At 40.2% G+C, this 144,179-nt stretch overlaps 2 protein-coding genes across 2 annotated transcripts; one reads left to right on the forward strand and one right to left on the reverse strand.

Annotated features, from left to right (window-relative positions):
- Positions 1-15,232: 15,232 nt before the first annotated feature.
- On the reverse strand, positions 15,233-19,702 carry zdhhc22 (zDHHC palmitoyltransferase 22; the record flags this gene model as incomplete). The annotated part of the gene is made up of 2 exons (XM_079833933.1): positions 15,233-15,519; positions 19,147-19,702. 2 exons carry the CDS (start codon positions 19,700-19,702, stop codon positions 15,233-15,235), a joined length of 843 nt encoding a protein of 280 aa, XP_079690059.1.
- Positions 19,703-21,165: 1,463 nt separating this feature from the next.
- Positions 21,166-116,563, forward strand: tmem63c (transmembrane protein 63C; the record flags this gene model as incomplete). The annotated part of the gene is made up of 23 exons (XM_079832642.1): positions 21,166-21,224; positions 60,260-60,540; positions 63,012-63,091; positions 67,903-67,990; positions 70,123-70,160; positions 77,353-77,495; positions 80,496-80,547; positions 80,652-80,760; positions 82,982-83,055; positions 83,206-83,286; positions 83,892-84,012; positions 84,211-84,344; positions 88,867-88,989; positions 91,324-91,477; positions 91,622-91,728; positions 95,970-96,056; positions 97,208-97,273; positions 97,360-97,522; positions 110,020-110,125; positions 110,821-110,988; positions 112,461-112,576; positions 116,047-116,121; positions 116,339-116,563. The coding sequence occupies exons 2-23, from the start codon at positions 60,307-60,309 to the stop codon at positions 116,561-116,563; spliced, it is 2,544 nt and encodes an 847-aa protein (XP_079688768.1). The 5' UTR covers positions 21,166-21,224; positions 60,260-60,306.
- Between the last annotated feature and the right edge of the window lie 27,616 nt (positions 116,564-144,179).

Genomic DNA, 144,179 nt, shown 5'->3' on the forward strand with positions numbered 1-144,179 from the left:
CAGCTGCTTGGGCAAGAGACAGGTTGAAAATGTCTGTAAAAACCTCAGCGAGCTGCTCCGCACATGCCCTGAGAACACGACCAGGGATGTTGTCTGGTCCAGCAGCCTTGTGCGCGCTGATCCGGCTCAGTGACTTGCAGACATCTGTGGAGGAGAGTGTGATTGGTGGGTCAGCTGAGGGTTTGAGCTTGGTGGCAGTTTCTCTGTTGTCTCTTTCAAAGCGAGCATAAAAGTGATTTAGCTCGTTCAGGAAGTTGACATCAGTGGCTGCGGGGGTGGAGTGGGGGGGTTTGTAGTCACTGATGGCCTGGATGCCCTGCCACATGCGTCGAGGGTCAGAGTTGGAAAAGTGACCCTCTATCTTTAGCTTGTAGCAGTGCTTGGCCTTTTTGATGCCCCTCTTCAGGTTAGCTCTGGATGCGCTGTAGGCTTGTGCATCTCCTGATCTGAAGGCAGTATTGCGTGACTTCAATATGGCTGCCGTCGCATCATCCAGGTGGATGCTGCACATTGGTGGTGGTTGAGTAGATTTACCCCTTGTATATGTAAAGCACTTTGAGTATCCAGAAAAAGCGCTATATAAATGTAACAAATTATTATTAAATGAACTCCTGATGAACACATGTATTTGTATCTGTCTTTGGAAGGTTTTTGTCTTTCAAACACATTCAAATGTACAAATTCATGTCATTTCGTATTTACATGCAATGCAGGGATTCCAAAACTTTTTTTTGTCAGCTGAACCTCTTTGACCTAAAGCAGACCTGAATTTTAATTTAATAAATTAGGATTCAAATCAATGCGATAAACGAGTCAGGTCAAAAATAATCTAAAAGTAGCATTATATTACCTTAATTGTGTGATGTGATTACGTTACTAACTAACATTTTTGTTGTGTAATTCGGAATCAGTAACCAACTACAATTTGTAATTAATCAACTTGTGAGCCAAAACATTATGACCACCTGCCTAATATGCTGTTGGTTCTCTGCATGCTGCCAAAACAGCACCGACCCACCCAGGCACAGACTCTATAAGACCCCTGAAGATGTCCTGTAGAGGTTAGAAGCAGATCTTGAACAGATCTTAAAGGGTAAATTCACCCAAAAATGAAAATGCTGTCATTAATTACTTACCCTCATGTTGTTCGACACCTGTAAGACCTTTGTTCATCTTCGGAACACAAATGACGATATATTAGTTGAAATCCAATGGCTCAGAAAGGCCTCCATTGGCACAATGTACTTTACACTCTCAAGACCCATAAAAGGTACCCATAACGCTTCGAAGCTTCATAATGCTGTGTTTTGAAATCGGTCATAAGTTTAAGTTTAAGTTTATTATTTATTTGACAGGGACCATGTGCAAGTACATTAATCTTACAAAAGAAAAGATGCTTTACACCAGATTTAGCCACAGCTAATTTCCATCCGCAGTCCCTGGGCAGATAAAACAATAAAATATATACATCTAAACATCAATAACTCACTATCTATTTACAACCTCATTTACATTTACACTTCAGCCTAAGCTAACCCTGTACATACTGTTTACAATCAACCTTTTAAAATTGCTATAGTCAATTATTACTAAACATTAACATAATCAGTGCTGACATAGTTGGTTTTCTAATAATACCTTTTTAACATTTTGAGAGAAGTCCCTCAGGTGAGAGGTTAATTTTAGACTATCTGGAAGCTTGTTCCATTCTTTAACAGCTTTGAATGAGAAGGCTGTCTGTGCAAAGGCAGAGCATCTTTTTATCACTATATAAGTTGTTATTTAGGGTTTTTTTGTGCACAAAAACTATTCTTGTTGCTTTATAAAGTTATTGTAGAACCACTGTAGTGAGATGGACTTTGTAACGATGTCTTTAGTACCTTTTATGGGTCTTGAGAGTGTAAAGTGCCATTGTGCCAATGGAGGACTTTCTGAGCCATCGGATTTCAACTAAAATATCTTCATTTGTGTTCCGAAGATGAACGAAGGTCTTACGGGTGTCGAACGACATGAGGGTAAGTAATTAATGACAGAATTTTCATTTTTGGGTGAACTAACCCTTTAAAGGATTAGTTCACTTCAAAATGAAAATTTCCTTATATTTTACTCACCCCCATCTCATCCATGATGTTCATGTCTTTCTCTCTTCAGTCGAAAACGTTTTTTGAGGAAAACATTCCAGGATTTTTCTTCACATAATGGTTTTTAATTGCAACCTTCAACTGGTTGAAGGTCCAAATCAATGCAGTTTCAAAGGGCTTCGAAGGGCTTCAGAGGCTCTTTGCGATCCCAGACGAGGAATAGGGTCTTATCTAGCGAAACCATCGGCCATTTTCAACAACAAAAAAAATTAATATGCTTTATAACCTAAATTGCTCACCTTGCGCTGCTCTGCGACCTGCTAGTGATGGTGTAATCACGTCAAAAACGCCACACTAGACGTAGGAAGAAGTACCGCCCCAATCGAACGTGCGAGGACTAATACAAACTCTCTTTACCAAAAAACACTACATTTGCAACTTCAAAATCGTCTGACTTTGTACTTTTACCTTTTTTTTGCTGAAGGCCGTTAGTATTAGTCTTCGCATGTGCACTTTGTAAACACGGGGGTGATACTTCTGCCTACGTCTAGCGTGACCTTTCCGACGTGATTACACCATCACTGGCACGTCACAGAGCAGCGCAAGATGAGCATTTTAAGATAAAAAGTATATACATTTTTTATGAAAATGACCGATGGTTTCGTTAGATAAGACCCTATTCCTCGTCTGGGATCGCTCAGTGCCTCTGAAGCCCTTCGAAGCGCTTTGAAACTGCATTGATTTGATTTTTCAACATTTTGGTTGCAATTGAAAACCATTATGTGAAGAAAAATCCTGGAATGTTTTCCTCAAACTTAATTTCTTTTCGACTGAAGACAGAAAGACATGAACATCTTGGATGAGATGGGGGTGAGTAAAATATCAGGAAATTTTCATTTTGAAGTGAACTAATCCTTTAAACTCTTCATTATGTTCCTGAACAACATTTGTCATGAAGGTGTGCACCAGGGCTGCAACAATATTTAGGTAGGTGGCACCGTGGCAAGTGCAAATTTACGTCCACATGAATGGCTGGATCCAAGGTTTCCAAGCAGAACATTGCCGGGAACAACACACTGCCTCCGCCGGCTTGGATCCTGATGCCATCACTTCCCCAGGTAAACTGTGCACACATATACGGCTGTCCATGTGATGTAAAAGAAAACAGGCAACCCTTTTCTACTGCTCAAAAGGTTCAGTTCCGACGCTCCTGTGTCCATTATAGGCACTTTCGACAGGAGTCATTATGGGCACTCTGAATGATCCGCGGCTACGCTGCCCCATATGCAGCAGACAGAGTGTGATGCACTGTGTGTTGTGACACATTCCTCCTATAGCCATCCTTAAAAGTTTGTGTGACTTGTACCACAGTAGACCTTTTTTTGGCTCTGACCAGACGGGATAGCCTTCGCCTCCGTCGTGCATCCATGAGCCTTGGGCACCCCAACATCCTTTCTCCAGTTTGTCCCTCCTCGGACGACTGTTGGTAAATTCTCACCACTCCTGATCAGGAGCAAACCACAAGCCTTGCCATTTTAGAGATATTCTGATCCAGTCGCCTTGCCATAACAATTTGGCCCTTGTCAAAGTAGCTCAGATCTTTATTCCTGCACATTTCTCCTGCATCCAACACGTTGATTCTGAGAACTGTTTGCTTACCATCTAATCTAAACAGCCCATAATATGTCACCTTGTTAGATGATCAACAATATTCGCTTCACCTGGGAAATAGAAATATTAATGAGCCAAAACATTATGATGGCCCTGTACACTTTATCAATCACATAAAACATATGTAGTTTGTGTTTTGGTTGAAGTCACATTTATTTTAAGGTATTTGGTGGTAACCTAATTGGTTACAAATAAATAAATCACAGAAAATGTATGTTCATTTCCATATTTTCCATGCATCAAATACAGATATATTAATTCACAACAGTATCATTTTTAAGTAGGTGGTACAAAAATGAATATATATGAAAATATAATCTTAGCTGTGATGGAAAACAACCTGTTTCTGAACACCTAGACAACTAATCGAGTCTAGATAGACGTGAAGAGTTAAGGTGTTTTGATAAGATATGTTTCTTAATTCAACTAGCCAAAGGATGTTGAGGACCATGTTTCAAAACATCAAACAGGGTTGAGTGAAGCAATCGCAAGCGTGCACTTATAATAATTGAAACACTGACATGAAACTTAATAGTGGATTGCTGTTTTATAAGAGGGTTTCAGTTACAGACAGTGTGACCCTCCATTATTACTAATTACTTTGACCGTGTTGTATATTGGAACACAGCTAAAAATACACTATACAAAATATACAAATATTGCTTGCTGTAAATCACCACAAAGTTTTCTCGGTAATCTGTTGTCTAGGGGAAATCTTAGCTTTTAAGTCTATTTTGCAAGTCACTGAGAAGTACAGCCAAACTAATTTCCCTATTTAAAAACAAAATAGCCATACAAGGTATCAAAATAATAAAAAGAAAGAATGACAGACCATTTATGTCAAAGTAGGGGTGGGCGATACAACCAAAATCGTATTATTATTTTAGCTTTGTTATCAAAAATTAGAACAAAGACTAAAATAATAGGACAAATTCAATATAAGATACAAATAAATAAAAAGTGCATAAATAGTTTCAGATACAGTAGGAGCATTTACTGTAACAGTAGCATTCAAAAAATAAAACACTACATAGACTTTGCTGTATGAGTTCTTAAAGCTACTGAAGTTTTTCAGTCAAGAGGAGCGAGTGATTCTCTTTGTATATTGGTTTATGATTAAGTCAAGTCAAGTCACCTTCATTTATATAGCGCTGTTTTACAATATAGATTGTTTCAAAGCAGCTTTATAGTGAAACAAGTTATTGTCCATTTAAAATAAGGTTTTGATTGATCAATTTCCGTTGTAAATAGTCATTAGTTATTTACTTTGGGGCCACTTACACAACACCATTTTCAACCAAAATAAAAAACTCTCAATGCGTTCCAGCTGCTCATCCACAGAGCAACAGCACCTGGCAGCTAGAGAAAGCAAGCCCCCAAAAGGAGGTTTTGAAATAGTTTTGAAACGATACTGTGGCAGGGGAGGAGTGGTTTAGTGAGGTCTGTGACAGGAGAGAGAGTTGGGAGACAAGCGCAGCATAAGTGCAAATGACGAACACCTGTGTCTTGTTTCAGTAATGGGCATGGAGAGACCGTATAAAGCTACCTGGAAGACGAGAAGCGGCAGAGAGAGACTGACTAGAGACTTGTGGATCTATGAGAGACTGAGAAAGCTCTGGGGAGCATCTGAACGTACTACAGAGAAAGACTGAGTTATTGTGAGTGCCAGTGGCGCAGTTTATTGTTGTTGGATCTATTGAAAAGAAAAGAAAGTTTACCACGAGTCTCCGTCAAGCTGACCCTATCTTCTTCCTCCCTTCACTATTTTGAACCTTGCTACAGTGGTGCCGAAACCCGGGAAGGAAGAAGCAGCCGCAGCCATGCAATCTCTGCCGTCATCAACGCTGTTTGCGACCATCATCTCATCCCTCGTTCCGGATCTGGATGGACCGCGAGGTTCGGGCTGAGGCGCCAGCAGCCCCTCCCACTCCCTCCCACCTGCCCTTGAACAAAATGGGGCCGCAGGATGACCCGGAGGTCTTCCTGGACCTGTTCGAGAAGACGGCCGAAGCAGGTGGGTGGGCACGGGAGCAATGGCCGATAAAACAGATTCCCCTGCTGTCGGGGGAGGCACAAGTCACGGCCCAACAACTGCCTGTCCAGAACCTCCTGGTGTTTGATGAACTAAAGAGGGCCATTTTACAGCGGGTCGGCCGAAGCCCAGAGCAACATCGCCAGCGATTTCGTTTGCTGGAGCTGGGCGAAAGTGGCCGACCCTTCGTGTTGGCCCAACAGCTCCGGGACTAAGTGGCCGACCCTTCGTGTTGGCCCAACAGCTCCGGGACTCCTGCCGCAAATGGCTACTGGATGAGGGGACGCGACGTCGAGAAAATCATCAATCTGGTGACGCTGGAGCAGTTCATCATTCGTCTGCCCAGGAAAACAGCTGAGTGGGTCCAGTGCCACTGTCTGACGTCACTAGACTGGCGGAGGACCAAATGGTGGCGTGCCCAGGGGTCAGCGGAGCATTACCATCTGTCTCTCTCTCCTCTCCTTCTTCTTCCCCTGTACACTCTTTCCCTAGACCTGTCCCCCATCCTCCAGGCCCTCCGAGGATTCCACCTCGAGGGAAGGGTGGATCCAGCCTGGATTTTGCCGGTGGCTCGCAAGCTCCGCCCAGGGGGGCGGGTAGGTGTGGGCCGGCCTGTTGGCATTGCGGGGCCTTTCATTGACAGATGTCCAATGATGGAGGTGGGAATAATGATCTGGGTCCCGGATGTCCTGCAGGCTGCCCCCGGTCAGGCTGGCTGGTACCAAATACCTGTGAGTATTAAGGGGGGTACCTATCCGGCTTTGGTGGATTCAGGATGTAACCAAACCTCGATCCACCAAAGCCTGATTCAGCCCGAGGCATTGGATACAAGCCGCATGGTTCAGGTACGATGTGTGCATGGGGGGCATGGTGAAATATCCTCTAGTGTCTGCTGTGATCCAATTCAGGGGACAAAAAAATAATGTAGAGGTGGCAGTTAACCCGCACCACCAACATCCGCTGATTCTGGGAACCAATTGGCCTGCTTTTAGTGAATTATTGGGGTATTTATGTGCTGATGTCTCTTGTGGCCAGAAAAAGCAGGAGAAGGGGGCAGCTGTGCAGGTGGGAGAGGCTGAGCCGGGACCACTGAGATCTGAACCAGGGGAACAGAGCGCAATTGAGAGGCTGGAGCAGTCTCAGGATAAGTCATTGAAACATACATTTGAACAGGTCCGTTCCATCGACGGCTGATCTCTCCAGCCTAATCATCCGCTCTCTTTTCCATATTTTGCTATTATAAAGGGGTCGGTTGTATAGAGTGACCCAAGACACTCAGACAAAACAAAATACAACCCAGTTATTAGCAGTGATGGGAATAACGGCGTTACAGATAAACGGCGTTACTAACGGAATTATTATTTTCAGTAACGAGTAATCAAACGAATTACTGTTTCTCCCGTTACAACGCCGTTAGCGTTACTGAGGAAAAAAAATGCGGCGTTAGTCGCGTTACTATAATTGAGCTCACAGAAGCGCTTTTCATCCGAACAGGCTCTCTGTCAGTCGGACCTGCAACGTGTGTGCGTGTGCGTGTGCGCGCGCACCAGCCATGCGTGCTGGGGGTGGGTGCGGTGGTGCACATAACTGATGATGATTGGTGGGTGGGAGACAAGGTTGAAGTTGATAGGTTGAGTTCACACCTATTTTTTTCACGGTCTATGGTTCACAGACACACACACACACACACACACACACACGCATATGCACATTCAGCGATGGTCCAACGACTTCAAAGGTAGATTTTCGCAAATCGCAAAAAATAAAAACCCAGGTGATAACGTGAGCTCCACTACCAAAGGAAAGTATAGTACTGATAATATTTACACAATATTTGTCTCTCACATTGTCCCACAGCAACATTACAATAGTGCACATTAATGTACAATGTTTTATAATAATAATTTATTCTATTTAGTGTCCAATTCATTCATTTAACATATCTAATATTGGGGGCATCCAAGTTATTTGACATATTTGAACATTTGGAAAGAAAAAAAAAAAGTAACGCAGTAATTACTTTCCCTGGTAATTAGTTACTTTTATAATGATGTAACTCAGTTACTAACTCAGTTACTATTTGTAAGAAGTAACTAGTAACTATAACTAATTACTTTTTTAAAGTAACGTGCCCAACACTGGTTATTAGTACCAAAAAGCTGTCTGGAAATGCTTTTCCAGGCAGCTCATTGTAATCCCATAGCTGGACATTTAGGACAGGTTACAACTTTGAATCGTTTGAATCATCTTTTGGCCTGGCATTCACAAGAACGTGCATAGGTGGCGTCTTGTCGTGAATGTCAGCTGGTAATCTGCCAACCGTCCCAAAAGCGTCTTTGCGCCCCCTTCCGTTAATGCAGGTCCCCTTCAAAAGAATTGGTATGGACCTCATCGGGCCATTAGAACGATCCGCACAGGGGCATCTCTTTGCATTAGTGATAGTGGACTATGCAACACGATACCCAGAGGCAGTGGCGCTCCGTAACAAAGCGGCAAAAAGTGTTGCAGACCAACTGTTTTGCTTAATCTCCTGAGTGGGGATCCCAAAAGAGATCCTCACTGATCAAGGCACAGCATTTATGTCACTCAAACGTTACGAATTATTGGGCATTAAATCGATTCATACCAGTGTCTATCACCCCCAAACAGACGGACTGGTGGAACGATTTAACATTAAAAACCATGATTTGTAAGTTTGTTTAAGAAGATGCCAAAAATTGGGACAAATGGTTGGAACCCCTCTTATTCGCTGTGCGCGAGGTCCCGCAAGCTTCCACAGGGTTTTCCCCCTTCGAGCTACTTTACGGACGTCAACGAGCGTGGTGTTAGATGTCCTAAAGGAAACTTGGGAGGAAGGACCTTCGGATGGTCAAAATGAAATTCAGTATTTCCTGGACCCGAGAAGAAGACAGGCCCAGGACCAACAGACCCGCCTGTATAACAGGGGTACTAAACTGAGAGAATTTACACCGGGAGAGAAAGTCCTTGTATTACTTCCCACATCGAGTTCTAAATTACTTGCGAAGTGGCACACAGCGAGTTGGGGATCTCAATTTTAAGGGTGTGCGCACAGATAGAGGTGGGGCACGTCAAATTTACCACCCTAACCTCCTAAAAAAATGAATTGAAGCGGAATCAGTGATGCTGGTAATTGGGGCAGAAGAAGATTTAGGGCCAGAAGTGAGTACCAACCCTCAATCTATCGCTCTGGCCCTGGGAGGAGATCATCTTTCACAGTCCCAGATCACTGATGTGGCCAAGTTGCAGGCAGAATTTGCCGTCGTGTTCGGCAACGAATCTCATTCAGCACCATATTGAGACAGAGCCGTATCGACTACCTGAACATAAAAAAAGGGGTTCAGAGTAGATTAGTGGCGATGCTCAATATGGGGGGTAATTGAAGAATCCAACAGTGTCTGGGCAAGTCAGATAGTTTTGGTTCCTAAAACTGATGGCTCTGTGCGTTTCTGTGTGGATTACCGCAAAGTAAATGCTGTGACGAAATTCGACGCGTATTCGATGCCAAGGGTTGACGAACTGCTTGCTCGACTAGGCACCGCTCGATTTTATTTGACACTGGATTTAACAAAAGGATACTGGCAGATGCCCTTATAGCCTTTATCCAAAGAAAAAACAGCTTTCACAACGCCATTTGGATTACACCAATTGGTTACGCTTCCTTTCAGGTTTTTCGGGGCACCGGCCACATTCCAGTGTCTCATGGACTGAATTTTATGGCCGCATGCTGCATATGCCACTGCCTATCTGGATGATCATTTATAGTAATGACTGGCAGCAACATATGGAGCATGTATGGGCTGTTCTGAGAGCGCTAAGGCTGGTCGGGCTGACGGCCAAACTAAAGAAGTGTGCGGTTGGGGTCAGGTATCGGTGCTTCCACTTGGGTCATGGGCAGGTGCGTCCCCAAATTGATAAGACGGCAGCAGTTGCAACTTGCCCGAGACCCAAGACCAAAAAGTGGGTGAGACAGTTCCTGGGGCTGGCGGGATATTACAGAAGGTTTGTGCCTAATTATTCGGAGCTCGCTAGCCCGCTGACTGATCTCACTAAAAAGAAAACACCAGATCCGGTCCAGTGGACGGAGCAGTGTCAGCAGGCTTTCACCCAAGTAAAAGCTGCTCTGTGTGGTGGGCCGCTCTTGCATTCTCCTGATTTTTCTCTCCCCTTCTTGTTACAGACTGGCGCGTCGGACAGAGGGCTGGGAGTGGTCCTGTCCCAGGAGATAGACGGGGAGGAGCGACCGGTGCTGTACATTAGTCGAAAGTTCTTTTCCACCAAGGCAGTGCTGGTGCTAGTTCGGAGCCAGAGCCTAGTTTCAAATCAGTTCTTTGTGTTTCCACACCCAAAGCACCAGCTCCGAGCCAGGAAAAGGGGTTCTTAAGTAGCACCAAAACATTGCTGGGCTAGAAGTAAGAACCGATTACGTCAGGCGCTGGGGGCGGGATCAACAAGACGAACACAAACTTGAGATCCGCCATTTTTTAAATAGCAGCCAATGGAGCTAACAGCTGCTGCTCGTTTGTAATCTCCGTCTATACAAATTACGGCGAACTGCATGAATGCGTTGGATTCGCTGTGTTTTCGTTGTGTTTTGATGCCGATGTAGGATCGTAAAGCCATGTGAATCAATAGAAACGCAACGTTTGCCATTGTTGATGGAAGGCTTGTTCGAAATGCTGTGCAGACCGATCGCCGTATAACAACGAGTCCAACGAGAGCATATGACTCCTTGTGCTTATGATTCACTCATGCGGTGTTTTGATATCATACGCGGATCGGTTTGCGCAGCGTGTCCAATTTGTGTTTCCCGCTGACTCGCTAGCATTGCTGAGAAAGATGAGACGTATACAGTGACGTAAGACCTGGCTCTGTTTTGGCTCTCAGCATGTGGAAAAGCAAACGGTTCTTAGAAGGCTCCTCAGTCGAACCAACCATGAACTGGGACTAGCACCCCGGTACATTCTGGTGGAAAAGGGGTGTACGAGAGACTAAGTACAGCACCATTGAAAAGGAATGTTTGGCCATCAGGTGGGCTGTCCTCACCCTTCGATAATATCTCCTGGGACGTGAATTCACCCTCCGTTCGGACCACGTCCCCCTGCAGTGGCTCCACCGCATGAAGGATACCAACCCGCGGATCACCCGTTGGTATCTAGCATTACAGCCTTTTAAGTTCAAGGTGATCCACAGGCGGGGGCGCAAATGGTTGTGGCTGACTTCCTCTCCCTGGGTTGTCTGTCGGGCGGTGGGGGTATGTGGCAGGGGAGGCGTGGTTTAGCAAGGTCTGTGACAGGAGAGGAAGTTGGGAGACAAGCGCAGCATAAGTGGGTCAAGTGCAAATGACGAACACCTGTGTCTTGTTTCAGTAATGGGCGTGGAGAGACCGTATAAAGCCACCTGGAAGAGGAGAAGCGGCAGAGAGAGACTGACTGGAGACTCGTGGATCTATGAGAGACTGAGAAAGCTCTGGGGAGCATCTGAATGTACTACAGAGAAAGACTAAGTTATTGTGAGCACCAGAGGCAGTTTTATGTTGTTGGATCTATTGAAAAGAAAAGAAAGTTTACAGCGAGTCTCGATCAAGCTGACCCTGTCTTCTTCCTTCCTTCACTATTTTGAACCTTACTACAGATATTAGGGGTGTGACGAGACACTTATCTCACGAGACGAGACAAGACACGAGATTGGGTTCACGAAAACAAGACGAGACAAGATTTTTACAGTATTTTTAAGAAATCCTCAATGATTAAATACATGACTAGACATTTTTTTGCAGGTGCATTTGAAATGTTTAAATTCATCATCTTGTAATGAATGTCATTTCAGCTCTACTTTCTGAGTATGAATTATCATATGCAGTAAAAGACAACAAGCACTGTAAAGGTTTTGCCAAACCAAAGGTTTTGACTTCTATCCTGTATGATTGTCTCTTCAGACCTTAGAACTGCAGATGAGCTTCTTTTAACCTCCTATCTGAACTCCTTCCCACAAATTGATCATAGATATTAAGTGCAAACGTTAACCATAATACCATAATCAAAGTAGCCTACTCAATATTCAAAGTGCAAATAGAGACCCCATTTTTCTTCAAGCATGATACAGAGCTAAGAGATGGTTACAACTAGATTGCTTTTATATTGGGAGATATTTGCGTGCCTCAGGGAGCCGCTTTCAAACAGTGGGAGCGTATTGAAATCGCATTTGAATGCGCAATCCTGTTTATTTGATTATGTGAACTCTGTGAATACGGAGCGGTGGTGCTGAACGCGCATTTTAAAATGCAAGTCTGACGGTTCTGCTGCCCAACGAATCCTCCGTCACGGTCCAGTCCACTAACATTTTACACACACTCATAACACACGCTCAATGAACAGCTCGTGTTGGATGAGCTGATAGAATTGAAGCGACTGTTATCCACCTGAATTAAATTGTTTTTATTTCTATAAAAAGCAAAACTAGAGTGGAGACAGCTTTTCACCTCGACGAGAAATCTCGTCAGTTTAGTCTCGTCACACCCCTAACAGATACCATTATAATCTTCATGTAAACTTAAAAACACGAATCTGTGAGAACGGTGACGGCATGCATGTAAGAATTACGCTTAGTCTATAGGCAAGCGTGTTTGAATACGTATGTGTGCAGGCATGTTGTTTTTCTTTACAAAATGGCCGCCAAATTACTTGTCTGCATCGCATAATACAGCATTTTTTTGTTGTTTCCGAAAATTTCGATAAATGTTTTCATCTGTACAGAGGGAAAGTGAAGTGAAGGAGGCCTTCACAAGGGAGAGTCTAGTTCAGGGTTCCTCAAATCTTGCCCTGGAGGGCCAATGCGCTGCAGAGTTTAGCTCCAACCCTGATCAAACTCGCCTACCTTTGATTTTCTAATGATCCTGGAGACATTGATTAGCATGTTCAGGTGTGTTTGATTAGGGTTAGAACTAAACTCTGCAGGAAAGTGGATCTTGTTAGGCCTTAGATTTGAGGATCCCTGGTCTAGTTGACACAGTCCCTGCTGACACTTCAGGGCTGCATTGTGGTCGTGTCTAGGCGCAGGAACACCATCTGATCTGGATACGGACTGGATCCGGAAGCAAGCTTATATCTTGTAATTCTGTGGTTAAAGGAAAAAAAAACTGAATTGTAAGATAAATAGTCGCAATTAACTTTTTTTATTTTTTATTCTGTGGTGGAAATAAGCTTCCATAATATACTGACACGCATCCGAACAGTTTAAATTCACTTAAGATAAACGGCTGTTTAAGCGCAATAAGATGATAAGAAAACGTAGTTCAGTACTCACTCGCTGTGTAACAGGCTTTTAGTGTGTGTGCGCGCTTCGGGTTTTTGCACTCAGTTTTTGCAAAAAGTTTATGTCACAACAGCGTGCGAATAAAAAGTTTAACTGGGAAGACTTTAAAAAGCATGCAAATAATAAACTTTCATGATGGTGAAGAACTGCAATGTCACGTGAGCATAACCCTACCACTGTTGCTAAACACAGAAACATGTGATGTGAATGTATGTCGTGTTGTACATAATATTATGATCTCTTTTCAAAAGCAGATTGTCGAGACATTTTAATCGTTCACTATCTAAAATCATGATAATCGCACATCCCTAAGTCAATGTATGCCCAATTCAGAAATATAAATTCCAGTTCAGCATGTTCTAATTTTTCTAATTTAATAATCTTGAATGGAAATGTATTATATATATATACAGCAACTTTAATGTTTAAATATAAATGCAAAGTTTGTGAAGACACAATATATATATATATATATATATATATATATATATATATATATATATATATATATATATATATATATATATATATATATATATATATATATATATATATATATATATATATATATATATATATATATATATATATATAGCTTTTAACGGTGCACATTTTACCCACAAATCACTGGTCAGGAAATTAGCAAGAATTGCACAAATACTGTAGATAAAGTAACTTAGCACGGAATAGCCTTCACCTTTGTTTTCTTGAAATGTTTAAGCCGTGTGGGTGAAATTGCTGACAGCTTTTTCACAGGAAGAAGAGTCAGTGTTGTACCACTCAATGTTAACTGCTTCAAACAGTTCATAGTTTGAAAATGTCTCCCAGTTAGTTTGAGTTTAATGTGAGACCAAATATTCTTTACATGGTTCAAATCTGGACTAACCAAATGACCAAAACATGAGCCTGATGGACTTGTGTTCATCACTCCACACAACTCTGCTGAACCACTCATATTCTTTAGCTTTAAAGGAGTTCATTTTCATAATTCTTGATAATTTTCTTACCAGTAATTTGAGATCTGTAAGCTTAGTGTTTAGACAATTTTATTTTAATGCCCAGGAGTGTACACCACCATTTAAACTATTTGTTAAACTAGTCTCTTATGCTCACCAGGGCTGCATTAATCTAATCTAAAATACCTTAAAACAGTAATATTGTGAAATATTATTACAATTTGAATCAATGCTGAAAATAGTTGTGTACAATATTTGATGGAAACTGTGATAGATGTTTTTTCACAATTATTTTATGAATATAAGGTTCAAAAGAACAGCATTATTACAACTTATTTCATTTTAAAATAATTTTTAGCATTGTAAATGTATTTACTGTCACTTTTGAGTTTAATGCATCCTTTTTTAAACTAAACTTTTGAAGGGCGGTGTACTTTGAATGTTTATTTTTTGTATTTAGTTTTCATACTTTGTCATATTTAGTATTTTTGTGTACCAGGGTGGAAGATCACTTTATTTGCCACAATGCATTACCTGTGTATCATTTTTCTGAATTTAAATTACAATTCAACTTCCTGAATTTAATTCAAATTCCAATTAAACTAAGGCCCTGTTTACACTAGTGCGTTTTCATTTTCACAATTGGCAACTTTGTACGCGCATTCCCGGTGTGCATGAATGGTCATGTGATGTGTTTTCGGTCGTGTAGTGTGGAGGGAGATCTTGTTTGAAACGCAGTGGCAATACCAGTATGGACTGGGATCGTTTTCATTTTAAAATGCTGTGCTAAAATGAAAAACGCACTAGTGTGGCCTAAAAGTCACCCACAATTTAGCAGGCCACTTGAGTAATAGTGTGCGTTGTTTTGTAAATATCCAGCCTTTACTCCTGGCCTCCTTCTCTTATGTTACCGCTGCTAATCACTGCTGCCCTGAACTCGGGCTGAAATTGAGTTTCAGTAGAGTGCTGATGGACATAGATATGGGGGTTACCACGTCTTGTGACATAACTCTCTCCTAATTTGCGCAGTGATGACAGAAATCCACTAAAAAGGTAGATCAGTTGCATGGGCTTATACAAGTCCTATGAACCGAAGCCCTTATCTCACATAATATCTGGTCCAGAGAGGGCAAATTAGGATAAACACACTGATAGGGTTTTCAGTCATGTTTGTGATAATGGTAGACCTGCCAATTCCCAGGTACGGTCTCAACAGTCTGAACTGGCAGGAAAAGGCCCAGAGCCCAACGGGAACCGAAAACATCAGTCAGGTTGGTACGCCAGGTACCGCGACACTCTGACAAATGCCCTTTTTGCAGCTCACACCAGGTTTGCCCTCGGGCAACTAGTAGAAGCTGTTGACAGCAGAAACCGGCGCTCACTAGTCCGATACCCAGCCAGATGTACAGCATTACAACCAGAAAGAACTGGAGACCTGAAATCAAGCCTGAAGGGAGTAAAAGAAAGAATATTCTTATACTGGATTTTCAAAGAAAGACAAAAATCAAGAAAGCCTCAAGCAAGACTGAATTATGCCGGGTTCAGACTACACAATATTTTTTGTCTGTTACCATAGTCACTGTGTCAGTTTATGCGTTTTTGACTCCTAAATTCTTGCCGTGTCGTGGACTAGAAACATGTCCAGCCACCTTTCCACGTTCTCCGACAAATAACAAGCAAGAGACGGGAAGTCATTCATTTTCAATGTTCAGTTCATTATGCGTATGTGGAATTTCCGCATCTGATTTGAGCTTCGGATGCGTTGAAATCCTTCTAGACCGTATGCGACCACCCAACCAGATGTGATGCATTTGAATCAAAAACTATAAGCGCTAGGTGAGAATTACCAATATTTTCCCACTAAAATGTTATTCTTTAAACACTGTATCTGTAAAATGGAGGTTATGAATAATGATGGAATTTACGACTTCACACTTAAAATAATCAGATAGAATGAAACGTATGGCGTATTTGGCGTCCTGTCCGAGGGGAAGGCTCTGAGCTTTGAATTTTTTGTCCGAACCCAGAGTACTCCCCCTGTGAGGTGATGGGCCGGTGGTGGTGGGATGCAGGAAACTGTCGAGGAACATGGATATATATATATGGATATATATATATATATATATATATATATATATATATATATATATATATATATATATATATATATATATATATATATATATATATATATATATATATATATATATATATATATATATATATATATATATATATATATAGGCCTCATATCTTGCTGATTTGTAAGGCAATTTGAACATTTTCCTCCCGAACTTTGTTAATAAAACATCATTAAATAATTATTTTATAATTATTTACATTGATTAGCCCTATAAAACTGCTTTGTGTGGATATATTCATACAATCATTATATTCATTAAAATGATTAATTTTACCATGGTGAATTAGCGGAGAGTAATGGTTGTCTCACGACCAATTTGAAAGTTCCATGGGATTGCCGCTAAGGGGAGAAATGCGACAATCGTATGTGAATGACGGAGATAGGGGAAAGGCGGCTTGAGACTACACGTTGCTTCCCGACCAATCATTGCTTGGCAGAACTAGCGACTGACTTCCGGAACCAAGAGTGTAAACAAATTGTGTGCGGACACGGACGGCCGAAGTATACTTTGGGCTTTACGTTTGGTGCCGTGACCCGGATTGGAATTAAGTTTAGGGCGGTGAGTGTAACGGACGTAGGCCAGTAAGAGCTGTGTGTGTAAATCTCACTCCCCTGTCCGCAAGAGGCACGCTAGAAACTGATGTTAGAGAATAGTGTTAACGTCCTTGTTAGCACGCCCATCTCCCATGCCGGTGATCCGGGTTTGAGGCCCGCTTGGAGCAGGTCGAGAAGGACCAGGTTCATTTTGGTGGCGTGACCCAGATTGGAGTGAGGTTTAGGGGGGTGAGTGTAATGGACGTAGGCCAGTAAAGCTGATTTATAATTCTGCGTCGGACCTACGCCGTAAGCTGTGTGTTGCACGCGTAGCCTACGACATACCCTGATGCGCACCTCTCCAAAAATTTAACAACACTTCGATTCTACGCGGACCGCAAGCGCAGTGATTGGTCTGCCAAAACCTCTCCCTCAGGTCAATAAATAAATAAAAAATCTTCGATAGGAATGTGTGTGTGTGTGTGTCCAGAAATGGGATGATAGTTTCTTCCTTACATCTGCTATATAACACAATATTTTGTAGTCCAGAGATTCATGTTAGTAAATAAATGCACAGATCTGAGTATATTAATAATTAATATAGTTTATTTATTTTCTCATTAAAACCTAAGATGTTAATCAGTCATTGTATATCAAGAACGGGGACACATTAGGGTACATTTCGTGAATAAAGTCTCCACAACAGCAATCGATTGAAGCGCTTGTCTGTGCAAAACAGTGGCCACGAGCACTGCATGATTTCACAAACGCTTTCCAGCGCCAGATCGCCTCTTATTTAACTCTACTAATCAACTAGAGATGCTTAATTTGTATTAGATAGCCTAGAACAACACAAGCTGCAAGAAAAGCCGCTATCTCACTGCTGCTGACACTCCGACAATGAATGTACACATTCTACACCATAGATATCCATAATAAAGAGTCTCTAACGTCATCACCGGCGGCTATCTTGTGACAGGCAGGGCTCTGTGGTACCTGATGATCTGCATGAACACAAATACTCTTATCTCACTGAAATCTTGACGGATTTACAAACGATTTGGTTTCTTACAAACGTTATTAACATGGCTATAATTATGGATGCTTGAACAAATTATGAATATTTTTTTCATAAGTATGCAGTGTCATAACTACATCTCTGACGTTTATAACAAACCAAACAGTTTGAAAATTGGTAGAAAATTGAGCAAGTTATGGTTATTTTAAAAGTGCAAGCACCCATGAAAACAATGTTATGAGTGAGCCAGCTGCCTGTGACAAGATGGCCGCCAGGTGCGGACGTCGACCTCCATTGGCCAGCAGCGCGCACGAGACATCTAGACTTTATTAAGGATATCTATGTTCTACAACAGTGGTTCCCAGCCACGTTCCTGGAGGACCCCCAACAGTGCACATTTTGGATGTGTCCTTTGTCTGACACACCCACATCAGGTCTTGGAGTAGCTACTAATGAGCTGATGACCTGAATCAGGTGTGTTTGATTGAGGAGACATGCAAAATGTGCACTGTTGGGGGTCCTCCAGGAACGTGGTTGGGAACCACTGTTCTACACAACACAACAAGCTGCTTCTTCTTCGGCTGTTGTCTTGATACTGTGGTTTACACCATCATGCCCGAGGACACTGCCTACTAGCGGTCTGCATGTGTAATTGCACATTGACGCGGACAACAACGCAGAAGTATAAATGAAAACCAACGCGTAACTTGCGGTGTAGAGGATACGCGTAGGTCCGACGCAGAAGTATAAATCAGCCTTAAAAGCTGTGCGTGTAGGGGTATGTTTACGTGAAACCGTTTTCAACTGAAAACGGAAAACATTTTATGTTATTTCGTTTTGGTCTTTCATTCACACGACAACGGCATTTTGAGGGCCTGAAAATGCAAGCTTGTTTCAAAGTGCAGGTTTTGGAAAACGATGCCTTTACCTTCTCCATGTAAACGACAAAAACATGAATTTGTGAAAATGGTAATGTCATGCGCATGCGTATTACAGGTTCACGGATGCGTCTTACATGTTCGTGGGGTGTTTCTTGACAAAGTGACATTGCCAACTACTGACCTGGCATGCATAATACAGCCTTTTAGTCATTTCGCAGATCTGTGTGAACGTTGTTGTCTGTTTTTAGTACATCGTTGTCGTGTAAACATACCCTTAATCTCACTCCCCTGGCCTAAAGAGGAGCTCTAGCGACTAATGTCAGTGGCGGTGGCCTTTAGTGTCCTTGTTAGCTGCCTGTCTCCCAGGCCAGAGACCCTGATTTGAATCCCGTTTAGAGCGGGTCGAGTGGGACCGGTTACACATCCTAACACCCTACGTCAAACGGATCGTGTCAGCCAGGCTGATATCGCGTAGTCTGAACCCAGCATTAAACTTACCAAGGAAGAAATAACCCGTCGTGAGTGGCAGAAGAGTGAGGAATGTCAGTGGGTTCTCAAAGGAAATGGAGTACTCCACCGTAAGATACGCCACCCCAATTACCAATGAATACAGACAACAGCAGGACGTATAGATGCTGAACATAATAAAGTAGCGCATGTTCCTATTCCCAATACAGTTTCCTGTGAAAAAGCAGTGGTGGTCCCGTTTTAGAATCACTTTCTTACACACTTTACAGAAGTGGCGTCCATTCAGGAGGTAGTGTGCGTCGATTCTGTCTGGGCAGTCAGGTGAACAGACTGGAAAAACTGTCTCGTTGGCACTCTCAGATGGGTACCATATAGTCATTGTGTAATTACCCAGCGCGTTCCCCATGAGGAATAGAAAGACGGCAGTGTGGGTCAGCATGGTGGGATTTAACATCACATCTTGCCTTTGGAATACAGTGGGTGTGAAGAGGAGGAAGTACAGGGCGAATGTGACCACGGTTGCCGTGTAGAAGTATGCAGGTGCAATCGTGTTGAGTAGTCTGAGTTTGACCATCCTGAGAAACATACCTGTTAAAAAATTATAATTAATAAAACAGTCAATTGAAGATGCTAAAATCATACATTTCATCTTGGATTTGGTATCAGCAGTTCATCCCTATGAAAAACACCACTATGAAAATTATGAAATAAACTGCAAACTTAGAAACATGAACAGTTTTTAAATGGATATTACAAATTAATATTACAAACATATATATATGTTTTTTTTTTTTTAAGGTGATGCATGTTATGTACCAAACATAAATCAAACATCGTTCATAAAAACTCCCCTGTCTTCCATTGGTCACGAAACAGATAGCCCTGCCCCAAACTCACACCATTGGTTGAGCCCATGTTGCTAAGTCGGACTAATAAGCAATGTTAACAGCCAGCCAGTGTTTTTTACACTTCACTTTTATATCAAGGAATAAATAGCCTAAATGTACAGACTGCTTAAACGTCTTTGCACATTTAACTGTGCTAAAGTATTTTAACAACAACAAAATATACACACATCAGCTTTCATACACCATATTATCACATATAACCCTAAAACACTCGCTTAAGAGAACTCAGATCACAACTATTTGTTACACAGCACAGAATCTACATCCATCGGCTATAGACTATAGCATGTTTTATTAGTGATTATGAAGATAAAGGCATACGGGGTTTTTAGACAATGAGAGAAGGATGTGATGAATAAAAATGTATTTTAAGAGGTCTAGTGCTAAATTCTAATACAAACAAGCATTTTATAGACAGGTTTTGTGATTCTGAGGCCCGAAACATATTTGAAACAGACGCTTATTGTTGATCTGGATGAGGAGATTGCTCGGTTACCTGACGCCGGTTAGACCATAGAAGGAGCCGTTGTATCAGCACTGGAGCTCAACTCATCCCTCACAGATGGTGCTAGGAGATAAACCACAGTTAATTCATTCAGAAATAGTAAATCAGTTATCATACTGTAATACTGAGCGCATCTGTTCGCGATGTGTCTCAGTGGTTATTAGCACCGCCGCCTGTTGGTGTGTGGGCACAACATCACCCAGCTCCAGCACCCAAAAATAAGAAAAACAGACAAGCCTGTATAGCTATACACTTGTGTTATAGAAATATCTGTGTATTATTTTGTATGGCTTTGTGATTTTATATCCCTATTTTATATGTAAACGTCAAATCATTATTATTATGAATGGACGACACACACTAACGTTCACCAGCAGATGGCAGTGCAAGCCAACGCTTATTTAGCAGATGCGTTTTTTAAATTCTCTCCGTTGTTTTATATAGACAAAATCATGGCTTAATACAAAGTTAGCATTCTATGAGGTGGGCCGTGCTGACAAGCTCACATCTGCGATGCGCAGAAACACGAAGTCAAAACTTTATAGTTCGCACGACCCCTTAGTTTTCGTGTCTGTTGATGGAGTGTCACTTCGCACACGGTCCCTAAGCGGAAGGGCGCTCCCCGTGTGTGCTGGTGCTGATGCAGACAGACAGAAGCATCTAACCGGACGTAAACCACAGGAGGTGTTTTAAAGGTAAGCAGCACTATTGTTATGTTCACATCGCTTCTGATGAACTCTTCTCAGTTATATCGCACGAGAAATGATTCAACAAACGATTCAAATGATTCATTCTGAACTTCACCTGGTTTTAAAAGTGGGCGTTTTGTAACAGTTGTAGCAATTGGATTTAAAACGCTATTGCAGCAGAGACCTAAGCATGGCTGCTAAACATAGAGGAGGGGTGATAGGCTACTTAAATAATTTAACCATACGAGGTTAAATAGGCATTGTGTTGGCATTCGATTGGTTTTCTTTGGCTTGTTTGTTTACCGTCTCATGTAAAGCATCTCCAGGATCCCCGCTGTTTTATTGTGCCATGGGACTGCGCACGTTGTGCATTTATTGTGAGATCATAATATTATCTTCTTAAAGTTATGGTTGCTCTGCTGCTGATGATGATAATGGCTGTATTAGTGCGCACATGCTGACAGCAGGGAGTTTAATGTCTGGGTAATATATTGAATGGGGAAATCAGAGGATGGGGGCGGATAGATTTCTCCACGCTGTTGCCAAGAAGCTGTGATATGATGATGCATAATAACTTTCACAATTAGAAATGTATTATCTAATCTTCCCTTTGAGAATCAAAAAGTGTTACTTTAACAGGAAGCGGCTGAATATCAAACCAATATATACACATACATACATATAGCCTATATTGTATACATTTTTGTATAGGATCTTGTATTAGGCAGTTTTGTATATTTCATGCCAATTAAGTAAATTCCCCCATTCAATATTGCAAAAATAATAAAAAAGAATGAATTATATTAATGATTTAGCATAGTTATTAAATAAAATTATTATTTTTCAAATACTTACATACATACATAGAGAAAAAAATATTATATTAATGATATAACATTGTAAAACTAAATATAATAATAATAATTATTATTTAAATATTTAATTAAATATATTTTAGATAGCCATTTATCAGATTTAGACATATATACATCCATACATACATAGATACAAAAATATTATATTAATGATATAACATTGTTACTAAATATAATAACAATTATTATTATTTAAATATTTAATTAAATATATTTTAGATAGCAATTTATCAGATTTAGACATCATGGTAGTATTTGTTGTGTACCTCCTTTGGTTTATATAATTATCAATAAATAAAAAGTGATACAGTAAGAATCTAATGAGAATAATCACTGTGATTAAAAGCAATTCATTAAAAAATACCTCAAAAATAAATAATGTCCAAATGGATTAAACCATCCAAACAAGAATACGAATTCTGGGAGCAAGTGTGAATTGTTTTACAATGCACAACATCTTTTAATGCTCCAAAAAAAGTCTCAGTACCCAGCATGCTTTGCATGAGCCTGGAGGGGAATAATAAAAGTAGAAAGCTGTGTTTTATTATGTGTTTTTGAGCAATATGAGCGGGGGGAAATGTGTGACTGCTAAAAGTTCTGTTATACTGGCATCTAAAAAAGGATTCTCTTAGGGCAGAATTTTAGGGTTTGCTGCTGTTGTGAAAAGTGAAGTTTGTGCTCTGTTTAGAGTGGGCTAATGTATGCTAATGCTAACACTGGTATATGTTGCTTTTCTTAGTAAACTTCAGTACAACAACTGGTCTATGCTGGTCTAGTATACATGCTGTTCACTAGCAAAACTAAGATGATAAAGCTAGTTGACCAAAGTGTTCCTTTTGCTAATGAAACAGCTCTTGCTGGTTAAGCCAGTCAACTAATATGGTCTTATTACTTGTCCTAACCAGGTTTTTGGAGTAAATCTGATCTTTTATCAGATAATTGTTGTGCCACAACAACAACAGGGCATCTATCTCATCCCAGATTTAATAAATGAAGCAATAAAAATGGCAAATGGCGATAACAAACCTGCCCACCAGCTGTCAAATACAACAAACATTGGCAAACAACTATGCTGGTTTTTACAGTATTACCTTTAAAGAGCAAACAACCTCATAACAAGTTATATCAAGCTGAAATAAGATTCTAATCTTCGGTGGCATTTGCGAGACTCATCACGCTTTCGGAAAGAAGTAATCTGCAGATCAATGGTTCTCCCATCGAGTGATGAATGGCCAGTGTCCATCTATCAAGGATAAGTCACAGTTATGGCACATGTTTCCTAGTCACCACTTATATTTTCCATCTAAATGGAGCATCTTGGAATGATGTTCAGCAATTACCAAACTGACTGTATAAAGCAATTAATAGTAGTGGAAATGTCACTGACTGCACTTGTGACAGAACGTTGGTTGAAGCTCATAATTGGATCATGAATAAATCATCAGAATAAACACACACGCTTGGCTGATGTCTCTTTCAGATCCTAGTCCTTACTAGTCTTATTAAAGGAGAACTAGTGGCACCTTGCTTGATTTGTTTTTTGCTTGGAGTTGCATCGGAGGGGTGAAAACTTCTGTCTCTTACATACAGTGGTGTGTGGTGGATCAGGCAAAATCTCCTCCCTGTGTTTGGTTTTCATGTTTCTAATACTTTTGATATGTGCATGGTTTCTGGATTAATAAGCATTACCTTACTTTAATCAACAGGCAACACATATAATAATATTTTGTTAATGTTTATATTAATATATTTATTTAAACCAAGTCCATTAAAGTCTCATCAAGTGAATATGTTTTTTAACATTATTTGCATTGCTTCAATATAATATAACAACTACAATAATACAGTAAAAAGCATTTAATACAGTATCTCATCTAGCTTTATTCTTTGTAAGGTGTCTTGCAGGTACAGAGAGACACCATTAATTTAAGTGCTTCTGACTCAGATCATCATTTCAAGTTCACTTCAAATCAGATATGACTGAAAGATGTTTTGTCCAAGTGTATGATGAATTCTTTTTTTGTTGTCACATTGGTTTGGGTTTTGGTTTGTTTATGCTTTATGTCTTTTATTTTGAAGTTTAGTCACAGTGATGGTTCCTGTTATTCATGTGATTTCCTTGTGATCTTATCGCGCTTCCCTTGGTTCATGTGTTGTGTTCTCATTAGTTCATTGTTTGATTGTTCACAGGTGTCCCCTGTTTAATCATTAGTCTCTCTGTAGCCTATAATATAGCCCTGATGTTACCATTGTCTCTTGTCTAGTAGGCTGTTGTCCCTGTAAACCGGTGTTGGTGAGTTTTATGTTAAGTTATGATTCGTCAAGTCTTTGTTTTGCTCACTTTGGATTATTGTAAATAAACCTGCACAAGAGTTTGTCAATTGTGCCTCCAGTGGACTTAGGCTACACATGTCTTTCCAAACCCAGAATATCATAATTTAGAAAGAATTCTGTTGTGTTGTGACTCAATTGAACACTAAATAAAGTCACCAGAAAAGTACATGCAGCTTGCTGATCACTTTTAAGTGCAAAAACAACCCAATATTTAGAAATTGAAACGGTAGCGAGGCATGTGCCATTGCTCTTGTGTCATCCAGTCCAGTAGGTGGAGGAAATGCACCGATCTCTTCTTCTGCTATATTTAATGCAAAATTTGCATTTCTGCCACATTAATAAAACATACAACATTAAAATTGTAATGTATAAACATGAATATATTTGTTATCATTCAAATTAGTTGAATTAATCTAGAGTGCACTTGATCTGATTTGTCAACAAACAATCACTGATTTAAGTGACATCTCTAAAAGAAGTTTGTTAGAGCAAAAAACAAGCCATTTTTAAGGAATTTTAACAGTAATGTGGGGGACCCCATTGCTTCTGTGTGTCATCCTGTCCAGTAGGTGGCAGAAATTCACCATTATTATTCTTCTGCCATTTTTAAAATTATGGGCTGCGTCTGAAAACTGGAAAATGCTGCCTTCAGAGGACACATTTCAATGTAGGATGCATAAATGTATCCTTTACTGCCTTTGATATCCCACAATCCTATGCGTTACATTCAGTGATAGATGAGCTAGAAAAGAAAGATGCGGTTGCATCTTTAAATATTTCATTATATAAATCATTAAATATTTGCCTAGTTCTCACCAAAGCTTGCTCTATTTTGCTGTAGATCATTAACCGTAACCGTTACGCTGCCTACAAAGTCATTGCCTGATAAGGCAGCGAGGAAATTATTTGCTGGTCTCCTCTCCACCAATCAGCTGGTGTGTGGAGGGGCATTCTGACGCAATATGGCTGCCGTCGTCATCCAGGTGGATGCTGCACATTGGTGGTGGTTGAGTAGATTCCTCTTTCTATATGTAAAGCGCTTTGAGTACCCAGAAAAGCACTATATAAATGTAACATATTATTTATTTATTATAACAAGTCAGCTGTTTAAGTTTTTGGATGCAACCATACATTTCTGCCACCTCCATAATTTTTTTTTTACATTAATATGTTTATGTTGTTAGTCTAGTTAGACTTGAGTGCATTAGTATATGGACAAATTGCAATCTCTGATTGGTTTCAGTGACATCTTATGATGTTTATCAGCTTTAGAAGAAGAAAATTAGAGCAAACCATAATAGCAATCTTTTAAACCTCATGAATAAGCATCTTACAAATGGTCTAAACAGCAATGCACCACTTTCTCCAGTTCTTGACTTCATTCTACATCAGTGACGAATATGAGCCAAAAGCATATTTACCTAATTGATACAATGTGAGGGAAGAGGCAGATGTAAGTAGACGTTCACAGATGAATACTTCAGCGAAAACAGCTGTTGGGAATTGTGCCAAACCATTAATTTAGCCAGCAGGTGTGACTACATCATGAGAGGCTTTAAACAACCTTCTTTAGTTCATAAGGTGCTTTTGCCGAGTTTATAGACATGTTGCTTAGTCATTTTCTGAGACTGCTGCTTTCTCTCCAGTGGTTCTGTGATCAAAAGCTTGTAATACATTGCTGAGAACACACAACAAATAATCCTCAGTAAAACGTGTATCTGGCATCTCTACGCAGCACGGGCATGAATATTTGATGGTACACTTGGCTGAGATTGAAAGTTGATACATCCCACTGCAGTACACAAAGTGTACAGAGACTGGAGTGTGAGCTATAGAAAGTTCACATCGGTAGATATGGTTAAATGGAGCGGTTCGTCTTCCATAGATTCCCTTATGCATTCATAGAAACATCCAACAGCTGGCATGACAGTTTGTGGCCTTATTTGTCAGTACTTTGTCATCATTGAAAGGGTTGTTGTGTAAGGACCTCATATGCGTTTGTTTCTAATATTATCTTTGGTGCAATATTGTCTCGTTCTAACACCCACACACACATGCACAAAAAGACTGATGCTGGCACCTGAGACAGTGTAACAGTGACTGTGTAAGTAAGAAATAGTAGTGTCCTTGTTATCAGACTGAGATATGTGAATGGTTATCATACCTCAAAGGTTACTAGTTAAAGCTAATGATCCTTAAGAAATATCCATAAGAAAATTGACAAAACCAAGGAGACTAAGCACTTCTCCCCATTTTTTTCTTGTTCGAGATGCCGTTTCCCAGTATGTCACAATAGGAAAGAAAAAACTATCACAACTTTGGTTTCATGGCAACTTTAACAAATAAATAAATGGACATTGATTTAAGTTATTGAAAATATTATGTAAAAAGAAAGAGAGAGCAGAGTCCCATTCAGACCAAGAAGGATAACTATAGCGAAAACTATATAGCATCCACACCAATGCATGATAACTATTAGAAATGTGCACGGAAGTGACAGTATGTTGCCTGTCTCTTTAAATGCTCATGATTTTTAAAGTCAGGTGGATTTTGATTGGCTCTCAATCACTGCATACGAAATCGAATACTTCCCTACTATATAGTATTCAACAAACAATAAGGCAAAAGAGTAGTATGTCCGAATGTATTCGAAAAACAGAGGCGAAAATTACCTGGATTACCTACTATTTACGCAGAGAAGTGTGCATTTGATGGACACTTTACTATCCCATGAGGCCATGGGAGAGGATTTATGAATGGCTGTGAAGCCATTTTGAAATTCAGTCAATGGCGGGGAAAGAGTAAAGTAGATTTGAAGTAAATTGCTATGTACACTTTGTCTGGCTATCACCAGACCAAGCTCAATTTAAGATTGAACATTGGTCTGGGGAGTCTGCTCTGTATTTTCTACTGCACACACGAGCAGAAACACGCATAAATTAAATGACTCGCTTCTCTATCCGTCATCGTGATAATGCCTCCAATAGCGGGCCAGGTGGATAAGCCAGTCTGTGATTGGTTCCCGCAAAAGTGTAACCGAGAAAGTAGAAATGAATGTACGGGTTTCCAGACTGAGTTGCCGGGCGAAATCAAATCGCTGGCAGATCAGGCTGGGTTTACCCAGTCTAATGTACACTACCAGTGGACAAGCCTACACAAAAACTGCACTCTGCGTAAGTAGTAGGTCATCCAGGTACTTTTCGCCTCTGTTTTTTGAATACTATGTATTCGGACATACTACTCTTTTGCCATATTGTTTGTTGAATACTATATAGTAGGGAAGTATGCAATTTTGAATGCAGTGATTGAGAGCCAATCAAAATCAGATACTCAAAATCAGGAACTTTATAAATTTTCTTGATAAATTAATATTTACTAACAGTGTACGTTTATAAGACAGTATGTAAAACTATGTGATAAAGTATTTATTAGGCTACTCAATCAAAAGAGTAAACACAAGCCAAGTATACTTAGAATGCTTCATTATATTTCTAAATATATCTTGATCAAAAGATTGAGTAGCCTACATGTATAGTCCAAAAATGCTTTTCTGTCAGTATGAGTAAAGTACTCATAAAGTGCAATTTTAAGTATAAAAAGTATATTTCCGAGAAGTACATAAAAAGTTGACAGAAAGAATGCTTTCTTATACCATACTACCCACATTCATACTCTATAGAACATACTTTTTTAATACTGGTGAAGTAAATTCAAATTCAAATGTAGTACCTACTCAGACAGTATGTGATTTCGGATGCAGCTAATGTTTTTATTGCATCAGTAGGAAACAAAATTGTTCTGAAAGTGATCCAAATGATATTGTTGTTATCATTATAGTTGTGGTGTGATCTATTCTCAGAATTAGAAAATATGTCATTGTAATAGCTATGGATATTCCTTGGTGTGTACGGCTTTAAAACAATTAATTGTTTTCAAACTTGTTTCCTTGACACTCCCCATATTTGTTATTGGTCATCAAATGTTTAGCCACGCCCCCAAATATCACACCATTGGTTTAGCCAATGTAGACCAACCTTTATATGGCTTACATGTAGTCGCGCAAATTAACCTGGTTTAGAAGAAAGTATTGTACGATCATAAAATTACACACTTTGTCTTTAAAGGAACACTCCACTTTTTTAAAAAATAGGCTCATTTTCCAACTCCCCTAGAGTTTTTGGTTCACCCAAAAATGAAAACTCTGCCATTAATTACTTACCCTGATGTCGTTCGACACCCTTAAGACCTCCGTTCATCTTCAGAACACAAATTAAGATATTGTTGTTGAAATCCGATGGCTCAGAAAGGCCTCCATTGGCAGCAATGTATTTTGCACTCACAAGACCCATAAAAGGAACTAAAGACGTCATTACAAAGTCCATCTCACTACAGTGGCTCTACAATAATTTTATGAAGCGACGAGAGTAGTTTTTGTGCGCAAAAAAATCTAAATAACGACTTTATTCAACATGTCCTTGTTTAAAATCACGAAGCACCACGACGCATGCGCGAGAATATGACGTAGCGCCTCAAATGAGCCCATTTTAAAAAAAAAAAGTGGAGTGTTCCTTTAATATTGGCTTGGCTGATGCAACTTGATGCAGTGTTTGTGTGTGTGCATGTTTGGGTCCCCATGAGGAAAACAGCTTCTAAATCTTACTATGTGGTTTCTTTTGAAAATGTAAAAGTAGGCAGGTTTAAGGGTAGGTAATAGAATATACAGTTTGTACAGTATAAAAATCATGATGTCAATGGACAGTCCCCATTAAATATGGAAACCAGGGGTGTGTGTAAGAGAGTGAGTGATATGCCAGATTGCTGCTTGGATGTCATATTACAGCATTTATGACTCACATCCTTTCTGTCAAGATCTTAATAGAATATAAAGAGCATACAATAATCATAACTGCACAGTTTATGGGAGAAGAACGTCTATGTAAAATGTCCATCATTCAAATTTTAGCCAAAAAGATAAAGGCATTCTGTGCGACCATGATAAATCATAATTAACATAGTTTGCTTAGGCAAACATCACTATTACTCAGAGCCATTTTGGCACCCTAGATGAGATCCCTATTTATTGTTGTTTTGCAGTTTTGTGATTCATTTAAATACAATTTCAATGTTGTTATGGTTTAGCAGAGAATAGGAGAGCCAAAGATCTATTTGCAAGCCGTATTTATTCCGCGCAAGCATACAAACTAAGTAAATCCAAAATATGAAACATAAATCCAACCAGGAAGACGTACAAGAAACACAACAGTTTTAGATATCTATGTAAAGAGAACGAGCAACAAACAAGGACTTCTTAGGCCCTGTCCACAAGAACAAGGGTATTTTCAAAACTGCAGCTTTTTCTATGCAGTTTGGCTGTTCTTCCACACGCAAACACAGTATCCGGACACTGATACCAAACTTTTTTTAAAAACTCCTACCAAGGTGAAGATTTTTAGAAACTCTGGTTGCAGTGTTGTCATGTGGACGGTGAAACCGGAGATTTTGGCTTGTTACGTCAGAACCGGAACCGGCAATAACCTTTTTTTCCAGGCTTCTGATTGGCCAACGTGGCTTTACGTTTAGGGTTATATTGCCACCTGTTGGTTTGGCATGCTCTTGACAGTGCTTCATAGCATGTTTTTGCGTTATCATGTGGACGCAATTTGTTTTTTAAATGGAGGAAAAACTTTGTTTATAAAAATACCCTTGTACGTGTGGACTTGGCCTGAAACACAGGGGCATTTATACACAGGCAAACAAGAGGCTAATGGGGAACAGGTGTAGGTTATGAATTGTAATGGAAACAAAAAATGCATCTATGGAAACAATAGGTGTGCTCGACTTGAAGCGCTGTCCAGACCGATCGGTGTATGACATCAAAGTACCGCGAGAGTGATTCAAAAGCATACGGAGCCGTTAGCTCTCGCGGTATTTTGATTAGATTAGATTAGATTAGATTCAACTTTATTGTCATTACACAAGTACAAGTACAAGGCAACGAAATGCAGTTTAGGTCTAACCAGAAGTGCAATAGCAGCAAGTGCAGGATATACAATGGTTGCATAAGTGCAGGACATGGAAATATACTGAATATATATAAATATGTATAAATAAATAGAAAGATGGTTATTACTATAAACAGAACTGAATTTACAGGTGAGTATGTACAGTGAATTAATATACAGATGGCTATTACTATAAACAGAATGTACAGGTGAATATGTACTATGAATAATATACAGATGGCTAGTACTTTAAACAGAATTTTTACAGTTAGAGGTATACAATAATATGTTAGGCAAGATGAGGAATATAGCAGTGGATTAAGGTAGTGCAATAAATTATGGACAGAGCTATCCGAAAAAAAGTGTAAAAGTGCAGTGGAAAGTGGTTGCATATTACAGTTAGAAGTACGGTGCAAAATGCAAATGTAAACATTGGTACTATAAATACAGTCGGCAGTGCAAATGAGCATAATCCAGTTAAGATATGGTAGTGCAGAATGCATAAGTAAACAGTTGTTACTGTAATAAAGAGTCGGTAGTGCAAATAACAAAGTGAAGGCAGATGTGAGGTAGGAGAGTTAGCAGTTTATGAGGGAAGTGGATCAACGGGGGTTTGAGTTCAGTAAAGAGACCGCTCTGGGGAAAAAACTGTTCTTTAGTCTGCTGGTTCTGGTCCGGAGAATCCTGAAACGCCTGCCGGAGGGCAGGAGAGAAAACAGTCTGTGGGCTGGGTGAGAGGAGTCCTTGAGGATGCTGCGAGCTCGATGCAGACAGCGTTTTCTCTGGATGTGCTCGATGGCAGGTAGTGGAGTCCCTGTGATGCGCTGGGCAGTTTTCCCCACCCGCTGCAGTGCCTTGCGCTCCGCAACAGAGCAGCTCCCATATCATACTGCGACACAGTTGGTCAGGATGCTTTCTATTGCGCAGCGATAGAAGTTCACCAGGATAGCCGAGGAGAGCTGATTCTTCCTCAGGAAGAAGAGGCGCTGGTGAGCCTTCTTGACCAGGCTGGAGGTGTTGGTCGTCCACGACATGTCCGCCGAGATGTGGATCCCCAGGAACTTGAAACTGGAGACAGGAGAGAAAAACACGCTCAACAGCCATTCAATTGATGTGGATGGTGTCGTGTGTGCCTCTTGACTCCTTCCTGAAGTCCACGATGAGCTCCTTCGTTTTGGTGGTGTTGAGGAGCAGGTTATTATCAGCGCACCATGTGGCCAGGTGCTGGATCTCCTCCCTATAGGCAGTCTCATCGTTGTTGCTGATGAGCCCAATCACCGTAGTGTCGTCCGCAAACTTGACGATGGAATTAGATCCATACACAGGCTTGCAGTCGGAGGTAAAGAGGGAGTAGAGAAACGGACTTAGCACACAGCCCTGTGGTACGCCAGTGTTGAGTGTGATGGATGTGGAGCAGTTGGATCCTGATCGAACATTCTGGGGTCTGTCAGTTAGGAAGTCCAAAATCCAGTTACACATTGAAGTGTTGATGCCCAGGTCTCCAAGTTTGGCTATTAACTTGGTTGGGATGACAGTGTTGAATGCTGAGCTGAAGTCAACAAACAGCATGCGTGCATAAGTGTTCTTATGGTCCAGATGGGTGAGCACAGAGTGCAGTGCCATGGAAACTGCATCCTCTGTGCTCCTATTGCTGCGGTAGGCAAACTGATGTGAGTCCAATGTGGATGGTAGAGTCTTTTAGGTGTTCTAGGACCAGCCGCTCAAAGCACTTCATAACGATGGGTGTGAGTGCTACAGGGCGGAAGTCATTAGGGCACCTCGGGCTAGAGTGTTTCGGCACTGGCACAATGGAAGTGCGTTTGAAGCATGTTGGTACAGCTGCTTGGGCAAGAGACAGGTTGAAAATGTCCGTAAAAACCCCAGCGAGCTGCTCCGCACATGCCCTGAGAACACGACCAGGGATGTTGTCTGGTCCAGCAGCCTTGTGTGCGCTGATCCGGCTCAGTGCCTTGCAGACATCTGTGGAGGAGAGTGTGATTGGTGGGTGGTCAGCTGAGGGTTTGAGCTTGGTGGCAGTTTCTCTGTTGTCTCTTTCAAAACGAGCATAAAAGTAATTTAGCTCGTTCAGGAAGTTGACATCAGTGGCTGCGGGGGTGGAGTGGGTGGGTTTGTAATCACTGATGGCCTGAATGCCCTGCCACATGCGTCGAGGGTCAGAGTTGGAAAAGTGTCCCTCTATCTTTAGCTTGTAGCAGTGCTTGGCCTTTTTGATGCCCCTCTTCAGGTTTGCTCTGGATGTACTGTAGGCTTGTGCATCTCCTGATCTGAAGGCAGTATTGCGTGACTTCAGCAGGAGTCGAACTTCCCTGTTCATCCAAGGCTTCTGATTTGGGTATGTGGTGATCTGTTTCTGGGTTGTAACATTGTCAATGGTGGTATTGATATGATCCAATACAGAAGAAGTGTATGAGTCAATGTCCGTGTGAGCGCCACTGGTGGCTTGAGAAGCAAACACACTCCAGTCTGTGTTTAGAAACCTTTCCTGGAGTGTGGAATCAACCCCCGCAGGCCACACCTTGATGGTCTTCACTGATGGCTTCACACGGTTGATGAGGGGTGAATATTTGGGGCTGAGGAACAAAGAGAGGTGGTCTGACTGTCCCAGGTGGGGGAGGGGTGTTGCAACGTAAGCTCCAGCAATGTTTGTGTAAACATGATCTAAGGTTTTGTTTCCTCTGGTGTGGCAGGAAACATGCTGGTGAAACTTGGGTAGCACTGACTTTAAGTTTGTGTGATTAAAGTCACCTGCAACAATAAACGCAGCTTCCGGGTGATCAGTCTGTGGTTTACTGATGGCTGCGTGAAGTTCTTTCATAGCAAGCTTGGCATCAGCATCCGGAGGAATATAGGCTGCAGTGATAATGGTGGAAGTGAACTCCCGCGGTAGATAAAACGGTCTACATTTAACCATGAGAAACTCAAGGTTAGCTGAACAATGACTCCCAACAATAGCAGAGTTTGTGCACCAAGCTTTGTTAATGTAAATGCACAATCCACCGCCTCTGGTTTTACCGGAGCCATCTAGTGTTCTATCCGCCCGGAGTGTGTGGCGTCCCGCTAGCTCAATAGCGGTGTCCGGTATTCCGCTGTTTAACCAGGTTTCCGTGAAGATTAGGACGTTACAGTTCAAAAGTTTCTTACTGTGTGTGATGCTGAGTCGAATCTCCTCCATTTTGTTCACTAGCGATCGTACATTGGCAAGGAAAATGCTGGGTAAAGAGAGCCGGTAAGGAGTTAGCCTTAGCTTAGCTCTTAGTCCTCCACGCTTACCCCGCCTTTGTTTACGATCACAGCGCCGCCTTCTTGCACTTCCGCCCGGCCGGGCAGAGCGCATCGCCTCGGGCGTCCTAGCGATCTCAGGAAGGAGTCGAAGATTGTCCATAAAACTGTCGGAAATTCGCAAACCAATATCCAAAAGCTCACAGCGGGTGTACGTTGTAAAGGCACAACTGTTCTGTACGAACAGACCCGAGATGAACAAGAAAAATACCGCAAAATTGCAGAATCTGGAGAGAACCTGAGCCTCGCGATCTACTCGCGCCGCCATCTTGGTTAATCTTGGTTAATAATGATGTCATACACCGATCGGTCTACCCCAGGCATTCTCAACCCTGATCCTCGAGGGCCACTGTCCTGCAGAGTTTAGCTCTAACCCTAATCAAACACACCTGAACCAGCTAGTTAAGCATTTCAGGATTACTGAAAATTTACAGGCAGGTGAGTTTGATCAAGGTTGAACCTAAACTCTGCAAGACAGTGGCCCTTGAGGACCAGGGTTGAGAACCCCTGGTCTACGCAGTTCTGCGCCGCATCAAGTCAAACACACCTAAAGGCTAACAGGAACAAAACCACAGGAACTGAAAATCAGACACAGCAAGAAAAATGAATATCAAAATAAAAGTCCCAGAACAATAAACACAGAATTGTGACAAATATTAGTCTACATTAAATATTTGTATTTCTGATCACCATCTTTCTGATAACATTTGGAAAAAAAAAATCCATATTTCTTATGCTAATATTCAGCCCCTTATATGTTCATTAAGGGATACTCCACCCAATAATGAAAATTGTCTCGTCGTTTATTAATTGATTCACGCCATTCCAGATGTATGATGATCTTTCTTCAGATAAACACACAGTTTTTAAACAGGGGCCTCCAAAGTTGCCCACAGAAAACAAACATGACCGTTATCATGCAACTCCAGTTGATGAAATAATGTCTTCTAAAACGAAAAAAAAAAAAAAAAAATTTTTAACTATGCTTTAACATTGCTTTGAGCCATGTCATGATTTCACGCTTGACATAAAGGTCAGCATGTTGTGAAACGTGATGTATGGGCGTTGTGAAATTTGTGTGAGGTGTCAAGTTTGTTTTGTTTTTTAAAAATCATCTTTGGAGGTCTCATACATTTGCATTATAGGGACTCAGAGATGGAGTAATTTTTTCGTTTACCTGAAGAAAAAAAAAAATTTGGTGCCCCCCCAGTACTTAATATTGAGTGTACAGAAAAAGAAGTGTAGTATTTTTATTCAGTTTAGTTCACCTCAGTCCATGTTGCCAGCCAGTTACAGGCAAATAAAATGCACCACATATTTGAAGACATACTGTATGTGACAATGAACCCTTTTTTTAATGTATTATACACTTGTGCAGTCAAACCAAAATGTATTCAGACACCTTCAACATTTTCTCACATTATCACAGTTTATTCGCTGTAGTTAAGAAAATGGTAATAAAATATGACAAGAACTGTCAGAACAAATTCATCTTGATAATGTCGGATAACTATGATAGAAATGTATGTAATGGATTACAATAAACTAATCAGCTGTCAGCTGTTCAATTTAAATACACAATTAGATGATACCAATTTAGGTCAACCAATGACCAAGCAATGCTTCATTTTGTTCAGTCTGTGGTGTAAAAGGTCGCATTGACAATTAAAGAAAAAACACTTCAGCAAAACATGGTCAGGTCAAAGTGTCTGAATAATTTTGGTCCTCTGGTTTACTGGCAGTCACTGTGTGAAGAATGTTTGGCTATAATATGTCACAGTTTAATTTATTTTTCTATGCTCACTTACATTACCTATAATTAACTATAGTGTCCTACACCCACTAGTAAAAAAAATATATCTGGTGTCTGAATAATTTTTGGTTTGACTGTATCTATATTCATCATCTGTGTGATTCAAGTGTGATATGTGTTTGATGATGTAGCAGGGCATTTCAAATGAACAAATATAATCAAGTGAAGTGAACTTCTGCAGACACCCCCTGCTGAGTTTGTATGGAGCTGTGAAACTGCGTGGGGACCCTGTGAATTGTAACACGGCTTTAAACTTTGATGCTCAACAGCATTTGTGCTATGAACACAGTATGTACATAGAAGAAACACAGCCACTGATAAGCACCCTAGCAACCACCCAGAACACCCTAGCAACCGCTTAGCAGCATGCTATAACACTCAGAACGTCTCCGGTTACGAATGTAACCATTCTGCGTCAGCTTGACGCTACGGGGAACGCCTCCAGCGTGACTGGTGCCTGAAATCACTATCAAAAAACTCAATCCTATTGACCGGCGACAGCCTATGATGTCATCAAGGTGCGACCAGGAAGTATATAAGGGCGCCTTGCCAACATGACAGTATCTAATCGTCTGAAGGGACTGTTTTCGGCAGGCAGGCCCTGCGGCATGGCACAGCGACACAGCGTCTCGTTCCCTGTTCTCAGGGAACAATGGTTACATTCGTAACCTGAGACGTTCCCTTTCGAAAGGAAACTCACGCTGCGTCAGCTTGACGCTATGGGGAACGATATACCCACGCCGCCATGCTGACGGGAGTGCATGCCCACTGGCAGTGACAACTGTCAAGACAAGCAAATTCTACTGAAATGCCTGAACTCCCCTTCTGGTCACATTAGGCTGTCAGTGACAGCGCTCCCTACGGTCATAGCCCAAGCTATCACCCAAGAAGGAACCTTCACACACATGAGGTCCTTCCCAGGCCCTGCTCGAAGGCCTGGAACCACCCATTCGACTTAGAAGGGGTTCCTTTAAGGGAACGTGGCAAGGGAACTACTAGGGAACCCTATGCCAGTCACTATTCGGGAGGTTCTCACCGAATGCCACCAGGGAGACCTGACCAGGTGACCCAGTCTGTTATGGGACACGTAATACGGTCAACCCTGTCTGTACAGTACAGAGCCTCTGGTACTCGCCTCCGAAGAGGCATCCCGCTAGGGTGCTGCAAGAAAGGCAGTAACATCCACTAGCCGGATCTCAGAGACGGGTTATCCTGGAGAGCAGCTCTCAGCAAAGTGCTATATAACCCTTGCTAGCGAGGGGAGTTTAGCCGCTCGATCCTCGGATCTACCAAGCACCTACTTTAAAACGTGCTTAGGAGGCCAGAGGCCTTACAGGCTGATTATGCCAGGGAGGCCCAGAGGGGCCTACAACCCTTAACCAGCGCCAAGCGGCCGTAAGCTCATAGTAGACCCTCATTCGAGAGGAGCTCATAAGCCTGCCTGGTAGGTAGCCATGCAGTAGGCAAACTATGAAAGTCCCCTCCCGTGGGGACCGCATAGCAGCAGTAACGTCTCGTCGTGCTAGGGTAAGAACACCGCCTCCAGGTCTCGCGAACGGCCAGAGACCGGCGCCTGATAGCGGGTGACCACTAGCTGTCAGCGTAAAGCCAGTTGTGCGTTCCCGCCAGGGGAACTCGTTCCCCATGGAGGCCGAGAGGAGCCTTCACCTGGTAACCCTTGCCGACTGCTCGCGTGTCCAACAGCGGAGCTCGCCCTCAGGAAGGCCATACGGGCCTGAAACCTGATCGCAGTCGTGCTAGCCCTCGAGTTAGCTGGGAAGACCAGGGACTCGCTTCATCAGGGAGGCCAAGCGGGCCTACCAACTGCAAAGATATCGGGCACTCACAGCCTAGCTGAACGTGCTACTCGTAGCACTTCATGCTCACCACACGGCTGGAGACCGGGAGCTCGCTCTCAGGGAGGTACCATGCCTACCATCTGACAGCAGAACGTGCCGCTCACGGCACTTCACGCTCACCAGAGCGTGCCCTCAGAGGAGGCCACGTAGGCCTACTACTCCAAGCGAATCCCCTCAGGGAAGCCCTGTGCAGCTTGCCTGATAGCATCCCATGCTACGATCCGTTACCGAACCTGGGGACCGGGGAACGATTTCAGGGAGGCGCAATGCCTCCACCTGATAGCAGAGCGTGCCGCCCATAGCCAGAATGTGCTACTCATAGCACTTCATGGTCACCGCCTCAGCGGCTGCACTCAGGGAGGCCAGCACTCATGCTAGCCATCCAGTGCCTACTACCAGCCATCGAGGGACTCAATGCCAGAGGTGCCCCCTCGGGGGAGACCAGGCAGCGCCTGCTGACCACAGCAGGCCCTCAGGGAGGCCACTCGGGCCTCCACCTGAGCGAAGGTTACCCAAACCGAGAGCCTACCCCTCAGGGCGGCCTCAACGAAGGCTGGCTGCTGCGCCTGGGCTGGCGGCAGATGTCTGCTGCTGACGCCTGGAAATCCAGATCTCACCTGGGAACTCATCCCCAGGGAGACTACGAGGTTACTGCTGACGTCGACACCAGTGGAGAAGATCCTCCAAGGCCCACTCGTGGGCCATGGCGTCGAGACTTCCTTGCAGGGAGGCCGGTTCACGCCTACTACCTGTCCTGAATTCCAGCTGCCCAGACTGCCCAAGCTGGCTACTAACAACCAGCTGGCTCCTACACCCGCACCTGGGGCTGGCTCCATCCCAGAGGCAGCTAGGGACAACCGCTTCGCCGTGTCCTAGGGCCCCCCGGACGGCGCAGTCTCTCGGGCAGCGCCTACAAACATGGACCTAATCACATTGCCAACAGCAGTGTACTCAGCGAAAGTGCTTAAACAAACACCCTCTAAAGCGAGGGGAGTACAACTTACGTCACCTGCCTCGGGGCGGCTGTCTTACTTTCCATGCAGCGGCCACCATAAGTAAGAAGGCGTCAGCCATTGGCAATGCTCGGGCCTCAGGGGAGCATCCGACCAGAACCTCCACAGAGGTTTATCCGATGTTTAGTTCAACCCGAGCCCTAAAGGAGGTGGAGCAGAGACATAGAGCAAGGGTGAAACAATACCTTTTCTTTTAGAAAATATAGAACCCACCGGCCAAACATCCTCCAGGAAGAGGCCGGGGGCCGCCAAAAGATGGCGGCCACCAAGCTCTGAAAGGCGGAAACGGCAGATAAAGTCTGATCGCAAACCAGCGAAAGACGCTTCACTCCGCCCCACGACCACTGGCAAAGTCGCTGTCTGCTGCAACACCCCGACTGCGTTACTCGTAACCCCAGAACGCAGAGAAGGGGGCGGGTCTTGGCCGGACGACTCTGTAACAAGAGGAGGCTGAAACAAGGATGCATAAACCACGCCATGTTCTTATATCAAAAGACAGGCCAGGGGCGAACAACCTTCATTAAAAGGGAACGCCCCCATCCTTGACAAAGCCTAGGCCAAGTAGTGCGACATAAGAACGCACTAGATCTACTCAGGGCTCGGGAAAGAAATATTATCACCTCTAATATTACACATTGAGGCCCCGAACCCCTTTTCCCAAAGCCCCGCAGAGCTGGGCGCAGATCTTACTACAGCTCGCGCATTAGCGCGTACCCGGTCTTCAGCTACTTCCCACTTTTACGCTAGGAAAACACAGCTAGCCCTCTACACTACAAGCCCTCGAGCAAGAGCGTGAATTAATCACCCACATAGTGGGAAAAATAACACGGAGAGGCAGCAAGACTCAACTAGCAAAAGTGAGGCATACACACACAACCACATAATGTTGCAAAGAAGATCGTTCTTAGCTTACTCACGGGGAGCTGCAGGCCCTGCGAAATCCCTCGATGATCCAAAATCTCCCCAAGCAACCCCTCAGGGGAGCGACGGTCAAAAAGTCCTGAAAAACACAGTTTTGAAAATGTTTCGCCCTCATAGAGGGGGACTTACCAATCGCTCCTCGCGGTGCTTCAACCCAGCCATCGAGCTAATATCCGCCCGCCATCCTGAGGGGGGCGCTTTTAACAAACAAACCAGGCGGGCCGGCAGAGTCTTACATTTTCTGCTCATCATAGGCCCACCGGCCTGATGTAAAGCGCCCGGGGGAAAGCCAGAGGAAGGGAAAAAGGCAGCGTTCAACTCCGCGTCCTCGAGGGCGGAGTCCGCTGCCTGCGCTGGTTCCGGTTACCAGCCCCGGCTTCCTTCCTCTTCCTGTTGCGGGTGTCCCGCCTCCCCTGCGCCCCAGTCCTCCGCGGCGGGGCGCTCGAGAGGCGACGCTGGCTTGCTGTTCCCATCTCCAGCCCTCAGACTGGAACGGGCCGGGGACACCCGACTGCCTGGGCGTGGTCCCGGACCTCAGCGGGATGCATGTTCTAAATGCTGCCGAGCACGCCTTTGTCACAGATGTCTCTCCGTGGCCACCGTCGCCGCCATCGGCGCAATCTGTACGGTGGCCCGGAGAGCGAAAACCGCGGTCCGGCGCGACTCGACTTCCACCTCAGGGGGTCCCTCCCCCTGATCGAGGTCCCTCAGCAGGTCTGCCTGGTACGCCTGCAACACAGCTGTGGTGTGCAAAGCCGCCGCAGCGTGACCCACTGACATGTACGCCCTGCCATTCAGGCATTAGACCGGCAGGGTGGGAGCCACAGTGTCGCAGGCCGCCCAGAGGCGAGATAAACATAACATCTCGTCCACGGGCAGCCCCGACACATACCCAGCCAGGCAATCCCTCGACATCAGCGAAATTTAGCTCGCCGATGTCGACAGATGCAGGGCTGAGTATGGTTTCTTCCATCCCCTCGAGATCTGCTGATGGAGACCTGGAAGGAATGGAAGACTCCCAGGAGTTGGGAGGTCATGGGCGGAGAGAAACCGATCGTCCAAACTGTTTGGACGCTCAGCCTCTCTCCTCACGCGCCGCAAAGGCAGCTGCAGTCTACCCGCAGCGCGTTCCCTGACCTCCAGCAACTCCCCGTACATGGGACAGGATGGTTTGAAGAGCTTTAGCATCTTTAACTGACTCACCCATCCTCTGCTCGAGCCTCTCGCGATCCGGATCGTCCTCGAGAACATAACTGTCTCCAAGCGACGAGCCAGATCCATCTGGGAAGCGCATTTGGTGTTTAGACGCCGCTCAGCCTCAGCTCGAGCGTGGCCGTTCCCAGATGCAGAAACCTCTCCCCTCGAGAAGAGGTCCCGCCGAGAGCGGGGCGTTTCCAGAAGACAACGCTCGTAAATACTTTCACAAGAGGTTCTCAAACCTCTCGTGCGTGCTCTTCTCCCAGGCAGTAAACACAAAGTGTGTGTGTATCCAAAGCGCAAGCTACACAAACACACTTCATTGTTATCCTTCTTGTAGACGTTTCACGTGAAGACAGGCAAAACAGTCCCTGAAGACGAAAAGATACTGTCATGTTGGCAAGGCGCCCTTATATACTTCCTGGTCGCACCTTGATGACATCATAGGCTGTCGCCGGTCAATAGGATTGAGTTTTTTGATAGTGATTTCAGGCACCAGTCACGCTGGAGGCGTTCCCCGTAGCGTCAAGCTGACGCAGCGCGAGTTCCCTTTCGAAAGGGAACACCTTAGAGACCCTGAGAAAAATAATTATTTCTCTGTCACTCTTATTCCTCATTGCGTAACAACAGCTTTTATAAGGTTGTCCTATTCTAATTAGCATATTTCATTCAAGCAAGGCTTTGTCGTCTGACAGATCTTTACAGATTCATTACGCCACCAAATCTACCCCAGGACTATGGGCTTTAAGATCTCTGGATTACAGACTGAAAGATGAGAATGTCAGTTGTGGGTGGTGGGGTCTCTAGAGGAGGGCTTCTTTCATCTTGGCAGGATGCTCCTTGGATATTCCGTGGCTAATCCATCCGTTCAGTCACAGCGAATCAAGACGAAGGGATTCCTGTCTGAAGTTTGAGAAGGGAAAATGGGAAAAGTAATGCAATATTTCCTGCCTAGCAATGATTTTCGCCATGATAGTCCATGATATAACACTTGTCTCTTGTCCACGGTCTGGATCTAATAAATAGGCTAAAATTCATATATGCAGTGACTTAAAAACACCTATGATAAAAATGTTTTTTACATTTCTGAATTAAAAATCATGTTGATTTTTTTTTGCAGGGCATTAAGTTAAAAATGTACTTATTAAAAAGGTATTACTAAAATCAAATATATTTTTCCTAAATACAGATTTTGGTATAATAAATACAAAGTTTTGTCATGAAACAGATGGCACAGGCTTTATTTGCTTGCAATTCACTATAGTGCACAGCTGATTGGTTCCTGCTGTATCAGTAGCCAAAGAGCTCGCTGTTCAACCTTCAAATACTTGGTCAGCATTTGCTATAGCAGTGCAGCGTGCTTTCAGAAACCCTCCACCTATATACAGCCGCAACAATAACCAACAGCAGCAGCACCAATAACAGTACAGATCCAATTTTGCGGCACGACTGAAGCATGGTGTTGTGACGCTTCCGCTCATGTGTATGTTGATGGGCGTACCTCGAGTTTACCACTATGGGTGTGCTTTTGAGTCAGCGGGGAATGAAAAAGAAAGGACCCGCGCAAGACTTCCCCCAGTCTCCATGTGCTCTACCTTTATTGGATAGTTGCATCTGCCAGGTTTTTTGTCGCGCAGCATTTCTTCAAATGAAGCGCCGCCTTCCCGGGATGCTTTGTGGACGCGTTAAAGTTGCTTGACGTCACCCATAGGAATAAAGTGGAGTGTGACGCGACAGAAGTATCGCACGGACAAGTGAATCCGCACCCTGAGAACAGCAGCAGCAGCAGCAGCAATAACAGCAGCAACAAATAACCAACAGCAGCAGCAATAACAGCAGCAACAAATAACCAACAGCAGCAATAACAGCAGCAACAAATAACCAACAGCGGCAGCAATAACCAACAGCAGCAGCAATAACCAACAGCAGCAGCAATAACCAACGGCAGCGGCAACAACAATAAGCAGCAGCAGCAGCAATAACAGCAGCATTAATAACCAACAGCAGCAGCAGCAAAAACCAACAGCAGCAACATATAACCAACAGCAGCTGTAATAAAAGCAGCAACAAATAACCAACAGCAGCAGCAATAACCAAAAGCGGCAGCAATAACCAACAGCAGCATCAACAATAAGCAGCAGCAGCAATAACAGCAGCAGCAATAACAGCAGTAGCAGCAATAACCAAACAGGGCAGCAATAACCAACAGCAGCAGCAATAACCAATGGCAGCAGCAACAACAATAAGCAGCAGCAGCAATAACAGCAGCAGCAAAAACCAACAGCAGCAATAACAGCAGTAGCAGCAATAACCAATGGCAGCAGCAACAACAATAACTGCAGCAGCAATAACCAACAGCAGCAGCAACAATAACCAGCAGCAAGAATAACAGCAGCAGCATTAACCACCAGCAGACAGCAGCAGCATTAACCAACAGCAGACAGCAGCAGCATTAACCAACAGCAGCAGCAATAACTAACAGCAGCAGCAGCCATAACAGCAGCAGCCATAACAGCAGCAGCAATAACCAACAGCAGCAGCAATAACAGCAGCAGCAGCCATAACAGCAGCAGCATTAACCAACAGCAGCAGCAATAACCAACAGCAGACAGCAGCAGCAGCCATAACAGCAGCAATAACCACCAGCAGCAGCCATAACAGCAGCAGACAGCAGCTGCAGCCATAACAGCAGCGGCATTAACCAACAGCACCAGCACCAGCCATAACAGCAGCAGCATTAACCAACAGCAGCAGCAATAACCAACAGCAGACAGCAGCAGCAGCCATAACAGCAGCAGCAATAACCAACAGCAGCCATAACAGCAGCAGCATTAACCAACAGCAGCAGTATTAACCAGCAGCAGCAGCCATAACAGCAGCAGCAATAACCAACGGCAGACAGCAGGAGCAGCCATAACAGCAGCAGCAATAACCAACAGCAGCCATAACAGCAGCAGCCATAACAGCAGCAGCAATAACCAACAGCAGACAGCAGCAGCCATAACAGCAGCAGCATTAACCAACAGCACCAGCAGCAGCCATAACAGCAGCAGCAATAACCACCAGCAGCAGCAATAACCAACAACAGACAGCAGCAGCAGCCATAACAGCAGCAGCAATAACCAACAGCAGTCATAACAGCAGCAGCATTAACCAACAGCAGCAGCAATAACCAGCAGCAACCATAACAGCAGCAGCATTAACCAACAGCAGCAGCCATAACAGCAGCAGCAATAACCAGCAGCAGCCATAACAGCAGCAGCATTAACCAACAGCAGCAGCAATAACCAACAGCAGCAGCAGCCATAACAGCAGCAGCAATAACCAACAGCAGACAGCAGGAGCAGCCATAACAGCAGAAGCAATAAACAGCAGCAATAACCAACAGCATCAGCAATAACAACCAACAGCATCAGCAATAACAACCAAAAGCAGCAGCAATAACCAACAGCAGCAGCAATAACCAACAGTATCAGCAAAAACAACTACCAGCAGCAGCAATAACCAACAGCAGCAGCAATAACCAACAGCAGCAATAACTGCTGCAGCAATAACCAACAGCAGCAGCAATAACAACCAACAGCAGCAGCAATAACCAACAGCAGCAGCAACAACAGCAGCAGCAATAACTGCTGCAGCAATAACCAACAGCAGCAGCAATAACCACCAACAGCAGCAATAACAGCAGCAGCAATAACTGCTGCAGCAATAACCAACAGCAGCAGCAGCAATAACTGCTGCAGCAATAACCAACAGCAGCAATAACTGCTGCAGCAATAACCAACAGCAGCAATAACTGCTGCTGCAATAACCAACAGCAGCGGCAACAACAGCAGCAGCAATAACAACCAACAGCAGCAGCAATAACCAACAGCAGCAGCAACAACAGCAGCAGCAATAACTTCTGCAGCAATAACCAACAGCAGCAGCAATAACCAATAACAGCAGCAGCAATAACTGCTGCAGCAATAACCAACAGCAGCAGCAGCAATAACCAACAGCAGCAATAACTGCTGCTGCAATAACCAACAGCAGCGGCAACAACAGCAGCAGCAATAACCAACAGCAGCAGCAATAACCAACAGCAGCAGCAATAACTGCAGCAGCAATAACCAGCAGCAGCAATAACTGCAGCAGCAATAACCAACAGCAGCAATAACTGCTGCAGCAATAACCAACAGCAGCAATAACTGCTGCAGCAATAACCAACAGTAGCAGCAATAACCAACAGCAGTAGCAGCCATAACCGCAGCAATAACTGCAGCAGCAATAACCAACAGCAGTAGCAATAACCAACAGCAGCAGCAATAACCAACAGCAGTAGCAGCCATAACAGCACCAATAACTGCAGCAGCAATAACCAACAGCAGTAGCAATAACCAACAGCAGCAATAACTGCTGCAGCAATAACCAACAGCAGCAATAACCAACAGCAGTAGCAGCCATAACAGCAGCAATAACTACAGTAGCAGCAATAACCAACAGCAGCAGCAGCAATAACCAACAGCAGCAGCAATAACCAACAGCAGTAGCAATAACCAACAGCAGCAGCAATAACCAACAGCAGTAGCAGCCATAACAGCAGCAATAACTGCAGCAGCAATAACCAACAGCTGTAGCAATAACCAACAGCAGCAATAACCAACAGCAGCAGCAATAACCAACAGCAGTAGCAGCCATAACAGCAGCAATAACTGCTGCAGCAATAACCAACAGCAGTAGAAATAACCAACAGCAGCAATAACCAACAACAGCAGCAATAACCAACAGCAGCAGCAATAACCAACAGCAGTAGCAGCCATAACAGCAGCAATAACTGCTGCAGCAATAACAGCAGCAGCAATAACCAACAACAATAGCAATAACCAACAATAGCAATAACCAACAGCAGTAGCAGCAATAACCAACAGCAGCATATCAGATCTATTCCAATCTAAGACCAAACATGTCAACATTGTCATATCCATTACAATGCCAAACAATTCAAGAGTTGTCATGACAAAAATATTATATATATATATATATATATATATATATATATATATATATATATATATAAATATAATGTGTGTGTATATATGTGTGTGTATATATGTGTATATATATATATGTGTATATATGTGTGTGTGTATATATATATATATATTATATATATAATGTATGTATTATATGTGTATATGTGTATATATATATACAGTGAGGAAAATAAGTATTTGAACACCCTACTCTTTTGCAAGTTCTCCCACTTAGAAATCATGGAGGGGTCTGAAATTGTCATCGTAGGTGCATGTCCACTGTTAGAGACATAATCTAAAAAAAAAAATCCAGAAATCACAATGTATGATTTTTTAACTATTTATTTGTATGATACAGCTGCAAATAAGTATTTGAATACCTGTCTATCAGCTAGAATTCTGACCCTCAAAGACCTGTTAGTCTGCCTTTAAAATGTCCACCTCCACTCCATTTATTATCCTAAATTAGATGCACCTGTTTGAGGTCGTTAGCTGCATAAAGACACCTGTCCACCCCATACAATCAGTAAGAATCAAACTACTAACATGGCCAAGACCAAAGAGCTGTCCAAAGACACTAGAGACAAAATTGTACACCTCCACAAGGCTGGAAAGGGCTACGGGGAAATTGCCAAGCAGCTTGGTGAAAAAAGGTCCACTGTTGGAGCAATCATTAGAAAATGGTAGAAGCTAAACATGACTGTCAATCTCCCTCGGACTGGGGTTCCGTGCAAGCTCTCACCTCGTAGGGTCTCAATGATCCTAAGAGAGGTGAGAAATCAGCCCAGAACTACACGGGAGGAGCTGGTCAATGACCTGAAAAGAGCTGGGACCACAGTTTCCAAGGTTACTGTAGGTAATACACTAAGACGTCATGGTTTGAAATCATACATGGCACGGAAGGTTCCCCTGCTTAAACCAGCACATGTCCAGGCCCGTCTTAAGTTTGCCAATGACCATTTGGATGACCCAGAGGAGTCATGGGTGAAAGTGATGTGGTCAGATGAGACCAAAATAGAACTTTTTGGTCATAATTCCACTAAATGTGTTTGGAGGAAGAAGAATGATGAGTACCATCCCGAGAACACCATCCCTACTGTGAAGCATGGGGGTGGTAGCATCATGCTTTGGAGGTGTTTTTCTGCACATGGGACAGGGCGACTGCACTGTATTAAGGAGAGGATGACCGGGGCCATGTATTGCGAGATTTTGGGGAACAACCTCCTTCCCTCAGTTAGAGCATTGAAGATGGGTCGAGGCTGGGTCTTCCAACATGACAATGACCCGAAGCACACAGCCAGGATAACCAAGGAGTGGCTCTGTAAGAAGCATATCAAGGTTCCGGCGTGGCCTAGCCAGTCTCCAGACCTAAACCCAATAGAGAATCTTTGGAGGGAGCTCAAACTCCGTGTTTCTCAGCGACAGGCCAGAAACCTGACTGATCTAGAGAAGATCTGTGTGGAGGAGTGGGCCAAAATCCCTCCTGCAAACCTGGTGAAAAACTACAGGAAACGTTTGACCTCTGTAATTGCAAACAAAGGCTACTGTACCAAATATTAACATTGATTTTCTCAGGTGTTCAAATACTTATTTGCAGCTGTATCATACAAATAAATAGTTAAAAAATCATACATTGTGATTTCTGGAATTTTTTTTTTTTTAGATTGTCTCTCACAGTGGACATGCACCTACAATGACAATTTCAGACCCCTCCATGATTTCGAAGTAGGAGAACTTGCAAAATAGCAGGGTGTTCAAATACTTATTTTCCTCACTGTATATACATATGTATATATGTGTATATATATATGTATATGTGTGTTTTTATATATGTATTTGTATATACTTATATGTAATTTTTGTCCACAGAATCAAAGCCATGTTGTCCAAACAACATACAGCAATATGCAGAAAAAATATCAGACCCTGCAGACCCTCGTTATGTCAAGATTAATGTCTTTTAAAAAAAACAAGAGGTTACTAAATGTCATGTGGTGTGATTCAGTCAAATTTAATTATACTTATGAATTAACAATTCATGATATTTGAGAAAGAAAGCTATGGATGTATGGATTTTTGGATGTTAAATATTACATCCCTCCGTAATATACAGTATATGGAAATTAATTCCCCTGAATTACATGCTATTTATTTTATTTGTAAAATGTCCTTTTTTTCAATTTTGAAACAGGAAAGCTCTTACAGCAGTAGTACAGCAGTAAAAATACTTCCAAAATGCATCAAGTGAATGTGCAATAAGAATGTGATGCTGTGACTCATTTGTATTCATGAGTCCTGATGATCTGAGAGCTGATTTGGAGGAAACAGAAATGTAACCTAGATTCAGTGACTTTGCAGTAAAAGATGCAAGCACAACACAAACAACAAGCACTGTGAGGATAAAAGCACGCTCAAACATGAGTCTGTGATCTCCTCGGTAGAGCAATCAGACTCTGATATCTCATTAAAGGTAATTGTTAGTCGTTTCATGGGGGCATGCCACTCTTTTATCGTTATCCTTCTGATTTGACAAGTTTCATTAAGAGAGTCGATTCGAGTTCAGTGTTATTTATGTCTTGCTTTTTGCTATCTCTTGACTTTCTCCGTTTTTCAGACATACTCCAAGATCATGTGCTTGCTCAAGCAGGTAATGGGATTTCAGCTGACAAATGGTTTTACTATGTGGACAAGCACTGAAGTTGATTCTTGTGGTTCAGAGTTCAGGGAAATTTAATATTGAATTCCAGGCCCAGAGGCTTCATATATCAAAACTACAAAACAAGGAAACAATCTATGATAATCTAATATCTTGTAGTGGATCACATATCATCATGTCATTGGTGCATGGTTTTCTGTACCACCCTTTGGGGGAAACTCTCTCAACAAAGTTTTCTGAGAAAATATCAAGAGGACAGAACCTTGTGCAACTTTGCTAGTTAAAGTTAAACATAGCATTAAACAAGGCATTTTAACTTTTTTATTATAGAATAAGCCATATATACACCGATCAGGCATAACATTATGTCCTAATATATTGTTTGTCTCCCCTTTGCTGCCAAAACAGCCCTGACCTGATCGAGGCATTGACTCCACTAGATAACTTTGTTATCTGGCACCAAGACGTTAGCAGCAGATCCTTTAAGTTGCGAGGTGGGGCCTCCATGGATTGGATTTGTTTGTTCGGCACATCCCACAGATGCTCGATTGGATTGACATCTGGGGAATTTGGACACCTCAAACTCGTTGTGCTCCTCAAACCATTCCTGAACCATTTTTGCTTTGTGGCAGGCCCATTACCTGCTGAAAGAGCCACAGCCACCAGGGAATACCATTCCAATGAAAGGGTTTACATGTTCTGCAACAATGCTTTGGTAGATGGTACGTGTTAAAGTAACATCCACATGGATGGCAGGACCCAAGGTTTCCCAGCAGAACATTGCTCAAAGCATCACACTGCCTTCGCCGGCTTGCCTTCTTCCCATAGTGCGTCCTGGTGCCATGTGTTCCCCAGGTAAGCGACGCACACGCACCCGGCCATCCATGTGATGTGAAAACGTGATTCATCAGACCAGGCCACCTTCTTCCATTGATCCAATTGAACTTCTTGAGCAATTTGAGCTCCAGTAGCTCGTCTGTTTGATCGGACCACACAGTCCAGCATTCGCTCTCCACGTGCATCAATGAGCCTTGGCCGCTCATGACTCACCACTGTTCCTTCCTTGGAGCACTTTTGATAGTTACTGACCACTGCAGAGCGGGAACACCCCACAAGAGCTGCAGTTTTGGAGATGCTCTGACCCAGTCGTCTAGCCATCACAATTTGGCCCTTGTCAGACTCGCTCAAATCCTTACGCTTGCCCAATGTTCACTTGCTGCCTAATATATCCCACCCACTAACAAGTGCCGTGATGAAGAGATAATCAGTGTTATTCACTTCACCTGCCAGGGGTTATAATACCTGGTCGGTCTATGCTTTCTTAATAAAATGACTATTGGTTTCAGTTTATATATTTAATCTGTGTAACACATCTACTAGCTTCTAAGCTTAATCATTAAACACCATTTTGATATAAAAGATGTTTGTGTTATGTCCAGAATAGAGGGAAGATGAGGTGAGGCTTAACGGATCTTTTAGCAGCTTAAACTTTATTTTACAAAACCAAAGCGAGTTATCCAACATGAGAAACAACAGAACAAAACAGATTGTTAAAGCACATTCAAAACCAGACAATGAACAACTAAAAACGAATTGAAAACTAAAAATTTTGGCTATTCAAAACACGACAAAAGCGTTTTGGGGGCCTGAAAACACAAACCTTTGAAAACCGGTTTCAGAGTGCAAGTTTATGAAAACAATAATGTTATCGTCACTGCGTAAACTACAAAAACACAAATTGGTGAAAACGGTGACGTCATGCATGTAAGCCTGCATATATTTACGTTGCTAAGAGTGGTTGCTTTACCGTTGGGTGAAGTGGTCATAGCCGTGTTTTATCATGAATAAAACAGCTATTGACCAATTAGAATTAAGGACTGGAACTAACCCTTTTATAAATAAGCATTACATGTTGTTACATGTTATTACATGTTTTTAGTCGTTTTTGTGTATATGTGTGAACGGGGATTAGTTTGACAACATTGTCATTTACACAAAAGATGCGAAAAAACTCCCATTTTATAGTACTTTGACGTGTAAACGTACCCTAAAATTCCATTAAAATTAAACTGAAACAATAACTATGTGACATATTTCACTGGTGATTTTGTCATGTATGTCAGTGTTTCCCAACCGGGGTGCCGACGAGAGCAGGGGTGCTGTGTAAAAGTCCTTCAAATATATATATATAATTTTTTATTTTTATTTTTTTAAAATAATTCTCTCTTTGTAAACTTTGTTCAGTGCATGCGAGTGCTGCCGTATGTTCGAATATGACAAGTCATTTTCACCGTCATCACCCGGGTGTAGTGCCAGAAGACACGAATGAGAGGTAGCGCGTGTCTCTGTGCACTCATCCAAAAGCGCGCACACGTCTCACAGCGTGCAAATATTGAGTTCTCTTTCAAGTCTTGTTCTTGAACGGACAAACTCACACAAAAAGTATGTCAACATGTCCATCTTGAGTATTCTAGCAGACATAGTCTGTATATGCCTTAAGTAAACTTTATACAGTCGAGAAAGACGACGCATATCCGTGTATTAGGTCTTAAAGGGGCAGTAGCCTTTACTGCTGTCTGTTTAATGTCAAACAACAAAAGACAAGGACATCACTCACCGCTCTTGATTGAATAGCTTTTGTAAGTTTAATAGGATTCATCTTTAATTTATACACTCAAATATGCAATGTTATTTTACATTTGATCAATTTCTGTACCAGAAAACGAATGTTAGACGTACCTGAAAAACCTGAAAAGCATAGTTTATTTTATTAGTAGGCCTATCTTTGCTCAATAGTATTTATTTGTGCTTCTGCTTGTATTTAAATTATTTGTTCTTATTATTTTCTTTATTTTTATTTGACAGTAGTCCTTTTTTCCCTGAACATAGCAAATACTGAACCGTACCAAAACCGTGAACCTAAAACCATGATACAAACCGAACCGTGAGCAAACTGTACCGTTACACCCCTAGCGTAACGTATGCGAGGGGTGCCACAAAATAGAGAACATTTTTAAAGGGTGCCATGACTGAAAAAAGGTTGGGAAACACTGATCTATGTTACAGACAAACTGTGCCACCACACAGTCTGATTAAGTGCCATGCTTCAAGTAACGGTAACATAGTTGACTGAACACTTCGCGCATGTTGTTAGCGCATACACAGTCCCCTCTGACCCAAAGAAAGTTAAAACACTGTTGAGAGATCTTTTGGGAACATGAGAACAAGAGCTTTTTCTAAAGTTTTCATCAAACTGAAACAAAGGTTGCAGAAAATATTTGTGGGAGATAATAATATTATATTATGCTTTCCCTTAATTAGGAATATATTTCTGAAGAAATTTGTTGAATCATCAATGTGTCCCATTTTGCTTTTTTCAAGCTTCAGCATATGTTGAGTTATTCAGTGTGCAGCAGTGAAGGGTCTGTTTGTACTGAACACTTGGCAGAAATGTTCTTCTCATGTTGGATTGATTCTCTGCCACATGAGAGGTGTCTTTGTGCCATTTTTCCAGCGTGTCATCAGGAGCTCAGGTGGCTTTAGCTCTTTGCATCTCCAGCTGCTCACCCTCGCAACAATGGGACTCTATGCTAGTGTGTTTCTTCTTTTACTCATTCTCAGTCTTTTCACATACACTACAAAACACCTAACAGAGTGAGATGACACTTCATTTTCTCAGGAATATGAGTTTATCTCTTTTTGTAAAACACTTTTGAAGAAAAAAAAAGTCTGGGGTTTGAGAGAATAAAAGAGGTCAACTTTGTCAATTCTTTCACTGTTTTTTGAACATTTTTACTGAAATGTGTCCTATGGTGTGACAGAGAAAGAATTAAGAATATAGAGGTGTCGCACCAAAGGACAATAGAAATGAACACTTTTATAGTGGCTCCAAAAAGTGTAATATGTGAACAATTCTGAGACAAAATCTTACCATGTGCACATGTCACAATTGACGATTTAAAATCAGGATATGGTGTCACACCGTAGGACATGGTTTTCAGTGACAAAATGTAGTTCCTTGTGTAAATGTAAATTATTGTCATTTGCTAAAATAGACACTTGCGTTTGTTTATTCGTTGCTTTGGAAAAAAAGAGTCTCAGATAACAAAATACTGGTGTGTGTGACATACGCACACGCGCACACGCACACACACACACACACACACAAGTACATTATACTCTTTTATATATGAATCTTGTGCTGTAAAGGACATTTGATTTCTTTTTTTGACATTGGAACATTCTTTTTTGGGGCATATTCACTTGTAAAAATTGTGTTGTAAGTTTTAGTAGAAGAGCATATTGTTTATGTGTTGTACAGCATTTTATAGTATGGTATAGTATAGTATGTATGTGTGCGTGTGTGAACTGCTGACATAATTTCTTAACCAATGTCTGTTAGTTTTGTTTTCCTAACCTATGGCCAGAGGATGAGAGTCAAACTGTAGGCAAAAGAGCCATTTATGCACCATCTGTCCGACTGGAAGAGCTTGTCTTTGTTAGCAACCGTGCAGAAACCATGGGTGTTATTGGTTATTTATTTGAGCTGACAGTGGTAAATTAGTGAGTAATGGGGGATGTTGCATCATGTTCTATCAACAAGAAAGGGAGCTTTTAACTCATACCGATTGCTTGCTGTATGAACCAATTTAGAGACCAATAGTTTTAAACTCTAAAGATGGTTAGTTGTACTTACTTGTACTACTAGTTGTACTACTATCTTATATGTGTATGTGTGTATATATATATATATATATATATATATATATATATATATATATATATATATATATATATATATATATATACCGATTTGGCAGGTGAAGTGAATAACACTGATTATCTCTTCATCACGGCACCTGTTAGTGGGTGGGATATATTAGACAGCAAGTGAAATTTTTCCTCAAAGTTGTTGTGTTAGAAGCAGGAAAAATGGGCAAACATAAGGATTTGAGCGAGTTTAACAAGGGCCAAATTGTGATGGCTAGACGACTGGGTCAGAGCATCTCCAAAACTGCAGCTCTTGTGGGGTGTTCCCGGTCTGCAGTGGTCAGTCTCTGTCAAAAGTGGTCCAAGGAAGGTGTTCTGTCCTCACTAGACGTAACTTCTCGATCCGGCTAGACAGACAGTGAACAGGCGAGATGTTGGTTCATGGCTTTTAATCTCCCAGTAGTTTGAATCATATCTCGTTAAATTTTAACATTGTAAAACTGTAAACAAACAGAAAATACAGCAGTTAGATTGTTTTCAACATATATATTCAAAGTGCAAAGTACATATTCAACTGAGCAGTATTTACTGCCAAAATAAAGCATTCAAAGAAACATTAAATCCACACATTATGCACTAAACGTCACATTGTCATGTGCATTTAGTAATTATATTAGTATATTATATAAGTTTTAAGTAATGCTTGAAAACTCCAAATTAGCCTAAAAATCCTAACAAAAGACCGCTAGCATATGGCGCTACCTAATGCTCACACTTTGCACTTAGTTTTTAGCAACATTTGCATCTCTAGATTGATACATTTACTGTCAAACATCTTAAACCTACTAAACGTCATGTTTATATGACAAATAATAGCGACTTACAGCCTCATGAGGCCACGACTTCACTGTTAGAGCCACTCTTTAGCCATGACGCTTACACAATGAACTTAACTCAACACGAGTCATGCGGAAGTTACCATACACAATCTTCACCACAAGAGGGCGCTTGAAGGTCTGAATGTTGCTATTGCTTTTTATACATGTATTTTATGTCAAATGTCCCTTCAGGAGCGGGAACAACCCCTGCCTTTGGCGTTAGAAGCATAGACGGTGTCAAAATAGTTGGTGAGTCTGAATCAGCACTTATGGGAACCAATGGACGAGCATTAATGATTGCCATGACTTCTGCCATTAGTGTTGTGAGGACCTCATGGGTAAGGCGAGTTGGACCTGACTGCAGTAACATGGCGTCTAGAATGTGGCGGGCGATGCCAATAATTCTTTCTCATGATCCATCCATATGTGATGAGTGAGGCGTGTTGAATGTCCATGTATAGCCTTCGTTGCTGAGGTAGTCTTCGATCTCTGGGTGATCTGTACTGATTTTCAGCTCCTTACAGGCTCCAATAAAGTTGGTGCCACGGTCTGATATGAGAACTTTGGAAGGGCCTCTAACTGCAAAAAACCTTCTCAGTGCATTAATAAAGCATGAGGTGGACATAGATTCAATTACTTCTATGTGAACTGCACGAGTCCCTAAGCAACTAAATAAAACTGCCCAGCGTTTGCTTTCTGCAGCCCCACCCCTAGTCTTGCGAGTGACTACGAAGTCTAGTCTATGAAAGGGTTTAGAGTCCACAAGGGGCTTGTTTTTGGGATTCGTTCCCCTTTCTGCAGTTTCTTAATGTCCTCTTTGAATACATGTTGTTGGACACTTGAGATGACTAAGTTTAGCTTGAGTTTGAGGATTTGTAGTGTTTTGATCTGAAGCTTTGGACTTGTTTCTAGCTAGAGTAATGAGTTTTACCTTACCTCGTATGAGATGTTTCCATGTTGAGAATCGTTCGAACCGGTGTGAACTGGTTTGAACATTCGATGAGGTTCGATGCTGGCTTTAGTTGCATAGACATTCACGTCTGGTCGAATCTCTGAATCATGCTCTGGTTCTATTAGCTCGAATTCGTTTGGAATTCGGGAGCGAAGGCTGGCCTGTGTGGTTCGATCAAACAGACGAGCTACTGTAGCTCATATTGCTCAAGAAGTTAATGCTGGTTCTGATAGAAAGGTTTCAGAATACACAGTGCAGGAGCACGAGTTTGAGGCGTTTATTTGGCCTCAAAATCCCCCAGATGTCAATCCAATCGAGCATCTGTGGGATGTGCTGAACAAAAAAGTCGGATCCATGGAGGCCCCACCTCACAACTTACAGGACTTAAAGGATCTGTTACCACAGCACACCTTCAGACACACTTATTACCTTCAGGGGTCTAGTGGAGTCAATGCCTCGATGAGTCAGAGTTCTTTTGGTGGCAAAAGGGAGACCAACCCAATATTAGGTCATAATGTTATGCCTGATCAATGTTTATATATTAGATTTGTTTCGCTTGTTGGTTTTATTTCAGAGCCTCAAACAACTGGAAATGATGCATGATGATCAGTTTTAATCCATGGATATTTCAACAATGTAGTATAAAATACTACATTAATTATAGTTTGTTTGAAAGATTTTAATTTTAGTCGAGTAGATATGCTAAGTCAAATTGACATTGCATGACTTGAGGATGATGTAGCTTCAAAAAGGTATTTTATGGTGATTAACTGACTGATGTGAAGTGGCAGTCTACTGTATGTGTAAGTTAGGAGATGGTTTGTTAGTACTATGGCAGCAGTTTTAAGGCACAGCATTAATATCAACAAACCAATGAGCATTGACCCTGGTTTGTGTGTTCCTGTTAAATGCGCTTAAGGGCAATAATCATGAAGGTAATTAAACACACCTGTTCAACTGAATGGAAATGGTGCTTCAAGCTGCCCCAGTGTTTGTTCAAAGGTTTAGAAATGTTTGTTCAAATTGCCCCGTAGCCAGTACCATTTTCTTGTTTGCAAAATGAATGCACAATGCTGCTCAAACCTGGGTACTTTGTAAAGATGATCATATATGGTCCTCAACATCATACAAATTAAATCTCTTTCCCTTGAGAAAGACCCTATCTCACATCTCAACAATGTCTTAAACTGTACCCTGATTTGCCAAGATACCAAAGTCTACCATCAAAAGTCAGAGATCAGATTTATATATTATATAATGCTATGTATTCATATTTGTAATTAGCTTTTTTCACCTTTAATTTTAGTTTATAGGGTTAGTTCACCCAAAAATGTGTCATTAATTACTCGCCCTCATGCCGTTCCAAACCCGTAAGACTTTTGTTTGTCTGTCCCTCCATTGACAGCAACACAACCACCACTTTGACGCTTCAAGAAGTTCCTTAAGAGATCATAAAACTAATCCAGATGAATTAAGGGGTTTAGTTTGAAGCGACACGATTGAAGCGACACGATTGCTTTATGTAAAGAGATTTAATTTAGGCTTTTATTAAGTTAACACATCAGTTATTCGTAAACGGAGGCTAAAGCATGTTCACTTGACATGAGAGAACCAATGAGGTTCATTCTTGTGTTACGCATCACGTTTGAGCTTCCACAAGAACCAATGAGGTTTATTCTCGTGTTACGCATCACGTTTGAGCTTCCACAAGAACCAATGAGGTTCATTCTTGTGTTACGCATCATGTTTGAGCTTCCACAAGAACCAATGAGGTTCATTCTCATGTTACGCATTATGGGCACGTTCAAAGCTCAAACCGGTGCGCAACGTTTTCCTACGGTTTCCGGTTGAACGTCATGTTTCCTGTAAACGGTGTGCAACAGGTTTGAGATGCGTTTTATCTCGTTTGGTGGGTGTGTCAAAAATGTCAGCCCAATCAGCAGCAGCATGTGTATATAAAACACGCGGTATTAAAGAGACAGCTCACACAATGGGTCGAAGTAAAGTTGTTTACAAATGTGTCCGCTGCAGCTCAGAATGTATACGCAACAATTGAAGATATTAGAAGACCTGATTGTCGTAAAAAAAAAAAAATACAGTATATATATCAACATGATGATGTATTTATTTATATTTTTAGCTTCATTGTAAGGCAAATTTCACATAATATGGTAATTAAGTGCTTTACATAAAAATGAGAAAGAAAATACAAGCTATTAAAAAAGTAAGAACTAGAAAAATAATACAATTAAATTAGAATTGATTACCAGGAGATTAAAAAAGGTTCATTAAATGGGATTGGGGTGTTGTCTTTTACTCTGGACGGCAAGGGCAGTGATTGCATGTATTTTGCAGTATTAAACACGTATTTATATCGATTTCATCAGGCTCCGATAATTCCTCAAAAAGAACACTAAGAATGGCTTTCTCAGCTGCCATAGTTGCAACTCTTGCGTCATCAGAACAGGGTGTTCAACGCAGCATCGTTTCCGTTTAAAGAAAAAACGTTTTGCAACGTTTTGTTGGGGCTGAACGCAGCCCATGTTTGAGCTTCCTCAAGAACCAATGAGGTTCATTCTTGTGTTACGCATCACGTTTGAGCTTCCTCAAGAACCAATGAGGTTCATTCTCGTGTTGCGCATCACATTTGAGCTTCAGCAAGAACCAATGAGGTTCATTCTCGTGTTGCGCATCACGTTTGAGCTTCAGCAAGAACCAATGAGGTTCATTCTCGTGTTACGCATCACATTTGAGCTTCAGCAAGAACCAATGAGGTTCATTCTCGTGTTATGCATCACGTTTGAGCTTCATCAAGAACCAATGAGGTTCATTCTCTTGTCACGCAACACGTTTGAGCTTCAGCAAGAACCAATGAGGTTCATTCTCGTGTTACGCAACACGTTTAAGCTTCCTCAAGAACCAATGAGGTTCATTCTCTTGTCACGCAACACGTTTGAGCTTCAGCAAGAACCAATGAGGTTCATTCTCGTGTTACGCAACACGTTTAAGCTTCCTCAAGAACCAATGAGGTTCATTCTTGCATCAAGCAGGTTCGGTTGATCTTTTGTTAATGTTCGCTGATGTGAATAAAAGCCTAAATTCAATCTGTTCATCATATAAAGTGATCGACACTCTTGTGGAGTGAAGTGAGGTGTGGCCAAGTATGGTGACCCATACTTGGAATTTGTGCTCTGCATTTAACCCATCCAAGTGCACACACACACACAGTAGTGAACACAGACACACCGTGAACACACACCCAGAGCAGTGGGCAGCCATATTACTGCGGCGCCCTGGGAGCAGTTGGGGGTTCGGTGCCTTGCTCAAGGGTCTGTAACAACGAGTTTCGGGGAATAATTAATTCAAATGGTATAAATATTCATGAGTCTATGAGTATGATTTGCTTGTTGTACAGACAATATTAACGTATAACGGAACCTCTAATCATTTAAAAGTAACCTTTATCCAAATTGATTTCTTCATCAATTATCAATCTTACAAACCTTAAGAAACATTAATCTGCTTGATCAGGACAAATAATATTTCTTATGTTTGTACAATTTGTATCACTGAAGTAGTAGTACAGGAAAATCAAGCTTAAATGGGTAGCTAAAATCTTACGTCTCATTGACTTCGATATTTGTGAGCAAAACAATACGGATTCAATTTAATGCAATTATTGGGTTTTAGTAAAACAACTATAGAATACAAAGCTACGAGTCACACAGGGCCGGGGGTAAATATGCATATATATGTGGGAGAAAACAAACGATATGGTACAAACAAGGAAAAATCAAACTTAACGAATAATATAAAAGGAAAAAGAATGATGGAAAGAGAGAATTAACGAGGGAGAGAGAGAGAGAGAGAGAAAGACAGAGAGAGAGAGGCAGCTTCACCGCAATTTCACCAGAGCCCTCAAGAAATTCACAGTCCGGTGAATCAGGAATAATTCAGACAACCTTTTACAAGCAGTTTGATTGTGAAATAGAATACTTGCATTACTAGGGCTTCTCGTGTAAGTGTCTGAGTTCGAATCGTCTGGGAAGTTCGCTAAGGATTTGCGGGTCCCAGGAGAATTTCTTTGAAGTTTAGGAAAGTCGCTCCAGAAGTCTGCCGGTTTCTCTCTCCGTGGCGGGGATGCCAAAGGGGTCTTTCCCTCAGGGTGGCGAAGGCCGGGGTGGTCTTCCTCATTGTGGCGGAATGCAAAGAGTTAATGATCAGTTCCTGTTCTTATAGATGGGATGTCCGACGCCCAAAGAGTTGGAAGGATCCAATCACGTCCGGGGAGAAAGAAGGCGCAAGTGTTCCATTGTTTATGGATACCCCTCCTCTTGGTTAATCAATTGGGTGATAATTTTAAGCCTCTATTCTTAGAAAGCTGGTACTTCTGTAATAATGCATCTTGTTGTAATTTGTGAACGAGATTCGGTACAGTTGGGTCTCTGCAATAACAGAGATACCAAGAACTGTTATTCTGCGACGTGAGCGTACAGATATACAGGATTATCACAGTTACTGGAATACAGGGTTTGATTTACATACAGTAAACATCCTAGTTATTCTAATACATCGTATAAAGACATTAAATCAGCAAAATATATATATTTGAACATTATTGAGACAGTTTTGGTCCACATGGTTCAAATAACGTGTGTGTGTGTGTTTGGACAGTTCAGCGTGCTCAGCGATGTGGGTGTAAAGTCCCATGAATGTCTCGGGGCTATAACATTCAATGCTCCATTCTCTTGCGGAGACATTGTGGCTCCTTGGGTTGTTAATTAACTTCGATAGCCACATCAACACAAAAAGCCCTTTTGTTTAAATATGATCTGATTAGGAAAGTCACAAGAGCTGTGAGGAGTTCCATCCGGCCAGATGGCTCGATGCCATTGCATTATTGCTACAGGTCTCACCTCAGTTGTGGTATTGAGGATGGAGAAGAGCGCTGGTTATTCACTCCCCACACCGACAATTCCTGCCTGACCTGAGACTCGAACCGGCAACCTTCAGGTTACAAGTCCGACTCTTTAGACAATTTGGACTAAACCGCTCAATTCATATTATATGGATTAGTTTTACGATCTCTTTGTGAACTTTTTGAAGTGGTTGTTGAGTAGCTGTCAATGGAGGGACAAAAATCTCTCAGATTTTATACAAAATATCTTTGTTTGTGTTTCGAAAATGAATGAAAGTCCTACAGGTTTGGAACGACATGAGTAAATAATGACAGAATTTTCATTTTTGGGTGATTCTAAAACTATCCCTTTAAGTTTTAGTACTCCTTACATTTTTATTAGTTTTTTTTGTTTGTTTTTGATTTAAAATGTTCTATTTAGCTTTATTTATTTTTCAGTTTTTGTTTCAGTAATTTTAGTACTTCTACTTATTTTATTTAAATGTATTTTGCTTAATTTCATATTTCCTCTGAACTGAGATGTTCAACAAGCTCTACATATTCTCCAAAATACTCTACATCTCATTGATATTCCTCGTTTCCTGTCTTCTCTCCTCAGTGATGCTTTGACAGTTTGAAGGGCTTCTTGAGACCCGCGCCACTGCCATGGCGGTGCGCTCTGACCTGTTGGGTACGGCTCAGCCGGTGTTTGAGTCCTGGCCTGCAGGTGGTGGCAGTCCATTGGAGGAGCTGGACGTCAGGAGTTTCCTGGGCTCACTGATGGAGGAGAACAGCACAGCAGAGAGATGTTATCGCGCTCACTCCCGTAGCAGCGTCCTGCAAGGCCTGCCGTTTGGAGGAGTCCCCACTGTCCTCGCCATCAATGTCGTTGTGTGGCTGGTACAACATCCCTGCTAACATATTTCATTGTTTTGCTGCAACTGCATGACATTTAGGGCCATATTTACTAACAGCGTGCGCCAGCACAACACTCTTTTGGCATTAAAAACGACTGTCAATATTTACTAAAGACACACTGAAATTAGTGCTGAAAAGGAAGGACAGGGATATTTTTGCGTCTGACCTTATTGCATATGCATTTGTAGGAGTTTCACTTTCAAACACAACATTTATAGAATTTGCACCATTATCTTAAACCAGGCACTAATTGGTAGATTGCGCTGGCCATTTTGGAAATTATTACAATTGTTACTCACATTACAAGTAACTGAGTAACATGAGTTAAGTAATCGGATTACTTTTTTTCAAGTAATGAGTAACGTATTACTTCTAAATATCTGAGTTATTTTTTCAAATTAGTAATTTAAGTTACTTAGTTTTCTCTTTTATTGTCTGATACTTCTTTTGTCTCCATGTTGAGAGAAATCGTTGCATTGTGTGAGGCGTTGTGTGCGCTGTGTGAACATGATGATAATTATAGTTCTAGACTAAATTTGAGCATGCATTTTGCGTAAAAAGCATTCAGAATTCATCAAATAGAATAAAAAGAGTGAAATGCACACTATTAAGCAAACCTGCAGTAATTCAAATGTTAAATAATACACAATCTATGTATTTAATCTCACTTTATTAACCGCAATGTCTTTGCGGCTGACCTTAAGCAGCCAAAAAGCAAAGATGAATTTGTTTTCTTTTTATTGCTGGAGTGAGAGTGTTGAACTTTCTTCTTCTGCGACATTTCAGTTTTGGTGTGAAAGGGGCTTTACATCTGCCAAAAATGTAACTTTTGTGTAGTTAACAAATAAGCTAGCCCAGCCTAGGTGAGGAAAAATAATGCAAACGTTACATAATGTATTACTTTCCATTAAAAGTAACTAAGTAACCCAATTAGTTACTTTTTTTAGGAAGTAACTTGATATTGTAACACATTACTTTTAAAAGTAACTTTAATAATCACTTATAATAATCATACATAATTTAAATGATTAATTTTAGGCTGTACTTTATATTTATATTATTTTAATGATAAAATATTGGATTATTTCACTAATGAGAATTTGCTGAATTGTCATGAATATAATGGCACAATATAAAAAGTCTAAATTTGTTATTTGATTTTGGGGTTAAATATGACTCAGATTCTTTCCCATGGCATTCACCCAATCTTTAAAAAAAGAAAAGTTAACACACTTTAATTATTTTGAAGAAAAGCAAACCTACTGCATATACACTGAAAAAAATGGTGACCTAAAATGGTAACATTTAAGGTTTATTAAAGTCAATAATATGTAATGTTGTTGAATCAACCTAAATATATTGATTTATACCACCAAAACTACATTATATTAGAAGAATTATAGGTAGAATTAGCTCTTTAAATTAACAATTGCAGGTTACCACTTTTTGCAGTGTATATACGGTATATGTCTGTAGATTCTGCCATTCAAAGATTTGGTGGTATGTTTTTAAAAGAAGTCTCTTACACTTACCAGGGCTGCATTTATTTGATAAAAAAAAAAAAATTAAGACGTTTTAAAGCTGAAATTTCAGAAGCCATTTCTTTTTTTTAGTGTAACATGATCCTTCAGAAATAATATCCTGATTTTATTTCTTATGGTTATCAATGTTGCAACAGTTATGCTGCTTAAAATGTCAGTGGAAAAGTATGAAGTGTTGACATTTCTTTGATAAATAGAAAGTTCAAAGAATAGCATTTCATTAAAATTTCATTTTTTTGTAACAATGTTAAGTCTTTACTGTCACTTTTGATCGATTCAATGCATCTTTTCTGAATAAAAGTAATAATTTCTTACTTAATTGAATATTTACTGACCGTGTAATTTGAGTTGAACTCAACAACCAAATCGATCAAGAACGAATCGCTCATGATTAAATCATAAACTTTGCAGTTATTTTTGGTGACGCTAGTGGGGCAGAAATAACACTCTTCATCTTAAAGTTTAGAATAAGTTGCTAACCAGGAACCTAGGAAGCAAAATAGAGACTTGGAGCTTCCCAGTAGTCAGTGTTTTCTGTTGTCTTTTCATTGACTGTTCCTTCCGGAGTGGTTATGAACACAAGTGTGCATGCAGACCGCACTGCCTGTTAGTTTCCAAGACAACCACACACCTCGTCTCTCTTCGGCCAAAGAAATGGCTAATTATTACTGCTGCCCAAGGGGTCTAGTGAGTGCAAGGGTTTACTTCCACAAATAGTTCTTATTCTTGTATTTATATCATAGCTTTGGCACACATTTAAAGTGACACAATGTCTTCTGGGTATATTCTGGAATATTCACATCTTTTAAAATGCATGAGCATCTGATATTGTTCCCTGTGCGGCTAATTTACTAGCAGTTATGCTGTTTTTATTAACATTATGCTGATAGGTTTGGTGTATTTTTATTGTAGTTCCTGCTTCTAATCTTCTCCTGTTTGAGGAAGGCAGCGTGGGACTACGGCCGCCTGGCTCTTCTCATGGAAAATGACAGGTATCATCTCATAACTGTTTGCAGAATGCATTAAGATGTAAATAATTGAACAACTGTGTGTGGTGGTTGAGTGAACTGAATGCTTAGCAGGTCAGTGTGAGATCCTGGCGCCACCTGCTGGTTACACAGGACATAGTTTGATTATTATATTATTTTGCATGATGTTATTATACATTTTATTTATAAGCACCTTACACTCAATGATACCTTATGATGATCCAATTATGTAATGATCCTCATTACAGCCTGGACAGACAAACACATAAAAGTTAAAATCTTAAAATGAGATTTAAAAACAAGAAGACTTTCACTTTTTCACACATCCTGTGCAAGTTCCATAAATAGGGAGATGCGTGAAAGCTCAGGACAGAAAGCTCAGAAGTTGTGTGAGTTCGAGAGAGAACAACAGTAAGTGCAGAAGACGATCTTAAGGTACGAGTAGGGGTGTAGATGTGAAGAAGGTCAGATAATAAGTATGAAGATTATTGAGTGCCTTGTAAATAGTGTAAGGAGTAGGATTTTAAAATCAATATGGTATTTAAACCAATGCAAGTGTCATAGTATAGGAGTAATATGTTCGGTTCAAATCATTTGTGCAGCTGAATACAATGAAGTTTGCTGAGAAGCTTTTAAGGAAGGCTGTAGAAAAGGGTGTTACAATAATCAATAAATGTGTGATGTCACTAAATCATGATTAAGATTAGCTGTGCTCTTCACTGAGAGAGCAGGAAAAAGTTGATTAATATTACGTGTGTGAAAATATGCAGATCGAGTGACACTATTTATATGAGTGCATTTGCTATTTAAACAACACGTGGCACTGGACATGATAACTGCGTCGGGCTGAAACTAGCAAAAAACACTTGTCACGCCTGCCGTCGCATTGCCTGGGTTTATGATAGGGCCCATAGAATTCAACCGATTCGTTCAAACCAGCTGATTCATTCATGAAAGAAGCATGTGTCCACTAACTTCATGAATGGGTCATTGAATCATTGACTCACCCAATTCGTTCAGAAATAGTGAATCATTCCAGAACGAAACATGCAGTGTTGCTTAGGAACTTTCCTTCTTTTTATTGTACTATTTTTGTTAACAAAATCTCATGACCAATACGTACGTATTGAGGTGGCTAATTTGTATGATTTCGTACGAATGATAACATTAAACCCCGCCCCTAAACCTACCCGTCACTGCGGTTTGGACTAATCATACAAATTCATACAAGTGAGGTACAAATTAGCCACCTTGTAAAATATGTATGAATAGCCGTGAGATCGGGTTGGCAAAAACGGTTAAAATTGACAACGCTGTGTCTAAAAATGGTCAATTCATATAATCAATTTATAAGTGGATTAATTGTTATTGTGTTCCATTGTTTATTAAACTCACATTTCGCAATCATGCTGATAAATTCGAGAAAATAGCATTTCTTCTTGTGTGATATTGTTTAACTATATTATGTTATAAACACAATACAAGGACATGTAAAAGTGCACAATGCTATCTTGGCCTGGCTCCGCCCTCCTATGTACTTTCGCTCAATTTTCATTTTCCTTCAGGACTCCGTCTGGGATTGCGGTATATTCTCTGGTTTTCTCCGTTCAAATTTTAACCTGTCCAATCAGCGAACAGAGGGAGCGGCTGAGAACGATGACGTTGATGTCGTGCGCTAGCTTCAGATGACATACATCATGACCAAACGTTAGCGATTGGTTATGGTAGACCCAGAGTGGCTCTGGGCAGATCCAATAGTTTTAAACTTCAACAGAGTACCCGCCTTCAAGGAAGTGAACGCTTGTCAATGGAGAGTGGCCAGACTCTCTGTACAAATGAAATGTACGAGAGTCTGGTAGGACAAGGCTAATGCTATCTTACGTCAACGCCAGACTAAGTTTGCTTGTTGTTAAGTAAAGTACTGTCAAAGATGACAATAAAACTTTTAACCTGTTTAGACAGAGATACTGGAAATTGATCAATGTTCACAGAGGCACAGTAACATTTAGCCAGATTGGTTTTTGAACTTACAGTATAAGAAGAGTTTTGAGTTTTACTACTGTTAAGTTTCAGAAGATTGGATGTAAACCAAGCTTTAAACTCAGTTTAGCAATCTGAGAGGATAGATGGGAAGAGATAAAATTTCCTAAAATATTATATAAATAAGAGAGTGCTTCAGCTGTACAAATTGAGTACGACCCATGAGATATGATCGAAGCCCAGTCAAAGGGGTACCAGTGACTCCAATAGCATCTAATCTGTCTAACAGAATTCTGTGTGAAATGGTATACAAATGCTGCACTCAAATCAAGCAGAACAAGTATAGATGAAAGTCCAGAGTCAGCAGCTGACAAGAAGTCATTAGAGATCTTAACTAATGCATTTGCAACACTATGATGTTAACAGAATATATTAATATATGAGATTTATACATATTATAAAAATGATTACATTATATATACAATATACATAGTGTTTATATTGTCATGTACTCTTTTTCATCCATTTTGCATACCATTGAATTTTTTCTCATGTTTTTAAGAAACATTAAGTTATTATTAAAACCTTTCAGCTCACACACACACACAGTGTCCCTGAGGGAGACGTGGGTGGAATTTGATCATAAGTCTAAAGATTCATGTAGTTCTGTTGAGGCAGTGTTGCTTTATTCAGCATCAGCATGTAGCATTAATGTCTTTGTGTATGCGAAAGTGCCGGTGATTTTCAGTGTGCGCTGATGCAATGCTTTGCAAATATACACAGAGGAATTGCTTGGCCCTCACAGTAATAATATTTTTACATTTGCGCACACTAGAATTTTACCTGATCCTTTTCTTATGAAAGACTTGTGGGTGGAAATGTTGACTCTTTTCTGATTTTGGGGCTAATTATACTTGAGTAATTTTGAAACAGGCAATGAGGCAGAAAAAACTGAGAAGACAATGACTAATTGTCACATGGGAAATGTTCAGAGTTGTTGTATCTCAGTTATTCAGTCAAACTCTTGGTTTATCTGTGGTTATCAAATACTTCTTTCTTCAAAACCATGTTGGTAACACTTTACAGTAAGGTTCCATATAGATAACTGCATTAGTTAACATGAACTACAATGAAATACTTCTAAAGAATAAATTAATCTTAGTTAATGTTGATTTGAACATTCATTAATACATTATTCAAGTTGCATTTTTGGTGTCTTTTTTACACATATTACATGTAGATACTATAGTAATAACAGTGAATTAGGCATAATTACATGCAACTAACCCCTAAGCCTAATTAAAATCCCCATAGTAATTACATGTTGTTTATTGAAATTATTGGTACTCAGTACATAAATGTATAATTACACTAACATTAACTAATGGGACCCTATTTTAAAGTGTTATCACTATCTTTCTTGTTATCACTAAGATTCATTCAAGCATGTGTCTACTACTATATAATGAAAGTAACTTTTAACTGAAAAGTTCAACTGCGTTCTCAGGATGAAGGTGTGTTCGATATATCATAATTTATATAATTAATTCAGTTAATTTTCTGCTGGCCAAAATAATGTTTTGGATTTTAAATACAGATATCTTGTATGGCTTTTGAATTTATAGAATTCATATTTTAAATAATATGTTATGTGTGTTAAATTAACTGGCATTTGTGAAAATGTATTGTAGCCTTTTTGTTGTCAAGAGTCTAAGGAATGAGAAGCTTAAATTTTGTAATATTTATAAGAAACAAAATAGAACTTCACTTCACTTCATACCTATCTTGAAAAATATGGAGAAAAAAGTGGGATAACTGGTCCCATTCTATATATACTCTATACACCGATCAGGCATAACATTATGACTACATCTATTAGCTAGTATTGTGTTGGAATTTGGAGGCCAAGTCAAAACCTCAAACTCGTTGTTGTGCTCCTCAAACCATTCCTGAACCATTTTTGCTTTGTGGCATTGCATTATCCTGCTGAAAGAGCCACAGCCACAAAAAGGTTGTACATGGTCTGCAACAATGCTTTGGTAGATGGTACGTGTCAAAGTAACATCCACATGGATGGCAGGACCCAAGGTTTCCCAGCAGAACATTGCCCAAAGCATCACACTGCCTATGCCACCTTGTGGTGCCATGTGTTCCCCAGGTAAGCGGCCATCCACGTGATGTAAGAGAAAACGTGATTCATCAGACCAGTCCGACTTCTTAAATTGCTCTGTGATCCAGTTCTGATGCTCACGTGCCCACTGTTGGTGCTTTCAGCGGTGTACAGGGGTCAGCATGGGCACCCTGACTGGTCTGGGGCTATGCAGCTCCATACGCAACAAACCGCGATGCACTGTGTATTCTCACACATCTTTCTATCAGAACCAGCATTAACTTCTTGAGCAATTTGATCTACAGTAGCTCGTCTGTTTGATCGAACCACACGGGCCAGCCTTCGCTCCCCACATGTATCAATGAGCCTTGACCAATGTGAGCTTCAGTTTTGGAGATGCTCTGACCCAGTCGTCCAGCCACCACAATTTGGCACTTGTCAAACTCGCTCAAATCCTTACGCTTGGCCATTTTTCCTGCTTCTAACACATCAACTTTGAGGACAAAATTTTCACTTGCTGCCTAATATATCCCACCCAATAACAGGTGCCGTGATGAAGAGATAATCAGTGTTATTCATAATCATAATGTTATGCCTGATCGATGTATAATATTATAAAATGGGAATAATTTTTCCAAATTTCTAACAGTATGTGTTGTTTCCTTAAGTGTATTTTGTGAAAAAGTATTACCTGTCCATTTTATTGTTTGTCTTTGTTCTGTAGCTTGACATCCCTATTCTATGGAGAACAAAGTGAGAAGGAGAAAACCCCGTCAGAATCCAGCCCATCAGACTCAGAGACCAAGGACACGGTGAGAATCTTTTGTAAATGAAAAGAACAAGAAATAAAGCATCACACACGTTTAAGAAATGTTTGATCAGGATCTCCGTTGGAATTTGGCAGTGCAAAAACCCTCTCACATCATAAGGCCTGCACTTCGTTATCGACGCCAACCCTACCTAGAAACGAATAAAAGCATGAGTACAACTAATAGAGTTTTTTAAAGGGGTCATGACATGAGAAATCAAACTTGCCCTGATCTTTTGACACATATGTGGTCTTTGTACTATTAAAACATTCTGCAAGTTTCATTTATAGCTTAAACATCCTCCTCATTATAATCAAAGTATTTATTTAATCAAGCTCCAAAAACGGCTCGTTTTGATATTGTGGGATGACAGGGATCTGTGGGCATTTGCATATGCTTGCCTCTAGAGCAAGACATCGACCAATAGTTTTACATCACACCATAGGCCCCGCCCACTGGCATTCAGTCGCGGCTGTGAGCATTGTGTCAAAAGCAGAGGTGGACAAAGTACACAACTCTATTACTTGAGTAAAAGTTAAAGTACTACTAGTCAAATATTACTCCGTTACAAGTGAAAGTTCTAAAAACAGATTTTTACTTAAGTAAAAGTACAGAAGTATTTGTTTTTAAAAGTACTTGAGTATCAAAAGTAAATTAAATTTTTATGTCAATGCATTGTTTTATTATTGTTGCATTGTTGTATAAATGCATTTATTATTTATTATTTCACCATGGTGGTTTAAGCCAGTCAGTGATGCTCCATCCGACATACGACTACCTTAAACTAATTTAAATACTTGTATAAAAGTTACAAAGCACTTTACAAAGCTGCTGTCACTTTAAGGCCAAATGCACGGATCCAATACACTGATACACATCCGATGTTCTCCCAACTGTTTACTCTTCTCTTTCTCCCAGACGTATTCGAGACATGCATCAAGTGTATGCCAACTAAACTAATCTTTAATCTTTTCAGAAAACTGAAATATACTTTTTAAGTATGGCCATGGGTGCACACACTGCGCAGAGGAACCACCTTCTTACATTTTGCTATAAACTGATCAGTGTTCAAAAAATGTTGGGAAACTTCACATGACCCTACAAGAGTGATTACTGATAGGCTGTCTGCAAAAAAAACACAACAAAAAACCTTTTAAAGAAGAAAAAATCATCCACTGACTTTCAAAGCTGCTACAGAAACGACTTTCGACTTTGAGGACCTTGATAGAAATATAGTGGAGTAAAAAGTAAGATATTTGTCTTTTAAATGTAGTGAAGTTAAAGTAGATACAAGTAAAGTGTACTTGAGTATAGTACTAAAGTAAATGTACTTAGTTACTGTCCACCTCTGGCAAATAGAAGCCATTATAATCACTGATGCTGTCTACACTGGATACAGTATACAGATTCCCTTCCGACATACTCCTCGTGCTTGAGTCTGCTGACAACGGGACAAAAGGAAGAGTGAAAGAACGTTCGTTTTGACGCGTCCACTTTAAACAGCTCATGTAGAGACTTCAGAAGGATCCCAGCGTCGGAAAGTGGATGATTTATTTTAATATTTTATATGGATTATGTTTTTCAAAACGCTTACTCTCGTGCAATAGCGAGAGGGTGATATAAAAAAATCTTTATTACATTTTAAGTGAACCTCAAGGAGCGTATTAAAATAATAAAACAATCCATGTCATGACCCCTATAAAGTCACTCACTATCGTTGATGCAAATTTACAACTGCTGAAACGTGAAGACATAAAGAGGCACATATAAAGTTCAATCTGTCGACGTGGATTAGTCAGCCGCTGTTACGAAGCGTCGCCCCAGAGCTGATGTCATATAAAATAGCCTGTGCACTTAGACGCTATTTTCTTTTATGCACACTATCTGTCCGTTTATATCCTGACCTCACTTTGTCTCCTTTGGTTTTATGTGCAGTGACAGTTCAAGCCATCACAGCCACGTTAAAGATATTGCATGCATTTGCATGGCTTTTTCCACTTGTTACGCTATCCGTGTTCACTTAAAGAACAAATGATTCTGACAGATGCTAAGCTAGCCAGACGCGCTCTGTTTTTTTATTTTTTATATGCCAGACCTTTTTATGACACCGTTGTCTTCCCTCCCTCTCTTTATAGGGCTTCTGTTCCTGGCTCACATCTTTGTACCACATGAAGTAAGTGTGCAAGAAGTGGTGATGTCATCATCATCCGGCATCCTGTTTGCTCATGTTATATCTCATTAAGAAGGGAAAACACAGGGTGAAGGTGGACCGGGCACTTTACCAGCCTGGATACGCTCAAAAGCCTTTCAGAACCGTAAACCGGCTGCTAGTCTGTCTCCACGGTTGCCGAGATGTTATTTGGACGAGTCGGATGGCATGATGGTGCCATATTTAGCTGGTTCCTTTAAAAGCTTCTTGATCTCTCCGGAGACCGAGAGGCCATGCTGAGAGTTTCCTCGCTCTGTGTGAGGCAAGGCTGTGTGTTTTTGTGTGAATGAGGGCTCCTTGTAATCATAATAGCCCTCAACGCCCTTATGTATTTGTGTGGTCTTTTAAAAAGGCTGCTACACATACTATATTGTATATAATTCACTGAAAACTCTCTAGTCTAGAAAACTCTTAACTACTAGAGTGTAGCCAGCAAAACCAAGCTCAAGCTCAGAGAATTCACATGTGTCATTGACATGGAAGATTGTCCACGCTTAAGAAAAGGAAAAATATTTTAAAAGGAAAGAATAAATCTAGTTTTCAAAGTGCGCCAAGTTTGTCTTCATGTTGGTTTCATGTGGTTTTGAAAAACTTTAATATACATACTGTACAGTTCAAAAGCTTGGGGTCAGAAATATTTTATATATATATATACTCACCAAAAATACAGTAAAAACAGTAATATTGTGAAATATCATTACAAACACTGTTCCCATTCAGTCGGTCACGTTCGACGTACGTCGGACGTACCGACGAATTGCGCGCGTCACTCGGCGCCTCCGATGCGCGGTCGAGACTATGATGCCTCAAACGGGGTTGAGTCCCTTCGCTTATACCCCGATCTAGTCTCTTTTCTGGTGCACCAGAGGGGGGACTATTTTGGCTGATAAGCCTGGGTGGCCTGAGGATTACAGTGAGGCTTCCCCGCCGCGTACATCTCTGTGGGCCCCTCACTCCTCTATCGCATCGCAAGCATGTTGAGACTGTGTTCGTGGGTGGTCTATGCTCTCTCACGAGAGCATGGCCACGTCGGCGCGCTGTTCATCTTGCCTTTTTCATAGGGGCTTGAGTGATCAGCGCGCCGTGTGCCGTCTCACGGCCACGCCCACTGTCTCACGTGTCTGCTGGTAGCTTACAGATGGGATTGCTGGTCCTTGAAAGGGGACCTAGCATTTCATTTGGGGCTCTAGCAGAGGACAGATGTCAATCGCTGCATCGGAGAGAGGGCTGTTATGTGTTGAAAATGAAGATGATGCTGAGATTCCCACCGTAATAGTGGGCGCTCGTGCTGAATCAGATTCATACTTGACAGCCATGCTTTCCCGGATGGCTGAGGCATAGTGCAACGCGTAAATCGCCTTGCCTGCCCCTTGCCTTTTTTCGGATGTGCATTGGAAGGCTTTGGCATTGTGGAACTATTGGTGCCAAAATATGGAACACCAATAGGGCCATAATCTGTATAAAGTTTTCCTCTCTCTCACTACCCTCATCGGTGGGGTGGCAGTGCCACAAAGCCTTGCCACGCTCAGCCCCTCCTTCATTTGGGAGCGCGCTTGGCGGTGGTCGGCGCTCCCATGCCTCGCCACCCTCAGACGCCTCTCCCTTCGCCAGCAGGGGGCGCCGGCTGTGGGAACGCACTCAAGCGGCCTCCCCACACTCGCACGCCCCCTCCGCGGACACAGGTAAGTGTTGCACAGCACACTCAGATCCCACTTCGGGCCGCTCCATGCCGTCCGAGTCGGATCCCTGCATTCCGCGTCGCTGCCCCGTTGCGGGTACGTCTGTGGTTAATCCCCTTGCTTGGTGTCTGGAAGCCTGGCTAGAGCTTCCCAGCCCGTCTCGGGGCCGTACCATCAGACTCGGCTATGCGATTCAGTTCGCCAGGCGTCCCCCTAAGTTTGGGGGCGTTCACTTCCCAGTAGCGAAGGAGAGCGCCCCCGTGCTCCGGGCGGAGATCGCAGTCCTACTGGCGAAGGACGCGATGGAGCCGGTCCCTCCAGCCGATATGAGGTCCGGGTTCTACAGCCCGTACTTCATTGTACCCAAGAAAGGCGGCGGGTTATGGCCGGTCTTGGACCTGCGATTCTTGAACCGGTCCCTTCACAGGCTGCCGTTCAGAATGCTAACGCAGTAGCACATCTTCAGGTGCGTCCGTCCCCAAGATTGGTTTGCAGCGATCGACCTGAAGGACGCGTACTTTCATTCTCGTTTCCCCTCGACCGGCCCTTTCTGCGCTTCGCGTTCGAGGGACGGGCATGTCAGTACCGCGTCTTACCCTTCGGCCTGTCCCTCTCGCCCCGCGTCTTTACGAAGGTTGCGGAGGCGGCCATTGCTCCCATGAGAGAGCATGGTGTTCGCATCCTCAACTACCTCGACGACTGGCTGATTCTTGCCCAGTCGCGAGGGCAGTTGTGCGAACACAGGGACAAGGTGCTCAGTCACCTCAGCCAGTTGGGACTTCGGGTCAACTGGGAGAAGAGCAAACTCTGCCCCACGCAGAGGATCTCTTTTCTCGGTATGGAGATAGACTCGGTCGCCATGACTGCGCACCTCACCGAGGAGCGTGTCCAGTCGGTGTTGAACTGCCTGAATTCGTTCAAAGGCAGGACAGCGGTTCCACTGAAACATTTTCAGAGGCTCCTGGGGCATATGGCATCCGCAGCTGCAGTAACGCCGCTCGGATTGCTTCACATGAGACCGCTTCAACGCTGGCTACACGATCGAGTCCCGAGATGGGCGTGGCACAGCGGTTCCCTCTGCGTCCAAGTGACTCCGAGGTGCCGCCAAACCTTCGGCCTGTGGTCGGACCCTTTGTTTCTCCGGGCGGGAGTCCCCCTAGAACAAGTGTCCAGGCACTCGGTTGTCTCCACGGATGCCTCATCCACGGGTTGGGGTGCCACGTACAACGGGCTTGCAGCTTCGGGCCTGTGGACGGGGCCTCAGCTGCAATGGCATATCAATTGCCTCGAGTTGTTAGCAGTTCGTCTTGCACTCAGCCGCTTCAAAGTGCCGCTCAGAGGCAAGCACGTTCTGGTCCGGACGGACAACACTGCGGCCGTAGCGTACATCAACAAACAGGGTGGTCTACGCTCCCGTCGCATGTCGCAACTCGCCCGCCATCTCCTCTTATGGAGTCAGAAGCATCTGAGGTCGCTTCGTGCTATTCACATTCCGGGCCTGCTCAATCGTGCGGCCGACGAGCTGTCACGTCAGCAGGTACTTCCGGGAGACTGGCGACTCCATCCCCAGGCGGTCCAGCTAATCTGGAGTCGTTTCGGGGCCGCACAGGTAGACCTGTTTGCCTCCCCAGAGACGACCCACTGTCAGTGGTTTTATTCCTTGACCGAGGGGACCCTCGGGTCGGATGCCCTGGCCCACAGCTGGCCCCGGGAAGAACGCAAGTATGCGTTTCCCCCAGTGAGCCTTCTTGCGCAGACACTGTGCAAAGTCAGGGAGGACGAGGAGCAGGTCCTGTTGGTCGCTCCGTATTGGCCCAACCGGACTTGGTTCCTGGAACTAGTGCTCCTTGCGACAGCACCTCCCTGGCCCATTCCTCTGAGGCAGGACCTCCTGACTCAGAGACGGGGCACCCTATGGCACCCGCGTCCAGACCTCTGGAAACTCCATGTCTGGTCCCTGGACTGGACGCGGAGGTTCTAGGTGACCTACCGCAAGCGGTAGTTGACACCATCACTTCCGCTAGAGCCCCCTCTACGAGGCGCCTCTATGCGTTGAAGTGGAACCTGTTCGTCGATTGGTGCTCTTCTCGCCGAGAAGACCCCCGAAGACCCCTCGATCGCATCTGTGCTTACCTTTCTACAGGATGGGTTGGAGCGAAGGCTGTCTCCCTCCACCCTCAAGGTCTATGTCGCCGCTATCGCCGCTAATCATGAGCTCGTAGATGGGAAATCTCTAGGTAAGCACGATCTGATCGTCAGGTTCCTTAGGGGAGCGAGGAGATTAAATCCGCCTCGTCCTCCCTCTATACCCTCTTTGGACTTAGCTCTGGTGCTTACTGCACTACAGAGAGAACCCTTTGAGCCTCTGCAGTCAGCTGAGTTGAAAATCCTGTCGTTAAAGACTATACTCCTGATTGCGTTGGCCTCCATCAAGAGGGTAGGGGACCTGCAGGAATTTTCGGTCGACGAATCGTGCCTGGAATTCGGGCCCGGTAACTCTCATGTGATCATGAGACCCCGGCCTGGATACGTGCCCAAGGTTCCCGCTACTCCCTTCCGGGACCAAGTGGTGAGCCTGCAAGCGCTGCCTTCGGAGGAGGCAGACCCAGCCCTAGCTTTTCTCTGTCCCGTCCGTGCTCTCCGGACTTACGTGGACAGAACGCAAAGCTTCAGGACCTCAGAGCAGCTCTTCGTCTGTTACGGAGGACAGCAGAAGGGAAAGGCTGTCTCCAAGCAGAGGATGGCCCACTGGATAGTGGATGCCATCGTCTTGGCTTATCAGTCCCAAGACGTGCCCTGCCCGCTCGGGTTAAGAGCCCACTCCACTAGGGGTGTTGCCTCTTCCTGGGCGCTGGCTCGTGGCGCCTCGCTGACAGATATTTGTAGAGCTGCGGGCTGGGCGACACCGAACACGTTCGCTAGATTCTATAGCCTCCGTGTAGAGCCGGTATCTTCCTGTGTGCTCACTTCCCATAGTCAGTAACACCGAAATGCCTGTTCTAGTGTCGGCTTGCTGCGCCATTCCCTCCCCTATGGTAGACGGATGCGTGCGCTTATTCTGCTCCAGTCGAGTTCCCCGGAACGGCGAACCCTGTTGAGTCCTCCGCAACCCGCGGCAGTCGGACGTGGCGGAGCGTTCGACGCCAGGTCTAACACTCGTATGCATTGGTGGAACTTGTGTTAGGCTGGGTTCCGTATGTAGTGACCCCCACGGCGGTCCCATATGTGTATTCTTCCACGGTACGGCTCCCTACGGCGAGCCCGTGTCTTTCCCTCGGCAGAGTTCCTCTGCCGTCCCAGGTACGTGTTGTCTCCCTCCTAATTGTTCCGGGGCCACCCCTGGGACTTCCGTATGTTGTGCTGCCCACGGCCAGCCCATACGTGTATTCTCCACATGTTAACTCCCTCTGGGCATGATGTGGCTTCCGCAGCTGCCCTCACAGGCACGCTTTCCCAGCGTTATCCAATACAGTCAGCTGAATGGGTCTTGCGGAACAGCAGCTTGGACTCTCCCTGCGTGAACCTACCCGCCCGCATCAGATCGGGGTCCGTGGGGCTCATCGCTGGGCGCTGGAAGTGGTAGTAACTATGGCGTTTTCCATAGGGGATTCCAATTCGTCGGTACGTCCGACGTACGTCTCCGTTCCCTCCTTCAGGGAACGAGGGTTACCATACGTAACCGAGACGTTTTCTATTTTAATACATTTTCAAATGTAATTTATTCCTGTGATTTCAGCATCATTACTCCAGTCTTCAGTGTCACATGATCCTTCAGAAATCATACTAATATGATGATTTGCTGCTCATGAAACTATTATTATTATCAATGTTGCAAAGTTGTGCGGCTCCATTTTTCGTTGATGGATAGAACAATTAAAAAACAGCATTCTTTAATTTATTTGAAATAGAAATGTTATATAAAGTCTTTACTGTCACATTTGACAGTAATGCATCCTTGTTGAATAAAAGTATTGTTTTCTTTAAAAAAAAATTCTTACTGACCTCAAACTTTTGATCAGCAGTATAATTTTCAATTTAATGAATAACCATAAAGGAAAAAGTGATCACATATTTTCCTTTCAATACATGTAAGTGAACACATTATTATTATTATTATTATTATTTACAAATATCATGAATTATTAACCCCCTAAAGCATAGATGTAAAAATGCATTTGAAAATGAAATTAAATGGTTGTAATTTATTAATGCTTTAAAATACAGACCTAAAGTTGGTCTCTTTTTAAATGACACTCAGCAGATTAAAGCACTTCAAAATATAAAAGTGTAAAAAAGTTTAGAAGTTTAAGTATACTGCAAGCAAATGTAATGTACTAAACTTTTATATATATATATATATATATATATATATATATATATATATATATATATATATATATATATATATATATATATATATATATATATATATATATATATATATATATATATATATATATATATATATATATATAATATATATATAATTTTACGAAATAATTTCCACTCTAAAATTGCTATAAAATCAAAACCAAAAGTTGCGTTCCAAATTTGAAGTTGACATCCCAAACATTAAAGTTCCTATGAGGTCTTGTTTAAGCGCTATACCAAAAATAGCCACCGGTCACATTCCATTGAAATTAATAAATTTCTGTCACAAAATCACTTCTATCACAAAACAGTCACCAAATATGCAACCTTGAGTCTCAGACCTTTCCATTGATATGTTTGTCAAGATTAGAAACATTTTTGATTATAAAATAGTTTAAATAAATTTTATAATATGAAACATGACACCGCCCACTAGGGGGAGGAGCCCGCTAAAAATGTTTCCATGGTGATGCAATATCTGATTTCAAAATGGCTTTCACAGGATGAATTTTGAGTGTTTAAGCTGTCGAATGATACCTAATATATGATGATAACTAAAATATGTGATAAAAGAGCAAGCGTCCCATTATAGATATATGTGTGTTTTTGGATATGTGCGTTTCATTTTACAAAATTATCTCAACTTAAAAATATCAAATTATCTGAAATTATGAGAGATTTATTGACCGTGGCAATAAATAATCATAAGAATTTGTAGCGGTCCTAATATCATTTTTTGTTTTTTGGAATGTTCCTGCATGTTAGTTGATCCACAATAACAGAAGATTCTGCCAAAGCCTTTAATAATGTTTTCTTTCTTAATTTCCCAACTGTTGTCTTCATTATTAGAACAGTTGACAGTTAAAAAAAAAAAAATTTTTACTTTATATTTTCACTTTTTGTATAAAAAAAAGATTTCAAAATAATTTTAAATTCAGAAGATATAAAACTGAATGTATGTCGTTGTAAGTGCATTTTAATGTATTGTTGAATAAATTAATGGATGGAATTAAAAAATGTTGTTGTCATAATGTCGTTGACCCTCATATTGAACGTGTTATGAAAAAAATGCTATGTTTATTAATGTCCCTATTCTTTTCCCGCAGGGATGAGGAGATCCGCAGTAAATGTGGCATTGATGCGATCACATATCTGTCTTTCCAGCGCCACATCATCCTGCTCATGACGGTGGTGTGTTTGCTGTCGCTCACCATCATCTTACCCATCAACCTCTCCGGGAACCTCCTCGGTACCTCCACCAGATCCTCAAATGCTTGGTTACTATTTGTTCTAGTAGTGCTCAGCCATAAAGGATTCATGACAACAGACACAACACGTTTGGTATCCAGGAAAAGGCAGTATACTTGAAAAAAGCATTACACCAACATTACATCTTAATTCATCAGTGTGTATGCGCCTAAAAAAGACTCTTTAGAATAATCTCATGAATTAGTTTTGACAGATTGTTAGTGTTAGGGTTTCTTTCCAGATGACCTGAAATGACTCTTAAATGCATGATGGCATGCTCTGAAATTGATCTAAAGTACATTCTAAAAGAAAAATAGCATTTTGTTTTGTACGTTGTATGTCATTTTTTCGCCATACTAAAGCTTAATAATACCACATACTTGTTCACGTACTCGTTCACATACTTGTTTCTCTGAAACACAATGCTACAGCCGGTTATTCTACTCTGAAATGTGCGTCCCGTGTCAGAATGTCTGTTTATATATTAGTTTTGGTCTGTGCGATACCGCATGCTCCCAATAGTATTTTGACACCCCAGGTTGCCAGTTGGCAGAAAACTGCGTATTACAGTCATGAAAGCCAGCAAACAAACTGGGTCAGAAATCTCAGATTCTACCCGACTTAAAAGCCTCGGCATCCATCTCAAATATTAGAGCATATTAAAATATGAATAAATCAACTCAGTCTCCTCTGCTTTCATTGTCAATTGCGCTCGCTCCTGTTGCATTTTCTCAATCTGGCAACCCACGTGAGTGTCGAGTCTGAAAAGGACGAGGTGGGAGAAACAACTCTCTCCAATATTTTGAATTTCGACCACAGTACCCATTTCAACTAGCCTGACAAGCCAGAACCACATTAAGATGTTGGGTCTGGGAACTCACCATTGGCAGGGCTCAATCCGAGGGGCGGGATAAACGGTTGTCTTTCAAATTCCCTCTGCACGCAATAGGATAGCGCTACAACCAACCAGAGTAACAAAGGTGAAGCGGAGTTAGTTGATAGATTAAACTTTCGCCGTATCCGGTCAGCAAAACTCCGAACACATCTTCCTTTCTTCAGCATGACTTCAGTGCCGTTCTTTGTTCTTTCCTCAAAGAAAAGCTTAACTCCAAGTCTTCCAGAGTCGCGGCCAAAGCTGATTCGAAAGACCGCTGTTCGCCAGCTTCTTTGTTTACGAGTAGCACGCGGAACCGCCGCAATTCTGCTGTCATTATGTTGAGCCCGCCCACCGACTCTATACACGATGTGATTGGATTGAAGCCAACGGAGAGTTGCTAGACTACTCTGGCTGCAAATTAGATTTGCTGCCGCTAGGGTGCATCTAGATTTCTAGGCTACATTTCAACCAATAACTGTCAATATTACATACTGCACCATTAAATATTAAAGGGATAGTTCACCCAAAAATGAAAATCATCTACTCATCTTCTACTCACTCTCAACTTGTTCCAAACCTGTATGAATTTCTTTCTTCTGCTGAAAACAAAGGAAGATATTTGGAAGTAACCAAACAGTTGATGGTCCCCATTGACTTCCATAGTCGTTTTTTTTTTTTTTAAGTCAATGGGGTCCATCAACTGTTTGGTTACCCATATTCTTCTAAAAAAACAGCTTTTGCTGAGTGTGTGTGTGTGTGTGTGTGTGTGTGTGTGTGTGTGTGTGTGTGTGTGTGTGTGTGTGTGTGTGTGTGTGTGTGTGTGTGTGTGTGTGTGTGTGTGTGTGTGTGTGTGTGTGTGTGTGTGTGTGTGTGTGTGTGTGTGTGTGTGTGTGTGTGTGTGTGTGTGTGTGTGTGTGTGTGTGTGTGTGTGTGTGTGTGTGTGTGCACTACTGTTCAGAAGTTTGGGGTAAGTGATTTTTGAAAAATACCTTTATGCATTAAATTGATCAAAAGTGACAGTTTTAAAACATTTTTAATGTCACAGCAGATTTATATTTCGAATAAGGGCTGTTCTTTCTATTCATCAAAGAATCCTTAAATCCAGTGTACCCAAAAATATGAATCAGTACAACTGTTTTTAACATTGATAATAATAATAAAAAAAATTCTTTGAGCAGCAAATCAGCATATCAAAATGATTTCTGAAGGATCATGTGACACTGAAGACTGGAGTAATGATGCTGAACATTTAGTTTTGCCATCACAGGAATACATTACATTTTAAAATATATTAAAATAGAGATCAGTTATTTAAAATTGTAATACTGTTTCTCAAATTTTCAACTGTGTTAAAAAACAAATAAATGTAGACTCTTAAACTTAAAATCTCAAACTTTTGAACAGTAATGTACATTTTCTGTAATGATTTGGAGGGAACTGGGAAAATGTAAAAAAAAAAAAAATCATAAAACTTTGTGTAAATCTGTGGATACAGATTCCGTGTGGGCCTGCCGATGAATGACTTTAGGACAGGCCTGGGAAAACTCTAGAAGATGTAGAAGAGCTTCGTCTTAACCCTCTATTAGTGGACATGTGTGAAAGCATAATTCAGACCACCCTACAGTGTTTGAAGATGGTTGGGTGGCACGATAGAGGGTTAGAAGGGCCAAGTTAAATATGGGAAAGGCCTTGACTGTCCACGCCACAAAAAGAACATTGTGAAAAGCCACCAGCTTTACCTCTTGTTGTTCTCAGACCTGCAATAATCTTTTCATGCAACCTCGGTGGCAGAAGTTTACTGTGGCCTTCTAAAAGCGTTAAATGTGGATGTGTGGTAGACCAGCCTGTGGTGCAGCTTCGGGGCCGGCTGGTTAGAATAGGGTGGGGGTTTTGATGCTGACTGTCATCTCTATGCAACAAATTGACACTGTATTCGTGAAATAAACCAGCACATTCACAAATTTGTCCTAGCAACCAAACCCAAAGCATAATGATTTGGGTCTAGAGAGGTTTTTAATTCCACATTCACAGGCCTCAAATTACTTACAGAGTTTTATTTTTGACACTGGTATGTGAGAAAAGCATGAAATGTTAACACAACTTTTTTATTCCTATTCTTTTCAGGAGATAGTCCACAGAATTTCGGCCGAACAACAGTGGTTAATGTCCCTGCACAGTAAGCTTGTTTATTGTGATGGATGTACTCCTGGGAAGCATTACCTTGTTGTGTGTCTACAGTACATATTTATGATCTTAAAAACTCTCTTCTTCTTTCTTTAGGAACACTTTTCTGTGGTTGCACAGTATCTTTGCTCTGCTGTACTTTGTGATCACCGTACTGTGCATGGTCCATCACTCCTCGCAACTGAAATACAAAGAGGATGAGAAGGTATTGTGTGCAAGCGTGTTATTACACTTCATTTCTGTTCCATAAGTGCCGCTGCGTTTTACAGTGCTTGCAAGGCGAGCCAGTGAATCTCAAAAAAACCCAAAACGTCCTTAGTTCCTCTTAAATTTAAAGGTGCAGTGTGTAATATTTATGAGGATCTATTGACAGAAATGCAATATAATATACACAACTATGTTTTCAATGGTGTATAAAGACCTTACATAATGAACCGTTATGTTTTTATTACCTTAGAATGAGTCATTTCTATCTACATGCACCGCGGTTCCCCTTACAGCGAAGTCCCCATTTTGCGCCACCATGTTTCTACAGTAGCCCTAAACGGACAAACTGCTCTACAGAGCGCTAGCTACTCTCTACGGTCTCAGACGACAACATCTTTGTCCTGTGTCGGCCACCGTAGCTTCTCCATGTGCTTCGAAAGGGAGGGGTGGGCGCTGGGCGGTTGCAATTCACAACCTCACCACTAGATGCCGCTAAAATGTACACATTGCACCTTTAAAGATTAATGTTATTATTAATAAATAATTATTAAATACATTTTGTTTAGATTTTCTTTTCAAATTCTGTTATATTTTGCTGGAAGCCTATTTATATGTACATTAGGAATTTTGGCATCATGACATTATTTTTGCGACAGTTAAGCATTTCCCCGCCTCCATACTTATTTCAGCAATGCCTTCAGAGTTATTTTCATTAGATTCTCTATAAATCATCATGCCTGGACACTATTTTACGGAGACCCGCACATGACATTCAGACCAAAAATATATGTAAATTGTGGCCACGAATTAAGATTGTTTTTCTCTCATTTTAGTTAAATCGTGGCCATTTAATGAAAGAATTAGTTCCCATGATTTATTAATTCATCCCCTCCTTTTGGTAAATTGTGTCTACATTGAACTAATTCGTTCCCTCATTTTTAAATAATACAATGTAGCCACAATTTAGTAAACCGAGGGAACAAGTAATTATATTGTGCATGCAATTTACTTAAAGGGATAGTTCACCCAAAAATGAAAATTAGCCCATAATTTACTCACCCTCGAGTCATCCTAGGTGTATATGACATTCTTCTTTCAGACGAATAAAATCTTATATATTATTATATAAGAGTTATATTACAAAAGTCCAGGCTAATCCAAGCATTAGAATTGGAATTATAGTTGTTTTTGAAGTCCAAAAAAAGTGCATCTGCCCGTCAAATAACTGCTCCACGCGGCTCTGGGGTGTTAATAAAGGCCTTCTGAAGCGAATCGATCCGTTTGTGTAAGAAAAATATCCATATTTAAAACTTTATCAAATAAACTTTCGTCCGACCGCCTTCCGTGGAAAAGTGTTGAATGTTGAAAGTGAAACTCAAGATGCGTACGTGACGTCATGACGAGCCAACCTGGTCGCGTTAGTCTTTCGATCGGCAGGGGAGCTTTCAACAATTTTTCCATAAATTGAACAGGGAAGGTGGTCGGCCAAAAGTTTACTTTATAAAGTTTTAAATATGGATATTTTTCTTACACAAACGGATCGATTCGCTTCAGAAGGCCTTTATTAACACCCCAGAGCCGCGTGGAGCAGTTATTTGACGGGCAGATGCACTTTTTATGGACTTCAAAAACAGAGCGACTATTAATCCAATTCTAATGCTTGTATTAGCCTGGACTTTTGTAATATAACTCCGATTTTATTCGTCTGAAAGAAGAATGTCATATACACCTAGGATGACTTGAGGGTGGGTAAATTATGGGCTAATTAAATTTTTGGGTGAACTATCCCTTTAAGACGAGGGAAGGAATTAGTAAAACGTTCTTTGGCGTATTAATTAATCATGGGATTAGGTTCCACAGACTAGTCAACTTTCCTGCCATGACATTTTAAGCTTGACGACGACTAGTCGCTGATCATGGCCTATAGAGGGCGCAACAGGATAAGAAACGTTTACGCTCCGTTTCCAACAGTTAAAATGACAAATAAATTCCCTGAGAGCGCTCCACAAGATATGTTTGATTATACCATCTGGACGTTTTAAACTGTTTATTGTACACGTATGTTAATCGCCATTATACCATTCAGATAATACATGTGATGAGGATTCATTAGAAGGCATAATTGATCATGTTTCTACAACAACAACAAAAATCCTGCAAGCACCAGTATTTGCTTCATGAAATGCACTTCTAGCTCACACTTTTTATTATTATTGCAGGTGGCCAGAACTCTAATGATAACGTCAATTCCCCGAGAAATCTCTGATCCCGGCCTGATCACCAAACACCTGCAGTGAGTGAAGAGCACAAATCCGTTATCCACAGATTTGCAACTGTTGCTTAATCTCCATACTTCAGCATATCGGAGATTAAATGTCAACACAACTGAGGGCATTCTTTTTTCACTTGCGTAAAAGCCAATGTCCCTTCTATCTCCAAACAGTGAAGCCTACCCCAGCTGCACCGTCACAGACATCCGGTTCTGCTTTGACGTACAAAAACTAATGAAGCTGGACTCAGAAAGGTCATTTGCATTCACACATCTCCCGAATGTCAAAAAGCTGAGTCTTGCATATTTTGCATATTAAACCATATTTCACACTAAGGATGAGAATAGCTATAATGATAACGGTAAATATATAGTTAAAAAAAATTCTAAATATAAAAGATTAGCAGAGTTTACATCACCCTTTACACAGACTGTAATGACACGTTTTAGCGGTCATCAGTATCGTAAATCCTGCAACGTTTTTTGTCAATCTCACACTTTTTGAAAGTTGTGGAATCACTACTGTGGCGTTTTTCTTATGCTGTTTTAGCAAATGGGCACACAAAAAATATTTAACGTGTTCTCTCATTCACAGCTATCATATTTAACCCAACTATGATGACTTCCGCTCTGAGAAACCCGGAATTGTGAAAAGGGTCTATTGTTGCAGTCACTTTCAGGCAGATTTTTTACAGCTGATGAATGATAAAAAAAGCAATTGCAGCCAGTCAGACTTTAAAGAGCTTGAGCATTTAAAGCAGCAGACAATTTAGAATAAACAGAATTATATCATGAGTTGGTGTGGACTCTATAGTTATCGTTCTTGCTGTGAACATGCCTTAAAACTGTATCCTGTACAGGCGAAAAGCAATGAAAGGAAGGCTTTACTTCACAACCAAAGCTCAGAAGGAAGGCAGGATCATGATAAAGACCCACCCCTGTGCACATTTCTTCTGCTGTGATATATGTGGCTTTGAACAGGTAAATCTCCCTCACACATGTTATAGTTGTCAGAATGGATATATTTATACATGTACAGGCTGTATACATATGTGGCTGGTACTGCACCTCCTCATGTTGGCCACTGGAGACCACCATACACCAACTGACAGTCATGAACTGCTCAGTGAAGAGATCTAATACTTTTCTTCTCATGTCTTGTCATTGTCCTCTCATCAGGTGGATGCAGAACAGTACTACAGTGAGCTGGAGGAAAAACTGACAGATGAGTTTAATGCAGAGAAGAACCGGATCTCTATGAAGAGGCTGGGCATTGCCTTTATTACCTTCAGAGATGAGAGGATGACTGCAGTGTAAGTGTTCGTGGTAAATGGCTGGTTATTGAGAATCAGTATCATCCGCCAAGATATCCTGTAATGAATACCTAGATTTAAGAATGTAAAAGTATTTTTATTTAAAAGGTATTTTATCAACATGAAGCAGGTCTGCTGACAGCTGAACCACTAGACTCTAGCTATCAGAAACAATGTATTTGATTTCCTGCGATTATTAATCTGTCTTATATAGAGCTTTTAGTGTCATACAGCTCCATTGTCCAGAGGTCCATGTGGAACATATACAGTATGAAACATACATAACTAAAACCACACTAACTGTCACACTAACTAATTTTAACATTCTAACTTCTAATGACTTGATACGCATTATGTAATAATGTAGTCAAATGTTATAGAGCATATAATATAACATGTATAACATATAATAGTGATGACATGCAGGCACACTCTCAGAAAAAAAGGTACAAAAACTGTCGCTGGAGCAGTACTCTTTTAAAAGGTACACCTTTGTACCCATTACTACGATGACCAAGAGAGCTCAACACACTTCAACTGAAGAAAACACATGCAAATAGAAAAAACACCAGCAAATTAAGAAAAAGTTTTTATCAGTTTGACATGTGCTGCAATACTCACAACACTAAAAAAAAAAAAACTGAAACGCACTGCAAATACTCACAATGCAACCAAATACATAAACACACTGCAAATAGTACAAAGCTCAATGTGCTGCAACTGAAGAAAACACATGCAAATAGAAAAATCACCTGCAAATTAAGAAAACATCATCACCTTGTGAAACACCTTGTGAGTATTTGCAGCGCGTTTCTGTTTTTGGTTGCGTTGTGAGTATGTGCAGCACGTTTCTGTTTTTGGTTGCGTTGTGAGTATTTGCAACGCGTTTCTGTTTTTGGTTGCATTGTGAGTATTTGCTGCGCGTTTCTGTTTTTGGTTGCATTGTGAGTATTTGCAGGCGCGTTTCTGTTTTTGGTTGCATTGTGAGTATTTGCAGCGCGTTTCTGTTTTTGGTTGCGTTGTGAGTATTTGCAACACGTTTCTGTTTTTGGTTGCATTGTGAGTATTTGCAGCACGTTTCTGTTTTTGGTTGCATTGTGAGTATTTGCAGCACGTTTCTGTTTTTGGTTGCGTTGTGAGTATTTGCAGCGCATTTCTTTTTTTGGTTGCGTTGTGAGTATTTGCAACGCATTTCTGTTTTTGGTTGCGTTGTGAGTATTTGCAACGCGTTTCTGTTTTTGGTTGCATTGTGAGTATTTGCAGCGCATTTCTGTTTTTGGTTGCATTGTGAGTATTTGTAGCGCGTTTCTGTTTTTGGTTGCATTGTGAGTATTTGCAGCGCGTTTCTGTTTTTGGTTGTGTTGTGAGTATTTGCAGCGCGTTTCTGTTTTTGGTTGCGTTGTGAGTATTTGCAGCGCGTTTCTGTTTTTGGTTGCATTGTGAGTATTTGCAGCACGTTTCTGTTTTTGGTTGCGTTGTGAGTATTTGCAGCGCATTTCTTTTTTTGGTTGCGTTGTGAGTATTTGCAACGCATTTCTGTTTTTGGTTGCGTTGTGAGTATTTGCAACGCGTTTCTGTTTTTGGTTGCATTGTGAGTATTTGCAGCGCATTTCTGTTTTTGGTTGCATTGTGAGTATTTGTAGCGCGTTTCTGTTTTTGGTTGCATTGTGAGTATTTGCAGCGCGTTTCTGTTTTTGGTTGTGTTGTGAGTATTTGCAGCGCGTTTCTGTTTTTGGTTGCGTTGTGAGTATTTGCAGCGCGTTTCTGTTTTTGGTTGCGTTGTGAGTATTTGCAGCGCGTTTCTGTTTTTGGTTGCGTTGTGAGTATTTGCAGCGCGTTTCTGTTTTTGGTTGCGTTGTGAGTATTTGCAGCGCGTTTCTGTTTTTGGTTGCGTTGTGAGTATTTGCAGCGCGTTTCTGTTTTTGGTTGCGTTGTGAGTATTTGCAGCTCGTTTCTGTTTTTGGTTGCGTTGTGAGTATTTGCAGCGCGTTTCTGTTTTTGGTTGCATTGTGAGTATTTGCAACGCGTTTCTGTTTTTGGCTGCGTTGTGAGTATTTGCAACGCGTTTCTGTTTTTGGTTGCATTGTGAGTATTTGCAACGCGTTTCTGTTTTTGGTTGCATTGTGAGTATTTGCTGCGCGTTTCTGTTTTTGGTTGCATTGTGAGTATTTGCAGGCGCGTTTCTGTTTTTGGTTGCATTGTGAGTATTTGCAGCGCGTTTCTGTTTTTGGTTGCGTTGTGAGTATTTGCAACACGTTTCTGTTTTTGGTTGCATTGTGAGTATTTGCAGCACGTTTCTGTTTTTGGTTGCATTGTGAGTATTTGCAGCACGTTTCTGTTTTTGGTTGCGTTGTGAGTATTTGCAGCGCATTTCTTTTTTTGGTTGCGTTGTGAGTATTTGCAACGCATTTCTGTTTTTGGTTGCGTTGTGAGTATTTGCAACGCGTTTCTGTTTTTGGTTGCATTGTGAGTATTTGCAGCGCATTTCTGTTTTTGGTTGCATTGTGAGTATTTGTAGCGCGTTTCTGTTTTTGGTTGCATTGTGAGTATTTGCAGCGCGTTTCTGTTTTTGGTTGTGTTGTGAGTATTTGCAGCGCGTTTCTGTTTTTGGTTGCGTTGTGAGTATTTGCAGCGCGTTTCTGTTTTTGGTTGCATTGTGAGTATTTGCAGCACGTTTCTGTTTTTGGTTGCGTTGTGAGTATTTGCAGCGCATTTCTTTTTTTGGTTGCGTTGTGAGTATTTGCAACGCATTTCTGTTTTTGGTTGCGTTGTGAGTATTTGCAACGCGTTTCTGTTTTTGGTTGCATTGTGAGTATTTGCAGCGCATTTCTGTTTTTGGTTGCATTGTGAGTATTTGTAGCGCGTTTCTGTTTTTGGTTGCATTGTGAGTATTTGCAGCGCGTTTCTGTTTTTGGTTGTGTTGTGAGTATTTGCAGCGCGTTTCTGTTTTTGGTTGCGTTGTGAGTATTTGCAGCGCGTTTCTGTTTTTGGTTGCGTTGTGAGTATTTGCAGCGCGTTTCTGTTTTTGGTTGCGTTGTGAGTATTTGCAGCGCGTTTCTGTTTTTGGTTGCGCTGTGAGTATTTGCAGCGCGTTTCTGTTTTTGGTTGCGTTGTGAGTATTTGCAGCGCGTTTCTGTTTTTGGTTGCGTTGTGAGTATTTGCAGCTCGTTTCTGTTTTTGGTTGCGTTGTGAGTATTTGCAGCGCGTTTCTGTTTTTGGTTGCATTGTGAGTATTTGCAACGCGTTTCTGTTTTTGGCTGCGTTGTGAGTATTTGCAACGCGTTTCTGTTTTTGGTTGCATTGTGAGTATTTGCAGCGCGTTTCTGTTTTTGGTTGCGTTGTGAGTATTTGTAGCGCGTTTCTGTTTTTTGTTGCATTGTGAGTATTTGCAGCGCGTTTCTGTTTTTGGTTGCGTTGTGAGTATTTGCAGCGCGTTTCTGTTTTTGGTTGCGTTGTGAGTATTTGCAGCATGTTTCTGATTTTGGTTGCGTTGTGAGTATTTGTAGCATGTTTGTGTTTTTGGTTGCATTGTGAGTATTTGCAGCACGTTTCTGTTTTTCGTTGCGTTGTGAGTATTTGCAGCACGTTTCTGATTTTGGTTGCGTTGTGAGTATTTGTTGCGCATTTCTGTTTTTGGTTGCGTTGTGAGTATTTGTAGCGCATTTCTGTTTTTGGTTACGTTGTGGTTGCACTTCTGTATTTGGTTGTGCTGTAAGAATTTGCAGCCGTTTATGTATTTAGTTACATTGGGAGTATTTGCAGCAGATGTATTGTCAAACTGATGAAGATGTTTTCTTAATTTGCTGGTGTTTTTTCTGTTTGCATGTGTTTTCTTCAGTTGCAGTACACTGAGCTCTCTTGAGCACTGTACTTTACCCCTAAAGAGTGCATGTTAGTACCTTAGTACCAGCTTTTTTTTCTGAGAGTGTATACAAATAAAATCCTAACAAACTAAATATTTTCATTTTTTCAATTAATATTAATAAAAGTTTTATTTTGATTGATTTTATTTAAAAATTATTTGTTTTAGTTTAAAACATTTTTTGCATTTAATTACTGTAATTATTAGCTTTTCATCTAATAATTAAAAAACTCACAAACTGAAATTATGGGCAGTTTGGTACTGTATGGTATGACATGAAATCAGTTATTTCTATAAGAATTTTTTATAAGTTTAATTTTGAGAAATATACTGTCTGAATTTTAGATTTATAGTAGATATTAGATCCCGTGCTCATTAGTAATATTGTCCCTTGCCAAAAGAAACTCTTTCATCAAGCGCTTTCTTACCAAACTTTTGCAACTTTTGACAGCTTTTATTTAGTGTACTACAGTAAAAAGCTCTATATATAAGTTTATACAACACTAAGTTCTGGTCCTGGCTTCTGATTGGTCATTACTGTATGTTAAAAACCACAATGTAGTAATTTGGTACACTACTGAGTAGATTACATTAGCAAAATATATACACATGTTCTCTCATGCCTTATTGTTTAAAGCCTCTGTGCTTATGTTTCTCCAGTATTGTGAAAGACTACAGCCGAGCTCGTTGCGGCCACAGACCCCAGCAGTCCAGCATAACCACAGTGGTGCGCTCCCATCAGTGGGGCATTTCTTATGCCCCTGCCCCTAATGACATCATCTGGTAAGTCGACTCAATAGCCACATCTATATCTTGAAATAGAAAAAAGTATAGGAATTACCGCAATGAGCACATGCTTTTATGAAATGATCCAGATTTACAATGTTATATGTGATGTTTTATTTAACGTTTTTTAGTATACAGTTAAGATAACTGTGATCTGCGAAGTTGGAGTCATATATATTTTTCATGACATGCTTTGTTCCAGGCCATTACACTCGGATTTGAGAGATGAAATTGGATTAATTAAGTCTCAATCTGAGTGTGTGCCTAGACAGTCACTGTGAAAGCCATTATATCTCTTACATAATATGTGTTGAGAATCATATATTGAGTGAGTGTTAGTGTGTGTGGGTGTGTGTGTGGGGGGGGAGCAGTGTCAGCCCGTCTTTCTGCTTGACTGGACGTGTGTGTGCATGTGTGTGTGTGTGTGTTTGTCTGAATTCAAGACTTTTTTTATGGATATAAGCTCTAATGTTGTAGCATGTTTGCTTCTTATTAAAACAATTTATTGAAGTGTGACTGCTTTCCAGTTCAGTGTAGGCTAGCCCATGAGTTCAATGTTTTGTAGCACTGCATTTATAGAGTAAATGGTTTTGCAGTTTTGGAAAATTATACAGTGGAAACGATTACTTTCGAAAGGTATTTGTAAACCTCATTCGCATTTTTATTCCTTTCACGTGCACTACTTTTACTTACATGTCTTTCAATTCTGCACTGTAAACAATATATTGTGTTCCTTTTTTTGCATGGGCTTTTTCGGTTTTACTTACTTCCCAAATGAGAGAACTTTTTTTTTTGTCGATTTAAATACATTAAACAAATCAACTGAGAAAACACAGTAAATTAAGTTTAGTTTACGGAAATCAAAAAAGAGTGTGAGTGTTTTATTTTACAGTCCTGTTCCGCATAAGTACTATGTACTTATTATAGCAATTACAATAATTGGGTTATAACTAGGTACTAACCCTAAACATATCCCTAAACCTAACTTTAACCCATGCAGTTACCTTATATTACCAGTACTTTCTTGGGTAACTACACTGTAAGTACATGTTCTGTAAAATAAAGTGTAACCAACATTTTTTTTTTAATGTCCATACAATGAAAGTAAATGAGGTTCCGTGTTGTTTTCGAACCCTTTTGACTTTCTTGACATGGACAGAAACAGTTTTCAAAATGTTGTTTGTGTTCTGCAGAGGAAATAAAGTCATGAAGGTGTGGAACAAAATGAACCTTCATAATGTCAGAAATTTCTTTTTTTTGTGAACATCCCTTTTAACCCTTTAAAGCCCACTCTAAGGCCTCTAAATTATATCAAATTAGATCAATTTGCTGAAAAAACACTATATATTATAACACTATATATATAAAAAAAAAATTTGAGAGAGAGAGAATACAAAATACAAAAAGTGTGTGCGTTTTTTTGAGTATCATATTTAATACACCAGGCTTTTATGGCTCATACAGTATGATATAAGACAATATGGAGGTGTGTGTGTGTGTGTGTGTGTGTGTGTGTGTGTGTGTGTGTGTGTGTGTGTGTGTGTGTGTGTGTGTGTGTGTGTGTGTGTGTGTGTGTGTGTGTGTATGTGTGGACTGGTAATCATCACGTTATGGGGACAAAATGTCCCCACAAAGATAGCAATATCCGAAATCCTCATCCTTGTGGGGACATTTTTAGGTCCCCATGAGGAAAACATCTTATAAATCAGACTAAGTGATGTTTTTTGAAAATGTAAAATTGCAGAATGTCTCCTGTGAGGGTTAGGTTTAGGGGCAGGGGCAGTGTAGGGGGATAGAATATACGGTATGTACAGTATAAAAACCATTACGCCTATGGAAAGTCCCCATAAAACATGAAAACCCAACATGTGTGTGTGTGTGTGTGTGTGTGTGTGTGTGTGTGTGTGTGTGTGTGTGTGTGTGTGTGTGTGTGTGTGTGTGTGTGTGTGTGTGTATAAAATGTGGACTATAATTTTTTTTATATCAGACTTTACAGGGTCAAGAGTATAAAGTGTAGACTTTCCCATAAAATATCCTGTTTAAAAAAACAACAAAGCTTTAACTGGCCTAAATGTATTTCAGAGGGGTTTAGGGCACTTATGCTGGTTTTAAAAAGGTTTTGGGCACTTTTGAGCTGGAAGACCACTAGCTAAACCAGCTTGGTCAGTCTGGGTGACCAGCTAGCCAGCTTAGGCTGTGTTTTCCAGCAAAAACCTTCCCATGTACGTAACAGCAGCTGAACATCCCACTTTTTCTTGGCGAGCACATACACTCTGTCCTGTAACTGTTGTTAAGACCTTGTCGTGTTGATTGGTGCCTGTGTTCATCCAGGGAAAATCTGTCAGTGTGCGGTTCTCGCTGGTGGCTCCGCTGCGTCCTGCTCAACATCATGCTCTTCCTCTTGCTCTTCTTTCTCACAACCCCTGCTATCATCGTAAACACTATGGACAAGTTCAACGTCACTCGGCCAGTTGAGAGCTTAAGGGTCAGTGACCATCAAAGAAGTTTTATAACCGTACGGCTGTATTACGCCACATTAGTATGTAAAATAAAACTGAAAGTGCTTTTTGTGTTGTTTTCGGAAGTTGGATGTTTTGAATTTGATCTTTTACTGTCTTCTACTGTCTAGAACCCAGTAATTACCCAGTTCTTCCCCACCCTGCTCCTGTGGGCCTTTTCCATTCTCCTGCCCTTCATTGTGTACTATTCATCTTTCTTTGAGTACCACTGGACCAGGTATGATGCCATTTCCACCGTCTGACTTTAAACTGTCTGTGTGTAAATATGAGAAAGCTATGGCAGGGTGGTCTTTTTACTCTAGTGTATATTACAATGATTTGCACTGATTACATTTGTAAATATAATTAAAACTAAGATTGTTTTATTAACACAATTATTTAATTAAATAAATACGTATTACCTCAGTTAGTTACTAATATGTTCCCTGTTTGATGTTAAAGGCACAATATGTAATATTTCACCACTAGAGGTCGCTTATTCAAAACAAAGGCATAGCTTGAGTAAATAATATTCATGGAATGTTATAAACCATTTATTACCTGTTAATCACTTTTTGAGCATAGACCTTAAAAATAAATTTCCAATTTAAACTGTCATAATTCTTGGATGTTTTTGCAGCACAGACAGTTTGGTCTCTTTTTAAAAAAGACACTTGGCAGATTATTGCTAACGTGATTTATATATATATATATATATATATATATATATATATATATATATATATATATATATATATATATATATATATATATATATATATATATATATATATATATATATATATATATATATATATATATATATATATATATATATATATATATATATATATAATTTTTTTTTTTTTTTTTTTATTTTTTTTTTTATGTAATTTATTCCTGTGACGACAAAGATGAATTTCTTGCAGCCATTACATTTATTTTTAACGTTGTAAATGTCTTTACTTTAATCACTTTGATAAATGTAATGCATTTTTTACAACCCCAAATTAGAAAAAGTTGGGACAGAATGGAAAACGCAAATAAAAAAAAGAAGTGATTTCTAAATTTACTTTGACTTGTATTTCATTGCAGACAATATGAACACAAAATATTTCATGTTTTGTCTGGTCAACTTCATGTCATTTGTAAATATGCATCTTTTCCTGTCATTCAGACCTGCAACACATTTCAAAAAAAGTTGGGACAGGAGCAATTTAGAGCTAGTAATGAGGTAAAATGGTTAAATAATGATGTGATTTGAAACAGGTGATGTCAACAGGTGATTGTAATTATGATTTGGTACAAAAGCAGCATCCAAGAAAGGTCTAATCCTTTAGGAGGAAAGATGGGCCGAGGATCGCCAGTTTGCCAAATGTTGAAATGAAATGTTGAAATGTTTAAAAACAATGTTCCTCAAAGAAAGATAGGAAGAGATTTGGATATTTCACATTCAACAGTGCATAACATAATTAAAAGATTCAAGGAATCTGGAGGCATTTTAGTGTGTAAAGGACAAGGGCGCAAGCCTAAGCTGAACAACCGTGATCTCCGATCCCTCAGGCGGCACTGCATCAAGAATCGTCATTCATCTATAAGCGATATCACCACATGGGCTCAGGACTACTTTGGCAAACCTTTGTCAAGTACCACAATACGTAGTTACATCCACAAATGCCAGTTAAAACTGTACTGTGCCAAAAGGAAGCCCTATGTTAACAGTGTCCAGAAGTGCCGTCGACTTCTCTGGGCTCGGAAGCATCTGGGATGGACCATCACACAGTGGAAACGTGTACTGTGGTCAGATGAATCAGTATTTGAGGTATTTTTGGGAGGAATGGACGCCGTGTGCTCCTGACCAAAGAAGAAAAGGATCATCCAGACTGTTACCAGCAACAAGTCCAAAAGCCAGGGTCTGTCATGGTATGGGGTTGTGTCAGTGCCCTTGGCAAAGGTAACTTGCACTTCTGTGAAGGCACCATTAATGCTGAAAAGTACATAGAGATTTTGGAGCATAATATGCTGCCTTCAAGAAGACATCTTTTCCAGGGATGTCCATGCATATTTCAGCAAGACAATGCAAAACCACATTCTGCACACATTACAAAGTCCGGGCTGCGGAGGAAGAGGGTACGGGTACTTGACTGGCCTGCCTGCAGTCCCGACCTGTCTCCAATAGAGAATTTTGAAGCGCAAAATGCGACAACGAAGAGCCCGTACTGTTGCCCACCTTAAGACTTGTTTGCAGGAAGAATGGGACAAAATTACACCTGAAACACTTCATCACTTGGTGTCTTGAGTCCCTAAACGTCTTTTAAGTGTTGTGAAAAGGAATGGCAACATTACAAAGTGGTAAATGCTTTACTGTCCCAACTTTTTTTGAAATGTGTTGCAGGTCTGAATGACAGGAAAGCATGCATATTTACAAATGACATGAAGTTGACCAGACAAAACATTAAATATTTTGTGTTCATATTGTCTGCAATGAAATACAAGTCAAAGGAAATTTAGAAATCACTTTTTTTTTTTTTTTGCGTTTTCCATACTGTCCCAACTTTTTCTGATTTGGGGTTTTAATATATAGATAGAAGTTTAAGTTTATTATGAAAATGCTAAACAAAAAAAATATATTTTATATGAAATATATTTTCTAAAACAGTTTTCAGTTTTACTCTAAAACTATGAGAAAATGTAAATCATGCATCTAAACAAGTTGTATTCTAAAATTGAGGTTGATATCTCAAAATATGAACTTTCAGTATGGTTTTGTTTGGGGCGAGGTACCAAAATTTTCCACTAGATGAAATTTGCTTCCCATTAATTTCCAATGCGGTCATTTTTGACCGTGAACAGTACAAGTGTGACTATTTTTTTTTTCAGGACCATTTAACCTTTTCGAACCATGTCTATAATTTTTTTGTGTGTTCACATAGCAAGTGCCAAAAACTTTTCGGACCATTCAGATGAAGTAAAAAATTCTAAAAAAACAAAATGTAACATTTCTATGCCAAAAATTACCGAACAGCACCAGAGAGTTAAGAGAACGAATATATTATTAATTACATTAAAGTAGTAAGAATGGGATTTTCCTTTATTAGGATATAAAAAATGTTGCTTGATTCATAACTATAAATATTATACACATGACTAATAAATTCATGAAGCAATTTAGGCTGAAGTCATCCTCCCTCCCCCCACCTCCTGATATTGTCCCAACATTCCTCACACATACACATTACATTACATTACACACTCGTATCATTCCATGTATGACATTCTTTCTTCTTTTACATATTTTGAAGAATGTTGGTTTCTCAAAATATCTTCTTTTGTGTTCCACAGTAGAATGTAAGTCATACAGGTTTGGTTTGGAATGACATGAGCGTATTTTAGGGTGAAGTATCCCTTTAATCAACTTGTACACACCACAATCATACACATATTCATACACACATATGATGGTTACAAAAATATGGTGTTGTCCCAATGACAAGGGTAAGTTTGCACTGTTGGTAGTTGTATTTGCAACGCAGCTTAAATCTATTGCATAAACATGTTCATATCAGCGCACAAACATATTGCATAACTGCAGAACATCCCCCAACCCAGTCTCAGTCTCCCACCCACCCATGCACAGCACGTTTACATGGTGTCCCTCTCTCTTGCACTCTCTGCTTGCCTCTCCAGGCTTGTTGTCATAGTGATCACAACATGGGAATAATCATATGCAGACTGGCGGCGTCTTTCACAGTCACATTATAGTTCATGTGGATCAAACATTCTGTATTGTGCTACTGCAATACCTACAGCAAAACTGTTGTGCACCTGCTGTGTTTACAGTGGAAACACTTCAATGTCTAAAATACATTCCACATGAAATCAGAACTGAGTATTTACATAAATAATTCGCATTTTTTATTTGAAATACGTCACATATTGGCTGCTAGGATTGGGCTGCATGCGTGGTTTTATGTGGACTTTAACCACAAACAATCTGTCTAGTAGAGGAACTGGTGGGAAAATTAAAAGAATGGAATAGAAAATCATGTAAAAATATGGAAATCTATTTTATTTATTATTATTATTTGGAGATGAAATAGAAGTTGTGACATATACATGTGAAATGGCTTCTCGAACAAGAAAAAATGTAGGGCAGGACTTGATTTTGTCCATCTGGAATTGATTGGATGGTTGTGGTTTTCTATTGGTCGACCTCATGTGAGTGACAGGTTGCCCCGCCCTCACCTCAGGAAACACACCATCAGAGAAGAGATGTCACTACAAGAGGGAGAAGTTTTTTTGATTAAAGATTACTAGGGCACATTAATTAAAAAGATATATCATTTGGAATACTGCAATTTTCCATGAAACATATAAGAATTGTCAGTTTTGATTTCATGATGACTTAAATAGATTTCTTGTAATTGTTTGGTTGAGTTGTAATCAGTTGAATCTTCTTGTGCTGTGTGTCTCTCTCAGGTCCGGTGAGAATCAGGTCACTATGCACAAATGCTTTTTACTGCTTGTCTTCATGGTTATCATTCTACCATCACTGGGTCTATCCAGGTAAACATCCTATAAACTTCCTACGATAATTATATGTATAAAAACATGCTGATAAAAGCAGTTTCACAAACTTGTTTTGGCTGTCGTTTTGTCTCAAATGTTCCTTTATATACAGTACTATATACATGTATGTGGGTCAATGACAGTGATAAATAAGGATGTCCTACTTATGCCAGCATTTTTTTTTTTTTTTTGTGAAGAATTTAATAAGGCTATTTTCCTTTTCACAATCCCCAGACAGTTACGCCACCTAAACATGTTTTAATTTTGAGCCCCACAAAATTATCAGAATGACTTTCAACTCAAAACGTTTTTAAATACTTTAATTCATAGCAAGCATGGGTTTTAACTCACAGCATAAAACAATAAATATAGACTATCTATCTGGACACTTACAGTAGTGGTTGGATCATATTCATGATTAAAGGGTTAGTTCACCCAAAAATGAAAATTCTGTCATTAATTACTCACCCTCATGACATTTCAAAGTGCTCCAGTGGACTACAGTGGTTTAACCTCTATTTTATAAGCAACCCGAGTGCTTTGTTTGCGCAAAAAAAAACATAATTTACCGCTTTATTTTCAAAATTTTCATCTCCAACACGCGTTCAAGAGTGTACCACGACAAGTGTGATGTGTTGAATCAAGAGCAGACGTTGTTGCGTGATCGCGCATAGGAGATTCATATTTTGTAAATAAAGTGGTATATTATGTTTTTTTGCGAAAACAAAGCACTCCCATCGCTTCATAAAATTGAGGTTAAACCACTGGCGTCACATGGATTAGTGTAATGATGTCTTTACTGCCTTTCTGGGCCTTGAAAGTGTTAATTATATAGCTGTTTGATTTCATAAAAAATATCTTCATTTGTGTTCCGAAGATGAACAACAGTCTTGCGGGTTTGGAACGACATGAGGGTGAGGAATAAATTACAGAACTTTCATTTTTGGGTGAACTATCCCTTTAATGTGATAAATTACACCTGTGGTTACTCTACTAGGACACTTTAAGGGTAAACGGATGTCATACATCCACTAAGAATCAGCTTTAGACCAGTTGGTTAAAAGGAATTGAACAAAAGGTTGAGACTTTAACTGTTTAAAGTGTCCAAATAATGTTCAGTGTTATATATACTCTTGTCTGCTCGCCAGCTTGGATTTGTTCTTCAGGTGGCTTTTTGACATCCACTTCCTGGATGAAACAGATGTAAAGTTCCAGTAAGTTCTTACTGTTCCCTAAATGATGGTTCATTTATTTAGAACATGCATTATTTGTTGAGACACACTCTGTTTTGTCCACTCAGGTGTGTGTTTTTGCCTGATAACGGAGCTTTTTTTGTGAACTACGTGATCACGTCTAGTCTGATCGGAACGGCCATGGAGCTTCTGCGTATTCCTGCTCTACTGGTGTACTCGCTTCGCCTTTGCTTTGCCAAATCTAAAGCTGAGCGCATCCACGTTAAAAGAGTGAGTGAATCTGTACAGTGAGTGAGTTGTGTTAGAAATGCTCGAAAAGGTTGCATTTATGTATTGCAAAAATGCTGTAAAACAATAATTGTCACTTGACTTAATAATACAGCTGAACGATGAAATAACATTTAATAAACACCAGGAACTATACAAAGATACAAACCAGCATGGAACATTAACGCAAAGCAAAGAACAGACGAAGACTGCTGCTGCGTCCCAATTCGCCTACTTATACTATGTCCTAAAAGTATTTTTGTGAAGAAAAAGTACATACTTTTGAGTGTGTAGCAGAAGAGTAGGCAAGCTTTGGGACATACTACTTCTTCATCTTTAACTCTGTTGCTTGGTTACGTGCATCCTGTCACTGTTTAAACTGCCCTGTCAATCATCTTCTCACAGTTCAAATCCTCCACATTCAATTTAATTTAATTTCCTACCGTTTCGGAGAGAAAAGCAGTCATGGGGCTTTCATGCGGAGACTCCTCATATGTTTGCATAATGATGCATTTAAAAGTTAAAGGTCCCATGGCATGGCATTTTTCTATTATTTTATAGTGTTTCCTGAGGTGTACTTATATTATTAGTATGATTTTTACATCATAAAATGTCATAATTTAGAAATAAAAGGCATTTTTTCTATACTGCTGTTTGCCCTGTGGCTGAATGCCCTGCTTCAAGAGGCGTGTCTGCTGTGAGACTTCAGTAAAAACGCCCACTGTTGTGATTTGGCTGACATCTTTGCATTTTAAATGAGCGGAGGGGGCGTGGTTTAACGAGGCACGAGTCTGCCAGAGAGACGGATGGACCTGTGTTCACTTCTCATCAGTTCTCTCAGCATGTCTCAGTTCAGGGTGAACTGTTGTAGTTACTAGCATATACTTCTATGGAGTCAAAATAGGGCCACATATATCTGCAAAATAACACAATGTTTTGCAAACAAAAAATATGTTTTGCAACAAAAAAAAAGTTTTGCAAAAAAATAAAAAATTTTGCACAAAAAAAAATAGAATATTGAGAAAAAAAATGCTTTTTTGTAAGTAAAACAATAATAATTGCAAAAGAAAAGTTCCACTGAGAGAAAAAATAAAGTTTAGCAAAGTAAAACTTGCAGCATTGACTTTGCAACACCTTTGCGCCGCTCCTTTAAATCCGCGTTTCCGTCATCCGTGCCTCTGCGGCGCAAGCTTTCCTTTGCGCTTCATTTTTCTTTGCGCCTCGCTTTGTGTCCCTGATTTGACGTGGGGGAGGGGTCAAGAGGTTGGGGTGTGTACATGGGTGTGTACAAGGGACGAAGACGTCCTTCTCGTTACGTCATCAGCGCGAGCCCCAGACCGTATGGATCTCGAGACCTCTGTGTGTCATTCTGCTGCATATCATCTAGCTGTCTTTGAACACAAGAATATATTGGGCATGATTAATTGCATACATTTTTTTAATCATGTGTGTTTTTTTTATTAATGAGTTAAATTGACAGCTCTACTTGTAACACTTTACCCCAACACTGATTCAAGAAATGAATCTGATGTAGTTTGGTTAGTTAACATAGCTGAGAGCTGCATGCATGCAACATGGGTATTTATAACCCTTACACCAGAATGCTAGACATCGATGGATCATCCTCTGCATAGAAAGTGAATGAGATTGGGCAAATTAATTGAGACAGCGAGAGATCAGCACATTTGCTCAGCCTGCAAGGGCGAGTGGCCAAATTTAAGTCAGATTGTATGGCGAGCGGATAATGCCACGGATAACCTACCGAAGTAGACAGTCGTGTACTTTTACGTGAGAGAAGGGGTACGTCGCCACAACAGACGCGTGACACCAACGTCGCTGAGAAGTACGTCGCCACAACAGAGGCGTGACACCAACGTCGCTGAGAAGTACGTCGCCACAACAGAGGCGTGACACCAACGTCGCTGAGAAGTACGTCGCCACAACAGACGCGTGACACCAACGTCGCTGAGAAGTACGTCGCCACAACAGATTCGTGAGACTAACGTCGTGAGAAGTAGCCTAATTGCCACCACAAGTATCTTATCCTTGTTTTTTCTAGATTTTCTTATCCCTCCTTTATTTATTATTAACCTATGTTAACTTTTTTTCTTTTACTTTCCTATGTGTTCTGATGACATTGAATATATTAAGCCTATTGCTACATATTGTGCATTGTACGTTGTAAATCGTTGATGTCATCTATTTACAAGCATAATAAAACAAGTTTTTTTTTATCACTCACTTTCTCCTGGTGATTAAGGGCTATGTGCAAATTATTTTATTTTATTTTCACAATTATTAACAACTTTAAAGATTGACCCATAAATTCAGTAATTATCTATAAACATAACATTCTGTAATGTGTCATTCTGAGCTTTTACCTTTGAAAATGGTAAGAATTGTACTTTACACAGTTGACCATACAATGGGTGATACACTAGTTCACAATATTGATGTTGGGATGTTGAAGGATATATTTTACTATACCTCTTAACATAAATATTATTTCTACTTAATTTTGTTATTTTTATAAAACAAATTATGACTCAACTGCCCTTTCCATAGCTTTCTTCCACTTAAGAAGAGTTGGTCACTTTTAAGGAATTTTTATTTTACTATATCTTTACATAAATATTTTTTTTCTTCTTAAAAACTATTTCGTTATTTTAAAAACCCAATTAATGACTCATCTGCACTTTCCAATAGGTTGGATGTGAGGGGGAAGTACGTAGCTTTCTTCCACTTAAGAAGAGTTGTGCACTTTTAAGCAATTTTTATTTTACTATATCTCTTTACATAATTATTATTATTATTTTTTTTACTTAACTATAATTTCGTTATTTTACTAACCCTAATGAAGGTTGCACGCACTTTTCACAATCCGTTATATGGAGCTATTCAATTTTGATTTTGCATATTGTTTGTTCATGTGAGCACTTTACAATATTTCAATAACATAATTTTTCTTTACCACTTCGTTATTTTGGCTTGGATTTTCGTTTGTTGGAAATATGAACTGAATTTAAAAATGCTTTTGAAATTAAAAACTTTTATAAACGTTTAATAAACAATACATTTTTAAATAAAGACGGTGCAACAGCGCGACAAAGGCACATAGGTTATATAAATTCTCTAATGTGGATAAATGCATATTTTGTACACATCACAATACAACATATAGCCTATATATGTCCTTGTTAGGAGAAAATATATGTCGTTATTATTACGTGAAAAGATGTTAAAACGACATCTCATTATGACATAACTGAGTGGGAAAATAATATGAATGTGGCAGCAATGCGTCAGCATATAGTTTTGTAACCTCTTATTTGGTTAAATGGGTAAACTATAAACATGAAACTAAGCATGTTGGCTCACAATGACTTGTTCTCCATTTAATGTTGAAGAAAATGTTGAATGAAATTAAAGAAAATTAGGGTGAGATCAAGAGAAAAAAGGAAGAAAGAAAAAAGTGTGCAATGGCTCTTATAGGGCTTTAGCGTCCAAGTAAAAGACAAAGTCTTAAATGTTCAAAACATGTTTAATTGGTTGTACTTCACCACAACACGAACATAACATTAAGTGGCGCACAAAGTGGGTATGCTCTATATGCGGCGCATAGGGGCGCAGCCAAAGCGATGGATATATATATATATATATATATATATATATATATATATATATATATATATATATATATATATATATATATATATATATATATATAGCCTATATATATATATATAGGCCTATATATATATTCTATATGTAGCTGCTGTTGTGCGTTTCTAAATCATTTCTGTATTTCCTCAATATTATATAACATTTTAGAGGACTAACAGTCTATAGGTGCCCTCATAAGATTACATAATAGAATTTTGGATAATAATGGAATATCGCGAGTGGGCGCGCCTGGTGGGGGCGCTGGCGATTTGACAGCAAAACGCGCGTCTTTGACGCGTGGTTTACCACAAAAACGCGCTCTTAACGTGCGCTTTGGGGTCATTGAAAACGGGCGTTTCCGTTAAGAACGCGCGCTTATATGGTAGGCCTAAATCACGCGTCGAGAACGCGCGCTATGAGTCGGACAAAACGCATGTTACTAACGTGTAGGCTAAACAGGTAAACCAAACAGGCTGTGCAAACTTGTGTTTTAAGTATCCAAACAGACTAAAGAACGTGCCCTTTCCTTGGTGTTCTCAAAATTGCATGCTCAATTTTTAGGGCACACCTCTTATAAAGTAAAGTTACATATTGTTGACCATCTTTTAAGTAATTACACTATTTACCACGAAACACTATGGCTGTTATAAGAATTAAATTAAATAAGGCTCAACAAAATCCATCTTACTATTTATCAAAATCCACTTACACTCGGAGGTTAAATTGGGCCGGAGCGCACCGGAGCGCAGCTCCGCCTCCTCAGGTCCACAACACACCCTGCTGGAGCTCAGCTCCGTCTCCTTCAGCACGAAATATTATTATTAGACTTTAATTATTGTTCGTCTCCTGACAAATACAGGCTATATGGAATTATCAGATGCCATAAGGCATTAATCGCTGCGTTCTCTGGTTCAGCACCGCGCCCACAGCCATCAAGGTAAACCCGTCACAATTCTAACAGTGAGTTACCATGGAAATCCGCGAACTGCTAGAGGTCTCTCACACTTTACCAACATATCTAACATTTACTAACATGATCGATAAAAATATTAGACACACGCATCAACAGAGATCCGTTCTCTGCAGAAAAAAGCAGCCAATTACAATTCCCTTGTTGTGCAGCCTACCGAAGTTAATGACAAGTTTATCATAATATTCAAGTTGTGTGTTCAGTGCTGTTCGCGAGTGTCATGATAAAATAAACAATAAAAGCATGATAAGTCACGAAAGACAACTGAATTACTGACAGGATGCTGTGCGCGCTCCGAGCGCAACACGGACAAACGGACAAGCATTCTAGCCTTTGTCTTCGGTTGCGCGCCTAAACGGCCAAATCAACACAGAAATATAGGCTATCAAAAGTATTCAAGTATTCACATAAACATAGTAGATGTAAGCACTGTGGGCGTTCACACACACGAAGAGGATTTATACTCATCATTTGGCCAACCTCACAGTGAGAGCCCTGCACAATTAATTCCATATTGCAACTTATTTATTGTTTGCTGCATAATTGTTTGTTTTTAGTTGTGGACCTAATAATTACTATTGTTTACATTTTATTGGGGAAAAAAAGCTTTTTAATAATAATTTTATATAATTTTTGATTGTGGCTCTTTTGGAAAAATGCATTTAACAAAAATGAAAAAAAAAAAAATGGCTCTTTGGTCAAAAAAAGTTCCCAACCCTTTTCAGGGACACTCATCTTTAGGGGAGTATTGTCAAATAATCCACTGCCCACTGACAAGCTATTTATTATTCATTTTTTGGCCTTCAAACTTATTAAAAATGCACATAATGTAGATCAGAGAAATCTAATTTTTCTCGGGGGAGCATTCCCCCGAACCCCCCTAACTACCTCAAATTTGGGACTTCACTGATTTAAAAAAAAAACCTGCTTATGGTCCTAAGTGAACTGTAAAGTATTTATCTTTGTTTGAATAACTCAACTCTAACTTACACAGTAATACTGGAAAAAGAGCCCCTTAAAACACATTAAGTATTTTTCCGGCGCGATTTTGAATGACCATTCACCGTAAATAAGGGCTCCCCCTCCCTACAAAAGCCAATTTACCCACTGCTTACACTGTAATTTCAATTGCCTGAATAATGAAATGAGATTTTAAAATTTATGTTGTAATATAATATTTTAATAATAGAAATATGAATATGTTGGGAAAATGTATTTATTCCATTTATTTTGGCGGCGTAATGGATCATTCAACTATAATTCGTTCTAACCGACTGTTCAAAAACGGTGATTTATGGGAGAACGAAACCCATAGGCCTACTTGGTTTGAATCTATTTTTGTTGGAAAAATAGAGCAAAACTGTAAAAAATGACTACTTGTTGTTTATTGAACTGTTGTATAAAATTAATATCGCATTTTGCAATCGTGCTGATATAGGCTAGTATCTCTGGAAAATAGCACTCTTGCTCGTATGATATTGCTTACCTCATAATTTCCTCTTGAATTACTTTCAAACGAATGTTTTTTTTTTTCGTTATTACCCTATTTTTAATGAAAATACAACAGCAATAAAATAGTAGGCCTACCATAAAAAAACTTGCGTTTATGGAACTTTTGTTAAAAAAACGAATAAGACGGATGACATAAAATAGCTATACCCGAATTATAACAAATAAATAAAAGATATTTGGAAATTCCTCAATGGGAAACCCTCAATTTGTGGTTTGTGTTTTCTGTTATTAACAAAATTGATCTTGCGCTTGTGCCTCCGCTATCTTCCTGTCAATCATCTCGCTCGCGCCTATGATTACAGTTATAGTAAAATTTAAATTCACCATCATCGGTTCCCATCCTCAGCCGATCTGCATGACAGTTTTTGCAACGACCATCAATACTAGATAAATGGGCAAGTAAAAAGGCACGCCATGTTACAATTTAGTAGGAACTAAAGAGCGCTCTAGAATGTTTGGTATGCGACATTATTAGTATTGGGCATGGAGAACCGGTTCCTACTTGGAATCGTTTTAAAATTCAGGGCCGGGTTTCCCAATAACGATGTATCTTAGCTCTAAAGAGCATGTTCTACGAGCGAAGTTACGATCACTCGCAGCAATTCCACGTGCGTTTCCCAAAAATGTAATTAACATGAACATAAGTGCTACTTAAGAGTCGCTGTCCATTTGCGAAGTGCTGAAATATAACCTTATATGGAATCGTTTCCTCTGAACGTTTCACCTAATAATTGTCATCTGATGTGGATTAGCAATCAAAACACGTCTATAAAGCAACTACCTACAGGCTGAGGCACTGACAAAATGGCTGAACAAAAAAAAAACAAGAAAAGATACCTTTCAAAAAGACGAAATAAATATCCTCATTTAATTCAGATGTGTATTTATATTTTTGTTTGTTTGTTACCTGCCCTCATAAAAAAAAAAAAAATCCAGTGATCATAAAGTCAGTTTCCACAAAAATATTAAGCAGCAGAACTGTTATTTTTTTTAATCAACATTGATAATAATGAGAATATTAAAATTAACAAAAATAATAAAAAAAAGTGTACAATAAAGTACAATCAAAACCTTATACACTTGAATAAATGCACAATGCACTTGAATAAAGTTAAAGGTGTAATCTGCCGGTTGTCCTGTAGGTGACCTCATAACTCTGTCTTCTTACGATAGCCTACACTTAGAGCTTTATGATTAGGCTACTCAAGAGCACTCGTAGATCTACGCTCATTTTCAAGTGCTACTTAAGTTACGATGCTTTTGGGAAACAGACCTTAATATTAAGATCACTCGTACGATCGTTTTTACGATCAATTTAGGTTTACGATGCTTTTGGGAAACGCAGCCCAGATTATTTTCTTTCTTTTCGTTTCTTTATTGGAATCCGATCATAATGTTAATGTTTGTCAATTTGTGACAGTTTTTTTTATTTGTTAACATTGTTAATAATAATAAAAATGAAATAAACTTATAAGTAGTAAACACTATTGACACTTTTTGGGAAAGTTAACTAATAACTGTAAAATAAATAGCCTATAACAAATATCTAGCCTATACTAATGCAAACTTTTAAATGCTTTCAAAGGCAAAATACATGGAAACGATGTATATGTATCAGGTGTTTTAATTGAAAAATAAGCAAATACTCAAAAGGCAGACGTGGCAAATTACAATAAGTAACAGCAATGAAGTCTCGAATCAAGGGCAAGGAATTAAAAAAATTAAATGAAGAAAATAAAATAAAATACATAGTAAGGAGCTATATTGCTCTTAGCTTATTTAAAAAACTGGCTAATGAAGAAGCTTTTTCACTTGAAAGGCTACAACGTGAAGCAGCAAAAGCTTTAAGTTCATTAGTAAAATGAGAAAAGGAGGGGTTTTCAAAAATCTGCAATTATGAATAAAGTATTTAGCAAGTTCAAATAGGTTATTAATCAATTGTGATCGATCTTTCTTAAGTAAACCAAAATGAATTTGTTTGTATTCAATGAGATTTACACATATAATAATATATGACAGTTTGTACAATTGAGACCAAAGCAATTTGGAGTAATAGGCTAATAATAATAATGAAAAAATATATATGCTCAGTGGTTTCAATATTAGTTCCACAAAATTAACAAGAGTTTTCTCCAATATTAAATTTAGATTTAAGGAATTATTTAGATGGGTATGTAATTTATTATATTGAAATAAAGTTTTCATTTTAGGGAGAGATGGAAAGGTGATAATTAATTCTCTGTATAGGCGTATTGTAAGGCGACGACGTATATATCAGGCGTCTTCTAAGGCGACAGAAACGACGTATGTATCAGGCGTCTTATAAGGCGACGTACATAGAAACGACGTATGTATCAGGCGTCTTATAAGGCGACGTGCCTAGTTCAGACGTTAAAATTTAGTCAATTTCTCACATACGCCGTCGCCACGCCGCCGTAGGTATTCGTTCCTACCATGACGTCGCCGTGACTTCGCCGCCGGTCTGTCGTCTAACGTCTCTATCAATCCCATTCAAAAAAAGACACGGACTGACGGCGACGGATGGGTAGACTGCTCCTTCTCCTTCTTCTGGGAAGTTTGTGAAATGTCACTTTTCGCACGCCATAAGATTGTATTGATTGACGTAACGAGAAGGACGTCTTCGTCCCTTGTACACACCCATGTACACACCCCAACCTCTTGACCCCTCCCCCACGTCAAATCAGGGACACAAAGCGAGGCGCAAAGAAAAATGAAGCGCAAAGGAAAGCTTGCGCCGCAGAGGCACGGATGACGGAAACGCGGATTTAAAGGAGCGGCGCAAAGGTGTTGCAAAGTCAATGCTGCAAGTTTTACTTTGCTAAACTTAATTTTTTCTCTCAGTGGTAACTTTTTTCTTTTGCAATTATTATTTTTTTACTTGCAAAAAAGCATTTTTTTCTCAATATTCTATTTATTTTTGTGCAAAATTATTATTATTTTTTGCAAAACTTTTTTTTTGTTGCAAAACATATTTTTTGTTTGCAAAACATTGTGTTATTTTGCAGATATATGTGGCCCTATTTTGACTCCATATACTTCAGGTTATTAGTTTATTTCTAGTCGGAGGGGCTGTCACTCATGTCAGAAAGTTAGTAACTTTAGTAAATTATGGATCAGCGCTGACTCGAGACGCGAACCGTTTAGAACGATTCAGTCCGATTTGGTGAACTGGTTCGGTTCACTAAAAAGAACCGATTCAAAAGAATGATTCGTTCGCGAACCGGACATCACGGAGATCAGCGATTGCTAACAAAGTTATTTATAGTATCTACTGAGTTGTGAGAGCTGTGCTGTCAGTCAGCGCGAGTTTATTGTGTTTGTATCTGAGAGTTCTGAATAAACACGAGTCCCAGTCACACCGAGTCCTCTTCATCATTATTCTACCAAATTTGTAACACATGCAATGTACCATTACAGCGAGATGAACGAGTTAGTAAGTGTTGAGAATAGCATTATTTCTAGATATGTTCCAATCATATGAATAGCGTCATTGACGCGCATTGAGTAACGTTACACAGCGCAAACAAAGACACAACAGCAGTAATCGAATGTAATCCAGTTTATTGTGGGGAAAGCTGCCTAGCCTAGCCGGATACCCTCACGCTTACCCTCCTTCTGCTTAATCTCACGCCGCGTTTGGGGCCTCCGCTGTGGGCCAGATGCAGTACTGGGGGTCGGGGATGTTGAAGGCCGAGCTTCGGCGTGTGTGAAGTTTATCTCTAAAGATGTGACTGCTGATGTTAAACAGAAAAGACTGTATGCACATTTTAGAACAGATAGACGCGACGAGGACGTACAAAAACACTGACTCACAAGATAGAAAACACGAAAACACTGTTCTGTCGGGAGAGAGAGAAGCCGCTGCGTGTCCACAAATAATAAATAATAAGCTACACATCAGAAATCAATGATCACAGATCAGAAGGAACTGAAGAAAGACTTCTGTTTTCATTTGTACATCCAAACACTGAGAAACTGCCAGTGTTCACTCGTTCACAAGTAACGTTAATGATCTCGAGCGTTTGCATGGGCGTGCCAGATTCTCTGGGCGGAGGAAAGGGAGGAAACCGTTCCTGCTTGGACGTCAAACCAGGAGACTTCAGGATTGGCTCGTCTGGCCTGTCATTTTCTCAAAGGCAGAGAGAGACAGCCAGAACTCGGGTTTACACCGATCAACATTTCTATCCACTTGGGGACAATATTCAGGCTAGGGGAACTCATATTAATGTTGAAATACCTCATAAAATGAAAATTTCATGCCATGGGACCTTTAATGTTGTATCTTTATAAAAGTTCTCAATGATGTTGCAGATGAAATATAATGTGGATAACATTGAATAAATATATTTTTGCCAGGTTAGATACTGATTATTATTCACTCAAACCCCTGTATCTAAACCTCTCTATTTAACCGTCAGACTCACATATCCATCATGTTTGTAGTTTTACAACACTTTATCCGCGTTTTTAGTTCTAGGCGAATCCTTGTCCATCTCAAAATGGGTTGTGGGCAATATTAACCATCAGAGTGTGCAAGGATCTGCAGTACTTCAGATTCTGGCCCGAAAGAGTAGACCATCCAGGTATCTTTGGAATACTCATTTCAACATAATAGTAACATAACATACGTAATAGTAATAGTAACATAACATACGATTTTGGACGTACTAATTCTATTTTCGAATACTATTTAGGACGGATAGTATGCAAATTGGGACGCACCGTGAGGATTTAAATACACAAGATGATGAGTAACAGGTGAGAGACACATCATTGAAACAGTGAATAACTATGGCAACTAAGGAAACTAAACACACAGAAACTGAACACAGGCAAAACAAGACAAAATAACCTCAAAATAAAAGTCCAGGAACACAGAGACACCGGGAATCGTGTTGACAATGATATAATGAAAAATGTTTAAATTTATTTTAACATATCATTTATTCCTGTGATGCAGAACCTTAATTTTCAGCAGCCATTACTTCAATGTTTAGTGTTACATGATCCTTCAAAAATGCTAATATGCTGTTTATCAATTTAATAGGCTTATTATCAACATTGAAAACTGTTGTGTAAACCGTGATGCATTTTTTTTCAGGATTCTTTAAAGTTCAAAAGAACAACTAATAGATTTTTTTGTATCATGTAAAAGTCTTGACTGTCACTTTTTTATCAATTTAATGCATTTTTGCTGAATCAAAGTATTAATTTATTTTTTTTAAATGTGAATGATTGTGTGTTTATACATAAAATACATTTATATGATTAAACTTATACTGATAGTAATTGTCTAGAGCCCCTAATGGAAAATTCACCTATAAAATATATAAAATTATATCTCTTTGATCATTTAATCACATTCATGTTGTTCCAAACGCCTTCACTGTTATTTTTATTGTGGAACACTAGCGCTGCATTCACACGGGCCGTCAATGCTTGACAGAGCACTAGCTATAGTTACAATGTGGGCAGATTGGGCAGTAATTTAGTTGATGTAGTTCATTTATTTGGATATTTAGTTGAAGATTTAGTGTCCCCAACTGAGCAAGCCAAGCCAAAGACAACAGTGGCAAGGAACCAAAACTCCAACAGAGGTGGCATAATGGAGAGAAATAAACCTTGGGAGAAACCAGGCTCAGTCAGGGTGCCAGTTCTCCTCTGGCCAATTAACAAACAGTGTATGATTATTATTCTTGCAACCTTACAGGTCAGAAGTCATATTAAATAGGAATATTCGAAAGATCGGAGTCATCACGCCGGAGACGGGTTTATTGAGGATGACATGTCAGTTAAACAATTATTAAATAGGAATATTCGAAAGATCGGAGTCATCACGCCGGAGACGGGTTTATTGAGGATGACATGTCAGTTAAACAATTATTAAATAGGAATATTCGAAAGATCGGAGTCATCATGCCAGAGACAGGTTTATTGAGGATGCCGTGTCGGTGAGGCAATTTCAAATTTCGTCATAGAGACAACAGCCAGTCATATTACTTTTCCAGTGTTGCATGAACGCAATTGGCTAGCGTCTGCGCTAGGGTATTTGCAAAGGCGATCTGATTGGCTGACGCATGCATTGGTGCTTGAAAAGTTGAAAACGTTTCAATTTCTGCCGCGAGCAACGGCAGTGACGCGACGCAACAGAACCCACAATTCGGTTCAGCAAAGCGTCACCCATTCAAATGAGAAGCACGGCGACGCCCCGTGTGAATGCAGCGTAAACTCTTTTCCATACAACAGCTGTTCTTAGTGACTGTTAATCACCAAAACATATACATTAAATGTCATTCAATTCACTAACAAACTATTTCTCCATTCTTACCCTCAGAGTCAGGCCTATGAGTTTCAGTTTGGTCTTGAGTATGCCTGGACCATGTGCATATTTTCAGTCAGTATGACCTACAGCATCACCTGCCCCATCATTGTACCTTTTGGTGAGTCTGCGTAATTTAAGGGGTTTTACTTTTCAACAAACAAACTTTTCTTTTAGTACTTTGTGTTCCCCTCCCTAATTCCACTTTTCTCCCAATTTGCACTCAAATCCATTTTGTCTATCATCTCCACTGCACCATTTGTCGTATTTTTCTCTTCCTTTCATTTTCTCTGTTCCTTTTTACCCACGGCTCTCTTTTTTTCTTTCCATCACTCTTCATTTCCACCTCTGTGCATGTTCTAATACCTCGTTCCCGTCCTCAGTCAGTGTGTGGGCGTCTGAGCCGTATCTCCAACAGCATCTCAGTATCGCGGTGTGACATGGCCGCTAGGTGCGAACCCGCTGTAGTCTTCCAGACGCTCCGACCCGTCTAGCCGAGATCCAGACGCCCACTCCACGCCTGTTCTGTCACCAATACACACCATGACTGTTTATTTACTATACGCTGACATCCATCATCATGATTTTTCACTTACTTCTGAATTTATTTGGCAACTTGCACACACATGTGGTCTATGTAAACAGGTAAATAGATAAATATTATGTGCAGTGGCATAAAAGGACAGGAAAGCTTGTCAAGATGACCTACCTACAAAGCATTGTTGCTGGATCGCCTGAAAGACGCTTTTAAAAATTACGATGTAATTTTGATGGATAAAAGCTTATTTGTTAACTCCAGCTCTATTCATTTTGCAGGGTTGTTTTACCTTGCGCTGAAGCATATGGTAGATCGGTATAATATCTACTACGCCTATATACCCACAAAGCTCAGCCAGCGGATCCATTCGGCCGCCATTAGTCAAGTGGTGGTGGCGCCCATTCTCTGCATGTTCTGGTTGCTGTTCTTCTCTGTGCTCAGACTGGGTAGGTTCACACAGAAACTCAGATTTTTGGAATTGGATATTGAATCCAACATAATTAAGATCTTAATATTTTGACAAAATATCTTATTACATATCTTAACTATGCACAATGACTGTGACAAAATGTATTGTTGCTCATTGACTGTCATTCGCATTTGGTTTCAATAAAGGGTATGCATTGACATCGCTTTCCCACTGGAACACGCCTCTCTGCCGGACTGAGTGGCAAAAGAGCTGCTGCATGACTGGAGTTAATAGGGGAAACTGCGAGTAAAACAAATGATTATCAGTTTAAACTAAAGACTCCATAGTGTTCCTTACAACATACATAAAGCAATTTTGCCTGTGAACACTTTATATAAATACAATATAGGTAGGAGTAAATCCGGGTGATCACTTATATCAATGTTATATAGCGTCACATCGACTCGTCCAGCCCTAAAACTTGTATTGTATTTTTTTGTCCGTTTTTTTTTTTTTTTTTTAAACATCCAGTTTTGCAGAATATAAGATAGTAAATATTTAATTGATGAGTTGTCAATACAATATATAACAATACAATATATAGGGTATGATTTTACCCCAAAATTCAACATATTGACACAAAATGACAACTGTAAATCTATGTTTTGCTGCCTGGAGTCCAGCTGTTCTGTGAATTGCAGCGATCCATGTGTTTCTCTTTTCTGTAGCTTTCGGCCGTCTGTAAATGTATACCTCTTGATTTCTTGTCAAATCTGTTTGTACAGTCAATCTCAAAGCTCTTTCCCGTTTTAGATATGTTTTGTGTGTTTTTCCACATAAATGTGTACTAAACTAAATACGTTCTAATCAGCTGTGATTGTGCCACATTGCATTAACATAATACTTGCATACGTTTTTTTTAAATAGAACCAAACCACATAAAAAACAATACTGTCAAATCAAATTATTTTCTAGAATAACTGTAACTTGAAATGAAAGCCTAAATGATCTGACATTAGGATGTGTTCATGTTTCACTGTAGAACACGTGTTTATTTGGAGTCAAGACCAGACACTCCAAGACCCAGACCAATACCAGACCCCATAAGACCCCAAGACTAGACCACTCAAGGCCTAGATCCAGACCAAGATCTAATCCCCAATACTCAGACCGAGAACCAGACTTACCATTTTGATGAACTGAAATGGAGAAAATGTGGAATTTATTGCAGCAAATGCTGAGCCCCTTTGACAGTAGCTAATTAGAGCATGACAATCTCTTTGCTGACTTTTTTAATGTAAATTGCAGTCAGGACTGTGGTCTTGTCTAAGGATATAATAATTTACATTTCCAGAACCAGACCCAAACCAAGAGACTAGTAATGAGACCCAGACCCAGACCATGTTTATTGTATGTGGTTTTGAGCGATCTTAAAACCAAGACCACAAAAGCATGTCTCCAACTCTGTTCCATATTAAAGCATTACCTCATGTTTTATCTCTTGCGCAGGTCCAGTGCAGCCCATCACCCTGTTCACCTTCGTAACTCTCCTGTGTTGTATTGTCTTCTCCTGCTTTGGCTTTTGTCTGAAAAAACTACGACCTGACAGATCAACAAGCTATCAGGTCAGCCATGTAAACCTTGATCTTGATGTTTTGTAGAAACATGGTGCATATGCTTTGTAAAATTGTAATGTTCATGAGTTAATGAGTGAACATCAAGGTTATAATTCTGCAAAAATCATCATTAAAAAAAGCTATTATATTTTTGCATTTTGACAATTAAGCACAATTTCCTCCACGATTCTCATGACTTAAATGCAAAAAAATGTAAATGTATTTTTTTTATGGTGAAATGTGACCCTGGCATATCTTTACGACATTGGTGTAAATTAACGAGGGCTTGGGCCAAAAATGCCACCAAAAAAAAATGTCCCCTATTGAGCTCTTGTTTTTTTATATTTATATCATATGATATAGTTAAGCAATATCACACAGGCAGAGTGTTTTTCCTCCAAATATTTTTATATTGATTTTATACAATGGTTAAATAAACATGAAGTTAATATTAAGTGACTTACATTTAAGACACAATATTAAGGATATTGTCTGTTTGAAATTTGTTTTCTAAAGACAGCATAAGCATGTGCATTTCCGAGCAGCACAAAGTGGTATTTCTTTATTGTAGAATCGATTGACTGAATGATTCAATGACTCGTTAAATCATAAAGATGTCACATGCTTATTCCTAAATTACCAGAAGTTTAGAAAAATTTACCCTTTTGCTCCTGGAAAGCAAATTTAATGGGGCAAATATTAGCCAGGGTCATGGGTTTTAGTCCCAGAGAACATGTCCCAGGGAGTGCATAAACTAAAAATTATAAAAAATGTATACCTTGAATGCAATGTCATTTTGTGTTTGCAGTTACCCCACCCATGTCTCATCCATGATTGCTCGTTCATGTACATACACTAGGCCTATATGGACAATAGTACTGGGACATACCGCTTAATAATTGAATTCAGGTGTTCCAATCAGACCGATTGCCACAGGTGTCAAGAACCTAGCCATGCAGTAGACTGAGTAGAGGGTGACACGGGAGTGGATTTTCAAACCTCTCCCATCCCACTCCCACATTCTTTTTGGTTACTTCAGACTGCCCTACAATGTCGGTGAGCACAACTGAGGTATCATTTTCCAACAGTAGTCTTTGCAGCGTGGCTTTCATGTCTGACTCAATTTTGATGATGATTTTCACGGCTACAAAGTGCACTGGGAAGCCTTTCTCTTATATTATTGGTGGTTGGCATTGGCCACAACTGTTACGGGTGTGGAGCACGTCATTCACTTAACCAGCCACACCAAAGCAAACAGGAGAGCATACAGAGACAGGGCAACTAGAATTGAGTTCAAAATTAAAACATATAGTTCATTTATATAAACAGTATATTTGTATAGATGGTATCATATACGATTCCCGGTCCCGCCCACTCCCGGTAAAAAAAATTCTGCTCCCGTCCCAAACACGTGATTAATAGTGATTTTGTTTCCCGTGACCCATGGGATTCCCGTGGGATTCTACCATGCAGTCTGGATTTTAAAAATGTTTGTGAAAAAAAGGGCTGTTCTGAAGATCTCAGTGAATTCAAGAGTGGTACTGTGATAGGAACCCACCTTTGCAGCAAGTCACTTAGTGAAATTTCATCCCTGCTAGATATTCCAAGGTCAACTGCAAGTTGTATTATTGAAAAGTGGAAGTGTTTAGGAACAGCAGCTACTGTTAAAGGGTTAGTTCACCCAAAAATGAAAATTCTGTCATTAATTACTCACCCTCATGTCGTTCGACACCCGTAAGACCTCCGTTCATCTTCGGAACACAAATGAAGATATTTTTGTTGAAAGCTGATGGCTGAGAAAGGCTTCAGATAGGCCTTCATTGGCATTCAGTACATTTAAACTCCCAAGACCCATAAAAGGCACTTAAACCGTCGTTACAAAGTCCATCTCACCACAGTGACTCTACAATAATTTTACGATGCGACGACAATAGTTTTTGTGCGAAAAAAATAAAATAAATAACACCTTTATCCAACTTGTTCTTGTCTTCCGTGTTTGCCTCCACGGCGCATGCGCGAGAATATGACGCAGATCCGGCGTTCGGACACATGACCCAGAAGCGATTTGTTTACAAGCAGAGGAAGACGCGCGTATCTAAGCTGTTGAATTCTACATTGATCGTGCTTTAGGTCTTGACGTAGTTCTCAAAATGGGGTTAAAGTGTGCATTTCATGCATTTCCCGAACCCCGGCGCTACGTCATATTCTCGCGCATGCGTCGTGGAGGCACACACGGAAGACAAGAAGAGGTTGAATCAAGTCGTTATTTTGATTTTTTTTTTGCGCACAAAAACTATTGTCGTTGCATCGTAAAATTATTGTAGAGCCACTGTGGTGAGATGGACTTTGTAACAACGTTTTAAGTGCCTTTTATGGGTCTTGGGAGTTTAAATGTACTGAATGCCAATGGAGGCCTATCTGAAGCCTTTCTCAGCCATCAGCTTTCAACAAAAATATCTTTATTGTGTTCCGAAGATGAACGGAGGTCTTACAGGTGTCGAACGACATGAGGGTGAGTAATTAATGACAGAATTTTTTATTTTTGGGTGAACTAACCCTTTAAGTTGTAATGTCCACATCAGCATAGCGGGGCCACCAAGTGCAGAGGTGCATGGTGCATAAAAAAACAACATTCTGCTGATTCCGTAGCTGAAGAGTTCAAAACTTCCATTAATATCAGCACAAAAACTGTGTCTGTAGCTTCGTGGAATGACTAAGCAGCTGCATGCAAGCCTCACATCACCAAGACCAATGCCAAACATCGGATGGAGTGGTGTAAAGCTCACCGCCACTGGACTTTGGAACAGTGGAAACTAGTTATGCGGAGTGACGAATCACACTTCTCTGTTTGGCAGTCTGATGGGCGAGTCTGGGTTTGGCAGATGCCAGGAGAATATTACCTGCCTAAAGGCATTGTGCCTGTAAAGTTTGGTGGAGGAAGAATAATGAAATGGGGTGGTTTTTCAGGGGTTGGACTTACTTCCATTGAAAAGAAATCTTAATGCTTCAGCAAACCAAGACATTTTGTGGGAACAGTTTTCCAGCATGTCTGTGCCCCAGTGCACAAAGTAAGGTCCATAAAGATGGTGTGGAAGAAACTGACTGGCCCACACAGAGCCCTGACCTCAACCCCATCGAACACCTTTGGGATGATCTGAAATGGAAATTGCGAGCCAGGTTTTCTCGTCAGTGCCTGACATCACAAATGCTCTACTGGATGAATGGGCAGAAATTCCCACAGAAACACTCCAAAATCGTCCTTCCTAGAAGAGTTGTGCAAAAATTCGATCAACTCCTTATTAATATCTATGCATTTAGAATGTGATGTCATTACAGTCCCTGTTGGTGTAATGGTCAGGTGTCCCTATATTTTTGCCCCTATAGTCTATATTAAAATGGTTGGAAAACAATCATGACTGCTTTTAGGAGAATAATGTCCTCGGGCAGTAAAACGTGATTGCAATTCTGCTTTGTTTCAGATGTCCGATCAGACGACAGAAGGAGGCTTCAGTGATGTGGAGAGAAGCACCGTTTCCACCACAACCACAGCTAATGTACCTGCTTATCCCGTCACAGCTCATTTAATTCATCACACTCTCATTTCAAGTCTCTCTTATGAAATTAATTTCTCTCTCTCCTCTAAGGCTTCCACTCACTGTGTCAAAGGCACTTCACATGTAGCATGTTGCATAAACAAACAAAAAAAGAAGCTCTTAAAATAATGACACTCTTGCTTTCCACCCACTCACCTCTCATTCTTTCCCTCCTCAGCTTTTTATAGCCTCCGTCCTGCTGGAGCCAGAGCTGGGCCTGACTCCCATGCCCTCTCCGGCCCACCAGAGCTACGGCACCATGGGGAACAGCCAGAGTTCAGTGTGTGATGCTGAGGAAGTGGAGGAGAAGGATCTGGAGGAAACTTTGGAGACTGAACTCAAGGATGACCCAGATCTCAGCTGCCCTAGCCCACTCATGGACAGTCCTGTGGGTTTCCAGTGACCAACCACTCCCTAACCAACGCTCAAGCCCCATGCCTCATCTTAGCTAGTGGCTGATAAAGAGGCACTTTGCTGCAAACATTTTTCCTCTAAAACCTCCATTTACATGTAAAAGACAACAAATTGCGTCCTTCCAAGCAAACTACTTCAAAAGCTTGTTGGGAATTCACTGACATAGCGGTTTTAGTACTGAGGACTTTGATGAGCTTTCAAAGAAATATCTGAAGTGGATAAAAGCAAAGATCTGTCAAAGAACGAGACCAGTCCGCTTCTCTTGCTTGGACTATGCTTTCTACTTTCTGCTTTATTTTTCTTTTCTCTCTAATGATGGTAATGGGTGTCTGGCGGTTTGGTTGACTGAAGCTTGGAACATTGTGGTTTTTTTTATGTACCTTTTTTATGTATAGTCACATCGTTGAGCTTTAGGGAATGCTCCAGACCTGCAACTTTGATTACTTTAATACTCATTTTGCTGTTGTTGCGGTTTGTGCTTATTGTTGTTATTTTTATTCAGTACTTGTATTTTAGCAATGGTAGGTATTTGTGCAACATTATGCTGAAAGGCTGTTTTCATGTGTTTACTATTAGTAAATTATTATTAGTACTGTTATTAACACCCTCAACCTTTTTTGCAGTCAATCGCTCCCAGCTCTTGTTTGCTTTTCAGTGACAATAGCAGTTATGTTGTACATACTGCAGTCAATTGGCACTACAGTAGATTTCAAAGTCAACGAGGCACTCATTGCATAATTTCTATTTTTTCCATGTGAAGTTCAGTCAGTAATTTGGTCTATGGAGATGTGAGAGGGCATTCGAAAGTGAAGCTTTTTACTAACTAATACAAGACTCCAAAACCCACTTAATGAACTGAAAAACGTGCAAAAACAATCAGTTTGTAGGAAAAAAAGATTAAAAAAAAGAATGAAGGAATGATCGAAGAGACTTTGACTCCCAATTTCTACAGTAATGCACTTATAATGAAAGTCTAGAGCATTACAGAGGGTTTAAATATCTGTGAAATGTAAAGATCACTGATATTAGAGCTCCAGACAAAATAAAATGATAAGAGAGCCACTGTCTCCTAAAATGAAACATTGTCTTTTTTGACTGACAACAGAATCGCTAGATAAAGATGATGTAGTCATTTAGTTCAGCTTCATACTTGAGCTTTTAATATGGTCACTATTGCATGCAGTGAGGAAGATTTAAGTTATAAACTGATTTTTGATTATAGTACGAATTTGTTTCAGTTGTAGTCTCTCTATTTTTGTGCCATAAAAACTCCATTTTGTAAGCATACTTAAAAATGACTCTTAGATGGTGGCAATGTTCTCCACGATCAACTTGGGCTCACAATGATTTTAGGAAACGGAGCCCAGAACAGTTTATTGACTGAGTCTGATTCAAACAGCTAAATAACGATCAACTTTTTGGCTTTTTCGTGATCTTTTTAACAGAAAGAACCGGTCATTTTACCGCGAATCAGCATCACGCTCTGTGTTGCGTCACGTGCACAAAACATTGGCGCGCATTCCAACGGAGGGGGGAGGGGGGGGGGGGGGGGCGTTAACGACTTGATTTTAAATGATCGTTGTGCTTTTTATTTACAGTCTAGTGCCCTAAATTGTGTTATTTGAGCTGTAAGTTCGTTTACATGGTCATGACAGTTGAAACATTTGCTCAAACCAGGTAAGCTATTTTGTCTCAGTTTCATGATAACACTTTGTGGCTATATATTTGAAACCGTGTGCATTTCAACATTTATTCCTGCACAATGCTTATACCACAGTCATTTATAGTAAGTGCATTGCTGTAAAAAAAAAATGTGGTTGTTTTTACAAAGTTAAAGTTATAATTATGCATGGAACTTAAAGGGATAGTTCACCCAAAAATGAAAATTCTGTCATGATTTACTCACACTCAAGTTGTTTTAAACCTGTATGAGTTTCTTTGTTCTGATGAACACAACAGATTATTTTTTTCCCTGTTTATTTCTAGTACCCATTGACTTCCATAGTATTTTTTCCTTCTCTGGAAGTCACAGTAGGGACCAGCAACTGTTAGTTTAGTAAGTAAATTATGAGTAAATTATAACAGAATATAAATCTTTGGGTGAACTATCAATTTAACATTTATTGGAATCAGAACATTCCTTTAAAGATCATCAAATCCATTAAATATTTTCAGGGTAAAATAATTGAATGTTATGACACAAACTGAAAATGGCACATTGGTTGATCCTGCTACACAAATTCTAGTCTCCAACTGCATGTTCTTCTACTCTGTCACATGCTCAAACCAGCCTGCAGCTCTCTTTAGATCCATCAAGGGTTGCTCTGGCTTCTGTAACACTTAAATTTTCTTAGTAAATTTTGTATTCTTGGTCTTTGCTGCTAGTGGTTCTAGGACTGGAAGGGAAGGGGTGGGTGGAGGGTTTTCTTGCCAAGCTGAATGTAAATGAGTTGTGATTTGTACCGTGCTCTCTTGCTGTGCCTTGAAGAAACAGATCTTACAAAGAAAATAGAAGAATAAAAAAAAACATGTTATGTCTGACAATCCAGCATGACCTGCAATATGCTGCATGGACTAAAGAGCAAGATAATTCTAAAGAATGAATCAATCATGAGAGATTCCTAACATGTTTAAAACTGACTTAGCCCTGAAACATACTCTTTGCAAGTATGCAAATGATTCTTGCTAAGTCGATTTTGATTTCTGAAATGTGTCAGACCACTACTGATAATGATGCTAAAATCCATATCATTCTTAGCGTTCTAAGTACCTCTATAATGGACAAAGGTTGTAAAACATTTTGTGGTGCAAAAAAGTTGTCTTCGTGCCCATTACTTTGATGGCAGAGCAGTAGTTTGAAGAGGATATTGTTCAGGACGTTAAAGGGATAGTTCACCCAAAAATCCATTCCTCAGGCCATCATAGGTGTATATGACATTCTTCTTTCAGACGAATACAATCGAGTTATATTAAAAAAAAATGTCCTGGCGGTGAATGGGAGCCCAAAATTTGAAGCCCAAAAAAGGGCATCCATCATAAAAGTACTCCACACAGTTTTTCATATCCATATTTAAAACTTTATAAAGTACACTAGTTTCCGACACACCGCCTTCCGTATTCAACTTACGAATAAAGTGTAACGCCTCTCGCAGTTCAAAACACTTACGATACGTCCGGCGTTACGTCGCGTCAGTTACGGGCTCCCATTCACTGCCATAATAAAGCTTGGAAGAGCGAGGATATTTATTTAAGTAACTCAGATTGTATTCGTCTGAAAGAAGAATGTCATATACACTTAGGATGGCTTGAGGGTGAGTAAATCATGGGCTAATTTTCATTTTTGGGTGAACTATCCCTTTACGTTTTGTAAGTGGTTTACATGTCCATTGCTAGCCCGCTAAGCATATTCAATAGGGCAAATGCGCTGACCAAATATTTGCGTCTCTGCAGACTTGTGTAAAAGTATGTTTCTGGCCATACTGTTTAACAGCAAATCAAAACAATTGCATCCCAATCGCATCTAATTCATACCAATTTTCATTGGTATATCAATCACAGTATAAAAACAAGTAAATACACACAAACATACAAACACTCTTTCAATACCTAGGTACCTGACAAACTGCTCTAATGAGATACTTTTTGATATTTACTTTTGTTCTGTTTGTATTTGCAAGCTGTTGATGTGTACAACTGTGTTTTCATTATTCAGTGTTAGGGGCCGTTTACACGACACCATTCTCAACTAAAAACGTTAAAAAAAAATTGTTTTTCGCCATGTTCATTTACAGGACAACGGCGCTTTGGGGGCCTGAAAATGCAAACTTTTGAAATTGTGTTTCAAGGTGCACGCTTTCTGAGAACGATAGCGTTATCGTCTCCATGTAAACTAAAAACATTTAATTTGTGAAAATGGTGATGTCATATGCATTAGGGATGGGCGATATGGACTTAAAAATGTATCACAATATTTTCTGGTATTTATTGTGATAACGATATATATGACGATATAAATATAGTACCATTCCCCATGTTTTTGGCTACAAGTGAGAGCTGCGCACATTCTTGAGAGCCTGCAGGAAAACAAACAAGGATTTAAAGTAATACGTACCCATCAACAAATTGGCTCCATAATAAACAAATTTCATAAAATAATGAAAAATTACAAAAAGTAAATATCCAAACACCAGCCTTTTCAGAAATGGAAAAATTGCAGATATACTTTTCTTCTGTAAAAGTACAGGTAATGTTTAAATAGTGCAACTGTAATGAAAAACATCACACAATACAAACAATAATCTTTCAAATTAATGACAAGTTTGAAATGTAAACACAGATTCTGTATTTATTCATATTCTCAGTGAGCAAAAGTAATAATCCCAACCATGTCTTCACATTACAACATTTTTTTTAAACAATTAAATAATTATTTAATGATAGAATTCAAGTAATTTGAACTAAAACTTGGTAATCATGTGCAAATGAAAAAGTATGAATGCATATTTGTCATTTGAACTGAATTTAGGACTGGTGGTGGTGCTTAAGACGTTGGTCATTCAGTGTTTCTGTAAAAAAAAAAAAAAAAAAACGAACAATACTGATAAGATAATAAGACTACGAATTCTACTGCTACTAACAATAAAAACCATACTAAGGATTGGTGAGCTTCTGGGTTCATGAATATTAATCACGTTGTCAGCGTTCGCTCGAACTGATTTGCTGAAATCGAAACGGGGACCTTAATAGGTGAGCGCCACCCAATGAGATTGCCGTTTGTGCAATAGTTTCTTCTTGCTCATAAAGGGTGAATAATTCCAAATGAATGCCGTTATTTTACAGGAAAATACAACAAAGAATATGGTTTACATGTAGCATGTCAATTTCTGTGTGGTATAATGCTGCGTTCCAGGCAACCGGTGTTTTTCCAACCTTCGACTCGTAAAAGTGCACTGGAATGGCAGTCAAAACCGTGACTTCCCACCCGTGAACTCGTACTAGATCAATGTACTCCCAGTTATGAGCTCCCCCGCAAGACAACAATGGCAGCCCCTATGGATGCTGTATTAATGAAACAAATATACAAATAAAGTAAAATAAAAGGTATAACAGCTTCTCTTGCCGTATGCACCGTACGGTCTGCCATGCTTTGTCTGCATCTAGCTACCACAATTCCTAGCGCTCAGGCAGTTTGGCGTGACTTTGCCTGGAACGCTACAAAGTCGTGAGTCGTGGTTTGAAGTTGTAACTTACAGGCTCAAAAACCTGCCTGGAACGCAGCATAAGACTCTCACGCTCTCTTTGAGTGTGTGTGAAACACTGAGCGCTCTGTCGCGCCCCTCACACTAGTGTTTGCTGTGCGTCAAATGCACTGTGCATTCATTGAGATGAACTGAAATAGCACACTTCAGATCGCTTGGCAAAGCGCAAATCTCTCAAGCGCTCAGTCCAAGTGCTCAGCGAGCGAAAATAGATCTGTGTGTACAGGTTCCAGATTGTAGAGGTAGCGATTAAATCCGTTGTAGCTTCCGCCATAGTGGTTTTCGCTCTGCATGTGAGCTGCGAATGGGTCGCGTCACCAACTAGGCTTTATCGTTATTATGGTGGGAAGACTAATTCTTATTGTGTGGAGAATTTGTACCGGTATATCGCAAATTATAAGATATCACCCATCCCTAATGCGCATGTCACAAAGTGACATCGCCAACTAATGGCCTGACTTGTATAATACAGCGTTTTTTAGTTGTTTTTCGCAGATCCGTCTGAACGGGTATCGGTTTGACAACGTTATCTTCTGTTCGCCAAAAACGCAAAGGAAAAACTTTTCCGTTTATAGGACATCGTTGTCGTGTAAACGTACCCTCAGTTTACGGAATGTGGCTTGAGGTGCCATTGTTATGTGGCGGGGCGCTTATGACAAAGTAAATTGCTGTACCTTGTTACATTTGCAGCAGCACAGATCTTAAGGGTATAAAACTAAATTTGCAAAAAATTAACTCTGTCGAGTTGTGTCTTTATTTTGTTTATGTATATATATTTTAAACAATTTCTATCACTAAAGGCCCGATATACTTCAAGCTAAATCGAAGAACGAACTAGTGTGATGCCATTTCGAGCAAAATCAGACCAAAACAAAGTTCGTTTGGAGAGTTCGAAACAGCTTGCTGGTAAAACACCTTCAAACTACCAGCTACATGATGATTACACTAAATTTTTCAACTAAACATCGAAATAAATCTAATTAATAAATTAAATTTACCATTTAAACTAAATTACTGATCTAATTATTGATCTAAAGCCCACACTGTCACTATGATAATTGAAATGAACTGATGACATCAGCGTTTTTTTCCAGAATGGCTATACAGCTGAATAAAATTATGCTGCATTATTTTCCTGTTTAACACTGTAAAGCTGCTTTGAAACAATCTACATTGTTAAAAGCGCTATATAAATAAAGTTGACTTGACTTGACTTGACTTGACATAATAGGTTGGTGTGTTCTGTGAAATCTTCATTGATATCTTTTGGCGAAATCAGACACAAGTGAAAACATGAGCATACTGGAGAGCTGATTTATAGTAGAAATTGAAGGTGCAATTCTAATTTGAAAGTGACACTGGCATTGTTTTTCATGTTTAATATTGTAAAGCTTGCTTTAAAGCAATCTATTGTATAAAGTGCTGTATAAATAAACATGACGTGACTTCATTGGAGTGTCGAATTGCAGAGCTAGTGCAAACATATTCACATCAGTTACTGTTGTTTTCTCACCGCTGTCATTTCTGTTGTGATTGTTATTGAGAGGAAAGCCTGCAGCACATATTTATATATTCATGTAAATGCTGTTCCCAGCAGCATGGGCAGCAACTGAATGTTCGCTAACAGTATACCACTGCTCATGCATTTCAAATTTCTTTTTGCCCTTAAGTAAAGAATGAAAAACAGCTTGGCTGTGAGTATATCAGGGCCTTAAGCCTTGCACCATTTGTGCTATGTGTATCAATACCTCAAATCGTGTGACTTCTTGTAGGGAGCTGCTATTATTTTTTCTAAGAGGTAAGACCTACGTTGAAGGTGGGACCAAGCCATAGAGATATAAGGGGCTTTCGCACCGGGTAGTTCTAGAAACTTAAGCCCCATTTCCCGGAACAATTTGTACCAGGAACTTTTTTTACAGGAACTTTTTCCCCCCCAGACCTGCTACTGTCTGCGTTTCCACTGTGGTCTAAAGTATCGTGAAGATTAGGCAAATTAGTCCAGAGACGAGGGACTGCGCGCGGCTTCTCCTCCCAGTCAGCAACGGACAATAATTATTTTTGTGCGATACTGTCTGCAACAATAACAAGTGGAGGAGATTCAAGCGGCGCTGCTTTTGCTAGTTATGTGGTTTACTAAATATGTAATTAACAAAACGGCAGAAAAGAGACGAGCACTGATACTAAAGTGTATTCTGAAAGCTTGTAGAGCTAGATTTTAAATAAGACAACGTATGTTATTATCAGCTATTACGGACATTGACCGTGCGATTGCTGAGACAACGCACGCCATCAGACAGAAAGAGCAAGACTGATATTTACTGAACGCAGAACGAACCTCGCAAGACTTTTAAAAATGCCGGTTGAAATAAAATTTTATGCGTGAGCTATACCAATCAGCATGTTCAGCGTCCAAGTCCCACCCCCGAAAGTTCCAACTTTGAAAAAGTACTACCTCGCGAGCAGGGCCGTTTGGAGGGAGAAATATTTACCCGGAACTTCATTTAGACCCTGGTTCCTGCTGTGGAAACACACTGAGTACCACCCCACAGTTCCTAGTTCCTGGGGAAAGTTCCTGCGGTGGAAACACAGCTTTAGTTATAGGAATTAGGAACTTACCACCAGGGTGATCCCCCGAGAAATAAAAGTTTCCCTATAGGTCCATTTTCTTGGTTGCATTCGCACCGCCAGTAGGAACTCTGAAGTGATGTAAGCAGCGCTTGTTGTTGTGACTTTTATTTTGACGGCACTGAGAACGCCAAAGCATGAGCACACAGCTCTCACATTCTCCGTCTTCATTAGTTTACGATCTGTTTAACAGTCCTGTCTAGTACGTTATTAGATAGAACTGTTATACAAAGAAAGTAGACAGTATATGAAAAAGTATTAGCGTTTGCCGTATGGTTGATGTCCAATGTCACTAGCTGAGCAGAAATACATAATCTTGTTTCGCTTGGTTCCCTCAAAGTTGCGTTGGATTTTCTCTTTAGCGTAAAGGTTGAGAGGTCCATCTTTCACTGTTTTCCATGTTTGTAGAGTTAGTTTCTGGAGTGAATATATAGGCTATAATCTGTGTTCAATTATTTGTTTTATTTAACAAATAATCTTTAAAACTCACTCTGGAGCCTATGGACCCATCCCCCAAAAGACCAACTAGGGCAAGAAGGGCCTCAGTTATCATGGATACCAACTGATAAGACAGTTTATTGCTCTAAAAAAATGTGGTCGCGTGGCCATAGGAAAGACCCATAGCCCATAGGACAGACTTTCCTGCATTATTGTATAGACAAATTGATTTATAAAAGAACATGCACCCCAGGACATTGTGTGTATGATTATCACTGTCTTGTGTAGTGTTTTCTGTATGGTATTTTGGTTTTGTGCATATTTTATGATAGAACCAACGGTCAATGTAACCTCACCTATACCATATTTAGTCTCTATAAATTTGTACTTTCAAGATCTAAATGATCATGTATATGATGTATCGATAGCTGCGCAGCATGTTAGTATTACAAGAATCTTTAATAGTTTCTTCATTGGCAATCAATCCAGCTGCACATTCAAATGAGCACGCTTGAAACAAAGAGCCATACAATCTCCAACAGAGGAAAATTGGGAAAACTTGGAAATTTGACTTTTCTCATTGGTCAAGTCAACCCTGAGAGGTGTGACCTTTCCCAGACTTTAAAGAGCCACGCACAGTTCCGCCCACTCTCGTCTTCCTTCTACTGCTGCTTCTTCTGGTTGATGTGTGTGGGGGACCCCATGGGCCCCGGCAGGCCTCAACCACAACCTGTTATGTCTTCACTCTCCGCCCGAGGGAGAGAAATCTTCCAACAGAATCAGACTGAAATGTCCTCATTCCAACTCAGAAGGAAATTGCAACTTCACCGTCACTGAACTGAGAAACCATCAGCACACTTCCTGCTTTTCCTGGTTGTGCGTGTGTGTTTCCGGTCCGACCACATGGTCGCGGGCCAGCAGGCCCAACACCTCAAGCCATGTGCAACTTCCTCGACCATGACAGAGTCGAACTAACCGAGCAACTTTATCATATCTTCTTCAGTCAATGTGGAAAAAACCGGTTGCAACTTCAACTCCATCGACTCACAGAACCAGGAACTTTAAATCAAATTCAGATTAGGAACTTTTCATGCTTAATTACTCTTTTCCATAGCTTAATTTCCATTGTCTGGTTTCAATCTGTCACGTTCCATCTTACCTATGTGTGTGTGATTGTGTGTATGCGTTTTTGTTTAGATTAGTTGTGTTCGTGATCTAAATGATCGATTTTGTTACACACTCTAAGCGCTGTAAATGATAAGGAAGAATACTTTTTCTGTGGCCATGAAAATTACCCTTCTCTTAGAATGAATTAATAATCAATAATGAGTGTTCACAGGATGAACTGATTGATTGATTGTAATGTTAATGTAGCTACATCAAGTTAATCTCATTAACTGATTCAAATATTCATAATTAATCATAATGAATAATCATAATGGGTTATAAACAGGCCCACACGGAATCTGCACACGCAGAATTCCACAGAAAACTCAGCAGATTTCCTCAGATTAGTGCCCATCATTAAGAAGCATACACAACCTGTGCATGTGTGATTGTGAGGGGTAGTAGTCTGCACTGATTGACGTGACATTTTTTTTTTGTAAGAGAGTGATATTTTAAAATTACTTAAATAAAATTGACCCTGGAGGAGTTAAGGAAACGTCAATTGTCTGTAAAAAATTACTTATTTATAGCTATTAAAAGTAGTTAATTTATTTACATAGGTAGGTATTTATTTATTTTGCTATATTGTTGAATGATATGAAATTGTTTATTTAATGATTTGTGTACAATACAATTGATAAAGCAATATTTTCTCTGTCTTTTAGTGGATGTACTATAAGAGAGATCTAGCTTTGTTTAAAAAAACAAGATGTTCTTTTTGGATTTGTATTGTAAACCTTAAATAAAAAAAGTTAAGAAGTTAATATTTTATATTTTATTTGTATTGTTTCCAATACTCTTAGATCTTTGAAATACATTTAAAACCATTCCGCATAATTTGCAGATTTTTCCAAAAATACAGCGCAGAAATCATAAAAAAAGTCTGGAGATTCCGTGTGGCCCTGGTTATGAATAATTATTAATATGTCCCTTTTGAGCTAACTCACAGGGTACTAATGTTTCATGTGTGTTCGGCCAAGTGTACACTTACGTCACTGGTACTTCCTATTGTGCTGGGTTAGACCCTACTCTGAAGTAGGAGCTAAATTAGTTTCCCCAAAAGGAGTTCCTAAAATCGTTCCTAGTTCCTGTGGTGCGAACACGCCAAAATCTGGGTACTTCCACCAATAGTTCTAGGAACTATGAAAATAATTGTTTGACTTGGGCCAGTAAGTTACCAACTAGAAAACAACCAGAACACCTTATCAACCAAGGTAGCCCTGTCATAATAATACTTGCATCTTGATGGAAAGTTTAGCATGGGGAAAAAAAGTATTAGCATTCAGGAAAAAAATAAAAACATTGTTCCATGCTGTGGTCTCAAAAAACATTTCCCTGTAAGTGTTCTTCTGATTCAGTCTCTGAAAATGAAATGTCGGCCCTTAATTAAATCTCATGCCGTTCCAGAAGACATCCAGTGGTCACTTGACCGGTCAATGCTTGAAAACTGCCAATTATGTTTTTCCTGCACACTAGATGTCATTACCATCTGAGTGCTAGTGTTATGGGACACCACAGCAGCACAACAACTGAAGCTGCACATGAAAAATGTTTCCAAAAAGTAGGACATGCACTAGGGCGAATATGTACTCTGATGTTCTGCTTCACTGAGCTTCTACACGGCCTTTTAAAATTCATGATTTCTTCTCTTGTAAATATCTGTTCTTTAGACTTGTTACAAAGACCACAACTGAAGATTACTAGAAATGAACCAAGTTGCAGTATATTCTCAGTTATGGAAGTTTCCATTTCTATATGAAAAGTTCCATAGATTGAGTAGTGCCGATAAATGGAATTCCATGTGTCCCACCATCAGATATGCTTGTGGAAATATGAAATAAACCCATAAAAATGGAAGATAGTTTGATATATTTAATTTATTTGCCCTTTGAATCGCTATGAATGTCCATCCACAAGCAGTCTTTGGTTTATTTAGGGTATTCAGCGGTTTTTGTCACAGCTATTATTTTCCTTTCTTTTGCAGAACTGGCAGGAATATCTGACAGAAGGCCAAAAATGTGGATACATCTAAATATCTAAATTTTTTTCCAAAAGTAACAACCCAGAGACAGAAAAAATCTATAATTCTATACTAGGATGTCTGTTTGCGCCACTGCTGGTCTGTATGCATGTGCTCATGTAAGGACATTGACCCAACCATGGATGGATGGATAGATCACTAACTTAACTGATTTTAGTGTGAAAGTTCAAATGTTCCGATTAAAATAATCCTCTGTGGACATAGTAGCACAATTTGCCTTTGCCAGGGCTTTTCGGGATTAATTACACTGATGTTTACCTTTCAGCGGGGTGAGAATTCCCTGATGGTTGAAGTGATTAATATGTTGGAACCATCAAATGTGGCTGAGTATATGCCACAGCTCACCTCTCTAATGACAGGCTGTGAAGAGCAGTGAGTCTGCATACTAATTACTGCAGTTTGGGCTGGCCCTGCATAGACTCAACCTAATTATTAATGTGCGTGAGCATGTATTGCTATAGAGAGAGGGAGAGTTGCCAGTTTAAAAGAGTCATGTTTTTACACTATTGTTCAGAATATGTTGCATGACATGAAGACTACACCGATCAAGCATAACATTATGACATTATGATAGAATATTATGACTTCCTAATATTGTGTTGGTCCCACTTTTGTTGCCGAAACAGCCCTGACCCGTCGAGGCATGGACTCCACTAGACCCCTGAAGGTGTGCTGTGATATCTGGCACCAAGATCTTAGCAGCAGATCCTTTAAGTCCTGTAAGTTGCGAGGTGGGGCCTCTATGGATGGGGCTTGTTTGTTCAGCACATCCCACAGATGCTCGATTGTAGTGAGATCTGGGGAATTTGGAGGCCAAGTCAACGCTTCAAACTCGTGCTCCTCAAACCATTCCTGAACCATTTTTGCTTTGTGGCAGGGCGCATTATCCTGCTAAAAGGGGCTACATGGTCTGCAACAATGCTTAGGTAGGGGATACGTGCCAAAGTAACATCCACATGGTTGGCAGGACCCAAGGTTTACCCAAAGCTGTCAGGGTTCTGTCACTTCGGTCTAACTTGATCTTGGTTTTGTGACAGAGCCCTGACACTCCTGTATTGTTTGTCTTGTGTGAGTGCGCAGCTTTGAGCATGCTCGAGCTGCATGCTCTTCTGTCCTTGTGTGTTGTGTTCTGTGTAACACGCAGTTCGTGTTTTCACCGGCCGCATGCTTTCATGTTATGGTTTGTCTTGTGTTGTGTAGTACGTGGCTGGTGTTTTTTCACTGGCTGCGTGCTTTCAAGTTGTCATGTTTTGTTTGGGCACATGGCTTGTGATTTTGTGTTTGCTGGCCACTCATGGCTTGTCATGTGTTTCTTTGTGCCAGATGCTCTCCTGTCTAAAGAGGTTATGCACGTGACGTCACCTGCAGCTGGAGTGACTGCGTTACGCCACATTGAGTGGCAAAAAGACTGAGAGGCAGCATTGGTTTACGGCATGAATGCCGCGAAAAGCACACAAAACAAGGCCCAACGCCAGAGGGGGGGTCGGGGGAGGCTTGGCCACGGACCCTATGGACATCCCTGTGCCCCCCTCCGGACCGAGGGAGATGGACTTGATAATAGCGTGTCATTTTCGCACTCAAACCACTGCCCAGGTAGTGCACTGGCACTCAGGATTTACTGCTTCGGCTTGTTGCTTTTAGAGGGAAAAGCTGCCCAACACTGCTGATCTAGGATCTGTAATCCACTGTAAGAAATTGTAATAATAGCATCTTATTAGCGAAAAAGATTTGGCAAAAGAGCCAGTGCGTTTCTGTATTTGCACTCGTCAAATGATTAAATTTCCAACATGTTTCCCCTTCGAGTGAGTAATGTAGCCAATCACAGACATGTTTATTGATTTCTAAAAACGCAATGGCCAATCACAGGTGTTGAAGTTAGAATCCACTCACCACTCAAGTTGTTGTCCAGTTCTGCATATGCGCTAATCCTCTCTAATAAAGTGTTGACATGTAAATAAGATTCATTGTGCCGTCAGCTTCACTGATTAATATAACGGAACTTTGTGAGATCCCGTTCATTGAATGAGTGACAGCTTTTAGTGATTATAAAGGGAGCACTATTTGCGCGCTGTCTAGGCGATATAAAACAAATAGGCCTATAATATATTCAGAATTTCAATAAAACTTTTGTTTTCCACTCTTGACAAGCGGCCACATACACACTTTAATACATAGACCCATATCCGCATATACACGCGGGATTCATTCTCGAAATTGTGATGACTGACAGTGATATTTCTGTATCGAAATCAGGCTCATATAAATGTCAGGAAAACACGATTCCTGGCTGCATGTCAATATTCATGGATCACTGGATCTTTGCCAAGTTGTAAAGAACACTATATCGAGTCCAACCTTTAGTTTAAACTGATAAGCGTTTGTTTTACTTGCGTTTTTCCCTATTAACTCCAGTGACGCAGCAGCTCTTCTGCCACTCAGTCCGGCTGAGGGGGCGTGTTCCGGCGGGAAAGTGACGTCGATGCATACCCTCTATTGTCTAACCCCACCCATCTTGTTTCCTGATTATTAGTTCATTTGCCCCACCTGTCTTCCCTCGTTACCCTCTTTTGTTTGCTCCCTATTCATTCTCCTTGTGTTTGCAGTCCTGTACTGGATCGTCGTGGAACGTGCTTTGATGGTTTCCCTCCCAAGTCAAGTCTTAGTCCTAGTCAAGTCTTGTTTTCCCCCTCGGGGTAGTTTTGTTTGTTTTTGTTTTATTTTTAATAAAGCCCATGTATCTGCATATCTGAGTCCTAACTCATCCCTTACCTCAACCCTGACACAAAGCATCACACTGCCTCTGTCGGCTTGCCTTCTTCCCATAGTGCATCCTGGTGCCATGTGTTCCTCAGGTAAGCGACGCACATACACCCGGACATCCATGTGATGTAAAAGAAAATGTGATTCATCAGATCAGGCCATCCTCTTCCATTGATCCGTGGTCCAGTTCTGATGCCCACTGTTGCCGCTTGTACAGGGGTCAGCATGGGCACCCTGACTGGTCTGCGGCTATTCAGCCCCATACGCAACAAACTGCGATGCACTGTGTACTCTGACACCTTTCTATCAGAACTAGCATTAACTTCTTGAGCAATTTGAGCTACAGTTTGATCGAACCCAAGCCTGTAGTGCTTCAGTCAGAAATTGAAGCTTTCGCGCCTCGATCGCCCCCCGGTGGCCGGTCCCAGTATAGCTCCTAAACCCCGCCTCTCCATGTATTAGAATGGGCGCGAGACACACTAAACAATTTAATTACACTTCAAATAATTGTTTCCTAAAGATGGTTTCTGTCATTTTAGGCAGTTTTTATTACAATAATTTCATTTCAAGTGTTCGTTTTTTAAATAAGTTTAGTTTTAGTGAGTTATTTGATGCTATAAAAACGAGGGGTGTGACGTCATGATTGACAGCTGAGATTGACGGCTTCTCTGAATGAACTTGTCACTGAGGCACTAACGGACTTTTTTCTGGATTTTTGGGAGGAGATTGGAGCTTTAGCTTTAATTTCTACACGTCCATAACTGTTTATTTCACACCAACATAATGAATTGTTCTGCATCTGCGAGAGTGTGGGCGGGCTTTTGATAATCGCGCCTCTACTTCCTGTTCTCTACTGCGCAACTCCGGTCCCGAGATCGCTACTGCGCAGACTCTGTCCCAAGATGTCAGCGCCGTGAGCGGGCCTATGAAAGCTTCAACTTTGGTCAGCGGAAGTCAATGAAGTCGCGTCGTCCATATTTTTTTACGGTCTATGATCGAACCACACGGGCCAGCCTTCGCTCCCCACATGCATCAATGAGCCTTGGGATCCTGTCACTGGATCACCACTGTTCCTTCCTTGGAGCACTTTTGATAGAGACTGACCACTGCAGACCGGGAACACCCCACAAGAGCTGCAGTTTTGGAGATGCTCTGACCCAGTCGTCTAGCCATCACAATTTGGCCCTTGTCAAACTCGCTCAAATCCTTACGCTTGCCCCTTTTTCCTGCTTCTAACACATCAACTTTGAGGACAAAATGTTCACTTGCTGCCTAATATTATACCCACTAACAGGTGCCGTGATGAAGAGATAATCATGTTTCATGCTGTGGAATGTTTCTTGTCGATTCTCATGCACAAAATTTAATTGTTGCTCCCATTGAAAAGGAAGATCTTCCGCACACTTGAAAATTCCTGTCCAGTGTGAACGGCCCTTAACTTCATACAAATGAGTAGTGAATACCAAAGGAATTACTTATAGCAGAGGTCAAGGAATTAGTTTTCTTAAACAGTTGAACACTATAGTAAAGTTGACACAATTTGAAGGTGACGCAGAGTCTAAGAGTTGCCTAAACTCATCAATGTATCAATGCATCAATGTAGACAGTGGGAGATATTTTAAGACATTTCTAGTTACAAAACGCCTCCTTTCTCAGTATACGATGATAAAAAAATTTCCTTGTTGTATAAATGAAAGCAAAACAAGACCAAGCGCAGGTATGTTTCATCAGTAATGTGCTGCACTCATGGGAGCGGTGGAGAAAGCAATTTTTCATACATCTGCCACAATGGAAAGTGTCAACACAGGAGGGAAAAAAAGAAATCTGCTTGACATTTTCCTTCTGTCTCCTAAGCAACCTTCCTGAGCAGGCAGTCTTCAGAAGGTGAATACCCCTGGGAACTGAACACGCTGCTTTCTCCTCTTCTGTGCCATATGCTTGGAATAGAACTGCTGCTGTTTTCCCTATTTGACTGCTACCTGTGTTTGTCTCCCCTGCTGTGCATGTGCATCTGAACAGCTTGATTTGTTTTATACCAAGCTGTTATGTTGGAATGCTTGCATTTAATTTGCACAGGAATCTTGATTAAGTTAATCTTTCTTTTTGCTCTCTTTTACTATGTGCTTGACCATCTATAGTCAACACAAAATGGCATTCCCTACCAATCATACATTTGCCATTTTAGTTTTTATTGGCTGCCGTTGTATGGACATAAAAAAAAATCTCAAAACATCCTATTTTATGTTCCACAAAAGAAAGAAAGTCATACAGGTTTGGAATGACATGAGGGTGACAGTTTTTGCTAAATGTAATGTGTATTTCCCGTTTTGGTTTCGTTTCTGTGGCTGTGACTGAAATCGCATACTCTCTTGAGTAGGTACATATTTTGAATAAGTAATTACTTCACAACCGCTGATAAAGTACCTTCTATAGGCATGAATGTGTGTAGGATGCTTGTAACCTGGACGAACTACATTGGCCATGTTGTCATTATCATGTGACCTACCAGCGTCTGTTATGTCACTTCACTGCCATTCACAAATCGTCTCCCGTGGCTTCATGGGATAGTAAAGTGTCCACCATATGCGCACTTCCGAATCTCACCGGAAGTAGTAGGTCATCCAGGTACTTTTTGTGTACTCTTTTGTGAGTACTGAGAATGTTTTCTGCCTACATATATAGTAGGGAAGTATGCAATTTCAGATGCAGCCACTGTGTTCTGTTCATGTTTTGCCTCCCTGAGTTCCTAGTTAGTTTCCTTGGTTGTTAATTAGTCCCTCACACCGGTTTCTGTTCAGTTTGATTACCCTCTCCATGTATTTAATGCCGCGTTCCAGGCAACCTGTAACCTGTGTTTTTCCAACCTTCTAACCATGAAAGTGCACTGGAACGGCAGGCAAACTCGTGACTTCCCACCCGTGAACTCGTACTAAATCGATGTACTCCCAGTTAGGCGCTCTGACATTACATAACCCACGAAACAACAATGGCAGATATACAAATAACGTAAAATAAAAAGTATAAGAGCTTCTCTTGTCTTATGCGCCGTTTTCTCTCCTCTGTTTCCCTTAAATAAGCAAGGAATAAGCACCTTTGGCGATAGAAGCCCCGTATGGTCCGCCATGCTTTGTTTAGAACTAGCTAGAATTCCTTGCACTCAGGCAGCCTGGAACGCTACAAAGTCGTGAAGTCGTAACTTTCGGGCTGAAAAACTTGCCTGGAATGCAGCATATGCCCTGTGTTTCCTTAGTTCCCTTGTCCGGTATCGTCTGAGTTTTGCGTGATTCTGTTCTCTTACATGTATATTCTTGGAATTGTTATTAAAGGACTGTTTATTCTACACTCCTTCGTCTTTGTGCACTTTACTTCAACCATACGTAACAATGATTGACTAACTTTAATCTTTTAACAGTGCAGGCCAAGTTACTGAATACTGAATATGTGTTGATATGTAAATATGTATGGTCATATGTTAACATGCTCATGGTTGTGACTTTATAATTGTGGTGATTTAGCATGAATGACACATTTTAGCATCATCATTTCCAAAAAAAAGGTTAGAGTGGACTGGTAAGAAAGCCTTGCCTTGTGAATGTCAGAGTAAATACATAGTGCATTAAGCTCTTTCATTTTTAAAGCGCAAGAAAAATCCATGATTTAAAAGTCATTTTCATCTTGTTCCAGATATGTCGAGAGACACTGCTTTTTGAATTTTGGCATACATGTGTAGTGTCTGAACACTTTCTTGGATTTACTGTTACAGTCTGCTGCAATTTTCTTGGCAAACACACCATGACGACTTTAAATGTGCAGAGAGTATCTGATAACCATGTGACCGCTTACTGTGTGCAGTCTTGTATTTCCTGTCATTAGTGGGATCCTGAGGGAAACTAGTGGAGATGTCGAGGAGAGGAATGAAGACTTTGGCAGAGGCTGTGTCACAGAAGGACTCTCATTAGAGGAGGGAACATCAACACCAGAGACTGACATGTACAGTAAGGTGCCACACGACATGGCTACTGATCCTACAGTAATCCACAACTTTTACGATTACGCTTCTCTTTTGAAAGTTTGACTGTTTAATCTCATGTTCAACTTCAAACTTTGATCTTGTTTACCGCACAGCGATGATTTGCTAATTCATCCAAATATTACAATTATGTCAAGCTTAAACGACAAAAAAAGTCTCATCATGTAGATCATACCAGCGGTTTTCACAACCCACTGGTGATTCACAGAGTGGGGATAAGCAAGTCGTGCAAAGTGTGAGAATGCTGATGCATTTAAATTTTAGTTTTGCTGCAGGGCATTTCTGACATGATACACCAGTGTGTCGGAAAAGGTGTTTCCTGCATCACTTTCCATTGCAGCGCTCCTCACGCACTGTATAAAAGCGTTGTTTGCATCAGTTTTGCATCTACAATTCAATGATGAACCATTAAAATTCATGGAACCTTTCCATTGGACAAAAGGTTCTTTATAGTGGAAAATGGTTCTTCCAATTATTATGTTCCTAACACTACCTTTTTTCTTTTTTTTTAAAGAACTGTTCAATGAAAGGTTCTTTGAAGAACCAAAATTGGCTCCTCTATGGCATCGCTGTGAAAAACCCTTTTGGCACTTTTATTTATAAGAGTGTGTTGCGTAGTCTGATTCATGAACAAATGACTCTTAAGATCCAGTTCTTTCAATCAGTCGTTTGAAAAAACTTTCAAATGTAAGTCTGCGAATCTTTCTGACAAATCCTTCGCTGAATGAACTAACTGAATCCATCAGAGCAGTTACTGAACCAACAAATTACTCGCTCACTGAATTGTAAGTTACATGTATGATTTATATAATCCTAGCATGAAAAATTTGGGGTTTCGTTGTCACTGACGTCAAACCTGGCATGATGTGTCTTCATGCACCAAACAATTTTAGTGGATCTATTCCTATTTTAGAATAAACAGAGGTCTAAAGAGTACTTGAGAACCATACCTGAGTAAAAGTAAAGATACCTTACAGCAAAAATGATCAATAAAAATCACCAATTCCAATACATCTTGAGTAAAAGTCTTAAGGCCAATTTACACAAATGTCAATAAACACATTTGTTTGGGATAAGTGTTACCCTTTTTGATGTTGGTCGGGTTTGTTTTCACCCACTGTTCAATCAGTGTTTGTTGGTGTCTGTTGGGGCAGAGTGAACATGACTTTTATTTTTCATAAAATTCTAAATCCAATGGCCAACTTGTTTGATGACGTTTGTGAGGTGTGAATTGGCTTTTAGAGTATCTAATTTGAACAGTACTTAAGTATTTTTCTCGTATTAAATTTAGGATCAAAGATGCACTAGTCCTCAACACCTAATGCCCAGTACACATTGTATGATTTTGGGCTGTCCCAGATGAAAGATGACCAACCATTGTCACGTTCTTGCGACCAAAGATAGCATGTGATGGTTTTCTGACAGTGTCAGAAATGTAGCACGGGGAGGGAAAACAAAGGAACTGTCAGATGAGGACTGAGAAAATGCCTCAGCAGTCTCTCAGGTCCCCCTGACAGATCCAACCCGCGAGCCCCATGATCTGCGGCGCCGCACTGCCTCAGCAGACTTGGGACCCGAACCACATCGAACACGGCCAGGCGGGAACACAGTACTCTAATAGACTGTAATAGTTGTGTGTCCCCACCCGATATGTAGCGCGGGCATGGATGCACACATCTCCTGAACTGCTTACTCGCCATTTCAACTTTGCTATTGTGACAAACAACACCAAATAAGACAAACAGTAACACTGAGTGCTTGCTGAAGAGCGAAATCTATCTCTGTTATGTGCCATGCAAAATGTAGTCTCAGCCTCAGACGTCACGCCTAAAAAAAAGGTTCTATATGACACCAAAAATGGTTCTTGGCTCGTATTCACAGGGGAACCTTTTTTAGTGCTATATAGCACCAATTTTGGTGCTTCAGTGGTTCTTCAGCGGTTCTTCAGAGGTTCTTTACCGGTTCTTTGACTAAGGTGCTATATTTTTTTTTAGAGTGTAGGGATGTTGGCTGAACGTCTGATGCATATGGGACACTTTTCTGCAAACACTTCAGGAGTTTCAAAGTCGTCATCTGATTGGTTGAATTCTGCAGGATGTCCGCAAGACATGCATGTTGTGTTCTTTAACGGTCCGCCTAGAAACAAATGCAGTGACGCCAAACTCCCTTGTGGAAGAAGAACGCCGTCGTGTTAACAACTGTGACAATGAGCGCTTACCTGGAATTCACTAAACACTGGAATATCAAATGCAGGGCTCGACATTAATGCTTGTCCGCTTGTCCGGGACAAGTGGATTTTTTGAAGGGGCAAGTGAAAGAGAATTTTACTTGCCCGACGGACAAGTAGCCTGATAAAACGTCTTTAACAAAAATAACTAAGGAATCACCCAAATGCAAGAATGATTCTGCATTCATTACTGTAAGTGGCGATTGACAGTGAATGATAATAATGTATAATGAACTGACGGTAACGTTGCACTGTTGACGCTCGCGCAGGCTCTCGAGGAGAAATCGAAACATATGTGCACCGCTCACAGAGAAACTCAGTTAACACATTGCCGTAGAAATGTGGAGTTTATTTATATTTATAACATGATACAGTTGCAATGTCACATTACCAAGAGTGTTGTTTTCCTGAATAACATCACGACTGAAAATGACACTGATTTCAAATGACAGCTCCATAAACAATTATTAACATTAAGTCACTTACATTTTGATGCAATATTGAGTGTTTTTGTTCTATTAAAGCAGCGAAAATAGTTCCAAAAGATCAAAATCGATAGAATCAAAGATTCAATGAACTATTCGTAAACGACCACCTCATTCTTGAATGAATCAGCGTTTGAACAAATCGACTCAATGACTCACTCATTCAGACTGTCACCTGCTGCCACCTACTGGTGGTTTAGTTTATTCTTTCCAACATTTCTTATTTGTATATTCAAAAAATATTTAAAACAATCTCATAACATTATTTAATGCATTTGTAATTTTTCAGTGTAAATTATTTAATTTGACTGGTAACAGCCAGTGTCGTCTTCTAATTTAATTTATTGATCCAATTTAAGAATATAAAAGGAAATCTGAATCATAGCCTATATTTAATAAGATTAGGGGAAAATGCCCTTTATAAAAGGTAAAAATATCACAAATATGCATATGTCAAAGCTGATTGAACACTGGTGAGAATATTGCTTCAGAAAAATTTTTATTTACAACACACACAAATTATTATTTTTTTTTTCCGGACAAGCAAATGTTTTACTCTGACAAGTGGATGACAGATTTACTTGTCCAAAGGACAAGCATGTGAACATGCTTAATGTCGAGCCCTGTCAAATGTATGTGAAGTTTGCGGTCAACTTTCTTGAAAGAATAATTTATAGATGCACGCCGGTCTGTTATTGCACAGACATCGACTTTACTTTTTCACTCCCCTAAACATGACGAGGAACAAAACAAACTGTGATTGGTCGCGTTACATGTCAGTCAAACGTCCTCTTGGGCGGTCCTTGACCAATGAAAGCTGCTTTGGAGTCCAGGGGCACGTTCAAAGCTCAAACCGGTGCGCAACGTTTTGCTACGGTTTCCGGTTGAACGTCATGTTTCCTGGAAACGGTGTGTAACGGTGTGCAACGGGTTTGAGATGCGTTTTTTCTCGTTTGGTGGGTGTGTCAAATATGTCAGCCCAATCAGCAGCAACATGTATATAAACCACGCGGTATTAAAGAGACAGCTCACACAATGGGCCCTATCTTGCACCCAGCGCAATTGACTTTGTACACCGACGCATGTGTCATTCCTATTTTGCACCCGCGCAAAGCGCGCTTTTCCCTCCACAGAAGCACGTCGCTAAACTAGTGAATGAACTTGCGCTACCTGGGCGGTTCAGCGCAAAAAAGGAGGCGTGTTCCGGCGCAAACAATCCCTGGTGCTATTTTGCTGTTCCATTAAACAATTGCACCACTGACCAGAAAAAACCTAGTCTAAAGTCAGTGGCGCGTTGCGCGTTGTTCATTATGCTATTTTAAGGGCGCATGCTTGACCATAATGTATAGCGTGCACAACGCGCATACGCTTTGCTCATGTAACCTACACAGATGCAACAGTTATTTTTGCAAATCATAAATTGTTACACTAAAAAAATATTAACACATGAGATGACGGAAATCATTGTGGTGTGCCACGAAGATGTGAAAAAATAGGCATAAATCTAGCTTACAAATGATTCAGGCTAATTGTAATAATTAAGGATAAGAACTGTTTGCCCAATAGTGGCAAGACATATATGTATATAAGGACATCTGACAAATTGGTTTGTCCGTCAAGAACCAGGAAAAAAAAATCGACTGAAAAACTGAAAAAACTGAACGACTGAAAAAAAAAAAGACTGTGAAATCACCTTTACCATAATGTAGGCCTACAACATTACAACTTCACTTCTCTGTCTTTCACTGCTCTTACAAGCACATCAGTCTCCTCGGCTGTGAACCGCTCCTGGCGTGCGCCTGGTAAATACGCCATAATAATAGCAATCCATAATGGAACTTGCGCACCTGCTTTTAAAGGGAATGTTGGATGACGCTCGGATTGGTTTATACACGTTACGCCCAAACCACACCTATGAATAATGAAGCTACTTCAGACCAACCCATTTTAGATTTGCGCCGGGCGCAAGAGCCATTTATCCCGCCGGGAAAATAGCAACAGCGCCGAGACCCGCCCACAAAGTTACTTGCGCTTCACGCTTTGACACTAGCGTTTCAGATCGTTAAAATAGGGCCCAATGGGTCCAAGTAAAGATGTTTACAAATGTGTCCGCTGCAGCTCATGTATACGAAACAATTGGAGAAATTAGAAGGCATGATTGTCGTAAAAAAAATTATATAGTATATATATCAACATGATGATGTATTTATTTATATTTTCTAGTTTCATTGCAAGGCAAATTTCATATGGTAATTAAGTGCTTTACATAAAAATGAGAAAGAAAATACAAGCTATTAAAAAAGTAAGAACTAGAAATAAAATAAATTGATTACCAGGAGATAAAAAAAGGTTCATTAAATGGGATTGGGGTGTTGTCTTTTATTCTGGACGGCAAGGGCAGTGATTGCATGTATTTTGCAGTATTAAACACGTATTTATATCGATTTCATTAGACTCCGAAAATTCCTCGAAAAGAACACAAAGAATGGCCTTCTCAGCAGCCATAGCTGCAACTCTTGCGTCAACAGAACAGGGTGTTCAACGCAGCACCGTTTCCGTTTAAAAAACGTTTTGCAACGTTTTGTCGGGGCTGAACGCAGCCTAGACCTTCTGCCATCAGTCTGAGGGTCTGGCTATACGAGACTGCAAAATGTAACGAATAATTACATTACTCATCACAAATGTATTGGAGTAAAAAGTACATACTTATTCAAAAATGTAGTCAAGTAGAGATTAACACTGTCCTAACTACGCCGCGACATGCGATAAAAGGTATCTTTTATCAGCAGCGATGGCGACGCGATTAATCTATTTTAGAAACCGTTTCCATTTTTCTGCGACGTTGCGGCTGGAACAACAACACAAAACATGGTAACGATTATCTCAGGTAATGTTTATGTCCTTTGTTTAATGTTAAAAGCTTGTAATGGGACTTTGAATATCATTTAGTGCTCCCAGCTTTGTTAGTCGTACTAAAAGCAACAAAGGATAATTCACCTCAGATCTTGAAATTAAACAAATTGAAACAAGAACATTCAAACTGTGAACAAACAAGTCTATTCTATGACAGAGATTGTTATAGCAACTCAGTATGTATTTTTAGTAATGTTTAACCCTCTGGTCCTCTTCGTTTAAGGCTTCTTCTGGTCAAAACTGACCGAAGCCCTAAAATGTAACTTTTTTTCCCCCCAGGAAAACCAATGTAACTTATTTTAGTTCAATAATATTTTTTGATTATTATTTAGAATTTTGAGGGTTTTTTATGATACTATGCAATATTTATAAAATTTTTATTAGCCATTTTTCCCCATTGAAATTAAATAAATACAAAATTTGAATATATTTTTACATTATTTTTCAATTAAAACAGTATTCCATGTTAAAAAAGAGACGAGGTAATCAAAATACAATTTTTGAAGGTAAATTAGTGCCATCTGGTAGGAGTAAAAAAAGAAAAACGGATGTAATACCCTGTTTTGACCACTAGATTCCTATATAACTCTATATAAATTGGTTTATACATTCTCTAGTGTTTTTAGACATAAATACTTATTTTTATTAAGTGTGGATTTGGATTTATACTTAGACATTCTCAAAGACTACTTTTTGTCAAGGTTTAGAATTTTTTATTTATGCTGATTTGAAGTGTCAGTTTTTGCATTTATTTTATTACATTCACACCTGAGCAGAGAGGAGAACATTTTGAACATATAACATCAAAATTCAATAAAAATGTAACAACAATTAACAGGTATGTTTTATCACAGCATAAGAATCTCATTTTAACCTCTAATATGAGAATTTTGGTTAAATTTTACCACATTGATACAGGTTAATTTGTATGGGTATTATATTGTGGTTTGTGTGTGTGTCTCTGAGTGTGTTTACATGAGTGTGTGTGTCTGTTTTGAACTCTTGATGTTTTAGAGTGTAACCTCTTCCTTGCTGTTTGTTTTTTTACTGCATTGTGGCTGAATTATTGACTTTGTTTCACACATTTGCAAAAATGTGCTGTGTTATGGTCACACTACTTCAGTTGTGGGGGGGGGGGGGGGGGGGGTTGGTTGTGTCTATTTTGCACTCTTGATATTTTAGAGAGTCACCCCTACATTGCTGTGCACTTTTTCTGGATCATGGCTGATTTGTGGTTTGTATCACCAAAAGATTATTTTGTGTGTCTTGTGTGTAAAAGGTGTATTTTTGCGTATTTCCCATTCATTTCCTATGTCGGTCATTTTTGACCGCAAAGGAGACAAGTGTGACTATTTTTTTTTCGGACCCTTTAACATAACCGAATCATCTCCATGATTTTTTTGTGTGTTCACATAGCTAATGCGACAAAAGTCACCAAGTGTCATCCCATTCCGGTGAAGCAAAAATAAATAAATATTCAAAACGTAAAGGGTTTCGGTCATTTTTTAACCGAAGAGGACCAGAGGGTTAAATGGTGTAATATTTGTGAATTTGATTATGTACTTATCCATTTCCTTGCGAGTGCCATCAAGATTAATCTCTGGTGCCACGAGAGCCCACCCACACGCTGTTCTGATTGGCTGTGGTTTTTTTGATTGATTTGTTGCACCTTGTCGCGTTGCATCTGGTGTGGACAGACATGTTGCTTTTCGCTGGAATCTTATCGTGTCGCGTGTAGTTAGAACACGGTGTAAAAGTTGCTCAAATCTTTGATACTCTGTAAAATTACAAAGTAGCCAAAAAGATGCTTAAAGTCAGTAAATTACATTACATTTACAGTATTTCATACTTGTACTGCACACCAATGAGAATGAATAGTCATTTAAATTAGCCAGATATTTGTCATTATGTCATCACAAACAAATAATGCTTTATACATTGATGGTAAAACCAGAACACTGTAACAAGTAAATATGTACTGAATGCAGTCAAAGCATAAAAAGATCCCAAAGTCACACAATAGCACACTCCTGTCCTCAACAACTCTTCTCTACTGTCTGAGTCTTAAAATACAAACACTCCACACACTCTCTCACTGTGCTTGTCATGGTTGTCATGGTAATTTCCAATGCCCTGCTTCCAACACATTACAGACTTGCTAAAAATAATGATCTCTAGTCTGATTTTTTTTATTTTTATTATTATTATGTCTTTTTATCTCCGTCTCTCTCACTGTCTCTCAATGTTTCACTTTATTTAGCTTTTAGGACAGATATAGCACAAGTGTTTGTGGCTTCTATTCTTTTGTATTCTTAGAAATATTCTTAATTATATATCTGGTATCATATAAATTCCAAATAGGAATCTCATAAATAATAAAAACAAAAATAATGGTGTTATATAGCAGTGGTGGATAGACGCTGATATTTGCGGAGGCAGATTTTGCGAGGCAGAATGTGCCTAGGCTTGACAATCAGCCTTCAAGACATTTACAATAATGCTGTGTAATTGAATCCACAAACCCAGTGAGTAGCTCTCGCTTCTGGAGTTTTGCTCCATCTCATCCACTCTGACAATGTCACATCAGAGAGTGCAAAGGTGTGGACAGTGTTTCTTTTATAACCATTTGAACTGGAACATTGTGAAGAATAACATAAGACAAATGCCATTTCTTTTTAAGTCAAGCCAGTGTGCCAGCATAAAATAAGGATCATCCTCATGAAACAATGTCCTCATGACTCACAATTGATAGCCTATAATTAAAGGGGTTAACTCACCCAAAAATGCCAAATGCCCTCATGCCAAATCAGTTCATGTGAATACAGTGGTTCAATATTAATATTATAAAGCAACAAGAATATTTGGGTGCACCAAAAAAAATGAAATAACCCGCATGAAAATAATCTATATGAACATATGTTTTAATATAGGTTTTGATATAGGTTTTTAATATATGTGACATACGTATATAAAATTGGCTGTTTTCCTATATTATATGTACATATATGCACATATGTTATTATGTTATATACTGTATGCACTACATTTAGACTGTAATGACCTTTCAGCCAAATTCATCTAGAAACTGCATTAAGACAATACAGAAAACATTGCATTTTGCATTGCATTTGGTGGATGTAACGGTGAATGTGTGGAGCTGTAATGTGTATCTGGAAGTGACTTGAAATTGGAAAAAAGGCTTGATTGACAAAATAAAAAAAACGACAAAACATTTTGTTATACATTTCCTTCTTTTCCACTATCTTTCTTCATACAAGAAAGAATTGACCTTGTAAATGTTTCAGGGAAACGTGTAGACATCATACCTTTCCATCTCCTCTCACCTAATTGCCATAGTTAAATTCCAAAACATACCAATTACATGTGATACCAATTTTACGTGTTGCACATACAAAAGTTCTTGCATAATTTTTTTTACTTAGTACTTAGTTATTGCATTGATAATAGATAATATGAGCTAGGCATCATGTATGACAGTTGCCAAAGTGAGATATGAGCTACAAAATGACCAGATCCTGCCATGAGCTATAGGAGACATATCTTGTATGTATAGGGCTAATATGTGGATACAAAGAAGCAATACAGGAGACCTCTATGGCCTGTATATTCACATATATGCACCTCAATTTTGCCTATATGT

Source organism: Gobio gobio, assembly GCF_949357685.1.
Source record: "Gobio gobio genome assembly, chromosome: 13".
Lineage (NCBI taxonomy): Eukaryota > Metazoa > Chordata > Actinopteri > Cypriniformes > Gobionidae > Gobio > Gobio gobio.